The following is a 144,179-nucleotide window of genomic DNA, read 5'->3' on the forward strand; positions in this document are numbered from 1 at the left end:
TCCAACTCGCATCTGAAGGCAAAACAATCCTGGAGACACGGCCCTCCCCCTGCTCGTGATAGGCTGCTGGGAATAGCAACAGCCTGTGTCACCGAAAAGGGCAAAGCCTTCGGAAATAGAAACAAAGTTGGTTACAAATCACACTGGCTTTGCTCGAAGGTTTCCCCCCCAACCCCTCCCACTCTTCTTTAGCATGCTGCCCATGGGGACAGTGACCACTGCTGTCAGGGCGGTAGGTCGGGGTGGTTTGGTGGCGAGGGAGAAGCTGTAACTTCTACGTGACCATGGTACCTGTTGAAAACACAGAGGGCCCCAATCTGCTGAACCAGAAGGGGAGAGAGGCGGAGACCGATGGCAGCTGTGGAGCCAGCGGCGGCCGGCATCCTGCCTGCGCGGGAGGTAAAGCGAGACTGTGGGGCTGGCTCGGGTGACCGCCAGAGGGGAGAGCCGTCCCCGCGAGCCCCTCGGGAGTGTGCGAGTGTGGGAGTGCGGTGCGCGCGCAACACGGGAGCGCGCTGGGTGCGTGGAGAAAGGAACGCAGGGTCTGCTGCGACGTGGAGCGACCCAGAGTTGTTCATGTGAGGACTAAGTCTCCTTGGGGCTTTATGTGTTAAAACAGAGTTATAACCCCGCTACTGCTGCCATGGGCTCCATCAATTGGCTTTACATAATGCAGTGCATACGTTCTTCTTTCTTGGGAAGGCGGATCACAGCCTCATTTGTGAGCACACACTTTCTCATTTATTGTCGCAAATGGACAGTGTGGAACAAGTGGACGTTGTGAGTATCGCTGTTAAAAACCAGCCTTCTAAGTAGACATCATACAATCATTAGTTATGTGAACAACACAACTTTCTTTTTAACTCGTTTATCCTGTGCCCAAAATGCCGCCTTTCTTTTCCCTGCTTTCCTGGAGACTTGCCTTTCAAAATGAGAGTCATTGAATACTTTTCATCCCCAAAGAGAACAGCAGTAGTTTTCATTGCATTATCTGTGCTAGCCTAGTTATTTGTCTTTGCTTCTTCTACAGTTACAATTCCCAAACACACATACCAGTTTTTTGTTTGTTTGTTTGCTTGCTTGCTTCCTGGTGCCTCTTCTTATTCATCTAATTGTGTTATAAGATGCCAAATACAAATGACCCTCTCCTTCCTACCATTAATACTTTCATTGGCTCCATGTGCTTCAATCATATATTCCATTCCCAAGCTGCAGAGTAGAATGTCACAAACAGTCACCAATGCTCAGGGACATAGAAGTCACTCATTGCCTTTCATCTGGAAATAGGTCTACACAAGGATGTCTAAGTGGTGAGTTTGTCTGATTTGGGCACAGAATTCATAAAGTCGCATGTGAAAGTGAAGTGGTTCCATCTGAGGAACAGAGAAGCTCTTCTTTGCTGCCCTGTCTAGGGCTGAGTTGGCTCTTTCCTTCCTGTGTCTAGTCAAGAATGGATACCTGGGGCCATCTTGGAATGTGGCCTCTCTCTTTTCCCAAGGCCTTGTGGGCTGGAAATTCTATGAGCAGGCTAAGGGAATCAGATTGGCAGTTAGACAGGTCTTATCTACAAATTCCTGTGAAATGAGCTGCAGGAGACAACAGAGCTCTGAGCTGGTGCCGACAAGCAAAGGGTCAATTAAATGGAGTCACGGTGTCCTAAACGAGAGGAAAAGTAACTGGCCAGCCTGACTTTTGCAACAACCATTAGAAACTAAGTTTTACCACTCATTTATAATGTCAGTAGTTGGCAGGAGAGGAGGATCTAGGCCAACATGGATGACATAGTGAGCCCTGTCTTCTAACACACAGAGACACACAGACACACAGACACACACACACACACACACACACCTTTAAGGTAGCTTTGGAAGCACAGTGTACCTTCGTATTATGCATTGTACACATTCACAATTATCTCCGTGGAAGGTAGTGTATAGACACATATCTTGAACATATATACAGATTTTAGTGTAAAGTGCTACTGTTTATATTGCTGTAAAGAAATAATGAATACCTCAAATAATCTATCAAATTTGATTCCAAATGAATCTTCATTATGTAGAAGGAAAAAAAAAACCTTAAGTTTTCCCTAGCATCTCAGATGAATACAGCTTTGGGTTTTGTTAAATATAGTTTCCATTTAGATGGATACCAGCCTTTTAGATTTCCCTAAATTGTCTTAAGTATCTCCTGACACCTGAGAACAACCTTACACATATCTGAATAAATGTACTATAAATGTATGGTCTTAAGAAATCATCTAATGTTTCCTTCTCTAATAATGGGATTATATTTTAATCAAGAGGTTGATGTTTATTGAGACATTTGCCAATTGCTCTTTTTGGCACCTTTGTATTTCAAACTTTTATAATTCCTTTTACCTGGGAAATTCAGAGCATTTCAAATATGCTAGGTGATTATCAGCATATTTCTGTATTCAAGGTTTTTCAATATCTCTAGGTGGAAAAAAGAAACAAGAGAAAAGGGGAATAAATTATATAACCCGAGTTAAGGTGATTAAACTATGTGAGATACTGAATCAGCAGTGAACAACAACAAAAAGACAGACCACAAACTCTCAGCTCCTCCACCTGCATCATCAATGCTCCTGCACATGGAAAGCATTCTGGCAGATTTTTCTTGGTCAACCCTTTAATTAAAAAGGGTGCTGGGTGGGGGGGGGGGTTGCTGGAGAGATGACTCAGAGATTAAGACCACAGGCTGCCTTTCCAACAGGTCCTGAGTTCAATTCTCAACAACTGCATGGTGGCTCACAACCGTCTGTAAGATCTGGTGCCCTCTTCTGTCATGCAGGCAGAACATTGTATACATAGTAAATAAAAAGGGTGCATTGCCTTGATGAATGGAAGCTAATGAACTTCATTGTTTTTCCAAGAAGCTATGACTCAAAGTGAATACCTTGTCAGTAAAATTTACAGTGTTCATGGACACATTCTGATTGACCTTCAATTTCAAATCCTGGTGCCTAGATCCAGTGGCAGATGTAAGTGAAGGGAGACTCTTCACGGCCAGAGCATGTCTCACAGATTGGAAGGAGGAAGTTGCCAGAGAGTGGCCAGTACGGGGACTAACTTAGGAGAGTCCCTGGCTAGGAGCTTTGATGTCTGCTCCTTCACCCATAGCTCCCATGCTTTCCTTATTTTGACATCCAAATTCCTGGCCAGAGAGAGTTCTCGAAGTCTCCTTTACTTCATCATCACTGATTTTCATCTCTCTTCTGCCTAAAATGGTCAGAAATCAAGGGCAGTATGTGTTGTTTGAGTTCAGGTTCTTAGCACTGAAGCGAATACTCTGTAACTGACAAACTCAGAGCAAGACTCACAGACCCTCTGGAAGTCTTCTGTTCATCCCTCTGAAGGTATCAGAGCCTGGGACTTCACAATACTTACACTAATCAGAACACCCAAAGGGGTTGTACTTACAGACTTCAAAGCTGTGCGTGCTGAGATAGATAACATGTGCGGGTAAATAAGACTGTCCAGGGTGCTCCCTCAGGCTTAGCCTAATCTGTAACATCTGGATGCAGCTGCTCTGGCTTTTTTGGTCTGCCCACCTGGTAGTCTGCATGGAAGAAAGTTGTGGGGAACGAACTTATTTTCATGAAGGAGAAAGTCAGGTCAACAGTCGGGCCTGATGATAGAGATTTGAATTGTGAGAAGATGGATTGGAACAATAAGTCTGTTATTTTGGGCAAAAATAATGAGTGTCTATGGGCATGCATGCGCTTGAGCACACACACACACACACACACACACACACACAAAAGTAAATGTGACAATTTTTTTTTTAAATTACTGAATCTTGAAACCACATATTTAACAAATGTTAAATGCCTGCAACTTGTGGGCATGCATAAAGAAATAGGATTTGGAGACATGATTTGCAAAGAATTTGAGGCCTTCTCTGTGATGATAAACCAATTTGAAAGGTAAATAGCTCCCTTTGGGTCCAGCCAGCACCTCTTGGACACAGGACATTTTGTTTGTTTGTTTGTTTTTTGAGACAGGGTTTCTCTGTGTAGCTTTGGAGCCTATCCTGGCACTTGCTCTGGAGACCAGGCTGGCCTCAAATTCACAGAGATCTGCCTGTCTCTGCCTCCGGAGTGCTGGGATTAAAGGCGTGCACCACCAATGCCCCGAGACACAGGACATTTTTAACCTCACTTGGAAATCACACCAAAATTTTAACTTGGGACTTTAATTAGAAGTGAGGCTTGAGAAAATGGTTCCTGGGGATCTCCTAGGAAGGAGATGCTGGGATTTGTTCTACCACAAAGGCACCCGTAGAAATAGTGCTCTTGTCCCTTTCTAAGAATGTGCTGTGACCCAGAGAGAATGCAGAGAGGTTGTCACTTTGCCACAGATCCTGGATCAACCACAGCAACAGGAGCAGCCAGCTGCAGGAGCAGCAAAGGAGGCACTCAGGTTGTGACAGGGAGTTGGCAGACACGGCCATAGCTAGTGCTAGAACAACTAGCCAAGCCCAGGGCTCACCTGTGCAGGCCGAGATTTTGCTGACACCTGCATGCTGGAACTGGTTTTTATAACCAGGGTCCCTTCTGATAGGCCAGTGCCCCATCCCAGGTGTTAAATATTTTCAACATTGCCCTGCTCTGCCAGATTTGCCACAATAGCTGAAGCAGCAGGTTCCAGGAACGGGCTTGGTGGTACCAGACAGGACTCTCAGGTGAGCTTGGGAGGACATTCCTTATGAACGTTCCAGGGGACACTTCTTAGTGTTCTTGCCCTTTCCCTAGCTGATGGAAGTAGCTCTCAAAATATCATGGAGCAGCCTGAGCAAATAATGTGATACACATAATTGCAAAGGAAGCCGCTGATAGTAAAATGCAGCTCTAGGTTGGGGAGATTTTAGTTTTCTGTTAAAAGTAGCTGGGGAATGATGACTCATAGGGAGCATTTGCTCTGTTAGAGAAACCGAAGCACTTTTTAACCTCCTCATTAAAAAATTCTGAGATCACCGGGCAGTGGCGGCGCATGTCTTTAATCCCAGCACTTGGGAGGCAGAGGCAGGTGGATCTCTGTGAGTTCAAGCCCAGCCTGGTCTACAGAACCAGTTCCAGGACAGCCTACAAAGCTACATAAAGGAACCCTATCTGGGGGAAAAAAAAAAAGCAAAAAACTTCTGAGAGTCCCACACAGACGTCCATCTGTGAGCAATGAGCTTCCACAGCTGAGTTGAAACAGCTATTTACCCGGAGTGTATGAGTAAGAACTGGTTTTATAAGATCCTGAAGGTGAGCTCACCATGTCAGTTTTCCTTGTGAACAGTCTTTGGCACGGGAGCACTTTAAAATGACTTAAAAAAAGCATCAAGTTTTGGGGGTGAGAAAGGGGAGAGCTGCATAGCTCCTTCAGTCTTCCCCAAGGACTCTGCAAAATACCAAATGAGGACAATTTCTCATCTCATAGTCTCTCAAAAAATATCCAATTTCAGTTCCAGTCACAGACACTGAATGCTCTCAGCTGAAATGGAATCAGATGACCAGCATCGTAAATCATAAACTTCTGTGAACTATTTCTATGTCATTCTGGTTTTGGTTTCTTAACTGGCATCTTTTTCTTTTCTACATCACAGCACATTCATTTGTACGTTTGCTAAATGGGCATGTCTCAGTAACATACTAATTATTTATGTACTTTGTACAAAGGCAGTAAGATTGAAATAACTGGTCACACCATTCTAATGCCAGCAGGTTCCATTACATTTGAGCAGTGACTCATTTTATACAATTCCAGCAGAGTGTCAGAAAAGCGAAGTCCTTTTATTGGACTTGTAGGAATTTCTTTCCCTTAATAAACAAATTCGATTTAACTTCATACTCAACGGTGATCCTCTTGGAAGTAGTTTTCTCTTGAGAAGCTTGTGAGTCAGCTATTCACACTGCCTTAGGCAACGTCCACATACCTTCGTTCACAATGTTTCCACACTTTTGTGGACCTTGGAGTTGGCAGCTATGAGGTGAGCTGATTTGGAAACCTGCTTGAAAAAGCATCTTAAGCTTCAGATGTGTAAGACTTTTTAAGAATAGAGGGGGGAAAGTTGTAATTAGGATCAATTTGTACGGCAAGAGAGCATTCCCACGCTAATAAAATATTTCATTTCTAATGGGAACTAAACCGTAAAAACTCACAAGGCAAACAATCACAGAAAAATGGTTTTTGTGATGCAGCTCCATTATCCAGGGATGTGGGTTTTAAAAACAAGGGGATTCACAAATTTGTGAAAAGGCATGGTTATTGTGCTGCACATAAATAAGGCATCATTTTATTTCCTGTGATGTCATAGAAGAGACTGTTTCAAGCTTTTCCTGTTTTTTTCTTTTTGACAGTTTAGTGTGTATGCTTTATTTGAATGAAGACCTAGGTGATGTCCATACTTTTTTGCATTTGGTGTCAGCTGTCTCTTGTGTAGTCCTCTCTGTGTCTGTCATTCTCTCTCTCTCTGTCTCTCTCTGTCTCTGTCTGTCTCTCTCCATCTCTCTCCCTCTCTCTCTCTCTCTCCCCCTCCCTCCTTCTCTCCCCTCTCCCTCCCTCTCTTCCCCCTTCCCTCTATCCCTGTCTTGCTCCTTGATCTCTCTTGCTCTTGTTAGTTGTTGAATAAATCAAATGGTTTGCTCCTGTAGTTCCCTATAGTGTAGGCTTGGCTGTCTGCATGTTGGTGAGTTAGCACAGCATGTTCATGTCGTTCCTGTATTTACTATAAATTACTAGTCAACTCTTCAGGCTCCAGCAGGTGTCAGTTCCTTACTGTAGGAAAGAGTACATTGCAGGCACTAGTTTTGTTGGTAAACACGGATGCTGTTTACAGGTTCAGGGGGCCATCAATCTACTCTCTCAATTTCTCATCTGAGGCTTGAAAGAGTTCTTTGTCTTTTGATAGGTATAGAGTCAACCTTGTGTAGGTTTTTTGTTTGTTTTTGTTTTTGTTTTTGTTTGTTTGTTTGTTTGTTTTTAAGATCAGCGTCAGCTCCTGTCTAATAACCACATGGCTCCATTTCACATCCATTCAGATAATAAAACAAAAAAACAAAAAACTTCTGTGAAATGAGTGTCATGGGCCAAGTACTTCAATGACAATGTCTCTTCTAATTAGATTTTTAAAATTTATTTATTTTTATTTTATCGGTGCTTTGCCTGTATGTATGTCTATGTGAGGGTGTTGGATCCTAGAGTTACAGACTCTAGGATCTGTTATGAGCTGCTGTATGGGTGCTGGGAATTGAACCTAGGCCTTTTGAGAAAGCAGTTAGAGCTCTTAACCACTAAGCCATCTCTCCATCTTCCACAATATCCCTTCTAATCTCATAATGACCACTGGAGTAAGACTAACCCCATTTCACATATGGAGTCAGAATTTAGAAGAGCTGACGCTCACCATGTACTTGCTGCCATCTAACAGCCATTCTCCCAGCACAATGCATTGAGTAATATTATTTAATCCTATGACTGAGGTCACAGAGGAACTGAAAGTATAAGTCTTGGCTGATCTTGTCAAAGTCTAGCCACTAATTAATAAGGCAGTCTGATTCTAGCCTGTGCCTTCACGTCTGATCCCCTGGTACCTGCTAGAGAGAGGCAAAGTGCCCAGATGTTCATGTCACAGGAAGAGTAAGAGGCATTGTAGAGAATCCAACCACGGAATCCTAAATCTTCACCAATCATACACCCAGCACTCTTTCAACTCCCTGACCTACCCAATCCAGACCTGGGGGTTAAAGCTCATTTCAGGAATTGACTGCATTCTGTTTGAGTGAATCTCCGAGTTTCATGTTGATATTTTTTCTCTATGAAATTGTAAGTTCTTGGGCTGAGGATCTGAACTAAATTCCCAGCATCCACATAAAAATGCCAGGTACTGTGCTTGTACTTGTAATCCCAGCACTGGGGAGATGGAGGTTCTCTGGGGTTTGCTAGCCAGCCAGTCTAGCCTAATTGTGGGGTCCAGACCAATGAAACCTGATCTCAAAGGGCATTCCTGGGGACGACAACTGGGGACAGTTTCCGACGTCTACATGCACCTCCCACATATCCCCCACACCCCCCCCCCAGCCTGCATACACAGAGAGGCATAAAAGATATTATAAATTCATAAGATATATTCTTTTACCTGTCAGAGCTCTGAACTGCTTGACAGTGCCTGCAAAATTCTGTATAATTCATAATAGGCAGGAGTCATGCCTCTCTGTGTTATAGCATGAGATGCTGTATGTATAGCACAAGGGTCATCATCACAAGTGGTACCCTGGGGAGCTCAGCGCTCAAAAGATGGAGTCACCAAGGCTCGTGGAGCTGACCATAGAGATGAGCTTTGTCTACCATCTGTGCCCAAGGGAGGGCTACCCACAGCACATTTGATATGGTCAGTGCACAAGATAAAGAAGAGCTTGCTGGAGTCAACAGAAGAGGAGGATTTGCATCCAGAAATGTACTGAGCATGAATTTGAGGCTCACTGTATGATGCTTCAGGTTAAGAATCTAGTAGCACAGTACCTCTGCCTATAGATTTTTACCAGCTTATCTGAGAGATAAAAATCTAAGTGACTAAATACATGTACGCCTAGATCATGCTGCTCAGCTGTGGACTATATGACAGTGGTCCTAGGTTATAGCGTACCTTCCAGGATATCTTTTGGTGTTAGGCATACAGATGCTCTTGTGATATATTTGTTTACCATACTTGGTTCTGTGAGGTGCTACTACTATATATTTCTTTTCTACATTTTTCAATGTTCTTAATTTTTTTAAGTAAGAGGGACTATATGTTTTTTTTTGTTTGTTGGCTGCTCTATAGTTGTTGCGTGGGTCTAAAAGTTACTCTGTTAAATATTTAAAAATCCACCAGGTCCAAGGCTCTGGTCCAGAGCTCCACATCAGAAGCAATAAAGAATGGGGTTCATGTCCCACAATGAACTGTTCTCGAGGTAGAGAACAGTGACAGAAGATACTTGATGTCAAGCTCTGCCCCCTGCCCCCCCCCCAGCACACACATCCATGTAGATTTTTTTTTTTTAAGTGTAACTGAGAACTGAATTTAATAGGTTTGTAGAACATTCTAGCTGGAGAAAATAAGTCAGATGGAAAACTGGAGAAAAGAGGATGACACACTCAGGGAATGTAAGGATTTCCGTTTGATGGGAGCGGTGAGTCTGGAGCAGGGAAAGGAGACAACAGAGAAATCTTGGAGCTGCACACAGGGACTGCAGGCATGAAGGAGAAAGTCCTAGGAAGCAGCCTACATCCATTTAGAGAAGCCCACCAGAGTGACTTCAACCTCTCCTACTCTCAGAGGTCACCATGGTTTCAATATGAAAGTAAAGCTAGGCCCAACCCCCTACCAGTAAACCCTCAAGCCCTCTGGCTCCTTACCTTTTTTCCTGCCCTCAGGCACGAAGTCCCAGCAGGACACTTGTGGCTTTTCTGATTCTTCCTGCCCCAACTTTCTGTTTTCCCTGGCTTTCCGCCCTTCCCCTACAGCTATGGAACTTTGGTCTTATCCTTGCTATAGCTTGTAAGAACACTGCAGCCTTTCCCCTCCCCATTATCAAATCCCAGCCACACAGGCTCTTCCTTCAGAAATGGACTGATGAGCTCAGTAGACTATGTGGGCGCATTCTTAAAAGGCTGTTGTCATATCCACACAGGAAGTTTATTGCAAACTTGGTGTTTTTAAAAATCTTTGGGACTCTCACCAAATTTTGCGCCCTTTGCTTCTCTTCCCAAGCTTGTCCCTGTGGATTGACACCATATTCTAGCCTTTCCTTCCATTGCCCCTGTGTCTCACAACTTTAGCCCTTATTTATTGATGCCTCCCTGCTTCTCTATCCAAGTTTTCCTTATGGTATGAAGTATCTTGATCTTTTCTCCCTTTGTCTTCCTGGTCCATCTGTCCAATCACTGGCAGACTTCCCTGTGAGCAGCTCTCTCAATGCCTATGTGACTGACCACCCAGGCCTAAATTAAAAAAAAAAAAAAAAAGAGCTCCCTCTAAAATTACCCCCATTTTAGGATTTAGAATATTATTTGTGCTCTTCCCACCTCATGCCATGTTTAAGGGTTTACAAACACAAAAGGAACCAGGTGTGGTGGTGAACTTTTATAGTCCCAGCCACATGTGGGAGTTCACATGAAGGCAGGAATATCAGGAGTTTAAGGTTCAGGCCTTAAACTCCGGCAAATTCAAGGCCAGTCCCAGCTACCTGAGATCCCCTTCTCAAAAAACAAGCAAACAAACAAACCAAAAAAACAAACACATAAACAAGCAAGATGACAACAACAAAGCCCACAAGAGGACATTTTTTTTTAACCATTTTTAAATAGAAAGCAACTTCAGATCCTCATTTGATTTCTTTGTGGTTTTATATTTATTAAGTAGGAAATGCAGTGACAGAGGACTATTCCTATGTATGTGAGTCAAACATTTAAAATTTTACAAAAGAAAAGGTATGTTACTATTAAAACAAAAGCAAAAACAAAGCTGTTCAATAGTCACTCATGGGAATTCTTTATAAGACAGTATGCACTTTGAAACATCTGTACCCTCCCACAGCACCCACACGCTAAGAAACTTCAGAGGTGAGGAGGCAGGATGGCTGTGAGGCTTTTGTTTTTGTTTTTGTTTTTGTTTTAATTCCTCTTAACCATCTATTGAAAACCTAAGTAGACACAGAAACCATGCAAAATGGCAGTAGCATTGAAAACCGGAAATAGTTGTAAGTAAGATACAACACTGAGTAAAATGAAGATGCTACAGGAATGTCCAAGACCAGGAGTGACTTACGAGACTCCCATGAGGCTCCGCTGTGTGTCTCCATTTGGGAGATGCGGGAGGTCAAAGGAAAGCAGCTTCATAGGAGCTGACTTCAGGGTTGAGTGTTCTGCTCCGCAGCCCAGCTCTTCCAACACTGTTCTGTGCTTGTGATTAAGTCTTGCTGAGACTAGAAAGAGCATCCCTGCTAAGATAGGCAGAGAGGGGAAGGTAGGGGAAGGGAGAGAAAAGCCAAGGAAATCACTGGAGACACCAAAGCCACAGGGACCTCTTCACTGAATACCTTTGGAATTGAAATAAAGTCCTTGATGTGTTAAGCCCCATGTTTTCAGGTCTTGGGGTTCTTGTATTAAAAGGCATCATAATTGGCTTGTGAATAAAACAAAAAGGAACTAAAAATCTGGTAATTGGCCAGTACGTTCCAAATACAATGAAAAAGAATTTTTTCCACTTTTACCAGAAACATAAATTTTAGAAAGCTACTTTTATTCTCAAAGTAGTTTTTATGACAATGGATTATAAAAAAAATAATGGACTATCTGTATTACTTGGCTGTTGTTTATCTATAACTAAATACCCAAGGCAGGCTTGCTTGCTTCCTTCATTTATTTAGCTTATGTTTTTAGAGGCTGGAAGTCCAAGACTGTGGACCTCTCTTAGTCTGGACAATTGTGGGGATCAAAATGTTATATTGTTGGGAGCATATGTGAGATAGAAAAAAAATCAGCATTCCCTGCCATTGTCACCAGTATTCCCTCTCATTGTCACCAGTATTCCCTGTCATTGTCACCAGCATTCCCTGTCATTGTCACCAGCATTCCTTGTCATTGTCATCAGCATTCCCTGCCATTGTCACCAGTATTCCCTCTCACTGTCACCAGTATTCCCTGTCATTGTCACCAGCATTCCCTGTCATTGTCACCAGCATTCCTTGTCATTGTCATCAGCATTCCCTGCCATTGTCACCAGTATTCCCTCTCACTGTCACCAGTATTCCCTGTCATTGTCATCAGCATTCCCTGCCACTGTCACCAGTATTCCCTCTCATTGTCACCAGTATTCCCTGTCATTGTCACCAGTATTCCCTCTCATTGTCACCAGTATTCCCTCTCATTGTCACCAGTATTCCCACTCATTGTCATCAGTATTCCCTGTCATTGTCAGTATTCCCTGTCATTGTCACCAGTATTCCCTGTCATTGTCATCAGCATTCCCTGTCATTGTTGTCAGCATTCCCTGTCATTGTCACCAGTATTCCCTGTCATTGTCAGTATTCCCTGTCATTGTTGTCAGTATTCCCTGTCATTGTCATCAGCATTCACTGTCATTGTCACCAGGATTCCCTGTCATTGTCATCAGTATTCCCTGTCATTGGCACCAGCATTCCCTGTCATTGTCGTCAGCATTCCCTCTCATTGTCGTCAGTATTCCCTGTCATTGTCATCAGCATTCCCTGCCATTGTCACCAGCATTCCCTCTCATTGTCGTCAGTATTCCCTGTCATTGTCACCAGTATTCCCTGTCATTGTCATCAGCATTCACTGTCATTGTCACCAGTATTCCCTGTCATTGTCACCAGCATTCCCTGTCATTGTCACCAGTACTCCCTCTCATTGGCAGGATACCTTGTGATCAAAGGCCTGCCCACTGGAATAACCACCTCCTGAATTACCGCACTGGCATCAGACCTCCAACATATGGACATTTAAGCGACTGGCAACATTCAAACCATGGCGACACCTGATTAGGCTGAGTGGGCAGAGGTGACGGCAGAGCTGGTGAGACTCAGATGAGAATCGGCCATCGTCAGGCAGGTTGAGGTCAGAAAAGAATAAAGACACACGAGAGACTCAATTTCTGAATGTGTGATGTGATGAATGGCCAGAAGAAACTATTAAAGGGGATGAGCAAAAAAGATAGATACGACAGAGGTAGATATGGAAGAAAATAAGAACATGTGCAATTAACATATAAATAATGTGGCAGAAATATAGTAGAAGAACTGTTTTCTGAGCAAAAGGACTCAACAACTACCTGGAAATTTTAAAAAACAGCAAACATTTAGGTTTATTTTGATAGTTACAATTTGCAGCCATACAGAAAGGGATAGTAAATACCACAGAAAAGCCAAATGTAGACAAGTATTAAGATAATGATCCTCAATTGGTACCTCTCTTGCCAATAGAATAAGGAGAATATTTGTTTCAGGGAAGTATGCCAGTGAATGTCCCTCTGGGTCAAACCTGGGATTGGAGGAATGAAAATGTAAGCAAGCGATGTTCCTATCCTCTTCCTGGGAAGGTCAAGCAATGGCAGCTGTTGAGGGAGGCCAAGTTTCCATTGGTCTGGGTTTTGCTGTGTGCTAAGGTAAGGAGAAAGCTTGTAGGAGTTAGACAAAAGCTGGTGACCAATATGTGCCACCACAGGACCACCACACATATCATAGAACCAAAAAGCAGCATCTTGGGACTTAGGAACCCCACACTACAGCTCTCCATGGATGGGGCCTCTAAAAGTTTGTGTGCATTCAGCTTCTGGGAGTTCATGTGCCACGGCCTTCTGGCTAAGCCAGACTTCTTCCATCATGAGCCATTCTAGAGCCTCTATGCCCATGCTAGGCATTCTCTTGCTGTCAGTGTTGCTGGCCTAAGGCCACATACACATGGCTATATGACTACCTGTCATCGAGTGCTATGGGCCACAGATACACAGTTAATGTTAAACAAAGAAGGGAAGTCTGGGAGGCGCTGAAGAAGTGAAGCTATTTGGGCTATACCCTCCAAGATGAATAAGATTTCCTGGAACATAGAAGATGAAGAACCCTGGTGGTTGGTGGGGGGTGGTGTAGTGTGAAGAGCTGCACAATTCTGGGAAAGAATGTGGAAGTTTCTGGAAATGGTAAAGGACGTGTATATATATATATATATATATATATATATATATATATATATATATATATATATATATATAGCTGGGCCAGAGAAGTTGGTACTTGGAGAGTGATGTAGAGTTTGTAAGCCTGGGCCTTGAAAGGGAACTAACAGTGAGCGTGAGCAGGCCGGCGGTCATACAGAACAGGCTCATACACAAGGCTGATGTTACGGAAGTACAAATGCACACAAGACTTTGTAGTCCCCACAGTGGTGTGATATTAACAAGCCAATAATTGTTCTGAGGATGGTTTGGAAATGCTGGCAGTATGCTATGCAATAGTAAGCACCGCATGTAATTAAAAAGTCCTGCATGTTAGCCGTCTGTGATACAGCCACATGAGAAAGAGGATGGAGGAAGAGCCTTCTGCAGTGTCTCCACTCACAGTGCCAGCAAACACCAGTTACCTTACCAGCTGCAGAAGATTAAGCCAGACTAGAGAAGCATGGAGGACAGAGCTTGGCCTTCAAGGTAACTTCCAGCCTAAATGTGAGGATGATTAGGTGCAGAGAGACCAGTACCTCTCGGGAGGCAGACCCTCTTAGAGGTCTTTGCACAGTGGGGCTGGACAAGCCAGCAGAAGGCAGCTAGGCAGGATAATGGCAGCACTAAAGAGGGTCTTCCCAGGGGAGGTGGCACTTGAGGTGGCCGTTGAAAGATGAGATGGGATCAAAGGCACCCAGGGCGAAGCAGCGAAAATAGTGAACACAATGGTCGGCCTGCTTGAGGGGGCAACTGCAAGTTTTTCTTGAACAATACACGGAGGAGGGGTCCTTAAATCCGAGAAAGCTTTCACAGTTGGTCAAGCTGTATAATTACCTGGCGGCTTGCCAAGGAAACCTGTGCGGGCATGCTTTTCAGCCCACTGTGGGATTCAGTGAGGCGGCAAGTATCTATTGTGTGCCCATTATGTGCAGACGCCAGGATTGGCATCTGGGGAAGAAAGGGGAGAAGAAAGTGGGCAGATACTCAAATATTGTGGAAAATGGGGCATCTCATGTTGAGTGTGGGCTACAATCGTGGTTTCATGTGACTCACCGAGAGCGGAGACAGTACGGCTATTGTTGTGGCAGCCAGCGCTGCTGTCCCCTGCCCAGTGCCGCCTGTCAACTACGCTCTGTGTGCCCCTGTGGGTCTTAAGACTGCTTTGCATATGGCCTCGTGATCTCATCTTCATAGCACCTTGGTAAGGAATCCTCACTGCATCAAAAGGCAGCAACATTTTTCGGATGCAGGTGTGGGCCTTGCAAGGTAGCCAGAAGACACCGGGAGAAGCGCAACCCAACAGCCTGTGGGTTCCGAAAGTCTCCATGACTGCCATCAATTTTCCACCCTCCACTTGTCTCAGCTTAGAAAGCTGAGAATTCCCTGTGGCACTTTTATGAAGAACAGTGATGTGAAAAAAAGGGAAGCTGGAAGCAGGGCTTTGGGATGCTGAAAGCAAGCTTCTAACGCCACGTCAGGGAATGTTTTTTGTTGTTGTTGAGGTTTTGTTTTTACATTAATTTTGGGTGAGTGTTCTTCTTTTCCACTGTAGCCCTGGCTACTTCTCCTCAAACCATCCCGCTGCCTCCAAACTCTTCCATTTGTGTTTTGACAAACTTTGTCTCCTGCCATCACTTCAGACTGCATCTGATTTCAGTCTGTTCATGGTCAGATTTCTTGGAAAAGTTATGTCTACTTCCTGGCATCTATAGGACAACATTTTGTTCCTATCATCATCATTAACCAAAAGTAGACCCAAGAAAAGGCCACTCCGTGTCTTTCTTCATCATGACTTTTATATGAGAAAGCAGTACCAGGAAATGTTCTCTGCGTGAAGTCTTGAAGAGGCATGGGTGGCCATCTTGGAAGCATTTTACACTGAACTAGAATTCAAAACCCCATGGGACAGCCTCAGGATTGAACTAGAACTTCAGTTGTCATAAGTCTCAGCAATAAGGTGAGAATAATAGTTTGGGATAGTGCTCCTCGAAGAACACAAGGGGGGACATAGCAGGTTTTAAACAACCAAGTTCCTAATTCTTACCACTGTTAGTAAGCTCTCCCCACAGGGTTGAGGTCATAGAATAGCCTACTAAAAGGTTTTATCCTTTTAATGGTGAATTAGCCAGAGATAGATAAAATAGAATGATAGACACTGAGAGAATAATATGCTGTGATGCACACAGGTTAAAGCAAAATGTTGCAACCACTCATAGAGAAATGCTGTCATTCTTCTCTGAACAATTGTATTCTGTTCCAGGTCTCAAGGACACTGACAAACCGGGATGGCTTCCAGACTCTCCACACATATCCCTGTTTGTCAGTGTTTTGTGCCCTGGCTAGGAAAGAGGCAAATCTTCCAAGTCCAGAAAGCAACAGCAGGAGCCAGGCCCCTCTTTTGGAAGGAGTAGTTCTTCCCAGACTAGACCACACAAAGCTACCACCCTGTCCACCCCCTGAAGATCTCTGCAAGGCAGAACAGTAGGGCATTAGAGGAGGGAGGCCTGGGATCACCAAAAGTCCCCTTTGTAGGAAAACACTCTTTCCCTTCTACCAAAAGGAAAAGCAAGGAAAGGGAAGGTGGCAGGGACAGTCTGTTCCCTAAGCTGTTTCAGCTGTCAATTTCACTACATCCTTAACTTGTCCCTGGCTACCCATGTCACTGTGAACACCTTTTTTTTTTTTTTTTTTTTTTTTTTTTTTTTTTTTTTTCTGCCTCACTCAGTCTGGTTCCAAGATTTCATTCTCAAGAGTTAACAATCATATCCATCAGAACACCAAAGGCCAGTTACCAATTGACAAACACATGCATACCCAAGTCCATAGAGCAGTTAAAGTGAGTAATGGCAAAAGTAAGTATGGCTAATACAATGTTCTTGGGCTGGCAAGATATCTCAGCAGGTAAAAGCACTTGCCACACAAACCTGAAAGCCTGAGTTTCATCCCCATATCTCAAGATGGAAGGAGAGAACTGACTCCCAAAAGTTTTCCTCTGTTCTTAACATTTGTACACACCACACTTCAACACACACACACACACACACACACACACATACACACACACACACACACAGAGAGAGAGAGAGAGAGAGAGAGAGAGAGAGAGAGAGAGAGAAGAGAGAGAGAGAGAGAGTACCTATCCAGTTATGAGGATTTTACCTGATTCTCTTTGCAGTGTAGGAATTTGCTGATGGGAATGTTTAAAACCATCTGGGGAAAAGGTGTGTGTGCAAACCAAAGGCAAGGATGGATCTGTAGGAGACTAAGTATATACTAAAACAAAACAAACTTAATAAATAAGAGAAATGTCACCAGGTGGTTAAATTTCTTGAAGGCCAAGACCATATTTGTTTTATTTCACACACACTCTCTCTGTATGTGTATTTGTGTATATTTTGGCACCGAGAAAAGTGCCTGCTATGTAATGGTGCTTCATAGTTATTTTCTGGCTAGGTGAATTGCTAATTCAGTTTTAGTCTAATGGTTCAATCCTTACAAGTTAGCCTTATTTGATGGATTATTATTCTCAAATATCTTACTATTTGTGGTTTTATTTATTTATTTATAGACATAACCTTTTATAGCCCAGGCAGACTTTGAATTCTCTATGTAGCCAACGATAACCTTGAACTTGTGATCATCTTGCCTCCACCTCCAGAGTGCTAGGATTATAGGCATGTGCACCAAACTCAGCTTTTATGGCATGCTAGGGATGGAACCATGGACTGTGAGCATACTAGGCAAACATGCTACCAATGGGCTTACACCACCAGCCTCAGATTATTTATTTATTTTTAATTGTCTCCTTCACATATGCCACTAAAGTCCTGGTGGGAGAGAATACCTGGACTGTCTGTGATGTGAGGTGATTAGGTCACCTTAATTTGACCTATTTACCTCAGGAAAGCTGAATAGTTTTTTGGTTTGTTTGCTTAGTTTTGTTTTTGTTTTATTTGTTTGAGACAGGGTTCCTCTATGGAGCCCTAGCTAAGTAGGCCAGGTTGGCCTTGAACTCACAGAGATCTTCCTGCCTTTGCCTCCGAAGTGCTGGGATTAAAGACACGCACCACTATGCCCAGGTGGAATAACATTCTTAAATGGCACGCTGCTCACTTCTAAAATCAGGCAGAGTTAAATAGCCTTACCTCAGCCTACGCTAGCTGTGCCCATGCTCTTGTTCCCAGCCTATTCAGCCCAGTTTTATCACTTTCCCATTTGTTCCTGGCCCTTGTATTGGAGGTCTCAAGGTCCCAGTCTTAGCCCCACTTATTTTCCTGCATTCTGTCTTCCTAAGTGATTTCACTTATTCCTGTGGTTTTAAACATCATAGTTGCTAATCTCTCCAGCCTTGATCTGGCCCAGGTGCCTTAGATAGACAAATACTTGGTTTCCCTCTTGGATATTATCTTACAGGGGAAATGAAGAAAACGTTTTAGTAAGTCCAAAGTGAAGCTTCTGATGTTCATCTCTCTTGTTACTACACACAAACAGATCTGTTCCTGACCGTCCCTAGAAGGGTATGCTGTACCAGGCAGTCTATATAAACATGCATATGTATATTGAGTGTTATAGAAGTACCCCCTAGAACTGTTCAGCCAAAGCAGCACTTGAGGTACCAACCCACTTGCTTAGTTCACCTCAATTCACGAGAAGTTACAACCGTGGGCACTTGTTTGGCTTGACAGGAAGTCTTGTATTTGTTTACTTGTCTTCAGTTGCACCTGAGCATTCAAGTCTGAGCTAACATCATCTCTTGTCAGTGATGTCCTTGGGACCAGTGACCAGTTTTGGCCCTTGGAGACCCAGTCTCTCTACAGAGCATTAGCACCTCCCAAGTCAAGAAAGCTGTGATGCTCATGCTTTTTTGACTTGCTCAGTGGGTGTGTAGCCGTTGTCCTTAGAACACAATGAAAGGTGTCCCCCATGAATTCTACCCTACACACGGGGCTCCTCTGTAACTATCTAAATTCTCTGCCTTTCCCTACTGGCAGGCTCATGTGTCATATACAATGTATGCTGTACCGTAGACATGACGAGAGCTTCTCTGTCCTGTCCTAGAAATGGCTGTCACAATATATAACCCCTGCCACCACTTTCTGTGTGTTCTCTTTTGGTCTTGTCACATTGCAAAGATACATAGACATGTGTATGTCCATGTGTGCGTGTGCATATCTGTATACCCATTACTGAAAAGTAATAACTGTTCACTTTCTCCCCTTTTCCCTAGGTTTTACATTAAAAAGAATCCCAATTCTCCTTTGTTCCCCTCTGTTGCATTCCGCCTTTCTTCTTCCTCTCATGAGCAACAGGCATTGTGGGCTGTTTGTCCTAATGTGTTTTTCCCTTCCTTATCTCTAACACAACCTTGCCTTTATTCAAGCACTCATCCACCTCCTTCTCTCACCTCTATTCCTTGTTCAAAGACTCCTGTAGCAAAGGCCAAGTACAGCCTGATGGTGGTCACTGAGGAATGAAGGCAAGAGCCTCAGGGGCTGGTTTCTATGGGGCTCCACATAGCCAGGAACCTACACCTCCTTCTAGACGTCCCTTCCCTCCTATCTGCCCTCAAAGGTTTGTCTTTAGAGAACTGGGTTGGGCTTCGACAACCAGACTATCAGGACATCTAATCCAATGCCAAAGGTACACACTAGCTGCTAACCTTTTTGTTTAGTCTTTATCATCTGCCAGCTGCTTATCTTGAGTAGCTACTAACTCTTGACTAAAAACAACACCAACATCCTGGCCAGCAGGAAGCCAGACTTCATAAATGCCTACATGACTCCCTTTCTAAACAACACAGAAAAAAATGATTTTGCCTTCTGTTAATTATCATTTTTTTGGCTAGTATATTACTTTACCATGACATATTACTTTACCATGGTTGTGTGTATGCACGTCTAAAGTCAATGTTATGAAAGTCTTACCCAAAGGTAAATCTCCATTTGGATATGGCAGGTTTGGAATAACCTCTCCGGACTGACTTCATGGTTTCCCTTTTCTGCTTGTAGGTTGCAGCATGTTTACCTTCCTGACATCTGTCACTGCAGCCATCAGCGGCCTCCTGGTGGGTTATGAACTTGGACTCATCTCTGGAGCTCTCCTTCAGATCAGAACCCTATTAGCCCTGACCTGCCATGAGCAGGAAATGGTTGTGAGCTCCCTCCTCATTGGGGCCTTCCTGGCCTCTCTCACTGGGGGCGTGCTGATAGACAGGTATGGAAGAAGGCTCACCATCATGCTGTCATCCTGTCTTCTAGGACTGGGAAGCTTGGTCTTGATAATGAGTTTGTCCTACATGGTTCTCATCATGGGACGCATCGCTATAGGGGTTTCCATTTCCTTGTCATCTATTGCCACTTGTGTGTACATTGCAGAGATCGCTCCCCAACACAGAAGAGGCCTTCTTGTGTCACTGAATGAGCTGATGATTGTCATCGGAATCCTTTTTGCCTATATTTCAAATTACGCATTTGCCAATGTCTCCAATGGTTGGAAGTATATGTTTGGTCTTGTGATTCCCTTGGGGCTTTTGCAAGCAATTGCAATGTACTTTCTTCCTCCTAGTCCTCGGTTTCTGGTGATGAAAGGACAGGAGGAGGCTGCTGGCAAAGTTCTCAGGAAGTTAAGAGTGATCTCAGACACCACGGAAGAGCTCACTTTGATCAAATCTTCCTTGAAAGATGAATATCAGTATAGTTTCTGGGATCTGTTTCGCTCCAAGGACAACATGAGGACTCGAATCATGATAGGCCTGACGCTAGTATTTTTTGTACAAACCACTGGCCAGCCAAACATACTATTCTATGCATCAACTGTTTTGAAGTCTGTTGGCTTCCAAAGCAATGAGGCAGCTAGCCTCGCCTCCACTGGGGTTGGAGTGGTCAAGGTGGTTAGCACCATCCCAGCAACCCTCCTTGTGGACCATGTTGGTAGCAAAACGTTCCTCTGCATTGGCTCCTCTGTGATGGCTGCTTCCTTGTTGACCATGGGCATTGTGAATCTCAACATCAACATGAATTTCACCAATATCTGCAGAAGCCATAGTCCTCTTAATCAGTCCCTGGAGGAGCCTGTGTTCTACGCAACAGGGAACCTGTCAACTAGCAACAGCAGTCTCAGGGAACACATTAAAGGAGTCACTCCCCACAGCAGGGGCTCATTTGTGCCCATGGAAGATGGAATGGAACAGAAAGGGGAATTGACTGTCACATCTTTACCAAATGCTGGACTGAGCCAAACTGAACACCAGATAGTCACAGACCCTGCAGTTGTCCCAGCTGCCTACAAATGGCTGTCCTTGGCCAGCTTGCTTGTTTATGTTGCTGCTTTTTCAATTGGTCTAGGACCCAGTAAGTAGTATTTATTTATTTATTTATTTATTTATTTATTTATTTATTTATTTATTATGGTTTTTCGAGACAGGGTTTCTCTGTAGCTTTGGAGATTGCTCTGGAGCTCTCTTTGTAGAACAGGCTGGCCTCGAACTCACAGAGATGCTCCTGCCTCTGCCTCCCGAGTGCTGGGATTATAGGTGTGCACCTCCACCACCCGGCAGTGCTTCATTTCTTATTCCTTTGCTGTTTCATTGATGATCATCTTGCATGGCCTTTAATCCATTCAAGCAATCTACTCAGATAGAATTTTTGTTACGTGTACGTACAAGAAGCCAATGAGCATATAAGTGGTACCTGAGGTTCTGCAAAGGTGGAAAATGTGTCCGGTGTGTACTTGCTTCTGAAAAGCACAAAGCCCATATTTGTTCAAAGGATTAGATACTCATCACTGTTCTCACATATGAGCATACTTTAGCATAATTGACCTGGGGTGAATCAGACCTGGAAAGGAATTCACTGCTCAAAGGTATTATATTGTTTTATGAGTGCAACTTTATTGAGGTTACATTGTGTTCCATAAATCTCTTTTTGGGTGAAAGGAAAAACAACTAAGTGTTCCAGTTTTCTGAAAGGTACAATGATTGGTGCATTCCAGGATAATTAATAAGAAGCAAATTATGAGATAGGAAGAAGAATTTATTATTTCTTTGAGTAAATTTTATTTACTAGAGCAACTTTCTGGGGGAATTTCATGCTCTTTCACTAAATGGGAATTTGAAGGTGTGGTTAGTCCCATATAACACAATGTAAGTGGGTAATTTACAGGGGCCTAAGGTTCTTTTGTTTTCTAGACTTGGACTGTTTGAACTCAGAGACAGACTTGCTAAGGTAGTTTATTTCTGTTCTGTAGTCTTTGGTCTCATAATAAGTCTCAACCTTTTTGTAGGGGGGGGGGTTGTGGAAGGCCTTTTGTACATGTCACTGGGGAAAAAATGCTTAAAATAAAGGGTAGTGTTTCTCTAACACTCCCATCTCAGATTCTCTCATCTTACAACTCACATCTCTCTCCTTGCCTTTCTCTCTTTCTCCTCCCTCTTTTCACCCCTCTTCAATCCCGCCATTTAGTGGCGTTAATTTTCAAACTACCTATAAGGATCAAGGTGATAAGTCTTCTCTAATAAAAGGAACTGCTGACAGTCCCAGACCAAGAGGCACACAGAGGCTTCCCGCTGAAGAAGCGATTCTGTTGAGAAATATCGGTGCTTGGCACTATGTGGAGGGCATTCTAGAAAGAAGGCATGCTCTAGCCATCCACTGCTAACTCATTAACTATGTGTTAGGTGATGTCTGTCAGGGGACTTGATTTTTACTGACCAGGAGCCATGCTCAATGCTGGGAAACAGTCATGAACAGATCAGACCTTGTTCTCATCTTCCAGGAGACTTGTTGACTAGCCTACGGTACGTTCCCTGTGTTGGCCTCTTATCATCAGTCAGCAGAGGTGGCCTGCTTGATCCCAGTCAATTAATACTCTTGAACGTGCTGCTATAGCCTCTCCTGCCCTAATTCTACTACCTCATTATTTAAGTTTTACACCCACTTCTAAAATATCAGTTTCTAGGTGTGATTTTTTTTCCCAAATTCTAGACAGGTAGGAAGGAAGGGATCCGGTGGACCCTGCACTGTGCCCAGTCAGCTGTGGCAATTCAGGACTAAGCAGCTGTAACTAGGTTGGGTAGCCAGAAGGAGGCCATCTTCTGGCACCATAGGTAGGTAGATTTCCCCATATATGCTGTAAAGGGGCAGATAGAGTAAACATTACTATACCCTAGCCTCTGATTAGTCTGTCTCATTCTTGATCCTGTGTATTAAGACACAGTATACAGCTTGTTTTCAGACAGTTGTTCACCCACAGTATACTTCTGGGACTGCTCTGGTTCTTTAATGACAGCTGGTGAACCATCATTTGTATATTTTTATTTGAAGAAAGGCTTCATATTCTACAGGAGAATAAGGAATGGCTGTTATCATACACCAAAGAACAACCTGACCTTGTTTTGTAAGACTTTTCTGTATAAGCAAGTACAGTGAGATTTGTTCATCTGATAAACGTTTACATGGTGGTTATCAAGCTGCTGGTTTTCTTTGCTAGAATCTTTTGTCCTAGTGAAACTAAAATGTTTCTTTTATATAGCTATGTAGCTATTTTTTTTTATCCAATTCTGTGAAATATCAAGGGAGGAATCTGAGAGGGGAAAAAGCATAAAACAGATCTGCCCTTGTGGTTTTAACTTAGCTCTTCAGTTGAAAGAGTTGATGTTTTGGTTACATAGTATCATAAGAGAGTCATTGATATTGAACTTTTGGAATCAATCTAAGTAGGGAGTGAGTGAAGCCCTGAGTGACTGTGCATTTTGACATGAGCAAAGCCTGTCCAGGCATGAGAAGTAAGAGTGAATGAAAATAGTACATCATCCTTTCATTGGGCTGGCAAAGCAGCCACTGTAACACCACTCACCCCTGCCCCTAACAGACATATAGTCCCTCTCTTCTGAAGTTCTGCTATAGGTAGGTAAGTGTATGCTTTTTCTAAGGCAATGTATGCCAGAAAAAAAAGAGAATAATAATTTTTTTAAAAAAGTCTTTGATATACATTTACTTTGATAACTGAACTTAAGAAAATATTGAACATGTGCATCAGTTAGAATTCAAGTTCTACTGATATAACAAAGACAAAAAACAACAAAAGATTAAAGAAGCTAGACCTTTCTTTCTCTTTCTCTCTCTCTTCCTTCCTTCCTTCTTTCCCTCCCTCCCCCTCCTTCTCTCTCTCTCTTTCTTTCTCTCTCTTCCTTCTTTTCTCTCCCTTCCTCTTTCTTTCTTTCTTTCTTTCTTTCTTTCTTTCTTTCTATCTTTCTTTCTATCTTCCTTCCTTCCTTCCTTCCTTCCTTTCTTTCTTTCTTTCTTTCTTTCTTTCTTTCTTTCTTTCTTTCTTTCTTTCTTTCTTTCTTTCTTTCTTTCTCCCTTCTTCCTAGCTGGAGCTGTGTAGTTCTTGGTGCTGTGGTGATGCTCCAGGTCAGGCTCTGGGAGCCTACAGCTTCCCAGACCTTCCATTAGGCTACACTTTAACATTGACTCCTCCTTTGTCACAATGACTGTTTAAATACTGAGATGCATTTAAAATGTCACCATCCTTTACTAGTAACTAGTGATCCCTATAGAATAAGTACAGTGTGCACGGTACAGCCAGCGAAAGGAATGTCAGGTGGAGAAGGACCTGGGTCATCTATGGCCATGTAGGTAGTTGCAGTAGAGGGTGATCACTCTGGGCGATAAACAGATCTTTTTAAATTATATCCTACCACTGTGTGTGTGTGTGTGTGTGTGTGTGTGTGTGTGTGTGTGTGTGTGTAATGTATGTGCATGTATTCACATGTGTTCTTGCATTCTTGTGTGTGAGTGCTGGTCCATGTATGTCACAGCATGCATGTAGAGGTTAGAGGACAACCTTGGATGGCAGCCTCTGCCTTCTATTTTGTTTGAAACAGAATCTCTTGGTTATTTTTGCAGTTGCATATTGCAAGATATCTGATCCATGAGCATCTTGGGATTCTCTTCCTGCCTCTACCTTGCATCTTATCATACAAACCCTGGGATTGTAGATGCTTTAACCCCAGCCTGTAATGAATGTCTTGTAGGGGTCAGATAGCCTATAACTGGGAGAAGCTGAAGAAGCAAAGGCTAGGGAGAGGAAAAGGAAAAGACTTAGCAATCAGGGCCCTGGATGGAAGCTAGTAGAGACATCTGTGCAAGGCTGTGGCCTCTTTATTTAATCGTGGACTGGAATATCTGCAGGGCAGAAGAGAAGCTTAAATCAGATTGGCAGGAGCAAAATCAACTGAACTTGCCATAGCAAACTAGGAGTGTGTGGGAAGAAACTGCAGCCTGCCTGCATGTTTTCCCCCATCAGCTCTGAGGACACCAGCCATCTGCAGAGAAATGGCTGTGTTTCTCCTGTGCTTGGCCTTGGCCTTGGAGAAGTTCTAAAAGCAGACCTAGCCAAATTTTCTGTTTCCCAGTACGGCATGGTGGTTCAGCTACAGTGATATTGAGGGCCTTGCACCAACCAGCAAGCTTGACTTGGGGGTTTACTTTGGGCTTCCAAACTCATGCAGATTTGTCTTCCCGAAAACGATAACTTGGAACTGCATGGGAAGGGGATTCTGGGAAATGTAGTCTCATCGTAGCTAAAGTGCTGCAACACAGCATAATGTAATCCATGGAGTAAAAGAGAAGACATGTGAATATGGAAAAATGTGTTTCAAAAGGTGAAGGATCTTGAATTCAATCTTTTGGTTTGAGAGACATTTTAAGAAATAATCAAAATATTTGTTATCAGTATGTATGACTAGCTTTCATTTATCCATTTCTATAAAAGAAGGTGATGTCATTTTCATTAATAACTCTTGGCTTTCATTTCTTTGGCTAGAAAACCAAAAGATGTTCTTGGCCAATGCACTGTAAAGGCTTTTGTGTTTGTTTTCTCCCTGAGGTCAGTGGTTCTTACTTATCTCCCAATCTCTGGTCACCTAGAGGTACATGGAAACTCCACATAGCATGCACAGTAAAATGAAATGCGGGCATTGCATGGTGTGGTGATATTTCAGCCACTAGGACTTCTTTATTTCTCATCTCACCTCCATCTCCTGTCAGTAAACACAGAACACATGTAGTGTCTTTGCCCTCTACCCAATCTCAACCTTTCCTACTTTTGAGACTTCATGAAAATCTCCTCTATGAGTCCAGTCAAATTCTTAAAAGTCCTTTTGTATGCACTATTAATGTATGTCTCATGTAGAGTTACTCAGTTCTGGAATATGAAGAGTCTGAGTTAAAAGGAAGAAACCCTGGGTTCTAATCCCAGACCTTTAATTTATTGACTTACAAGCCACTTTTCTGCTGTCAGTTGTTTCTAGTCTATGCGTTGGGCATGATAATGTAGTATCTGCTAGAGAGAATAGGCACATGCTCAGTGAACCAATGTGTCCTGGATGCTACAGAGCACAGTACCAGTGTGAATGACAGTGCAACAGGGTAACTCGGTCCTTGTGTGATGGCTTGTATTGCTTCTGTACATTCATTTTGGTTTATTAATTGGAGAACAGTTAGTAGATCATATGTTCCTGTAAAAAGAAAACCACATCTTGTGTTTCTTCTTTCTGTCCTTTATATGTGAGCACCTTATAATTCTGCTTATTAACCATGCCAGGCCACATTTGGATTGTGAAGGGAGACAGGAAAAGATGATTAAACTAAGATGCAGTCCAGGAAGGAGCTCAGAGTCAGCTCAAGTGGGTGATGAAGGACCCAATAACTTAGGAATGCTACCCTACTAAAGCAAGTCGTCTTGCTGCCAGACACCATCATGAGGCTTTCTGTAGAACAATACGTCACTTGGGCATGACTTTCAAAAATCTGTCTGTTTTTTTTTTTTTTTTGCCCATAAGAAAAGAAGCTAAGAGACAGTCATGCTCAGAACCAGCTGGTGGGAGGCAGCTAGGGCACATAGTTTGTCAAGTCACAAACAACTGGACACAGAGTTCTGAAAGTCATCCTAGAGTTTCTTGGACATCTTTGCTTTTTGCTACAACATGGAGGAGTTAGTCTCTTTGAGGACTTCTAGGCCCAAAGTAGTGCTACTGGGTGGGGAAGGTGAGGATGGAAGGCCCTTAGGGTGTGAGGACGGGATTAACTCTCTCATCCATCCCATGGTATCTAACTCAGAATGGTAGCTCCAAGGACTGGCTTGGGTGTCACATGGGAGACTGGGTCATACGATGACAGAGGCCAGCATCTAAACCAACCATCCTGACATAAACAATAACATCCTATTGTGGCCTGGGGCAGAGATTTTCCTAGTGTCTTTAGGAGGATCTAAAGAATTGCCCTTTGGCTGGGCCGTAATAGCAAATGCCTTTAATCCCAACATTTGAGAGGTAGAGGCAGGTGGATCTCTGAGTTTGAGGTCAGCCTGGTCTACAGAGTGAGTTCCAGGACATTCGGAGCTACAAGAGAAACCCTGTCTAGAAAAAAACAAAATAAAAAAATTTAAAAATTGCTCTTTGTTTATTTTGCAAAGAGCTAACCACTCATGTCTATATCTGTGCTGTGATTTCTTTTTCTTTCCTAAAGAAATCATGCCATAGGGGATTCTGTTTCAATACTCAAAATTGTATTGTAGAGCTTTGGCATAAACTGCAAGAACCAGTTAGGACTTTAAAAATATTATTAGAAGCAAGCTTTTCATACCAGATTTTGAACGCATTATAAACCTTATTAGCCTGGTGTGATTATTGCTCAAGTATGGAATTTAGAGAGTTTATTACTTGTAAAACAAATAAATCCTTTGTATAAGAGGGGTGTAAAGGAGAAAGTACTTGCTGTTCTAAAGCAACATTGAAAGGAAGATTAAACTATCCTTATTAAACCTTAAGTGTGAGTTGGCTTAGAACAACATTCTTTAATTATGTTAGATCATAGCATGGCTTTCCTTCTGCCAGGAAAGTGCTTCTATTCTTAGGTAAAGTGGATGCCCCAAGTCATTTCACTCACAGGTCCTCTAGTTTTCTAACTTTGAAATAACAAGGTTGCCTTAGGATCTAGAATTTAGGAGGAAGGGACCTAAATGTGGCATCAAGTAATGTTAAGTATTTCCTTCTATGCACTTAAAATAGCCTTCTAAGAAGGAGTCCACTGGCTTCACCCATCTGCCTAAGGGTTCATAGGGCATAAGAGAAAAAAGCTCTTGTTCATTTCTGTGTAACTAGTAGTAAGACTCTTGCATGAAATTATACCAGGACATAAACCCCACTGCCATTACTCATGTCATTTATTACATAGTCAATTATGCATGCCTTGTCCATCACTTCAACATAGGTTCAAAATCTTAACCTGACTCTCCAGTGCATGTTCAAGGTGGTCTTGACCATCATTTTAGCTCCTTTTTACTGACTGAGAATTTTTTTTAACATAGAATGACAGATTCTTGATATTATGAGAACATCCACTTATGCTCCACAATTAAAGATGAGCCAAAACTCAGAGCCCATTGTCATTATGTCATGAGTTCATTTGAGGAAATACTTTGTAGAGACTCAGTCCTCCCGACAGTACTAATACACTGTAACTTAGAAACAAATACATGTGGCTATTTATTATTTTCTTTTGAGGATCATATTTGTACATCTGTATTTACTAACAACTATTACTACATAATGATATATAGCCAGCATACAATGTAATGTATGTAACAATAATTCATTTTTTTCAGTCCACACCTTCATAGTGCCACATGTCATTCTATGTCACTAAATCCCATCTCCACAGTTGCCCCCTAATCCTATATGGGTTTGGCTCTCCTATAATTGTATCTCCTATATGTTTGGTCCATCTTCCATCATACTTTCCTTTCTCAAGAACCTGTTTCTCTCCCCTACCCCTCACCCCTGCTTTCTTTAGCTGCCTCAGTTTCTGATACATCACACTCTTTGTTCACTCTAGAGAGCCATCATCTCCTGGGAGGCATGCGTGGCTGTTCCTTATACAGCTCTCTAATCCAAAAATTCATATGCCCATAGATTAATTAATTCTGTCTTCTCTCGTTCCTAACTATCTTTTCACCAGGAACAGATGTAAGGAAGTTTTCTCTGGGTCATATATTAAGTTAGTTAATGAGGCTGTGACTGTTGCCCTTCAGCTAAACTATCTTTGCTTCATATATTCAATCAGCGCTGGGTGGTGGTGGCGCACGCCTTTAATCCCAGCACTCGGGAGGCAGAGGCAGGTGGATCTCTGTGAGTTCCAGACCAGCCTGGCCTACAAGAGCTAGTTCCAGGACAGACTTCAAAGCCCCAGAGAAACCCTGTTTCAGAAAAAACAAAAACAAAAACACATATTCAAGTGGCACATCACAAGGAAAACTGAATGACAGGTGACACTACAGCATCTCCTCTTTTATCGTCTACCAACTCGGAGCCCACTATAGGCAGGAATGCACATATTGAAAAGGCCAAGGAGAGAAGACAGGGGGAGAAAGTGGTGGAATTTCTTCATTCATTCATTCATCCAGCAGGGGGATGTGGCTCAGGATGACCTCCATGGCTTGAGCCAGGTGCTGGACAGTCAGGTGTGGACGGGAGAGACGGCACCTGGCCTTCGAGGAGCTAGTGATGGGACAAGCAATCAGGATGGCAGTGAACACATACATCATACAGTTTCAGGGCAGAGCAGTGTCAGTTTAGGTAGCAGCAAGAGTAGCAGAGAGTAAGAGGAGAGGTATCCTTGGAGGAGGGCTGCCTCAGGTAGGAAAGTGTAGAGGGTGTTTCTGAGACTGTGCTATTGGGGCAGGTTGTGTATAGGGAAAGTAGTGTGAACATCTGGAAGAGGAGAGTTTTAAGCAGGGATAAATGATGGCAGGTCAAGCATCCCTGAGGATGGACGTAAGCATGAAAGATTAGGAGAATGTAAAAAAAAAAAAAAAAGAACCGAGTCTGTATGACACAATGCTAGAATTGGATGGGTTTTTTGCCTGTCTCAATCAAGCTCCTCAGTTTGGACAAATAAACTCACCTCTGAAATGTTCAGTTTGCTAACCTGGACAGTAGGCTGGGAGTATTCACCTCACTGTGTAGTAACACAGTGAATGAAGTAACCTGCGTGATATGTTCTTCACTTAGTCTCTGGTGTGCAGGGTGGACTCAGGGGCAATAGTGTCAGACTTTTGATTATGATCTAGACATGAGAGGTTCAGATACTGCCAGCACTGATGTCAGCAAGCACTTTGCTTAAGCCACTCAGGGACACACAGGAAGTGCTGCAGGGCTCACTACTGATTTATGATGTCATCATCAGCCTCATGGTCCTTTGTATTTCAGTTGGATTCACACTATAAAGAAATGGACCTGTAGCTTTGGGAAGTGTGGTGCAGTCGTGGATCATCTGTGGTCAAGGTTTCCCAGGAATCTGGACAGGTTTTACAGAAAATCATGCCATGCTGATGAGAGTAAAAGGTGTAAATTCAGCCAAGAACCACAGATGCTCACTTGTCTGAGTCTGCAATTAATCCAGACTCTGTTTGTAGCTGTGGACGAGTCCTCTGGGGTGGGACCGATTGCACCCAGGTTTCCTGTGATTATGAATCAGCCCTGATGTCTAGAGAGGATGGTATGTGCTTTGGGCCAAAAATCCTACTTCAGTAAAAGTGCTCAATTGAGGGTAAAAGGTCATCTCTAAAAATTGATGCCTGTGGAAGTTTAAATTTAGAATTAAGGCCATTTTTTAGGATGCTAGAAAAAATTGCTGATTTCCAAGTTTTTCCATTTTGCTCTCTAAGTAGGAGACCTAGTTCCCCTTTTAAAAAGAGATTTGAGTTTAGCAGTAACATGGACTAATCATGCTTACTTTAACTTATTACTTAAGTTTATTTACCTTTATCTTCGTTTTTATTTGTTTTAAATACACTTCTTTATGTGTGTGTATGTATCTGACTGTGGGTAAGGGGTGATGGTATATGTATGTCATTGTGTATATTCCGAGGTCAAAGGACAACTTTTGGGAGTCGATTTTCTCTTTTTACATGTAGGGGTCCTAGGGATTGAACTCGGGTCATCAGGCTTGGTGGTGAGCACCTTTACCCCCTGAGCCATCCTTACTTTCACTTTCATGACTATTGTAACTAGATGATATGTGTCTCTACACATCTAAGACCCTCCTTTTATTTATTTTTTTGAGATTGGCGCTTACTATGTAGCTTAGGCTGGCCTCAAATACATATCCTCCTGCCTCAGCCATCCAGAATGCTGAGAGTAAAAGCATGAGCCATCGTGCCCAGCTAAACTAATTATTTTAAGAATTGACTCTAAAAAACAAACAAGATTTGAGGCAAAGTTCTTTGTAATTTTTTTCTAAGAAAATCATGTGACAGTCTAAACCTGGGACTTAAATTCCTTTTCTTTTTCTTTTTTTTTTTTCTTACCTGATTAGTATTAGAGCTTGTAGACATATTTTAGTGAATTATCTGAGCCTTAAAAATTGCATTCAATTCCTCTAGTGAGAATGGGCAAGTACAGTTAATAACTGTAATGAAAGACCTCAGGAGACAGATCATACCCTAGCCACAAGTAATTAAGGTGTCAGTAACTGGAAAGGAGCTGCGGTTTTACCCACTTGCAAGCTAACAGATCAGCTTGGATGTTCAAAAAGATGTAAGCCTCCTTAATCAGAACATAAGGCCATTTATTATTCATAGTAACATTGAGGATGTCAGCACTTATGGTAGGTGCCCAAGCCCCCCTGGGTCAACATGATTGTATATAAAATACCTACACAGTTGATGGGCCACCTGACAGAGGAACCCAGAACTTGGAAAACCCAAATCTTTGATAATATAGACAATAAGCCAACCTGTTTTCTTCCCCAGAGCAGTGCATTTATTAACTTAACAATGACCAAACCTGTCCCTTTCTTCACAGGGAGAAAATCTAGCAGGGTAATCGGCAGCTTTAGGGGGTCTGTAGCAAAGATCTGTCAGAGCCGCTACTCACAGGCATGAAGGAATGCCAGAGACACACAGAAAACGGTCTCCCAACTCACTCACATGAAAATTCAGATGCCCTCTTCTGTTTCTCAGAGTGTCTGAGAACGTCAAGATATCCCTGCCTAGCCTGTTTCATCTTCAGAGCTGAACCAGCCCTTTGGAGGATGGAATCAGTGGAAAGCAGAGTCATCTGCCATAACATTTAAATTTAGACGTTATAACCAGATAAACTGGCTCTTTAAAAACCATGTGATGCTCACCCAGCTACAGTTTTTGACAATTCCAGGCATGCGAACAGCAGGTTCTAATTTGGACGTTTGTTTCGCTGCTTCATGCTTCAAGCCCATGCTGGGTTCAAGACAAAGGTTGACATTCCAGAAGTGCATCATGTGTTTCATAAGAGAGAGATCTTGATCAGCCCTGCATTTCCTCCTGGGCTCCAGGCCCCTACTGTTCACAACCATCGGCGTCAAAGGCTTTTCAAGAGTTCATCTTCCTGCTACACTGGGTTTTTTGGATAAAAATAGGGCACATTAGAGAAATTAGTTTTTAAACCAAATTTTAACAACAAATGTAGGTAATATAGTAATATCCACATAGTGGGTGTGTTAAGTGGTACCTCTCTTTAAATTTCTTTTTTTCTTTCTTCCAGATATAACCCACACCTGCACAGTAATCACTCTTCTTTTCTCCCCAGTTAGTTAGGTTCATGTGACTGGCTGAAGTGAGTTATTTGGCTATTTGGCTGTTTGGCGTTAGTCAAAGTGTACCAGAAGCATTGCACCTGCCTAGTGTAGCTTTGTGTGGTTTTTTTTTTTTTTTTTTTTTTTGGACAAAGGAAAAGCGTCAAGAAATTTGGGTATCTGGCTAATGAAATCCTTTCTTTAGAGTTAGAAGATACAGTTGTGATACTAATGGAACCAAAGAGTTCTCCATGGCATTTCTGCCTAGGAGTAGAACTAAACAAACAGAGAAATAGCACCATCCATTCTGTGACCATTAGCAGCTGCTCACCCAAGACATGTGTTTAACCTCTAGACAGTACTCCCATTATAATTCTCTGCCTTGGAACATTATAAATCCTGTGTATCCCAGACATTAAAGAAACAGATTGAGGTTTTCACATTATCTTAATAAGCACAGACATTCATTTGTTACTTAACTGTTCTCCAGAACACATGTGTCAAGGCAATCTAGTGCGGAAGGAGAGGCGAAGACAGCCAACCTTGCTCCAGCCTCCACTAGCATACACACGGGCGTGTGCTCCCACTACCACACACGCGCCCCATGTACACACCACACAGAGTAAAGCTAAATTTAAATTGCCCCTTCCTATTGCTTCCGTTAGATCTTTCTGTCTCTTATGTAAAAGCAAGCCCATTTATCACTCCATTATTATTACTATTATTACATACATGGCAAATAATAAAAACCGAAGAACACTAATCAAAAGAGACACTTGAAAATAGTATGTAGGTGTTGAGGAATGACTCAAATGATTAGATAATAGTCCTGTCACTTCCAGGGATTTGCTTTTTCAACAACAAAAAAGAATGACCTAATCAATTACCAGCTGACGGATCATCACAAATAACTTTTGTTGTTAATTTAAAGAACTGAGTGGCATTGTTAGTATTGAATTCTTTCCATTCACCACCTATTTTATTATTGAGAATAGTAAATTTCATCTACTTCAAAAGTGGAAAAATAATGCATCACTCAATACAATTTAATGACATTCACCCGCAAAAACTTGATAAACAAAAATCTCTCATCCATCGCTTGAAGGTACCTGCAATAAATTTTCACTTTTGTGTTCAGTAATTTCTAAGCATTTTGAGATGCTTCTATCATCTTGTCCCCTTTTGTACTAATTATGGTGTTAAGACATTCAGAAAAAAAAAAACAACGTTAAACTATCTTAGAGTATATAAAACTAAACTGTTATTCAATTTAAGTTCCTAACTTTTTCCACTGAAGTGTTTAGGGCTTTTGGTGAAAGCATTTGGGGCTGACTTTGCAAGCAGTGGGTGAAATCCTATGCTCAAGTGAAAAAGAGGCCATGAAGCAGGGGTGGCATTGGGTTCTACGGGAATCGTCTAGAAGAGTGATTGCTGAACATGATAGGCATTGCATCCTCTACTAGTATGAAAATCTATTATTAAAACATTAATATGAATTCTAAGTAACCAAAGTACTTAGTTTTTCAAATTTCTAATAACTTTTTCCACTACACAAGTGAGAAAGGTTGAAGGCCCAGTGGCGCAGTTTTTTCCTATTCTTTTTTTGGTGTCTGGTTAAAAGGGGCCCATTTTTTTAAAGCTGGGCATGGTGGAGCACACCTTTAATTCCAGCACTTGGGAGGCAGAGGTAGGTGGCTCTCTCACAGTTTGAGACCAGCATGGTCTATATAGTAAGGAGTTACACGATGAGGACCTGTCTAAAAAAAGGGGGGGGGGAGCAGTGGTCCATTTTTGTTTGGTTTTAAATAAGAGTCATTCAGTTTAGTTAAGTTTCCCCTAGCATACTTTCCTGAAAAATCATTCTGGTTGATTTTGACTAGGAACCCTTAATTGGGAAACACTGACTCTCTATTTCATTGCCTACCTTGGTTGTAATCTAAGCAGTTCAAGGTAATGTTCATGAAAAAAAAGTATTTCTTTTACAAAAGGCCATGAGTGGCACAGCTCAGGGAGCCTGAGGGAGGTGGGACTACAAAACCAACCAAGAAATGAAAGCTACCTGTTCCTGGTGGCCTAAGTTGGTTTGTTGTCAAAAGATGTTAAGTCTCATGATTTAAGCATCTGGTCAGAAGGGATAGCTTAGTTCATTCACATGTTTTAACTTATTTTTTTATTTTATGTGCATTGGTGTTTTGCCCTGGGTGTTGGGTCCCTTGGAACAGACAGTTGTAAGGTGCCATGTGGGTGCTGGGAATTGAACAGGTCCTCTGGAAGGGTAGTCAGTGTTCTTAACCACTGAACCAGCCCTCCCATTCACCTTTTAAGCACCTCTTTGCAGGAGAGCCAGGTGTAGCATGTACTGCTTGTAGAGGCAATAAAACTGCAGGATTGGATTTACTTCTGCAGGGCCTGGCTCTCTTGGCAAATCCAACTGTTGAGCTCTCTTCAACTCAAGTGTGGAACTCCCTCTCAAGTTGTTAGGAGTTCTTTGGCAGGAGTTTCAAGACCTCAGTGAGTTTCAGACTCTGGGTTCACACGCCAGGTGGTTCAGGGAAAACTCATGCCAAGTGGTAAGTGTGCCCAGAGAGCTGCAGGATTTAATTCTGAAAGCGTAGGGAGTTAAATGACAGGTTCTGTAGGAAAAACTGGGGCAGTGGCCAGAATAAGTAAGAAGCAGGAAATACTCAGCGTGACTTACATGGGACAGAACTGTTATTTCATTATCCCTCTTAATCCAAGGCTGTGTCCTTACAGAGTGGCATCAACATATTTGTCCTTCCTGGTCTTCTTGTAACACTCCGTGTAGCCATAAACAGTAGACTCCATCTGGATCTGGCAAGTTCGTTTGGGGCCCTGGTGATCTGATACCACATGATACAGGAGTTCTGTAGCTGTGAATGGCTACTGACTCCAGTCCCCCACAAGCTCAGATTTCCACAGTCGTTACAGCTTAGAGTTGTCATTAGGGGCATTGCAGACTGTGGCATTTACAGGGGCACAAATTGCTGCAGTGGTGCTGTCAGACAGAGGTAGAATAATAGAGTCCAGGTGACGTGTTTTATGCCTGCTGAGTGGTGGCAGCAATGCACGAAGTCCTGTTGTACTGTATGTGTTGTGAGCACTCTGGAGTAAATAGGACAGTGCACCTTCTGCTGGTCCATCATTGGGGTAGGGAAGAAAGAGGATCCTCAAAGAGAGCCCCCATTTCTTCCTTGTGGCAGTGAAAGAGAACCATCCCTGTAGCAATAGATTGATTTTCTTTGGAGAGAAAAAGGGCCATCTCGTTGAGGCTAAAAAGAAAATACGGCCCTTGTTTTACAAGGTTCTCCATATTGAATTCCCAAGTGGCAGCTCATGCCTGTGCTCTTTCCCTATATACTAAGACCGAGCTCTTCTGTTCTTTCTGCTCTGGGCACTCATAGCATCTTTATGGAAAACATCAAGACACACAAGATTCTTGCTCTGTCTTGCTCCTCAGTCTAGCATGGGAAGCCAATCTTGCCACACATTCAGAGTTTTTATTTTGCTCTCCTGGGATCTGAAAGTTTGTGACTTTACAGATCCATCATCACTATTAAAATGATATCTTCCTTACTTTAATTTGATATGTTTTATATTGGAATGGTTAAGCATTCATTTGACAATTGCTATGATGTCCAGGTTCAGTTTTGTCAATATTATATCAGCCAAGACGTCAGTTTTTTAGTTCTTCTCATTAGATAGAAAGTGAAGTAGAAGCTCCAACAATGATGCAGTTAGTTTTCGGAAATGTCAGGTGCAGGGTTTGACTGACAAGTCCCCACCAGAGCATAAATAGAGGGAAGTCTAATTTTCAATCTTTAGTTCATTGCTTGTGCTGGTTAAATTGCCCCAGGACTCAGTTTAGTTGCTTCACTGTTTGCCTAGGGTAGGCTTTTTGAGTGTTCTTTTTTTTTTTTTTTTTTCTTTTGAGACGAGACTTTGGCATTTCAGACACAGCACATGCAACCTATAACCAGTGCTTTGTACAACCATCTCCACCCCCTTTGTTTTTCTGAGACAGAGGCTCATGTATTCTAGGATGACCTTGAACTCATTTGCAGCTGAGGATCACCTTGAACTTCTGATTCACTTGCCTCCACCTGGAATTACAGACATGTGCCACCATGCTTGATTTATGTGGTGGTGTGGGTCACACCCAGGGCTGCATGCATGCTAGGCAAGTATTCCCCTGACTTCACCATGTCCTGTCCCCATCCTGTCTCGGTGGCTGTAACAGCCAAGTCAGCTTATTTCCATCGGAGGCCGCTGTGGTTCTGAGGAACTCAGCAACACCCAGCCACTGAATAATCCCATCAGGCCATCAAGAGGAGAAGTGGAGTTGGATGTGGGCTGGGCAGGTGTTGAGATAGAGCTGGAAGTTGAATCATGAAGATCTGAGCCAATGCCTCTGAAACAAAACGAAAGGGTGGACCTTCCACCATCTTCTCCTTCTGCCTGCTACAACCCAGGGCCTCCGAGGCCCCTCCGACTGATAACCATGCTCAATACCCATGGTAAGCAGGAGTATGGAAAGGATTATTTAGCTTTATGAACTAAAGTTAAGCCTAGCATGGTGACACATAGCTATAACCCAGCCATTCGGGATGCTTTTTCAAAGAACAAACAAAATGGTTTTACATACTTTTATGCTGTATTTGTCCATGTACTAGTCTTTCTAACAAAGGCTTCCTTTTTACAGCTGCCATCTACCCAGAGCTGGATCTTCCCTCTTAAAAAGCCCAAGACAAGGTCATCTGAACACTAAGATGGGTTTGTTAAGAGGAATATGACTGGCACATGCCTGTAATCCCTGTACTTGGGAGGTGGGTGCCGGAGAATCAGAATCTCAAGGCCAGCCTTGGCTTTGTGATAATTTCTAGTTTAGCTGGGGATATATGAGATCCTGTTTCAAAATAAGAGGAATGAGGGAGAAAAGCTTATTATTCGGGAATATAATCTTCAATAACCTGCCTCTTTGAGTGCAGGGAGGGGTAGGGAAGGGGAGATGAAGCTGAGAGGATGGAAGGCATGCCATTGTTTTCGTATATCCTCCCTTAATTAGAACAATAACAACCCTGTTGTTTTGTTAAAGTTATCCCCCAGGTCTTCAGGGTAACCTGGTATAGATTCACTTGAAGACCTTCGACAATTCTTTAAAAAACAAAGCAAAACAAAGACAACAACCTTAACGTGTTTCCAACAAGCAGAATTTTTCTCCATAGAGCACGATTCTGACATGAGAGGCAAATTGCTCACTTGGAAACTCTGCTGACTGCTCAGTCCTGAGCCACTAGCCTCATCTAGCTTCTTCCAGGCAAGGATTACATGGTTGGTGGCTATATAAACAGCATCTTTCACATGGGTTTGCTAGCCTGCAGAGAGCCAAGACTTGGCACTTCTAAATCCTTCTTTCCATCCAATCAGATCCTCTTACCTTCACATTTCTTCATTAATCAACACATATTTATTGAGCCATTACCCAGAAACCATATTGATTTAAAGAGGTCAGGGTTCAGTGTCACCTCTGTCACTTAGGAGCTTTGTGGCCTTGCCATTAGATGGGGTTGGCAATGGTCAAATGGGAAAACATAGAGGTGTCTTTCAAGTCTGCCTACAGTAAGAACCCATCCCTGTTGGTTTGTTGCTCAAGCACACCAAATTCGTGGCAGAAGACAAGTTAATTTGCTGTCTTCTGCCCTTCCTAATCTAATCAAGCAGCACCCATAATGCTCCCTGTCACTCAGATAATAAAAAAGTCCTCTGATCAATTTTGATAGCAGGAAGAGTCTCCTTCCAAAAATTTAGATGTCTAGTCTGGTATTACAATCAAATCTCGGAGAAGTATTTAATTTAGGACTTCTCTCTACCCAGTTTCCCCCAGGCCATGGCGCCCGGTTGGAAAAGGGAGAGATATGTGACCTTTCACCTTTCTACCTCTATTTCCTACTCACTCATTGGCTATGACCTCAGAATTCTGCAGAGTGACAGAGAGGACAGTGTAGAAAAGTTCACCAGTCTGATCCACAGAAGTTGGGAATTTGGACCTGAGGCTCCTGTGCCAGATAGATAGTCAAAGCTTGTTTGCGCTTGCCACAGACATTTTCCAGGGCTATGTTGTGCTGCCTCCTCCTCCTATTTATGATAGCCATTGTCAAGCTCATCTAGTGTTTATCCTGAAGTCTTTCACCTTCAGTCAGGAGGGGGTTTGTCATTGTCAGGACTGTCCTGCTGAAGTTAGAGATAGCCTTGACCTCCAACCACAAATCCAGCCACAACTTGCACAGAGACCAGCGAAGGGGTGTCAAGGGGTCTGTGTTAATTTTGTTTGGTCATTCTTCCCTTTCTTCTAGTGCCCTGGCTGTTGCTCAGTGAGATCTTTCCTGGTGGAATCAGAGGCCGAGCCATGGCCCTGACCTCTAGCATGAACTGGGGCATCAATCTTCTTATCTCTTTGACATTTCTGACGGTGACGGGTAAGAAGTCTTGTCCATTCGTGTCTTCATAATCTTCACAAAAGTGTTTATTGTGGAAATTTAAAAAAAAAACCAAAAGTAGAGAGAGGCTGGTCCTGAACCAGCTATGTCCATCACCCAACTTAAGCAGTTTTCAATCTCCATCCCTTTCTAAGCCTACATGTTCCCCTTATCAGATTATTTTGAATCATGTCATGTATATTCATTTTATTCATTGAATTTCAGCATGGATTTCTGAAAGTTAAGATCACAATATCATTATCACCCTTAAAATATTAATAATCTTCCCTGGTTCACATTCTACCAATTACCTCATAGTTATTTTTTATTCTTGGAGTTATCTCCAAATATGTAATTTACAACTGAATGGGATGTCTCATCATTTGGCTGCATCTCCATTCTTTCTACTAGATTTTTACCCCCTAGAGCCTTAGGGAAAAGACTGACTGCCTGTTATACAGATGTTTGCAGGTTATGGAACTTGATAGTTTTCAGGTCACGTGTCCTCTTGTCCTTTGTGTAAGTTCCTATGTAGATCTACATGGAAGCTTGAGAGGGGTGAGTCTCTAGCCTATTAGCACACTCCTCAGCAAGTGACCATAGGATGTTCTGTCACCCTCCCTATATGGCTGCCCCACCCCCATCCTAGGCCATGCTGAATTCCATTGATGCTTGTCACCCAGACCCAAGGTTTTCATTCTTTCGCTCTGCCTATTTTCTTTTCAACCTGGAATTCTTCTCTAGAGAGAGATTTCTTTTCACTGCCATTTAGCTACTCTGAATGTAGATCTTATATAAGGCAAGATGAGTGCTTGAAACTTTTATTTTTAGGTCTCAAAATAATGAGGTGGTTCAAGCACCCTCCAGAACTGACCACTGAGTTGTTTTTTTTTTTTTTTAAATTAAACACACACACACACACACACACACACACACACACACACACCACTTGACAACTAAAAAAAAAAAAAAAATCCAAACTGTAAAGTTCCGCAAAACAAACACATCCTCATTTCATCATTCATTTCATGTGTGTATATTTAACCTTTAGAAAGGGATGCTTATGGGCTAGAGAGATGGCTCAGCTGTTAAAGGCTAGGCTCATAACCAAAAATACAAGAAATGACTGCTTACTCAAAAATAAGCTATACACATATAAATACATGTATATACTAGTATATTATGCTTTAAATTACTTTGGAAGTTGCTAATTAAATGCAGTTTGGGTTAAATATAAAATTTTCAAATGCTTGCATCATAGAGTTTAAGAAATAGCCCAAGCTTGAAGAAGACAAAGAAACTAGTTACTAGCAACAATCCTACGTCTTCTACCCTGATTGTACACAGAAACATGTGCCCTTCACCACACACACACACACACACACATACACACCATCTGTTATTTAGCCAAAAAATATGGACTAAAAATGGTGACAGATGATCTGAATCTTTGCAGGAAGCCTGCCTGACACACTGGATGAGCTAAGGAAAAGGTGGACCCTTGAATGGGCTGTTAGCATGCATCCTGGGAAAACAGAGTCTCTTTCTTTTCAGTGGTGGTTGTCTTTTTGAGAACTGACCATGACTATACAGTATAGCTCTGCCTTGAACTCACGGCAATCCTCTTGTGTTAGCCTCCTCCCTCAGCTAGGATTATAGGCACTAGCTATGCACAACCAGACCCAATTAATTTTTGAAGCCTGGAATGATCTAAAATCTTTAGTTGACCTCTATTTGGGTTGTCTAAAGATCTCTAAGTATTTCCAGAGATCAAATTCTTAAGCATGGAATAAAGTGACCTAAAAGATATGAGGCTTTCTTTCTTTCTTTTTTTTTTTTTTAATGGCAGCAAGCCTTTGGATTCCAACATTTTAGGGAAATGTCATCTGTATCGATATAAACATACTGTTCTGGTAAACAAACATTGTATAGTGGACAGTGTATTTAGTTCTGAGTACACTGTTTTGAAAAACTGGTTGAAAATTGCAGACATAGTAGGCTGAGGTAATGCACACCTATAAACCCAACCCTGGAGTGCTGAGGTAGGACAATGAAGGATGAGTTCAAGGCCATCCTGAAAATATAGAAAGATCCTATTTCAAAAGGCACACAAAAAAGGCAGTGTGTCCTCTGAGAGAGGATGACCCAGACAGTAAAAGCCTGGCACCTATGCTCTGTGAAGCATGGCTGGGAGAGTTCTGGGTATTTGATCTGGATCCATGGATTCTCAAAGAAAGGGCAAAGATGCAAACAAATATTTGCAGTGTATGTCACAAAGACCAGGTCGGGAGGTCTGACTCACTGTGTGGTATTCACAAGACCAAGTGTGCTCTGCAAGGCGTCTAAGTAAGGTAGATGGTTGTGGCAGTGAGGCATTTTTTGAAGTCATGATCTCTCTGTTACTGCAAGTGTTCAAACAGAATAAGGAACAAGTTAAATGAGATAACCTACAAGTATTAGATTGAGCAATCTACCTGGCAAAACCTGCACTAGCAGCAGGAAAAGCACAGAGACAGGACTGATTAAAACTTGGCAGAAAGAACTGCCTTGGAGCTCAAAAGATGGTTCAACAGTTAGGAGTGCTTGCTGTGCAATTATGATGATCAAGATTTTCATTCCAGCACCCACCTAACAAGCTGAGCATCTGGCACACACCTGTAATCCTAACTTTGAGCTGGGGCAGAAGCAGAAGGAACAAAAAGGGGCTTGCTGGCTTCCATCCTAGCTGACAAAACATGAACCTTGGGTTCTGGGAGAGACCCTGACTAAAAGGAATATGCAGAGAACAATATAAGATGAGACTGGATGCTTTTAGACTCCATGTTCACACACAAGCATACACATGCACACACACGTATTAAAAATGAAATGCCTTTGTCTTCCTTTTTCCTGTTCCTCCCCACCTTGGCATAGCTCACCCACAAGTGCTTACTTACTATACTTAGATTCTTCCACACTGCTGCAGTTATAAAAATGGCTTCAGTATGTAACCACTCAAGTCAGTTTTTCTCCTGACCAACTGTGATTTGTAACTGTGACTATCAAGGGCTATTTGCAAATCCTGCCTGCAACTGGTCTGGGCATGTGTGTAAAAAGAGCTGGGTAGTTCTCCGCAGTTCCCTGTCATCCTGAACCTTTGCTGCTGGTCCAGGGGCCAGCACAATGCAAATGGGCAAACTTATATGCACATGAATGGGATCCTGTCTAGTGGAATGCACCTTGCACTTGGCCAGTGATTAGAAAGGAAGTTTATCTTTGTTTAGAAGTGGCCAAGAGAGCTGACCAGTGAAATCCATCAAAATGTTGAAGATCATGCTTCTTGTTGATATATCTTAGCCATCGGAGCTCTTTCATTGGCCCCATTATCATGTTTTCTCCTGGACCTAGAAGGAAGCTTTACAAATATGTTGCCGGCTATTAAAAATTGTGAGATACTGCCAACATAAAAGAATTTATTGATATCAGAGTAAAAAGGTTGAACTCATTTCCATAAAAGTCCACTGCACAAATGTGTCATTTAAAATGGCCAAAACTACAACAGTGGTGATCCCTCCAGGGAGTCAGGAGAGGGGGAAGGTAAGAGAAAATTGGCCTTGGGTCTTTATAGACTTCTGCATTGAAGTTTTGTTTTTGCAGTGATGATGTTTAGCTTTCATTGTCAACTTTACACAACCTAGAAACACCTTGGAAGACTCTCAGTGTGGGATTGTCTACTTTGGGTTGGTCTGTAGGCATGTCTGTGGAAGATTGACTTGGTTGTCAGTTGATATGGGAAGACCCAACCTAGTGCTGGTGGCACCATTCCCTGAACTATGTAAGTATAGGAAGCAGGGTGAGCACCAGGAAGCAAGCAAGGAACCATGCATTTATTCTTGCTTCTCTTGACTGTAGATATGATACTTTAAGTTGCTACCTTGACTTCCCCATAGTGATGCATTATAGTGTGGAAATGTAAGCCAAATAAACCCTTTCTTCCTTGAGATGCTTTTAGCCAGGGTATTTTATCTCAGTGACAGAAATAAAGCTAGAACAGGAATGAACATGTGCTCTTTGTATTAATAAAGATATGTTACCATGTTGAAAAAGAAAAATATGTGTGCCGGAAAATGGTTTTGAGTCTAATTTGTGATGGTTAAAAGACAGCTTTGCATGTTACCTAAGAAAGCTGGGGTAATATTGTAAAACAAAGCAAAAAGAAAAAATTCAAAATATTTTGAATTTGTGACTCTTATTTCCATGGAGACTACTAGCATGTACAAAGATACACATGGCTTCCTACAGGGTCTGAGAAGAGATACTCAAACTGGGATCAATGCTCACAGAATACATTTCTAATCATTTTCTTTTGTCCCTTATAGATCTTATTGGCTTATCGTGGGTATGCTTCATATATACAATCATGAGTCTAGCATCCCTGGTTTTTGTTGTTCTGTTTATACCTGAGACTAAGGGATGCTCTTTGGAACAAATATCAATGGAACTAGCAAAAGCGTAAGTATGTCATTGGTCGTTGGTCAAAATGCATTTTTATATATAATAAAATAACATCTGAAATTATTTTAGGATATTCCCTTTACTGCAAGATCGTTTGTATAATTCCAGTCCCCCAGCCCTCGTCCCAAATGTGTGAGAACTGTTGCTTATCAATATGCAAGGCTTTTAAAACTTTATTTAGTGATGGACAAGAATCCCAAGCAGGGCATGCTTCTATATGCCTGTGATCCAGCACATCGGAGGTAGAGGCAGGACAAGTGAGTTCAAGGTGACCCGTAGTTGCATAGTAATTTTTAGGCTACCTTTATGAGACCTCATCTCACACTTCTTCTCTCCCCCAGGAAAGTACTTCATTCTAGCTCCTCACGTGGGAGGCCACCTTTGTTTGGGGTACTAAGTAGGTGCTGGGATATGATGCCCATCCAGGGCTAGGACTACAGACAGCTTCAACCCTTTATCTAAAACAAGCTCAGGCATCGTTTGAGCCCAAACACTTAAGGCTACAATTAGCAGAAAAACTCTTGGTTGTAAATGTCTATAATTCCTTATAATGTAGCACATTCAAGTTAATTTTAGTGACAGTAAGGAGTGTCTGACATGATCAGACATTTAGAATTAAATTCTAGGCATTTAAGTGAATTTCACAGAGAGAAAGAGAGAGAGGGAGAGAGAGAGAGAGAGAGAGAGAGAGAGGAGATAAATAATTTAACTGCCAAGTGGACCATGAACAGCTTTCAGAGGCAGGGCACTGAGTTCTGACTGATCAAACATAGCCTGAGGGAAGTGGTGGCCACAGTGTAGGAATGAAGGGAAACATGTTCTTCTTAGGATTAAATTACACTGGAAATGGGGCCATGCTTAGTCCTGGGCTTTACTACAAAGGAGAAAACCATGCTTTATTTTTTTAGTAGGTTGTGATTTTCTTTTAAAAAATAATGGCAAAGCACTGGCAAAACAGGTATGATAACAGAAATTGTGACAGTTGACACCCTATCTTCCATCTGAGGGAAGCTCCAGGCTGGTAGGTGACTTGATGGTGGGACTATGTGTGCAGATGTTCACAAAGGCCAGCCATTTCGTCCCGTGTTAGCAGGGGCTGTAGTGAGTAGACATGTGGAAAACATTCACTTTGCTTATGAAACTTGACATGGTTGAAATCTTTAAAATAGTTTGCTTTGCTAAGCAGAAAAAAAAAAACTTGTCTCAATTCAAATCACAAGCTGGCTATCAAGTCTGGGGTTGCATTTTACTGCAGATGAGGCCATTATAAGAAAAAAAATGAAAATGCTCAATTGATAATGAAACAAATGCAGTTGTTGGAGAGGCTGCCTTTGTGAGACTGGAAGATAAACCCAGAACAAATGGTGGTCAGGAAGAGTATTTGTCTATCTTGGTAAAAATGTTATCTTCCAAGCAGTAGTGGGTTTTTTTGGTATCTTTTATTTATGTGTAGTATGTGAGGAACATGCACATGTTTGAATACTTGTGTTCTTGAGTACATAAATAGAGGTGGGCTTTTGGCATCTTCTCTATTGCTTTGAGCTAATGGCAGTCACTGAACTTGATGTTCACTGTTTTGGCAAAGCTGGCTGGCTTGGATCCTTGCAACTCCACCTCTCAGTGCAAGGGTTGCAAGCATGCCTAGCCATGCCCAACTTCTACATAAGTACTGAGGGTTTGAACTCAAGTCCTCATGCTTGTATAGAAAATGGTCTTACCCCCTGAGCTACTCCCCTAGCAGAAGTGCTTAAAATAAAATGAGACGAAGTGACCAGAGTTTAGGAGGAATTTTCTGGCAAAACAGGAAGAACAAAAAGAGGAGTCACTGAACAAAGCAACTGGAGGCGGCAGATGGGAAGGTATGAAGCTGGCGTGGTTAGCAACAGAACCTGAGAAACTGGGACTTGGACAGGAAGGGACAATAGGGGAAAGAGGAAATGAGACCTGCTCTCAGGCTTCCAGAACCAACCTGCTATGTATGCAATAGTGACATTCGGGGCAGCAAGGTGTCTGGGAAGAGGGGAAGGTTTGGGAGAGGGATGAGTGGGGCTTGGGGTTAGCCCCTGAGTTCCAGTTGTACAGATCTTATGAGACTTGCAAGTGAAAAGGAAGGAAGGCCAGCAAGCACAGAAATCCAGCAGTGAGGAGAAACGTCTCTGGAGATACAGGTCTGGTAGTCAACATAGGTGCTGGCACATGGACAGTGGCAGGGTGAGAAACATTTTGGAGAGCTCAAGCAAAAAGTTTGGCAGCTTTTTCACAAAAATATTAAAAATCATCCGTGCAGAAGTGGGTATGACTCCATGGCTTGAGCAGGCTCGAATTTCATTGCCTTCCTGGTAAATTCAGTTTGTGTGTATGCACTTTGAAAAACCCGACTCCTAACTCAAGGCACAAAGATATGTTTTACAAAGGTTTGTTAAAACTTCTTGTGAGCAATGGCGAAAGACTCTTGGAGGGAAAGCAGGATCAACCTGGATAAAACCTGGCTTATGACCATACTGTACTTCCCTCAGAAGGTCTAACTTTGAAAACTTTTCTCATTGTCAGCTTTCAAGTAGAGTTGTCAAAGCAAACTGCAAATCATGACAACTTGAAGACAGAATCTATTTAGTAGGCTTCTAGAATGTTCCTTTAGAGAGTAGGACTTGGCTATTTAAAACTCCGGCAAAACTTACTCAGCATTCTGTGTGGGGAAGAATATTAAGTGATACACTTCTAGCTTATGAACTGTCTGTGAAACCGCATTTGGTATTTTTGAGTCATGAGTTACTCAAAACCTTAATCCAGGCACTGTCTGAGACAATCATGCATTGACAATTAGGAGGGGATCAAAGTCAAAGTTATTGTGACCCCTAAATAGTACTGTGAGAGAAAACAGATAAGGACATTGGGACAGAGAACTAGGGAGATGATGGCATGATAGCCTGTGCTTTCAACTTAGTTACAGCCTCAGTAGTACCTATCAAGGGCCTACTGCTAGGGGATGCCCCACACTGAGATCTGAAAAGGAAAAGAATCCTGCTTTCTAACTCCCGATTACACAATTCTTTTGTGTTCAAAGCTTTTCTGTTTGATACAGTAGGTTGAGAAATGCTTTTAAAATAAAAATGTGTAAGCAGCCTAAATTAGGTAAACTGACAAGAAGTGTTTGAAACATATTGTTAAGCAACATTCCCTGGAGAGAAATGCTAGACAAAAATTTGCAATATAAGTACAGTATCAAATTAACTAAGGAAATGTAGGGCAGTGGAAAGCCCATGGAATTTGCTAGTACAGAGAGACTGAAGTAAACTTGATCGAGGAAGTCTACTGCTGAGCTCAGGGAGTCTTTAGGAATTTAGAAGTTAATAAAACAAATGAATCAACTTTTGTCACCGGGGAAACCAGTCCCCATGTGTAAATCCCAATAAAGTTTTCCTAAGGACTAAGAAAGGAAACTATTTATAATATCAAATTAATTTTAAATTCGATACTATACATTGCCTAATATTTTCCTCTCTCCTATTCGGAGTTGGTTCCCACCCCAGCCCCAGTTTTTACAAAGCTGAGAAAACAAATGTTCTTCCAAGGATGCTAAGTTCCTTATAAAGTAAATAGTGACTCAGCTGAGAGTCAGGAAACAGCACTGCCATCTTATAACTTAAAAGGGTTTTGTTTTGAATATCTATCTGCCCTGCCATCTACTACCCCAATGTGTAGTATCACATTTAAAGTTAATTTGACATAGGGTTGGTTGCTGTATTCACTTTTTTTCAAGTGTGATTTTCCTTACTCTTTCCTCTCACTTAGGTGAAAACAAACCAGTTAGTGTTTTATTAATAGTTTAACTCTGAGGCCTTTTTATTGTTAGCAGTTAATCGGATGTGTCCATTCCTGTGTGTAAACAAGCTACTTCCAACTACTGAGAGCTCTGTCAGTAAAGTGCTTGCTCCACAAACATAAGGGCCTGTTTGATCCCCATCATACAAAGTGTAAAAGTGGGCTGGCTGCATCGAATCAGGAGGGCGGGATCCCTGAAGCTTGTTGGCCAGGTCTGTGAACTCCAGGTTCAGTGAGAGGCACTGTGGAGGAAGCCGGGAGGGATGACAGTCAACGTTAATCTCTGCCTCCACTGGAGCATGCAAACAAACAAACAAACAAACAAACAAACAAAAAGCACACACTAAATACATGAGTGCTTAGTGAACATCTATTATGCACCAGCCACTGGTATAGGTGCTGCAACCAAATTAGCAATGAGAAAAACAAAACAAAACAAAACAAAAAAACAAAACCACTTCCAGGACGATGAAAATGTGCTGATTAGCTGCTAAATGGTTTGGGTGGGGCAGGCTTCAGAAGGCTGTGTTGAGGTAACCCTCATAATACAATCTGGGCGATAAGCTGCCAACCAAGGAAGGTAGGGGTAGGGACAATGCAGGTAGAGGACTGTTGGTCAGAGGCTAACTCAGAAACAGGCTTAGCCCGTTTCTGGAAGGGCAAGAGCTCTAGGAGGGTCAGAGCCACTGGGAACTGGTAAGGCAGTTGAGCAAGGAGTTGGTTAGTTCTAACTGGGTGGGAAAGGACCGAAAGTTTTAGCCTGGACAGTAACATGACATGATTGTTATTTCAAGCCAGGTGTGCCGTGAGCATGTATCACCACCTAGCAGCCTGAATTGGGGGAGGCTCACAAGCACAGTGCTGGCCTCTATGGCACTTCATGATGCATGGCAGAGGCAGATGTCCCTAGTCCACTGAGATCTTCTTTTGTCCTTGCTGTTGTCAGGGTTTGTACTCACGCCACCGTCCCTTCAGGTTGAAGTATCCATCTACACATTGGCTCCAGACCGGTTTTCCTCATTTTATGCCAATGTTGAACCCCATCATAACCGTTTCTCGTCTCCCTTTTCCATGGCTTCCTGTTTACTCCTTCACTCTCCATATTTTTTTTACTGTACTTTTTATTGGCATAAATAGGAACTTGCTGGGACCTCCCCACTTACCTCTTGCTTTTTTTAAAGGCAGAGTTGTGTGAATCCCTGGCTGGTCTTGAACTCATTATGCAGCTACCTCCCAAGTGCAGGGGATTGTATCCAAGTGGCCCCGTGTGTACCACATCCAGTTTATGCAGTGCTGGGGTTGAATTCAGGGCTTCCTGGATGCTGGACAAATACTGTACTTTTTCTCTCATTTTCTAAAAAGGGTATATTGGTGCCATTCTCTTCCAAACTTGCCATTTCTTTATTTATAGCAAAGTTCTTTATTAATTCTGCTCATTTCCCCTTTTCATGAACGGCTCCAGTGAGTGTTCTATGGCAACCACTTCCCTGAAATAGGGCTAACTCGGGGGTCAATTTGCAGGGCTTGTTTTAGTGGCGTATGCAATCCTTCCTGAAGTGATAGCTTTGCCACTTGTGGGGACTTCACCAGTCACCTCTCCACCCCGGCTCCAAGTCTTCTCTGCTGGTGAACCTGGGCATCCTCTTGCAAAACCACCACACTCACTGCTTCATCTGGGTCAATGTCATGCCCTCTGGACCATGTATACCAGGAGTTGGAATTCATCTGCTTTGATCTCCCTCCTAAACTCGAGGTGTTTAGGCCTACTGCTGTCTCGCTTACGTTTCTTTTCATGTTAAGAGACAAGCTAAAGATGCTAATTCAACCCATGGTGGCCCAAAGAAAAGTCCAGCTACACACTGGTTCTGGACCTATTTTCTTCATTTGATGCCAATGTTTTAATTTTCTTTGCTGTACCCACAAACACCAGTCTTCTCCAATCTCTCCCTCTCATACTCCTACTTAGGCCGTGCTGGCTCCTACTTCCACAGGTATCCATCTCTTCTATGCTGGTCTGTGGTACCATGGACTTCTTTTTCATTCCTGTAGTGGTTACCTACCTGGTCCCTATTTCCTAACTTGTCCCCTCCATTCTGTTCCTTTTAAAAGGTGACCACGCCATTTCTTTGTTCCAGTCCCCTAGGGGTTTGTCATGTAGAACAAATGCCATATAGTTTACACTTTTTACTACCTTGTACTCAGCCCCACTCCTCCCTCATCTTCTCAGAACTCACCAGGCATCCTCCAGGCAGCAACTTTTTCAAGTCCTTCCCCTAGGTAGGTATCTGCCTCAGAGTGCCACCTCCCTCTTTTCCTTGCCAATCTACTTTAGACTCTCTACTTATTTTCTTAACAAAAGCTGAAACATTCACTTGACCTATTAGCCATCTCAGATCCCCCTGGAACTGGGGTTATGGACAGCTGTGAACTGCCCTGTACATACTGGGAAGCATGCCCAGGTTCTCTGCAAGAGCAGCAGATGAGCTCAACAAGTAAACCCCAAGAGGCAGGTTTTTTTCATTGTTAGTTCTTGTTCCTCATCACCTAGAACAATCTATCTCCTGCTTTGTAATGGAAGTGCATTGTTGAATGCATGAATAAATGAGCAAAGGAACTGGATATAGGCGTGAGGCTTGGTCCGGATACAAGCTAAGCTTCAAGTTTGAGAAAGTGAGTGAAATGCAGCCGCCTGGAGGGGCGTAGGTTTTAGGGTGCAGGAGTAACTACAATCATTTTTGATATATTAATTTGATTGTGTCAATTAAGACACTAAATAGAGACACGTTGTAAGTAGGCAGCTGAATATGAATGTACGTCTCTACAACACAAGTCTTTGTAATGTGGGCGGTCATTGGCCTCCTGACACCAGGTGAGATCATTCATTGGAAGCAGAGGAGAATGGGGCCCAAGACTGGACCAAGCCCTCAATTATGCCAACGTTTAGAGATAAGAGATTGCCAGTGGTGCATGCATTTAGTTCCAGCACTTGGGAGACAGAGGCAGACCTATCTCTGTGAGCCAGAAGCCAGTCTGGTGTATAGAGCGAGTTCCAGGACAGCTGGGACTGTTCTGAGACCATCAAGGACCAAGGAGCAGTCAATGGAGAGGATGGAGGAAAGACAGAGGAACAAAGTATCCGGAAGCCAAGTATTTCAGCATAGTATGGTCTGGGTTGGAAAAGACAGGCTTGAGACTCCACGAGTCTCAGTGAAGTAGGGGCTGAGGCTGACTGAATGGACAGGAAAGAGAATCCAAGTGAAGACATCCCTGTAGTGTTACCATGGAGAATAATGTACTGGCTGGCTGACCTGTTGTTCACCATCACCCAGGGACCTGTTGACCTTTCTCTAGCTCATTTTCCCAAGTATGTGCTCAACAGGTCGTCAGTGCTTCCCCAGGACTGTGAAGCCCCAGGGTGCTTGCCACCCAGCTTTGCTTCTCTTACATGGCTTAGATTTGTTACTCTTCAACCCACCCATCCCACACCCTGTCATTTAGGAAAACCTTTAAGACTTCTCAGTTTATTTCAGCTCTAAATGTGAAGGACAAATGGAATTTGACCAGTTCCTTTAAGGTTAGGGACGTAACCCTGAGGCAGCACTTGCCATCTGTCACAGTTCCCTAAGGGGGCCGACTTGCCAACTGTTTGAAATACTTCAACACCACCCCTCACTTTCTGTTGTGACTCTTAGTTGATGCCATCTGTGAAGATCAAGCTTCCAGTCTCCCCGGTACCTTGGCTAGAGACCTCTGACCACAGTCCCTCTAAGTACTGTCCCAGTGCATTCTGGAAATCTTGGCAAGGACTCCCGACTTGAACTCCAGTTGAACATCTGATCAGCCATCCCTGTGTCACCTATCATTCTGTCTCCCTTTTTATTTTCTCATCAACACTTTTACACACTCTAATTATGTGCTCTGAATGTGACCCATGAAAGCGCAAGCCCCTTGGAAGCCAGAGTAATATCCAACCCCACCCACATTGCCCACGGTGATTCGTTCCATTCCCTGTGGAAAAAGAAGGTTCAAAGGACCCCCTCTTTCTGTTAAATAAAAGGACAGAGCAGACTGTATCCTGGTGGAAATATTGTGCTGTAGAGAAGGGGAGTAGAAGGCAGAACATAGGCACAACAGGGAGCTAGAAAAATGCAAGAAAATGAATCAGGACTCGTGGTGATCACCACTATTTTCTGTTGATAGCGTTAATGTACTCCCAGAATCCTGGCCTGTAAAGAGAGGTGCTGTGGCCATGTTCTGAGAGGACAGCTGCTTAACTTTTACTCTCTGCATTAGACTGACTAAAGGCTGCAGGTGCGTATCAGAATTCTCAACATATTAAGGCTTCATCATGAAAAAAAGTTTTTCCATGAACTAAACCATGACAACCCCAGGGTGATTTTTAAAATAACAATGCTGCAGATTTCTTTCAAGTACTATATAAATGAGGAATGACATTTTCATTAGCACCTCTCTCTCTCTCTTTTCAGGAACTATGTGAAAAACAACATTTGTTTTATGAGTCATCACCAAGAAGAATTAGTGCCAACCCCGCTTCAAAAAAGAAATCCCCAAGGGCAGCTCCCAGAGTGTAAAAAGCTGTGTGGAAGGGGACAGCCACAGCAGCCTTCTCCTGCGACCTAAGGGACTCAAATCCTTACATATGGTGCGATGGCAGGACTTACACGGGGTTTCTGGAGAACTTATATGGACACCCTGAAATTAGAAAGAAAGCCTTTACTCCTTCCTTTTCCCCAAAGGGGACCTTTGCCAAAAGGTAGACGAGGCACCACCAATGCCCTAATGTATCAGGTAAAACAAAACAGAATCCGGCAGATTTAATACCTTCTACCTTCTCTTTGGTGCAGCCTTTGAAAGACTAAGTTCTTGTGGCAAGGCCAGCCTCTGCCTTAAGCTGTCTGTATAGGCTGCCAGTCACAGCTCAAAACGTATAGACACAGAGGCGTTATGGACAGGCACTTAGCCATCTTTGCCTCTGAAGGCACTCCTTGCTCTGGGTCTTCTGTCAAAACACTGTGGATGATTCAATTGCACCATGTTGTAGATTAGGACTATGGTGTCCTGGGTAAGACTCTAGTGACAACTCAAGGCCACCAGTACCAAGATTACGCAGCTACCACATCACCCATAATGAAATAACTAATCAAAATATTCTTTTATAAATTTTATGTAAAAATTTTAAAATGCTAAGATAAACCATTTTTCCATTTAAAAATGATTAGAAAAGTCAATTTTAAAATCCTGGGGCCATATTTATTTAGAAATAGCTTAGTGAAAATTAGAAAAGGAGCCTGGCATAAGGTTATCATTTATCCAGATCTCTAAGCAGTTAGGTTTAAGTTATAAAGTGTGTCCTGGGAAGGCTTTTGTGGTAACCGGTAGCCACTCACAGCTCTCTGCCATTCTTCCCATTCCTCAGGAATCGCTCTCCCTTGGGCTCGAGCAGACTGCCTCTCATTGTTACTTTCAGATGAATGCAGATAGAATAAATGACACAGATATCAGGACAGGTCCTTGTCTCTCCTGTGATGGACAGTGATGAGTCACACCAGCAAGGTGGGTTTTACCCACAGAATTCATTTCTCTGGCCCATTTTCCAGTTGAATTTTAAGATTTGACACAACATTTCATGAGCAGAATTTGCATATATAGTAGGAAAACCTGTGATAAAGAATCTTGAATCACTTAACTACAGAAGGCACACACACACAAAAAATTACCCTTAAGGTACAAACAGCCTAACTTGAAAAATAATTCAAAGAAATATTACACCCCCCCCCCAAAAAAAGAGCCCAAATCCCTTAATTTGGGATCTTCTCCTTTTCACTACTAAATGGTCCCAGTCTGATAGGGTACATGGCCCATCACGTTGCTTTCTAGCAAAGTAGAAAGACAGTGAACCTACACAGCAGCAGAGAGAGCAGCCCCTCAGCCTCGGGAGGCCTGGTTCTGAAGTGTCATCTAAATTACAGGCGGCAGGGAAAAGCCATGAGGGAAGTTGGTTTACGTCTCGATTCCGTCCTGGCGTATCTCACATCAAATAAGAATGTGTGCTGTTTTCTGTTTGTTGTGGGAAGAGAGGGTAAGGCGTGTTCTGAAGAGCAGCACTGTTTTCATGTGTCTCTGGGATTATATGCCACATTAAAAACAAACAAAACCTCAAGGCAAGTTATCAACTTAAGCTTTTTCTTTTCTCTTTCACCCCTAAGTATTAGAATAAGATATTTTAAAAATCTGTTAAATGATTCTATTTTAAATATACATGGACACACATATTTGGCTATTTTGTATGAATGGGCAAGAAACAAGCAGCTTATTACGGATTACGAATGACTTCAATGTAAGTATCCTAAATGTTCTAATGTTATTACCCTAAGTATGGAACTAAACGCTTTTGTTTTCAAAGTAATATTTTACCCAGTATTAGCCCAACCCTACCCCCAACACATGAAGCCTTTGGTTTTTAAAAAATAAAAAGGGGGAATACTTAAAATTTGTATGTATATATTCACAGTTTTTATTTATATAAAAATTTTTACAGTACTTGTAGAAATCCAGGTGACATGAGTCTCTCACTCCTTCCCAGCTTTGTTTAGTGGACTGCCCAGGAAGCTGCTACGTAGTGTCCACACAGTAGGAACATCAAGGACACTTGACCACACCTTCTTCACCCCTCAGATAATTGCCAAGAGCTTCAGATCTGTCTAGCTTTCAAACCTCTGAACACTGAACATGTTAGGTCATTTGGATCTGCACCTTCCCCACACAAGTCTCTGCCTCACATATATATTTGTGTGTTTGTGAACACTACAGAACAGGAGGTCACTGCTAATAAAACAAATAGGAAGACCTCAGAACTTCAGTCTACCTCTAACTGCATTTTATTTTCTGGTATTTAGGATTTTGGCTAATGATCTTAAAGCAAAGAAAAATGTAAAAACAATTTAAAAAATTGAAGACTTAAGAAAAATCACAACCACGGGAAAAGCAAGTATAAAAGTTAGCCTTTGCCCCTACTTTTTGAAGGCAGGGTATGAGACAGCTTTTAGAAGGAAACAAAATTGAACATAATAGAATCCTATATACTGTTCAGTACAGTGCTGAAGCAAGCCTTAAGAGGTTATATGTAGAAAATGTACTAAACATGGAGGTTCAGATAGTGCAAGCTTTTGCAAACATTTCAAACTATATTAATAACTCAAGAGTTTCATGGGAAGTAGTTTAGTTTATGCGGAGAATCTAATTTTTGACTCCACCTAGCTTGTTTGTAGGTAAAACCCACTGCTGCTTACTAACACCTATCTGATCTTGCCTTTCCATCCAGAGCCCACACATGGGTGAGGGCCCTATTTCATACAAATATTATAACTTTAAGACAGCACTCTCATAGACTTGTAACCTTTTACCTCCACTTAATAAGACAATGCAAGAACAGAGACTAGCTTGCCAATGGCTTTCTGGTTCAAGTAGAGCTCTAACTACACCATGGCACACACACAGCTTGTGGGCACTTCTTGTTAAAATACAACGTTACTGACTTCTGACAAGACTTGTAGTATAGCCTTGAGCACCAACCTAAGATTAACAAGAACCTCAACTCTTCCTATATCTATAGCAAGTCTTTGCAGAGTAACACAGGTAATAGGAGGTACAACCTAGCAAAGTTCCTTCTCATACCCACCTAGAGAGGAAAAGGCCTCTTTAAAACTACAATTCCTTCTCTTTTGAAAGTCATTTAACATGTTCTACCACATTAAATTAGTAACAAAACATTATTGTTTATCTGTGGAGCTTTACCCGAGTTACCTAGAGCTTATATACATGTTCTTTTATTTCCAATCTGCAAGAAAAAATTCTAATTGATATTTGGTAACAGAGCATGAAAAGATACTATACACATGTAGCATACACACACACACACACACACACACACACACACACACACACACACATATATATACAAACACACTTCAAAAAGAAGTCCACATACTTTAGCCAAAGTTTAAGCCTGCATAGATTTTAAAAAATTATGAATACAGTTTGTTCAAAAGAGAAAATGGTGAATAAAAGTTACAGAATGGATATGAAGAGAGATCTTTTCCAAACTTTTATTTGTGCACATTCAATTTAAAAAGGTAACTTTTACAGGTTCTTTGGTGCCCATATTCAGCATACAAAAATGTAAAAGACTATTCACAAATAAAACACATTAGCTCAAACTGGAAAAATAATGACAACAATAAAACAATTTTTTTTTAAGGTAGTGCACACTGTGACAGCTCTGCCTGTGGGGACATGAGAATTACTGCGAAAATAAATAGAATGTCCTTTTGTAAAAGCAGCAATGTCATGTCTTGTAAACTTCCTTTTTATATTACAGCAAAGTTTGAAGTGAAACCCAAAGGGACTGGAGCTCACACTGTAGCCGTGAGCAGGAGTCTATTCCTCAGTCACTGTTGGTCCAGTTTTCCTTGTGTTTTGAGTCCAATGTGCAGCAGGTTTCAAGGTGCTCAGTTAGAGACTAACCAACCAAGTGAGTTATAAAATTTCCTTCCTGCTTTCAAACACAAATGGGTACACCTGTTCCACAGCAGTGGCCACAGCCTTTACATTGGGCCCTGTAACCAACAAAATAAGGAAGGGTTAAGAGGAGCCCAGAGAGGGATGCTAGGACAACTGACTTCCCAGAGTTAAACACACTTAACAGCTACTTTAGAGAACACATTTCCTTTCAAGACAATTAAAACACAAAGCTATGTGCTTTAGTTTTTTGACACTGGCATGAAAATCTGCTCTGGCAGAGTAGGACAAATGGCACTGCAATCAATACAGGAGGAAGGGCAAACTGATTGGATACTCGCCATCCTTTGGCCACTGTCATCAGATTAGACTCAGCTGAAGGTCACAGGCCATGAGGGACCCAGCCAAGTGATGCAATGCTGCTACCTAAACACTGGCTCTTACACTGTAGGGTCTAAGAGTCTCGAGCCTCACACGTTAATACCAAAGTGGCAGCTGACCCTCAGAGTTTATATAATTTGGCAGAGTTCTGGGAGAAGCACCAGGTGAAGAGGCAATGCTATATAGTAATTATTTAGTAATTAACCCATGGAACCCTGGATCATTTAAATGATCAAAGGAAACACTAAAAAGGAGAAATGGTTTCCTAAGTTTGTAAGCCAAACTTGTTTCACTAATATATAGTTACCTCTTGAAAAGTCATGGAAACTTAGATATTCCTGTCTGGCTCTCCCCTCCCATTGTTTATATTACAGTGCTCTCAGGAACTATGCATTTCATAGGACATTCTAGATGTATATATGGGTAGTAATTAACCAGGTCAGCTGTCTAACCAATCACCTTTCAATTCAGTAATTAGACATTAAAAAGAAATAACCACACACACAAGGTGTAGTAACTAACCAGGTTAATTTTCTTAAATTTGTTATGGTGTCTTATTTATCAACTCAATAAATATATTCTGGGGGTGGGGGTGGGGGTATTTCACAATGTAGTCCTGGTTAGCCTGGAACTATGTAGACCAGGCTGGCCTCACAAAGATCTGCCCACCAGAGTGCTGGTATTAAAGGCGTGGGCTACCACACCCAGCATATACACTTTTCTTGAGGTTTCCATTGTGTTACTCTGTACTTAGTAGAGACGTAACTATACATTGGGACCGTTCAGAAATCTAGGCCCAGAAGTTTAGAAACATCTGAAATGAGACAACAATGAAATTGTTTCTTATGGCCCCATTTTTAAGATTCAGGTAGGAGCCTGGCAATTGGCTTTGAAAGGCCCCAGGAAGATGGGAAAACACATGGCATGAGCTAAACTGCAGCTGATCTGTTTAAGTTTCATTCTCTTAAGAATCAAAGAAGCAAAATTCAAGAAGACTAAGGAATCTATCTTAGCTCAGTTTTGTTATGGGAGCCTGACTCCTAAGCAATGTCCATGTATAATCCTGCAAGCTAATGCCTCCCTGGACATGCTTGCCTAGTGAAGCTACCCCTTCCAAACACTTAAAAAGATTCAAAAGAGGCAATGAAATACATGGGGAACATAACAGACAAGAATCAATTAATCAATTACATCTAATATTTTGCTTATCTCCAGAGCTCATAAAATAGGTTTTTCCTAGGTAATTTAAATGCAATACACATTCATTAATATATTAACATACTATATATATGTGTGTATATATATATATACACACACACACACACATATATATATACACACATATATACATATATATACACATATATATGTACTATGAAGATTATAGTGGAATATTCTTATTCAAATGTCTACAGAGTATAGTTGTATATTAGGTACAACAATGAGAGTAAGTGAAGTAAATATAACCACATGGAGGCTATGAATGAGATAATGAAGGCAGGTAGACCCAGACAAGCATAACATAGATCAGATGTTAAGTAATACAACAATAGGAAAACTAACCTACAGTACCTAAAGTCAGAGGACCAACTTCCTATGAAGGGTAAACTAACTACAAAGACAAATTAGACACTGCTCTTATTTTGTTTGTTTTTCGAAACAGGGTTCCTGGCTGCCTTGGAACTCATTCTGTAGAGCCAGCTCTTCTGGAACTCAGAGATCTACCTGCCTCTGCCTCCCAAGTGCCCAGCTACACACTGCTCTTATCAGTGAATCACAGAATGGGTATCTCTTTTATCATTCAAACCAGAGCAATGGTTCCATGTCATAGATTACCTGTCACTGTGATACTTCCTGTTGAAAATATCTGTAATGTAGCTCTTAGAGACTTTATCCGATAGCACACGGCAGGATGAAGTTCAGGTTCATAGCTATGTAAAAACACAATTATGTTTTGTTATTTATATCGAATGGCAGCTTCAAAGCTCATATGTTATCTTGATTCTCCAAAGACCTACCTGGCATGAGGTCTATTGTTCTTGGTGAATTCTGGCAAACGGATTTCAAAGGGCATGTTACAAACTGCCAAAACATTCACAACCTTAAAATCTGTAAAAATTACCTATGGGAGAGAAGTAAAACTACATAAATTATTTTGAAGCACGTACAAAAAGATGCTCATGGAAATCTGTATTAATTAAAAATCTACAAAATATCATTACAACATGGTATTTGTGTAACTGAAACTATTCCATCTTTTAAATTTTATGTGCAAACTTAATATTGAAAAACGGGACATTTAGGTCTGGAGAGATGGCTCAGAGATTAAGAGCAATGGCTGTTCTTCCAGAGGTCCTGAGTTCAATTCCCAGCAACCACATGGTGGCTCACAACCATCCATTATGAGATCTGTTGCCCTCTTCTGGTGTGCAAATATACATGGAAGCAGAATGTTGTATACATAATAAACAAACAAACAAATAAATAAATAAATAAAATCTTTAAAAAAAAAAGAAAATGGGACATTTAAAACTGAGTAAAGAGCAAGAAAAGGGAAGGAGGTCAAAGCAAGGGATTCTAGAGTCAGATGGAAAAGCTGTCACTTGAAGAATTCAATACACAGAATGAAGGGTAGGCTCTTAAATTCAATGGAAGGCATTTCTGTAGGCTCAGGTAGATGTTGTCCTTGTGATGATCCAGTCAAAAGCTGCTTTTAACTAGTAGAGACTTCTCTTGACACTGGGACGCTTATGCTAGGGAAAGAAGTTTCAAGGCTGCAAGCAATACTTTCTTTTAAAATAAGGATTTTTTGTTTGTTTGTTTTTGTTTTTTTTGTTTTTTAAGACAGGGTTTCTCTACAGACCAGGCTGGCCTTGAATTCAGAGATCCACCTGCCTTTGCCTCCCTGGTGCAGGGATTAAATGTGTGTGCCACCACTACCCAGCATGCAAGTCATATTCCTACCCACATCTTCAATTGTTTATCTTTAAAAAAAATTTCTCCTTTTTCTTTTCTCTCTTTATCTCCTGTGTGTGTGTGGGGGAGTGGTGGGGGGAGTTACTGGGGATTTAACCCAATGTGTTATACATTCCAGGCAAGTCTCTACCACTGTGCTCCTATGTATTTATATACACGAACACATATACATATACACCCAGTTAAACATTTCCTCCCAAAACCACAGTTGTAGGTGATAACCATTCTCCAGCCCAGTGCTTGCACAAAGCAGTAAACTAGATACATACCACAGCTACACCTCAAAGCTTCCTCTGCCACTTCCTCATACACTGTGGTCGCTACTCCCCATCTCTACTTCTACAGTCCTACTCAAGAAAACCCTTCAAAGACATCTCCGCTTTTGCTTTAATTTACTCACTTGAACAGGACCTGCCAGGGCTACCGTAAGTAGTAATTTTATTTACACTTTGTATAATTTTATTTATACTTGGTAACAAAATACTTGAAAATGGACAAATGGGTGATACTACACAAGACAGGGTGCCACCCACTATGTCTGTAGTAAACAGGGCTCCACACAGCTCTTTAGCCATCCTGACAAGGTTTTTCTGGCTGTCCTGGAATTAGCTCTACAGACAAGGCTGATCTCAAATTCATGGAGATCCACCTGCCTCTGCCTCCGGAGTGCTGGGATTAAAGGCGTGTGCCACCACTGCCCTGGGAACAGCTATTCTTTAAGTGATCAAAAGATATGTTCTGATGAATGTATGTGTATGGTAGAGAGGGGCAGAAAAAAAAACTCAAGTTCTAAGAGCAGTAACTCAAAAGGAAACAAGTCTCTATGGGAAAGCAATTTAGGAAAAACCAGCATCTTTTCCAAATTCCCACAGAGGATTCCTGGTTACCAAATTCTTGAGATTTGTTTAGTCTATTAACATTTTTACCTCATAAAATTAAACTCTGGAATATTTGCAGTATGCGTATCTTTGGAAAATGTTACCTGGAAACCTAGTTTCTGCAGACTACGGGCTAAACGTCGGGCACCAAATTTAGCTTCTTCTTCACTGTAGATGAAGAAAAAAAAAAAAAAAAAAAAAAAAAAAAAAAAAAGATTATTATGGGACAGACAATGCACTCTTCTGAAAGCATGAGCAACTGCATCTGTGATTTTAAGTCCTCCCCATGAAGAGCAAGGCAAAGGATAAAACTTACCCAGGCAGCACTCACCTTGTTGCTCCAGTGCAAATAATTTTTCCTGAGGACCAAATTGTAGCTGTAATTCTAGGTTTTCTAAGCTTCATTAATACTTTCTGAAAAAAAAAAATTCAATCATCTAATAAGCATTAATCTTCAGACAGCTTTGTCCTATGTGCCCATGTAATGTCCTATGCAAGGATGAAATAAGTGTTCATCAAGTCTCCATTGTATAGTTGAGTTCAATACTGAACACAATGAAAGTCTGAAGACTGAGTTACAGGTGTAAACAGACCTAAGAAAAGGTCTGTAAACATGTCTCCTTACAGAGTTCTCTTCCTTCTGAAAAAGATTTAAAATCTACCAAAGATCGAGATGACATCCAAACTAAAATACACTGTAAATTTCAGACAACTAAGAAATAATAAAACGAAATCATTCTACATCTAATTATTATTCTCCCACCTCAAGATTGTCCAGTTAAGTTCTTGTTTGGTTCTGCTTTTCTGAGTGGGGCCTTACTATGTAACCAAACTGGCCAACAGTGCATGATCATAGCCAATGAGATTTTTTTTTAAAGCTGAATTTAGTTCATTCTTAGTTTCTAGTACTAAGAACTTGGGATAATTTACTTAAGGTAACTGACATTTAGTTTTTAGAACTTAAACTAGGCTTTCAGATAGATTCCTAACTTAGAAAAATCTTTTGTGTTGAGTGTTTCCGCTATGTGTGTTCTCGAGAGTGCAGGCACACACCAGGGTGTGTCTGGCCCCTGCTTTACCCTGGAACAGTTTCTCCTGCTGCTCACTGGCCCATCCACTTCATCTCTGCTTCCCGCCCGTCTGCACCACACAACATGCACGGACTGCATCTAGCTCTTCCATGGCTTCTGGGCATTCCAATGCTTGATCAAGTTTGAACAACACCTGATTTACCCAGTAAGCCATCTCCTTAGCCCTCCATTTAAAAATCTGTGTACAGTCATTTTAGAGTGCTAGGTTTTATAAGGCAATTTCTTTAATAAATATATCGTGGACTCTCACCATATTCATTATTCATGCTCTTTCCTTTCTCCCTGCTCCCACTTTAGTCTTTCTTTTCCTTCTGCTGTGCATGTATGATTGATATATATATGTATGTAAGCATATATATATATATTATGCTTACATGGTTTATCTTTTATGACTCAGTGTGTAAGCGTCTTTCCCCCCAACCTATTCTGTCCACATCCTTGCCAGCTGTGGTGGTTTGAATGAGAATGGCCCATAGTCTCATATGTTTGAATGCTTGGTCCTCAGCTGATGAAACTGTGTGGTGTGGTGATATATTATTTATGTTTTATTAAAGCTTGTTTGAGGATTCAGAAAGGCAAAGTCAGCTTCAAGATACAGAGGTCAGGCAGTGGTGATACACACCTTTAATCCTAGGACTCATGATTAACAGGTAGATGGATCTCTGTGAGTCCAAGGCCACCTAGATCTACACAAGACTGATCCAGTTCTAAAGGGAAACAGCTCACACAAAAATGATCTCAGCACCTGGGATCACATGCTTTTAATCCCAGCATAAGGGAGGTATATAAGACAGCAGCAAGGTCAGTATCAGGCATTCATTCTCCAGCCACCCTGAGGATAGGAAGATACTGAAGTCTCAGGATTCTCCAGCCATGCCGAGGAGAGGGTTGGTGAGAACTCATAAAGATAGGAACAGCCTTTTCAGCTGAGGTAGATAGAGTGACAGCTAGTGACCAGCTGCTTTGCTTTTCTGATCTTCAGCTTGAAGTTTGAACCTAAATATCTGTCTCTGGGTCCTTTTATTTATCATGTTACAGTTTGGGAAGGATTAGGAGATGTAGCCTTGTTGGAGGAAGTGTGACACTAGGGACTGGCTTTGAGGTTCAAAAGTCCATGCCATTCCCGGTGTCAGTCTCTTCCTGGTGCATGTGGATCAAGAGGTGAGCTCTGCTACTGATTCAGCTCCATGCCTGCTTGCCTACCTGCTGGCATGTTTCTCACCCCCGAAACCAAAAGCCCTCAATAAACTCCTCTAGAAGCTGCCTTGGTCATGGTATCTTATAACAATAATAGAAAAGTAACTAAACATCAGTATTTGTTATTCTTTTCTTTATGAGAGCCATTTTGATTAGGTGAAATGGAATCTTGATGTAGTTTTATTTTGCATTTCTCACATTTCTAATGTTTATTAGCTGTATTTCTCAACATGTATTTTATCAAAACCAAATGCATAACTGTCATTTAGAAAGCTGACATCAAATCACTAACATTTTGTTACTTATTAATAACACTAATTTTTTTTTTTTTTTTTTTTTTTTTTTTTGGTTTTTCGAGACAGGGTTTCTCTGTGGCTTCAGAGGCTGTCCTGGAACTAGCTCTTGTAGACCAGTCTGGAACTCACAGAGATCCGCCTGCCTCTGCCTCCTGAGTGCTGGGATTAAAAGCTTGCGCCACCACCACCACCACCACCACCACCACCAATGAAAATGTAACATTTTTTGGGGGGGCAGGAGAGGTTCAAGTCAGGGTTTCTCTGTGCATCTCTGACTGTCCTGGAACTTGAGCTATAGACCAGGGTGGCCTCAAACTCAGAGGTCCCTCTGCCTCTACCTCCTGAGTACTGGGGTTAAAGGCGTGCGCCAACACCACCTGGCCCAAATGTAACAGGTTTCACAAAATACAAACTCTTAAATCTAGGTTAGGATATGAATAACAGTTTATATTGTTAACAATATATCTTAGCCAACTAAAAAGGAACAGGAAAATTTACATACAATAAAAATTAGGGCTTGTACCCAAGATGCAGAGTGAATAGCTCTCACCAGTACCTGGCAACTCCATGAGAAGGGCTACTTGTACAGGGCTCCCTGTTGCATCAATTACAACTAGCTTCGAGCAAGGAGCGCACCAATTCTCTGTACATACAGTTATCATACACAGCATGGCCAGATTAGGCTGTAGAGTGCACAAAAGGAAAATCAGATACTTACTCCAACATCACGCTTATAAATTACATTTGCTCCCTCCAAAGCAATCTTCCTCAAGTTCAAATGGCATCTCGTTCTAAAAACACAGACTACATTTGTAATTAAAATGTCCAATGCAACATCACTGTCTGCATCCATTGGGGTAGTTTAAAAACTTAGTTTCCCACCACGAAGATCACATCCTGGGAAATAAAAACAAAATAAAAGTTATTGAACTTAAATGTTCCACTATGTTTTTCACAAATAATCTTAAAATTAAAATGCAAGAAATATAGTTTTCAAATATTGCAAGAATCAAACCATGTCTCTTCTTACTACTAAAAATATCACAATAGATGCAATATATTTAAATAACTTTCAATCCTTAAAAATGAGTAACCTTTACTGCTGATACGTTCCAGGTGTGCTATAGTTACATAAGAATCCAAGCACATTACACTTAAGGGCTAAACTTTGTGATTCCAGTGTCCAGTCATTACTGAGTCCTTGCAGGCACAATACAAAAAACTAGTATTTTACATAGGATTCAATTATGTTACTGGCACAATGGCACATGCTGATAATCCCTGCACTTGGGAGGTAAGGGCAGTAGGACTGCCCAAATTTGAGGCCAGCCTGGGCTACAGAGTATGACCGTGTCTCAGAAAACTAAGAAATAAAAATGTATAACACCTGTACACAACCTTATCGTATTAAATTCTATGCATCAACAATACCTTAATTTCACTATTTTTTCTTATATTTTTGGACTTTAATCTTAAATTTTCTGTTTCATGTGTACATCTGACTCCTTTTAATCCTTCATTTAGGGTTAATGTATCCACATTGTAAGTAAAATTTTAATGGTTATAATTGTAGCATATCTACGTATACACAAATACACACTTTTTTGTAGTCTGACTTGAGTATCAAAAGTATCAAGGTTATGCCAGTCTAAGAAAAATGAGTTTATTTTCAAAATATTTGAACCTGTTATTTGCTTGAGAGTTTTTTGAAAACAAATTCAATATTGTTAATAAGTGTTTTAGGATGACTGATGTCTTCTGTAGTATTAAATTAAAATTTCCCTATCTTCTTTTAATGTCCAGGGCATACATTTTCCTGGTTTCTTACTGGTCCGTACAGGCCTTGGCCACAGCATGGCTCACCCATTTTAACTCTAGTGTTGCTTTCCTGAGTTCTTCTGTTCCTCACTCCTTGCTGATAGATCGTTCTACTCTGCCTGCCTAAGTTGTCCTCCCTGGATTTTTTTTGTCTCATGCTTATTTCCTCTCCTAGATTTATCAATTAATTTCCTAATTTCTTACACTGAAAAATACTTAAGGAATTTTCCTTTTCTCTTATTTCTTATAGACCTTGAAGGCCATTATAACCTGGTGCTTCAGTGTTACTTTATTGGGCATATGTTTTCACTGCCTGTCAATTCTAGTAATGTTTAAAATTTTCTGTTACTGTTCTTTTTGGATGAATTATTTATTTTGTGTTATCAAATTTAAAATATGTATGCACTTGTGGAATTGCTGTCAGCAAAGAATAAACCAGATTATACATAGAAATCAGTAATAACACAGACATGCTGTCCCCATCTAAAAAGGACTGATTAAAAAGATCATTACACATACATGAAATATATTGTGTTTATCTTTTTTTTAGAGACAGGGTTTCTCTGTATTGTTTTGGAGGCTATATTGTCCTGGAACTCACAGAGATGTGCCTGCCTCTGCCTCCCAAGTGCTGGGATTAAAGGTGTGTGTCACCAACGCCCAGCTATATTTTATGTCTGTGTGCCACATGTGTGGAGGAGCCCTCCCTTAAAGGTCAGAAGAGCCATTAGATCTCTTGGACCCGGAATTACAGATAGTTGTAAGCCACCATATGGGTACTGGGCTCTGAACTCAGGTCTTCTGCAAGGGCAGTAAATACAGCCACCTCTTCAGGCCCAACATACACTTTTATGAATAGTATAAACCACAAAAGCTTAGATGGAGGTTCATGTTGTTTGTTAGTGTAGACCATTATATAGCGATGGTTCCGTGGTTAAGAGCCCTTGTTACTCTTGTAGAGGGCATGAGTTCAGTTCCCAGTACCACATCATAGGCTCACACACATCTCTAACTACAGCTCCAGGGAATCCAATGGCTCTGGCTTCTGCTGGCACCCGAACACACATACATTTAACTAGTGTAGGGTCCTGGTAGTTTATTTTGGTTTATCTATTTAAATATATACGTGTCTATGTGTGTGTGTGTGTGTGTAAATGTTAACTTCTCTATTCAGAGAACTAGCACATTACAGTAACCTTTTCTTCCTCCTTTTCAGGAGAATTGTGTTGTGTTTTGTCTTTTGAGCCAGGCTTTCACGTAGGTTAGGATGGTCTCAAACTATGTATTTGAGGATGAACCTGAACTTGTAATCTACTACCTAAGTTATATCCCAGTCCCAAATCTGAGTTTTTAAATCAACAAATACATATCAGGTTTGCTGATTAAGAAAATAGTTATTTCTATTTTAAGTATCAACAACTTGCATACTCACTGTCCAGGGCATATAAAAAACAGCTTGATCATGTGTTTTGTTTTATTTTTCAAGTAAACGCCTACTCTGAGTTTGATTTGTCAAACATCTCCAAATCAAGTTTAAAATTACAGCTGCTATGTTTCCTGAAATGCTGTGTTCCCAGCACTCTATACAGTGAGCTGTGGAAGCTGACAGTGCCCCCACCACCACCACATGCGGTGACTGTATGGACAATAGAGCACCTGGATGTAGGTCTCTGGCTTTCTAGCCTGGTGATCAATATTCTCTACAAAGTTACTTCAGCCAACTGCAACCTTGGATGGCCTGGAAAACACTGCCACCTCCCGGCTCTGAAGACAAACTTCATCAACAGCAACCATACCACATTTTCCACATGAGATTTAAACTGAGAGGCCACAATAAACACTGTCATACAAACAAAGCAAAAGTAACCTTAACATCCAAAGGAGGACCAAAAAAGTGAAACTAAATAAATCTGCTTCTATGCAACAGAAGAATCTTGCTACTCGATGAGATGGGTATTGTAGCTGTGGATGTTGGAGGAGCTGGGAAGGCTTGATCACAAAATTAGCATCCATAATTTAAGAAGTGGCAAAAGTAGGCAAGACTGGTAACAGACCAAGTTCCAGTGCCACACGGGCCCTCTCATTCAGTCCGAGAGACCTCTCTCTTCTAAGTCAGACAAATTACCAGTTCCAAACCAGCATCATATTCTCTAAAAAGCTCCCCAAAAGTAGGTGGGAAAACAACCATTTTACTCCCGGATTCCATCACACTACCCAACAGTCAACACTCCCCTGAGAACAAGGAAAAAAAAAAGTCATATTTTGCCATATAGAAAAATAATGTTCTTTCCCATTTCTGAGAAGTAGCATCAACTGCAGAGAAGGGCTTTGTCATGGTGCCTGCATTAATTAGCTTTGGAACCAGCTCTAAGTCTTCAGTTCCTCTTCTGTAAACTGGTGACATCATACATACAGCAAAGGTAGGGTGAAATATCGTTATCAAGAGCACAGTAAGTAGCATGCACCCATACAGTAAAACGTGGTAACTGAACATTTTGAATGAGTTGACAGAAACCTTGAGAACCCCTGAAGCAACAGATAGAAAGAACCAGATTCTAACAGGTTAGGCGGGGTCAACAAACAACAGTCACGGGCCAGTACCTAGTTAGTAAAAGTTTTACTGGAACTCAGCCATGCTCCTGTTTCCACAGTGACTGCAGCACAGGTGAACGGTTCTGAGTAAAACTTGTAGACCTAAACTATTTACTGTGTGCCTCTAAAAAAGTTCAATTCCCACTGAAAAACACAAAGTCCATTTTTTAAACAAGTAACAAAAAGTAACCCTTTAAAAGGGTCTTTGACTGGACTCTGAACAAATCAGTATAAAAGGTATTTAAATGGCAGCATCACTGATCTATACAGATCTAATGGACTTGAGTGATGTTAGGAATTATTGTGAATTTTGTTAGGTGAGATAATGGAGCAATTACCCAGACACCCACCACAGAGATTTACGCAAGAATTCAGGAGAGAAGGTCATGTATCTGATCAACTTTAAAATACATGAATCCTTCCGTATCAAAACCCAGTAACAGATTTCTTGGGGTCCAGGTGGCTCTCAATGTCTAAAATCTTGCCACACAAATCTGCACAATTTATTCAAAGATGAATGTGTAAAGGAAAAAGATGAAGACATACAACATAGACAAATCCAGGAACTATATTCTAAATCCATTTTAATTCTACAACTATTATCATTTTAGATACAGTGTCTCAAGGCTGAACTTCCTATATTCCCTTTACACCACTTTCCTGTTCAAGGGACAGTAGCATTCCGGGGAAAAGGCAGATGGGTGTGGGGCTACAGCACAGCTGCATAAGTGAACTGGCAACCTTTAGCTTTTCTGGCAGGTGACATTCTATCATGAAGACATCCCTGTACTTGTCTCAGGCTTCAGTCCTCGGGGTTAGAATTTTTTATTTTTGTACAAGCATGCAAGAATTTATAGTATGCCTGACTCACACAAAAAGCCAAAGGAAAGGATATGCTACCAAGATTACATAAAATACTGAATAAATGCTGAAGCAAAGGCAGCTAAATAAAAACCCAGCACCTGGAAGGCTGAGACAAGGAGATCATTGCAGGTTCAAGGCCAACCTGGGCTACACAGAGTGAGACCTGCCTCACACACAAACAGCCGGGAGAATGGAAAATGGACGGCATTCATGAAAATAACTTGCATCAAAATGATTATTGTGGGTTGTTTAAATCTACTCTTCAGAGAAGGCCGGTGAGACATAGAAGTCTCAGTAGGGAAAGGCTCTTGTTGCCACCAAGCTAGACAGCCAGAGTTCCATTCCTGGGACCCACATGGTGGAAGAAAAGAACTCCAGCAAGTTGTCTTCTGTCTATCCTCCACTTGATGTGGCCATACATGCAGAGATAAATAAATATACATGATAGAAAAGCAAATGTGATAAAAACTCCAGAGAGCTGCAGAGACTGTTTCTTACTAGGAATCATAATCTGTATTGTTGGCAACTATCTATTGGATATACACACAAAGCAATGTAAAGATAAGTGTATTTAATGCTTCAGTCAATGGTATCTTTAGGCAATGGTGCCCACATGAGGAGATTTAAATGCTGTTCCTTTTCTGAATGAGACCACTACTAGGAGATTCCCCTCTAGGCTGTGCAGCTGACTGGGGGCTGTGCCTTGCTGCCACTGCCCTGTACTCCAGGAATGGATTTTACAATAACCACTCAATTTGGGGGTTCAAACCTAAAGATATGCCCAGCTCCTTATTATACGCAGACAAAATTTATTTTAGATATATTCCTTAATATTTTAAGTAAACTCTGATAATTAATCTCAATTGTCAACTAGGTGGTACCTAACATCACCTAGGAGATGAGCCTCTGGACATGCTTGTAAAGAATTACCTTGATAGGGTTAACTAGTGTGAAGACCTACCCACTGTGGGCGGCAACATTCCCAGGCTGGATCCTAGACTCCTTAAACAGGAGAAAGGAAGTTGAGCACAGCACTCATCATTCTCTGATCTTGGACTATGGATGTGATATGATCAGTGCCCTACCCTCCTGCAGCTGTGACTATGGATGTGATGTGACCAGCAGCCCTAAGCTCCTAAAGCTGTGACAGATGGACTGTAACCCTGAATTGTGAAAAGGAAACTAAAACACTGTCAGCCCCCAATTATTTATCTGTCTGTGTGTGTGTGTGTGTGTGTGTGTGTGTGTGTGTGTGTGTGTGTGTGTGTATGTATGTATGTATGTATGTATGTATGTGTGTATGTATTTTCAACCCCTTTTGAGACAGGGTCTCATTAGACAGCCCTGACTGCCTGGAACTCATTCTGTAGACCAGGTTGGCCTCAAAATCACAGAGACCCACTTGTCTCTGCATCCCAAGTGATGCAATTAAAAGCACATGTCACCATACAATGCAATGTGATTTTTAAAGAAACTTGTCATTTTGATTGTATATGAAATACTCAGAAGGAAAATAAAAGTCACTCATAATCATAATCAGTTAAGATTTTTAGACTATTGGATGCATATATTAATCTGAGCACATCAAAGAAGATTGTGATCATGCACAAGGACTGTTTTTATAGAGTCATGGAAGGATTCTGTAAAAATCTTTTGACAAGGGGTAGAGATGGCTCAGTGGTTAAGTATACTGGCTGTTCCCCCCACACTCACATGGAGGGTCACAACTGTCTGTAACTCCAGTTCCAGGAGCTCTGACACCCTCTTTCGACCTCCAGGGGCTCCAGGGACATGCAGGCTTTAAAATACCCACACATACAAAATAAAGCATGATGATGATGGTAATATCTTTTGACAACTTGTGATAAAAAAAAATTAGCTGAGTTAGTTGATTTTCCTAAGTATTAATGAGGGTAAACTCTTTAAATACTGCTAACTACATAGACTTTTTTGAAGTTAACCGTCTTATATCACTGGTTCACTTTCCTTATTCATAAAGCTCTTACAAATAAATATTAGTCCACTTAATGTATTCCTTCTGCTGCAAACGAGTTCACTGTAGTTTAGGCCATGAACTATTAAGACCTGAAGGATGGGCCAAGCATGAAGAGTGGGAAGAATTCAAAGGGGAAGACTGGAAAGGCAGGGATAGGTCCAATTGTGTCATCTTTGTCCCAGCTGCAGTGGTAAGCTAGCAGAGTGGGGGTGGGGAAAGACATGAATTTGCATTTAAGAAGTAAATCATTACCACCCTGCGATGGGAGGATGACGGACTGGACGATGAGGCTGGTAAGGAAACCTGACCAGCAGTCCAGGTAAGAATGGACCAGAGTAGTACTGGGTGACAAGGAAAAGTTCAAGAGACAGGGTAAACAGGGCTTTGTGACAGATACAAGGGGAAAATGGAAGGTAACTTTAGGTTTCTGGCTAAGACTATCATTTACTGACACTGAAAGGAATGTCTGGATTGCCCAGGAGAGGGAAAAATGGGCAACGATTTGGGCCATTTTGAATTACCAAAAGTTGTGACACATCCAAGGAAATACAGAATAAATAATCAGCAAAGCATCTATCTTTCATGCAAGTCTTCGTCTGGATTGGAGATGAAAATCTAGAGGCTCTAATGTAGAAAGCAATTAAAATCATTACGAGTAAAATTGAGAAAAAAATGTAATTGAGAAGTCTGATACCCAAAACAAAGCCAGAGTGTCCTCACTCTGAGTTCCATTACTATGTTACTATGCACAGTGCAGTTACAGACATTTCTACACTGTGAAATCTGTCCCGTCTGATGTCTTCTTGGTGACAGCAGGCTGCTTAGAAGCACGATCTAATTCTTTTCCTGTATCCTGGCCTTGGCACAGTTCCCTAGGCACTATACATTCAATAGAATATGTAGAGTTTAATTGTTCTCTTACACACACACACAGGCGTGTAAGAGCTCAGCAAATTACTCAGTTAAAGAAATCTCTTAGGAGCAGTATGACTGGGGAAAAGGTACTGAAGCGGGCACTTAGTGCCCTCATGTGTAAAATACAGCACACAACCTACCAGAGCACTAGGCCCTGTGAAATGCTTAGCACTGCACTTGCACGCGGTAGGCATTCAGATTTAGCTATTCTTACTGTTACTATTACTATCTCCTTTCTTCTTCTTCCATGAGCAGAGAAATGTTCAAAAATGGAAAGGGTTTCTGGTGATTCATTATAGTCTTCAAGCTTTGGAACACAAAACACTTCATGTGTCTTCAAATTTAAAAGCAGAAAAGTAAAAGAAAGTATACAATTTGATGTATCTGATCAATAAAATTAGAATAGGGGGAAACCTAGATTTAGCCACAAATTAAAAAATAACTCTAGCCTTAATCAAACTATTTTAAATCAAAACATTTGGTGGCTACTGACTTTGGGACACGTCTAGGTCTGAATGAATGAATGAATGGAATGAAATGAATGAAATGGCTGGTTGAGTAGCAGGTGTTCAGGCAAAGTTCAGGCAGGACCGTCAAAGAATGACCAGGTACCACATATTATATAATAATTTGGTTCCTACAAAAGCCAGAAAACTCTATATAGTACACATTTGGAAATTAAGCTTAAGATGCTAGTTTCATCTTTAGGTACTGATTCTCATGGACAGTCTTCCATGTGTCCCTATCTTCACTGATTATAGACTATTGGTTGAAACACTGAGAAGGGATGGGGTGGCTCATGCCTGTAATTCCAGTAACCAGAAGGCAGAAGCAGGAGGGTTGCCTGGAGTTGAGGCCAGCCTGTGTTACATACAAGATGAGTTCCAGGTCATCCTGGGTTACAGAGTGAGATCTTGTCTTTTCACAGTCTGTCTACTTAAATCAGACATCCTTCTTGAAGTCTAAGGTAGCCCCTGAGAAATTAAATAGTCGCAGCAGTTAGGGATGCCCTAAAACTGTATAAAGACAAACCTCTCTGTGAGCTTGTTGTTTTCGTCACATTTTAAAAAATATGTCCTAACACTTAATCCTCCTGGAACTTTCTGTGCTTCAGCTGCTAGCTATGAACTTTATGGCTGACCCCTATGTCAATCTTGACCTATCAGAGACTTAATTTCACATTTCCAAATACCTACTAGGGGTATCTATTAAATTAAACCAACTCAACTAAACAGAACTTAGCAATCCCATCAGAAACACTTGACTTTGCTTCTTCTAGGGTTAGTGTACAGAGTCAGCATCCAACATTCACTCATCTCAGTTAAAAATGTCAGAGTCTTAGACATGTTCACTCAGGTATGTTATCACAGCACTCTGGAGGCTGAGGCAGGAGGACTGTCATTAGTTTAATGTTAGCCTGAGCTACAGAGTTCCAGGTTAGCCTGGGCTGGAGTGAGACCCTGGATGAAACCCACACCCCTTTCCATAAAACTTCAGGACCTTCCCCCACCTATCGTTTTTTTTTCTTATTGCTCAGTTAACTTCCAATCTAGCTTCTTTTCTGTGTCCAAAGCAACAATTTTATTTTAGGATTTCTTGCACACCATTATAGCAACAGTCTCCTACTAGAACTCTTCTCTGTTTCCAATCTCCAAAATCTAGTCCACCTACCAAATAACTACCAGAATTATCTTTCTAACTGTGCCACATTCCTACTTTAAAAAAATCTCCTGGCTCTCTTAAAACAAATAAAATAGGATCTAATTTACTTGGCTTAGAATGCTGTGTGCTTCCCACCTCCAAATTTCCTTTTATAACTGAATCTACTTAAAACACACCCTTACAGCCTCTACTTTATAGCACACTGCCTGTAACAGCAGATCACTTTCTGCCTGCCCCCATTCAACTTACTCCAACTGCACATTTAGTACATAACTGAAGTCACCGAACCCTGTGGGAATACAACTCAGGATAAAATGGTCAGGGGAGGAACCCTCTTAGCAGTTATAGTCTAGTGGTAAAAGAGGCAATAAATAGGCCAGCAATGAAAATAATCAGGAAGCAGGACCTAGGAAATAAATAACAAGAGATCCTTTAGTAGGAATGATCTAGCAAAGTGATTTCAATTCTCTTTAGAAATGAGACACGAGTCTTAAAAGGAGATCTAAGGAGCCAGCCTATGGAACCAGAGGACATCTCAGGAGTACTCAGCAAAAAAAGGGCATCTGTCTATGTTCTGTCTACTAGACTATATAGCAGTCCAGATCACCTAAGCTTAATTTAAATGTCTTTAGCTCTTGCATCGGCAACTTGGTTCAATACTTTTGAAACAAATCAAATAATTGTGGGACTGGGGGCAAGTGGAAGGAACAGATTTTATTCAAGGTGGAAATAAGTATCATAGAAATTAACATTTAGACTTATTTAAAACAAACAGGAAACCAAGAGGCATGCATTCTCATTTCTACATAGTACTTTTTCCATCCACACGCCCCCCCCCCCCCCCCCCGCCCATTACTCCCTTCTCAGGATACTATCCATTTCATAGGTAATGGTCTTATTCCTCTATTTAGACAAACTAACACAGTTTCACAGCTAGGCATGGTGGCCCTCAAGTGTAATCTCAGTAACTGGGGAGCCGGAGGATCACCAGCTCAAGGCCAGTCAGGGATACCAACCAAGATCCCACTTCAACCTCAAGACAAACCAACAAACCAACACTGGTTTCAGACATCTGAAGCTCTTCTATTTTTAACAAGTAAAAAACCCAAAAGCTAAAATGGAGACACACATTTTTAACACAAGCATAGCTAAACACTGTCTGTTTCTCAGAGATATGTCTGAGATATACCCAGGCTGTGTAGTATACTGCCTACCACTCCTAGTCCTAACAATGTGTACTATGTAATTCCTGCCTTGCAACCTAGAGGCAATGGGAACAAGATGATGACTATGCATCTAAACACAGAAAAGGTAAACATAGTAAACTAAACATAGTAAAGATACTAGGTGACAGGAGATTTTCAGTTCTATTACAATGAAACCACCATCAAATACATGGCCCATTAGTAACCACACCTTTATTAGATAACATACGAAACTGCCCAAGTAGTTCTGCACAGCAGTGAGTTTTTAAATTATTGCCAAGCTTTAAGTCAGCCATACTGGAACTCATGTTAGCAATATGCTACTAAGAAGATGAGAGAGTTATTCACATGGACTTTTTGTTTGTTTTGAGCATATGCTCTCATGTAGGAACTCCAGTTCACTGTGTAGCTAAGGATGACCTTATACTTGTAATTCTCCTGCCTCCACCTCCCAAATGCTGTAATTACAGGCATGAACCATCACAGATCATTTTCCTTGAGCCTCCACAAGACCACAGAACAGAATACCTTTCAGAGTAGCACACCACATCTGCTGAAGATCTTTAAATTGGTGACTACCTTCTTCAACATGGCTGTGCTTCCCTGACCTCCCTAATCATGAACAACAAAAGATCGTGGGATGTGGCCAACCTTGATCAATGACGGGCTGCTCAGGACTACTTCACCAGGCTGTCAGAAGATACAGAGAAGGAGGTGTACAAGATACACGGCAGTCAAATGCAAGACAGTGAGAAAGGCTCTGGGGATCCAGAAGAGTGTGTGACAAACCAAAAGGGATGGGGTGAGTCTTGTTCCACCAAAGCTTCAGCTTCACTGTGAGTTAGTTATCTGGGGTTCAGACAAACCAGACCCCACCTTCATATCTGTACCCTGGGCTATAGATTAGCTTTACATCCTCTTATCTGCACAACAACATCTGATGCTTACAGTACAGTGGAAAGAACCCTGGGGGAACACTTAATGGACGGTGTGTTAGAACTATCTCCAGACCAGCAAGAGCAGCAATGACGTATTGGAGTCAGTCAGTCTCTCACCTTTCCTTTCTTTTTGAGACAGGGTGTTAATATGCAGTCCTGCCTGGCCTGGAACTAACTATGTAGATAAAACTCACCTCAAACTCAAGAGATCCACCTGACTCTGCCTCTACCTCCACTACACTGGGATTAAAGCCATGAGCTACTAAGTCAGGTTCAGGACTTGCATTCTTAAAAGTATTCCAACACTGTTCTCAGAGTATCTGAAGTTAAAGGAACTCTAAACCTATATGGGTTTTTGCTGTCATTTGTTTTAGTACAAATACCACAATCATTCCTCCTCACCCCCCACCAATATATCCGTGATCCATCCATATGGCTATGAAAACAAGGTCAACACAATTTTAATCAATACAGGATGGATTCTGACTAATGTAGTTGCTCAACTAAGCCAACAGGATCAACCTGACTTCACTTTCTGTAATCAGGAAAACAAAAGGTCTTATCTCTGAATACAAACATACTTGCTAATTTCATGTGTAAAATGCAACTGAAACTTGGAAAAAGGAATTACTGAACTTACTCTTACACATTTAAAACATTATATTATTTATATACCTTGGTTACTGCTATTTGGGGGGGGGAGGTAGTCCTGAGGATTGTTAACTCAGGGCCTCACAAATGTCAGGCAATAAACTATTACTGAGCTGAATCCTCAGCTAATACACTTTAAATGATATTACTTTAACAACAACAAAAACAACATCAAAAAACAACCCAGAACTTATATATTAGACAAAACAGAAGACAAGAGTCTGAAATCCATTTTAAGCAAAAACTTTCTTTTTGACACAGGGTCTTGCTCTGGCTGGTCTAGAACTCAGTCCTCCTGTCTCAGCCTTCTGGGTACCCAAATTACAGGCCGGCTCCACCAGGTGCAACTAACTTTTTTGTTTTTTAGTAGCTTCCAAAGTTAAGTTCAATTAAATTAAAAGACTTGAACTTAAAGTTAGCTGTCTTGATAGTTAACTATCTAGAATTATAAAATTATCTCCCTGATTAGGTAGCCTCAGTGTTTGGTTTGAGCCAAACAAAAAAAAAAAAAAAAAAAAAAAAAAAAAAAGTTTTTCAGTTCTAAGGGCTCTGTAATCACTGGCACAGACCAACAGCTTCTTCAGCTACTTCTAAAATTCTAAGAAAACTACTATTTATTTTATAGCAATTATACTGACAGGGAAAACTCAAACGAAATGACTGATATTTCCACTTTATCATCAATTAAGATATACAAGTAAAAAAGAAAATCTTCTAACAAAAGACTAATTCCGCTAATGAATCAATAGGGCTATTTCTTTTATTCAGAAGTACTATACAGCAAAACAGTCTGGTCCACAGGGAAACAGCATTTCAATAGCTGTAACCCAGAGCCAGACCATGCTTTGTTGGTCTGCCTTTACTTAGCCCATCTGCCAGAAGTGATAACCAGATGCTCGTGTGACAATTACAGATCTTAAAAAGTAACCCCCCCACACACACACTAAAACCTAACAGTAGAGATGAGTTCAATAGCCTCAGATCAAAAGAAACTTCAATAATGTAACAGAAAGTCTTCAAAACAAAAGAATGGAATCAGCGATCTAATGGTTCCCTTTAGACACACTAAGTGTCACCACAGCTCACAACACCTGCTCAAAGGCTCTCTGTTCTTACACTTAATCCTCACAGCAACCCTCCTTTACGTACATACTCCAGACAGTAACTCCACATTGCAGACAAGGGAACTGGGGCTTTGGGAGGTCAAAGATACTTGTCAAAACGACATCATATCACTAACAAAAATCAGAACCATGGTGTTTAACACAGGCAGCTGCCAGGTAGGCATAGTCCATACTTTTAAATGTTATGCCAACAATATTGAACCGATCCTGATCAAGTTACTGCCTTACAACTAAGAGCTTCAAACTTAAGAACAGAAGGAAGGCTGACCCCTGAGAAACTACTTAATTAATGTTTTATTTCTAAAATGCTGCAAGTCTTCACTTAGTAAAACTTAGCCTCATCCAGGCCAAGTCTTTCTTGCTAAGCACCATTTCTATTGTCACTCATAAGTCATGAGAAAATGTTATCCTTAACACACCAGCTAAGATCCACCTTGTGTGTGTACACGAATGGGTTCATGCCTGTGTGTGTGCCTGAGTATGGATATGTATGTGCCACAGCATGGAGATCAGGGGACAACCTCAAATATGGGTCCCCACCTTCTATCTATTTAAGACATTCTCTTTTTACTGCCACCTATGGCAGGATAGCCAGCGCACCGGTCTTCAGTCTCTGCCACCCTTCTAGCCATTGGACCACATGGATTACAGACACACTACCTCATTTGACTTCGTGTGGACTCTGGGGATCTGAATTTGGGACCTCATACTTGCAAGTTCAGTGCTGTCCCCACTGAGCTACCGCTCCAGCCCTCAGCATTCTTTCTAATGAATGAAGAGTATGTGGTTAAAGTAAGCTATAGCAGAACTTTTGTACTGCATGGGAGAAAGCGAAATTTTAGTTTCACTGACCTCATGTGGAGAGATCTAAACTACCCAAGAAAACACTTTGATGTAATTCTTGCACATTTAATAAGTTCCCAGGTAACATGTTTCTTGCACAAACCCAGCCATTTAAGACAAATTATTTTCTGTGTTACCATTAGTCACAAATAAAACCAGGTAAGCAGAATTTCCAATCTGACCTGACTAATGACATACTTCTGGAATCTTCACAACTATAAAACATCATAATACAAATATCACACTTCTTAGAAATTTCCCACAGTGGCACTCCTAAGATGCAAACAATCCCTGCACCTACCACTCAAGCTGTGACAGTCAGTCAGTCATTCTTTAAATTGCTTGGATTCGTTAAAACAAAGCCCTAATCATGGCTCTGACGCTCTGGGGGCTTATAACTTGTACCACTACACAGAGACTAAGAAGTTGGTCCATTACACAGAAAAAAGTTAGGTTTCAAAATGGTTCTTCTCTGGGTTCCAGGCCCTAGCACTACAAAAAAAAGGCTCTCCTTCATCCACTAGAAAGTCCAAGGTGCAATAAAAATAAACATCTAGTAAACAAATTAATCTCCAAAATACACATACAGAGGATATGAACACACAATACGATGATGCTGAACCTCTAGAAGCTTCGGTTATGAGACAGGAGGACATCTACATACCAACAATTATAGTACCAGCAAGTATGTAATACAATATCTAAGATTCAAATATACATCATTTATATTAAACGTTTGTCACTTCTACACATACACAAAAAGCACACCTGAAGTGGCTCTAGTCAAAAAAAAAAAAGAGGTGAAAAAAAATGGGTAGAAATTCCAGTAAAATTTTATAGTTCAAATGTCAGCTAAAAATCTCAAGACATTGAAAGTTTTAATTTGGAAACATGATGAAAACTTTCTACTCTAAACTCTTTCAAAATCAACTGAAACTTTATTTTTCATAGTAATAATTTCATCACATGGCTGATGATGCAACAGAAAGAAATTAATCACCAGGTTACTCAGTGGACTCTTTTGTTTAAGATGTCCTCATGCCCATTCAACTACATTATATATAGAATTTGCTAACTTTAACGGTTGAGCCATCTCTCCAGCCCAAAAATTTGCTAACTTTTGAATAGTGTCAAATTTCTGATGAGAAATGACACGTTCTAAAATATTGTTATGTTCTGTGATTTGTACTTTGTAGCAAATTCTGCACATTCTACGCATAGATATACCAGCAAAAAAATTTCATGAGACTTTCCCACCTGAAGAAAAATGTGTGGAATCACTTTTGCACTTCCCTCAAAATTGCAAGATGTAGTTTTAATCAAATATTCAGATGCAAAATGGCAAGAAAAGATGGTGTTAAAAATAATGTTTGACTAACAACTACAAAAATCTTAGTCTAGTTAATAACACACAATAGGGTCTGTAATACCTTTTATCCTCAAAAAAAAAAAAAAAAAAAAAAAAAAGTTGTGCCTGCCACATGGGCTTCTTAGACACCTTTTATGATGTGGAGCTCAAATGTTTTTACATGGTTTATTTCAATACAATCTTTTCAGTTGGAATGAATTTACAGCTAAGTTATTCTGAAAGAATACAGAACATCTAATGTGCCCACTCCAATTCTCCAAATAAAAGGATTCATACGAAAATGCAACCAAGTACCATTAATGAAAAACACATACAAGTCCAAGGCATGTGGTGAAAACTCCTTAAGAAGCAGAAAAAAAAATACAAAAAGTATTAAAAAAAAAAAAAAAACAGGACACACTTAAAAAGAGAAAGTAAGAACATGAGTGCTAGGGTCAATACCACAGAAAGCAGAAACTGAACTAACGAAAGGACTAGAATTGACCTGCATTCAGGAACCACAGGAGACAGAGGTCTCACAATCGGTCCAGCTGTGCCATACAGCTGTATAAAGGCAGCTCTGAGGTGGAGGGCGTTCCTTATGCGCATTGAAGAAACTCCGGGGCTCAGCACCCAAACAGCTTCCACAGAACAGCCATATAAAAATAGGAAGCAGTCTCATCAGGGCTTCAAAAATACTGACTTTTTCATCTCAAGACTTTTAAAACCTAATTTGTTTTCCGATGTTCAAATTTCCAAGTCTTTTAAAAGGAAACTGTTCATCTCCTTGTAAACCTGCAAGTACTTCAGCTAACAACACTGGACCCAAAAGTCCGGGTTAAAGCTTAAAATGAAAACACATGACCAAAAAAAAAAAAAAAAAAAAAAGTGTGCCCTGTCTGGTTCTTGTTCAAGAAAGCACACAGCAGCAGAGCAGATCATTTCAGCTCTGGTTCCCATTTTTGGGAGCACAGAGTATAGGAGAGGACTGAGGGTGACGATGACATCCTTTTGCTTAGAAGAAGCCAGGCTTAGCAAGTGACAAACTGCACCTGTGGTTGACACACTGCCTTTATGAATATCAGCGTTGTGCTCATCATTAATCTTCAGTTTTGTATGAAGACCTTTGTTCCTACAGACCACATTAACGATATTATGGCAAAGTATGACTTTTCCTGTACCACAGAGAAATTTCACTGACTGATGGGAAATCCAGCTTTATTTTTGTCTTCTGAGGCTGATGCATAGCTCAGGGAGACCTGGAACTTATTATTATGTACCCTAAGTGGGCCTTGGATTCAAATCCTCCTGCCCCAGACTCCCAAATGCTGGGATCACAGGCTTGTGCACTGCACCCAACATAACATGGCTTAGCAAAGCATAGAACAAGCAATTTGTGAGGCAAGGCTAAAGAGCACAAACTGATGAATATTTAACTGGGCATATCCAGACCCTAAACAATTCTTTCAACCCGACCGTGCTAAAAGTCATTTCTTGATTTGAATGAACTGCTATTTTCTCAAACTTGGAAAGAGACTGCAAATTATGGCTGGAAGACTGAATGCCCTTCTTACATTTCCCTTTTTCTATTACCTCAGGGAATCGGTTACGGTTTCACGCACCAGTCACAATTCTAAGGCATTTTTCTTAACCATAAACACCAAGTTCACACTAGTCACTCACTGGCAGTGTCGCTCTGGAACTGCAGGTGACAGATGCAGTCAGTCACAGAGCTCACAGATGTGGACTGGCTGCAGCTTGACTCCCGGTGCAATGAGCACACTGGCAGAGCCTGCAGATGCACACAGCTCGGCAAGAGGAGGGTTTTTGTTTTTGTTTTCTTTCTTTCTATTTCATCATTTCCGATTTTATTTACTTCTAGGACCCGTCCGGGCAATTATGAAGCGATTATCCCCCCCCACCACCACCACACACACACACACACACACACTTTCATCCCCGCTCAAACCCTATTCACAATTCATTTTCTCTTCCCGCGTTCCAGATCCGTTTTCCCGAAGCCTAATTCGGCTCCTATTATTATTATTATTATTATTATTATTATTATTATTATTATTATTATTATTATAATAATAAAACGGGGCTCCGGGCAAGTGCCAGAAGCAAGAGGCGCCGGCGCCGGTATTTGGGGGAGCCTTCGAGCCGCTGCTCCGAGGCCGCCGCAAGTTTCCCGAGCAGCAGCAGCAGCAGCAGCGGACCCCTGGCTGGAGTGGCAAAGCCCCTCTTCTCCCCCGCGGGCGGGCGGGCGGGCTCCGCGACGGGGACCATCCCTGCCCGTCTCCCGCGGCCCGGCAGGGGCGCCCCACCCCCACCCCACCCCGTTATCCTCCCTGGGATGCCCGAGCCGCCCGAGCCGTCCTCTTCCGGGCCGGTGGGCCGCGGCGCTCCCTGCCCGGCTGCCCTGCCCGGCGCCCGCCCCGCCCGCACAGCACCGCAGCCGGCCGCGCGGCGCGCACACGCCCCGCCGCCGCCGCTCTCGGCCGCCCCGGGCCCGCCGCCTCCCCCACCGCCCAGGACCGCCGACGGGGTTACCGTGGGAAGACGGGGCGGTCGCAGAGGACGCGGCGGCAGCGCTGCTGCCGGTTGCGTCGGACGCGGAGGAAAAGCTGGAGGACGAGGATGATGATGAGGCGGGCCCGCTCCCCCGTCTCCATGGAACTCCCGCCCCGGCCCGTTGCTAGGAGCCCCCGAGGTTCGGGCTCCGTCGTCTTTCGTGCTTTGTTGTTCCGGGTACAGGGCGGCCGCCGCTTCCCCGCGACAATAAATAGACTAGACGCGGGGGAGCATCGAGACGGCGCGCGGCGGCTAGAGCGCCGCCAGGCCCGGGCGCTCCAGCCATCCCCGCTAGCCACCCACTTCCGGCTCTCGCTGCTCCCCTCCCAGCCACAGCCCCCTAGCTCGCGTTCTCCTTCCTCCTTCCTGACGCCGCCGAGGGAGGCCCTTCAGCCCACAGGCCGGGCCGGGCGGAAGTGGCCGCGGGCTGCGCGCTAATGAGGCTCGCCCGGAGAGGTCTTGAAGCCCTGCGCTTGCTTTCACGTGACTGCCGGCGAGCAGCACGGCGTAGAGGGGCTTTCACGGTCCTGTTGGCCTTTCCTTTTTTTTTTTTTTTGTTTTTTTTTTTTGTTTTTTTTGAAACCGGAACCCCTCGGTTTATACAAAAGAGCCCCGCTAACGGTCATCGGGCCCCCAGTCCCGACCCGGGAGGCGGCGCGGGTCCCGCCTTACTCAGCGAGGGCTCGGCGGGCCCTGCAGAGGCGTGTCCGTCGGCGGCCGCAGCGGGGCCGGCTGGACGCTGGCGACGCACACTCGCCGGTTTGAACGGCCGCAGCGGGCCGAGTGCGCCCTCGGGACCCTCGGGCGGCGTGAGCCGTGCGGCCGCGGAGCGAGGCTCCTAACGGTCCCGGAGCGCCGCCGCGAGGCCCGGCCCGGCCCGGCCCGGCCCTCGCCCGCGCAGGCCGGCCTTGGTCGGTGGAGGTGGCCAGCCGGGGCAGCCCGGGTTTTGTAACAGGCCGCCGGAATCGGGTTCCTCCATCGTTTGGCCTTCTGGAAATGACTTGGGCCGACTCCTGAGGGTTTGGGAGTATGCAGCCACTTGAGTTTAATGATTTGAGCAGCAGCCAAGGGCGCCTGTTTATCTCTTCTCCCTACTCCTAAGTGTACGCACACAAAAGCGCCTGGACATTTCAAAGCCCAGAAGCACAGATTTGTTTCGGTTCTCATACTGATTTATTTGGGGGGGGGGGGTAAATAGTACATAGCTGTGTCTTGTGTGGGATAGAATGGACTGAGTGAGAAAGGCATGGCTGTGGAGACTGATTTTGACAGATCTAAAAGGGATGGGACTGAGACAGCGAAAGAGGATACTGAGGTCTGGCTAGCTGCGGTGTTCAGAGGAATAGGGCATAGTGAACACAGCTAGGAAAGAGTAACTGGAGGTAACGTTGGAGGGGAGCTAAGACCTGAAACCATCTGTCTTACAGACAGGAGTTTGAATTTTCTTCCAAATGCTAGGGAAAGTGTGGCTTTGTGCTGGAGAATGACGGCATATTTTAGCAAGGAAATAGCACCAGGAACGCTACTGTCCCTGCTTAGAAGGCAATTTAACAACAATGGTGACTGTTTCTAAGGTCTTTTTGAGATACTGTCCTTCAAGGAGCCCAGCAGGATACCCGGAAGGCAGCATGTCTGTTACTTTGGATTGCCTTTTATTACAGCCAAGGAGCCACCTCTTTGTAGAATTGGATCGTTTCCCTGAATGTTCCGTTAGCTGTGGTGCTGATTTTGATTGTTAGCCTGATTGGATTATTCTTAACCCTAGATGATTAGTAAAGCGCACTTGTATCTGTGATGGTGCCTCCAGAGGCAATGGATTGCTCTCTCAATAGGTTCATTACTGTATGACAGTATTATTTGGTGGTAATGAAAGATAGGGTGAGACCTGCTCGGAAGAAGTAGGTCATTGGGTGTGTCTTCAGGTAATGTATCTTCCTCTGGCTCCTTCTATCACTTCTCTTCGTGGAAGGATGGTGGGAACTCTTCTGCCAGGCCCTCCTGGTCATGATGGACTGACTGACACCTGTGAAACCATCTTTCCTCCCCTTTGGTTGTACTCCCAGACAAATAACTCCCATTAATAACTAGAGTACTTCTGTCTCATCATACTATCACATATGCTATCCTTCTTACCAGGAAATTCCCCTCTAGTGAAAAAAGTAAGACAATATTGTCTCTGCTCTTCTGATGTGCCATTATCTGGTGTGCTCAGAAGACTGTGTGGTGACGTGGCAAGTTGTAGTCCATTGGAAACCAAGCACCTTCATTAATACAGATGCTGACTGCTAAAGAGGCAGAGTTAAAACTGCCTTAACAGTAGAGCAGTGGTTCTCAACCCTCTTAATGCTGTGACTTTTTAATACAGTTCCTCATGTATCCCCCCACCATAAAATTGCTACTTCATAATTGTAATTTTCCTACTGTTATGAATCATAACGTAACTATGTTCCAAAATAGAGGTTTGTCAAAGGGGTTGGGACCCCACAGGTTGAGAACCATTGCTGTAAAGGTAGATCTCATTTAGTCAAGAACGGATGGACAGCGACACCCTATTCGTCCCAGACCAGAAAAACTAGCAGGCGTGGCTGCTAGTTAGATGACTGTAAATGTAATATACAGACCATGATGGTTAATATTGACTGTCTGCTTGGTAGGTTTTAGAATCACCTAGGAGACAGACCTCTGTGCTTGCCTGGGAGGGAGTTTCTAGATTGGGTTAATGCTGTGGAATAATCCTTTTGTATACTTTAAAGATTTGTTACTTGAATTGGTTTAATAGAAAGGTCACTGGCCGGTAGTCAGAAAGTATAAGTGGGATAACCAAACTAAGGATGCTGGGATGAAGAAGGGTGGAATCAGAGAAGTCAGCAGATGCAGAGGAAGCAGCCTGTAGAAAACGAGGTAACAAGCCATGAGCCACATGGCAGAGGGTAGAAAAGAAATATGGGTTAATTTAAATGGTAACAAGCCTGAGCTATCTGCGAAGTGGTGACATATTATGATTTATTAAAGCTTGCCTGAGGATTCAGAAGCAAAGCCAGCTTCAAGCTATAGAGATCCGGCAGTGGTAGTACAAACCTTTAATCCCAGGACTCAGGATTAAGATGTAGACGGATCTTTGAGTACAAGGCCACCCTGGGCTGCCAGAGAATGAATCAGAGCTCGTGCCTTAAATTCCAGGATTTGAGAGGTGTAAAATGCAGAGGCATTCAGTCTAAGAATAGTCTCTAGCCACATTGAGGAGAGCATAGCACTCTGAGTGAATCTGAGGGGCAGTCTGAGGATCACCCCTTTGGTCTGAGCTGAGGTAGAGGTAAGAGCTAGTGGCCAGCTGCTTTGTTTTTCTGATCTTCAACTTGAAGCTTGAATCCCAATATCAGTCTCTGGGTCTTTTATTTATCATGCTACAGTGATGTTTTACCTTGCTTGCCTAAAGCACCTGTTTGTTTGTTTGTTTGGTTGGTTGGTTTTTCGAGATAGGGTTTCTCTCTGTAGCTTTGGAGCCTATCCTGGCACTCGCTCTGGAGAGCGGGCTGGCCTTGAACTCACAGAGATCCGCCTGCCTCTGCTTCCCGAGTGCTGGGATTAAAGGCGTGCGCCACCAACGCCCGGCTGCACCTGGTTGGCTTAATAAAGAGCTAAAAGGCCAATAGCTAGGTAGGAGAGTTTATACAGGACTTCCAGGCAGAGAGGCGGGGTGGAACTCTTAGTGCCACTGGACTAAGCGAAGCTAGTTTCCAAGAGATAGAAATTAGAAGGGGGAGGTTCATATTTAAAATTAATGTCTCAGTGAGATTTCTGGTAACAAGCTGATGGAGTTCTTCAAATGTCATTAACTGACAGCCATGGAAATTTCTAAGGCATTTAGAAAGGGTGCCGAAAATGGTCCATTTTTCAAGGGCAAAGTCCCCAGGCTTTAGATCTGGTAGAAGGATGAGTTAGGTTACATTCTGCCTGGGCCTGTGAGGCAGAATCTGATACAAGGCAGCACTTGGAAGTCTGATTGGATGACCAGAGATCTTGCTTTCTTGCTGTAGAAGTGTAGCCCTTACTCACATTCCTCTTGTTGGGAAAGCTCAGGTACTGATCCTTACCATCACATGCTTTTCCTCATTTGTTTCCATCTTCTTTAGCATACAGTTGTATGGTAAGGTTGAATTCATCACTCAATCGTTTGGCCAAAACTGGAGCTGATCAAAATGGTCATCATTCAAAGACTTCTAAATGGGAGCTTAGATTCAGCTGCATGAGTTTTCCGTGGGTGAGAGCATGTTTGTGGTGACACACAGGAGAGTTGATTGACGTCACGCAGAAGTATGTCAGTGATCCAGTGTGCATACACACACCTTTCAAGAGTTAGTTCTCTCCTTCCACGTGGATCCTTGGGATTGAATTCTGGCTGTCAGGTTTGGCAGCAAGGGCCTTTACCTATCTTAGTAGCCCAGAAAAATATTTTTGCTCCACTCCCTTTTGAGGAAGTCCTTCTCACTTCTGGTCCCCAACCCAATGAACAATCAAACAAGAACTTCCCTAATTAATAGAGAAGTGGGTTTCTGACCTAAGCTGGCCAACTAAATAGAATCTGTGCACAAAAATTGATTTATTGCCTCTCAAGTCTAATTTGTATTCCTGCTTGGTAAAGATGGATCTGGAGCAATGGTTCTCAACCTTCTTAATGCTGTGACCATTTAATACAGTTCCTCATGTTGTGGTGACCCCCAACCATAAAATTATTTCATTGCTACTTCATAATTGTAATGTTGCTACTGTAATATGTAATATGTAATATGTAATAATGTAAATATCTGAAATGCAGGATATTTGATATTCAACACCAAAAGCATCACGATCCACAAGTTGAGACTGCTGATCTAGATTCTTCAAATTGTTTTTTTGTATTAGCTATCACAAGGTTGGATTTCTGTTGGTTGAGAATGGTGAAGGTAATGAAGTCTTACAGTGAGTTCTCCAATAAAATCCTGAAGTGTAGACGACCTCATTAGAATCCACCTGCACTAGCACAGGTAGCTTTCCCAGCCCTCTGTGGGGACCGTGGTGTCTGATGGACAGCAGTGAAGTCTCCAAGTTAACAAAATTGTAACAGCATTCGTTTGGTCCAGCATTCGAAAAGTGAAAGATAAATCTGGCATGATGATACACATCCGTCATCTTCACAGAGCCTAGGCAGGAGGATCACTTGAGTCTAGGAGTTGGGGTTAGACTGGGTAACATTTCAAGACCTTGTCTGGGAAAAGCAAAAGAAAATAAAAACAACCCCAAACATGCCTGACAGATAACTGGAATGAACTAAAACCAGTTGCTAATGGTTTGTCTAGAAGGTCAGGAATTTGGAAGGAGTAAGACAGGATTGGGAAACAGATGACAGGGAAGTCTGTGAGAGTTGTTATATGGGGGTTTTCTGAATGGGTACAAACTGTAAAAATATTGGTATTCTAGCTGAATGCACACTGCAAAGGTCCACCGCAGAGGATACTGTTCTCTTCGGGCAGACACACTAGAGCACAGCAGCCAGATGATGCTCAGTCAGTGTCTTTGTCCAGCCATATCACCAGTGAAGGAAGGGACCTTTAAGCAGAGTGGGCATGGTAGTCAGCAAGGAGGCTCAGCATCATGGACTTTCCCTTAGCAGGGGTCACCTTGGCAATCCCGCTGCCAAGTGCTTAATCTGTCAAGAGCAGAGAACACCATTGAGTCTCTAATATGGCACCATTCCCAGGGGCGATGAGCTAGCCATCTGGTGGCAGGTTGATTATTCTGGATCTCTTCCATCATGGAAGGAACAAAGATTCCCCCTGATTGGAATGATCACATATTCTGGAAATGGTTTTGCTTTTACTGCTCATAAGCTTTCTGCCAGCTCCACTATCTGTGAACTCACAAGATGCCTTATCTACCACCAGTGTATTCTAGTCCGCATAACCTCTGCTCAGAGAACTCATTTCACAGCAAGGGAATTAATTGGGTTGGCCACACACACCACTGGGAAGCAGCTGGCTTAAATGAATGGTGAAATGACTTATGGAAAACTGAGTTATGATCGCAGCTGGAGACAGTACCACAGAAAAAATGGGATTCTGATTTCAGGTCACATCACACCGTATCGCCCATAAAAAGCAATGTTTGAATCAAGATGTGGCAGTGACAGTGGCTTATCTTACAGTGTCATCTAATAACCTCCTCATTGTCTTCTTTGCCTGGGAACCTTGGCTTCTGCAAGTTCAGAAAACAGGCCCAGGGGGAGAATGCTTTTTATCAGGTGATGCAACACTGACTCCATGAAGGCAGAGAGACTGCCACCCGGCTATTTTGGATTCTTTACACAATGAAAGCAAAAGGTGAAACAGGAACTATTCTCCTAGACAGAGTGGTTGATGCCAGTTTCAAAGAGGAAGTTTGCTTGTTTCTATGTGGTAGAGGCAAGAGGACAGTCTGGGTCAAGGACATCTTCTTAGTGCCACCAATATTAAGAGTCAGGGAAAAATGGCAACAACCTAAAATAAAACACAAGGCATCTGAGGACCTGGGCCTTTCACAACTGGTTTGGGTCAGTTCACCAGGCAACGGATCCTTTGCAGCTGAAGTTCTGGCTGAGGGCACAGGAAATACAGAATGATCAGAAGAAAAGGCATGAATATCAATTACAGTCTCCCTAGACAAGAACTGTAGGAACCAAGGCCATGGTGTCCTTGTTAATTTGCTACTAGTTTGCTCCATGCGCTGCTTTGCATATACCAACCATGGGCTTTGTCTCACCCCTCTATGTTCAAGTGGCTCCTTGAGCTTATTTCCCTAAGGTCATTATGACAAAGTGCCGCAAAGTCAGTGGAAAACATGGAGAATGTTTTCTCTCCTAATTCTGGAAGCCAGAGATCTGTAATCAAGGGGTCAGCAGGATTGGCTTCCTTTCACACGGCGTGGGAGAGAATATGTTACATGCTTTTTTTCTACATTCTGTTGGCTGCCTGGCAATCCTTGGCATCCCTTGGTTTGTGATATATCATTTTTATCTCTTCCCCTCCATCACTGCACGTTTTTTTTTTTCCTCCCCGTCACCTCCTACCAGAATTATTTTCTTATAAAAACACCAGTCATTGGCTTGGGGACCTGTCCTTTACTTCATGGTGACCTTACCGCAATACTTCGTTCCAGTTCCTAAGTTCCTGTTTCCAAATTAGGATCCAGTCACAGGTTCTAGGGGTTAGGATCTGAATATATTTAACAGCTTTGTTATTGAGATATTATTGACATTTGATTTAATTAACCAACCGCAAGTATGTACATGAATGCGTGTGGGTTTGTTCAGAAATAAATGCAAGCATTAGTTCTTCCTTTTGTGTTTTCTGGGACAGAGTCTTATGTAGCTCAGGCTGACCTCAAATTTACCACATAACCAAGGATAACCCAGAATTCCTAACCCTCCTACTTCTGCCTTCCAGTGCTGGGGTTATACTTATAAACCATCATACCTGACTTGTAATCTTTATATTTTACTGAATATGTTAATTTAATTGGATTTCAGAAGGGTAAGGAGGTAAATACATGTTGCTAAATCAAAAAGTACAGTGGAACATTTTTATAAATTAATAACCAAAGTTAAAGATAAATACAAAAGAAATACTAATGCCTTCCTTCCTTTCTCCCTTCCTTCCTTCCTCCTCCCTCCTCTCTCATTCTTTCTTTTTTTAAACATTTAAAGCATTTTTTAAATATTTTATTCATTTATTATGTATACAGCATTCTGCTTCCATGTATATCTGCACACCAGAAGAGGGCACCAGATCTCATAACAGATGGTCGTGAGCCACCATGTGGTTGCTGGGAATTGAACTCAGGACCTCTGGAAGAGCAGTCAGTGCTCTTAACCTCTGATCCATCTCTCCAGCCCCTCTTTCTTTCTCCCTCCCTCCCTCCGTCCCTCCCTCCCTCCCTCCTTCCTTCCCTCTCTCTGTCTGTCTCTTTCTTTCTTTGAGACAGGATCTCTGGCTGTCCTGGAACTAACTCACTCTGTAGCCCTGCCTCCCAAGTGTTTCGATTAAAGGCATGCACCACTACACCTGGCTCCAAAATTACTTTCAAATACACACAAAAATTATTTTGAAAATGCAGTTTACCCTTTAGTGGTGGGGAAATTACCCACTTTATTTCTAAACTGGAAACTTAGTCATACATCCTTAGCAATGCTATTAAGTTGGAGGAAATGGATGGAGGTTGATAGAAGAGTCCTTGGGCCTTGTCCTCATTGGGGAGGGTTAATTTTATGTCTTGTTAAGTACGTGAACTCAAGCATTAATACTCACAGTAGAATAAAGCAGTGCATAAATCACCTCTTCGAAGACAAACAAATGAGTAAGGAATGTACCAAAGTCTAGAGTGGATAAAACAGACAGAATAGGACAAATAAAAATAAGTTCTAAACAGGAAGTAGAAACAGGTTGTAAATTCCTGTAATTAGAATGTGAGTCAATGGAGTAAACAGTCCTGCACCACAGAAAGTACGATTGCAGTGGATTTAAATAATTCAGCTATGTCTGTGGCTATTCAAATTCTTTACATTTCTTTGTTGTGTTTATGTGAGTACTTGCACTGGTGTGCGTGTGTAGGTATACATCTAAGAGTACTTGTGTCATGGTGTGTGTGTGTGTAAGTCAGAGGACAACTTGCAAAAACTGGTTCTCTTTCCTGATAAAATGGGTTCTGGGGATCAAACTCTAGTGGCCAAGTTTGGTGGCAAGTGATTTTATCTGCTATGCCAGCTCATGAGTTGAAAGACAGATTGTTCTGTGGATTAAATATATAAGTGGACAAAAAGGAACTTTATCATCTTCAAAAATTTGCTATACTCAAGAACAGAAATATGTAGGGGATAATTTAATTAATAAAGTACTTGCCACACAAGCACAGGTACCTAAATTAGAGTCCCCTACAACACATTAAAAAGCCAGGTGTAGTGACCCACACCTGTAATTCCTGAGCTGGGTATGTAGAGAAATGTAGATTCCAGGGTGGTTCCTAGGCCAGTCAGCTTAGCCTAAAATGTCAAGCTCCAGATCACTGACAGATCTTGTCTCACAACACAAGGTAGATAGTACCTGAGGAGGAGTGACACAAAGGTTGCCCTCTGGCTAATGCACGTACAAGCACAGACATACATTCAGCAGCACACACACACACACACACACACACACACACACACACACACACACACACACGTGCACACCCATACAGACACACCACAAAAGAATAGAAAGATGGGTGGAAATTTAAAAAGAACTTGGGCATAGTGATGGACCTGTAGTCCAGCTACTTGGGAGGCTGAGACGTGAGGATCATTTGATACTAAGATTTGAGACCAAGCATATCTGGTGGGAAGAGGGGATATCCAGGAAAATTCTATTAAAAATTTATTAGTCAGGTTTGGAGAGATGACTCAGTGGTTAAGGGCACTTACTGCCTTTTTAGAGGATTGATTTGGTTCCCAGCACCTACATGGCTCACAAGTATCTGTAACTAGAGGATCCAGTGCCCTCTTCTGGCCTCTGGAGGCACTACACACATGTGGTACACAGCCAGACATGCAGACAGAACACGAATGAACATCAAATTAAAAATCAATTAGTAGCCATCTCAATTTCACACAAAATGAAGTTAACAAACATAAAATGAGAAATTGACAACCAGAGTGGATAGGCTAGCACTCTTCTCTGAATAAAATCTAGCTAGAAAGTTAACTTGTTACTTATTTTAAAAAGCAAAACCTTCAATTTGCTGACTTAATCCCATTTAAGAATCTAGGAAAAGAAAGACAATGAAACTCTTAAAAAGTAGAAAATATGGACCAAAGATAAGTTCATGAAATAGTGAAGCAGAAAGAAGATTCTGTTAAATTTTTTTTGATAAAAAGCAATAAAATAGACAATGTCTGAGAGGCTTACCAAGAACAACATGAGATAAAGCCCAAGCAAAACCAATTAAGGATGAAAAAGGGGGCCCAGCAAATGTCAGATATGGCAAAGACTAAATAGATAAAAAGGAACACCATGAACAACTTCATGCCAGTAAATTTGAACATTCCGATGGAATAATAAAAAATGAGATAACAAAACATGAGTCAAGAAGGAAGGAATGGACCTCCAGATTCTTGTAACTGACCAAGCATACTGTTGAAAACTTCTAAAATGCTGAGGGTGGGTTATAGAAACTGTTCTTAAACACTAAGAAGAGAATAGAAAGTTGTGAGACTCCAACTGAGTAGAATAGAGGAGAACCAGGAAAGGGGTAAGCACTAGAAAGCATTCATGCTCTGCTGATTTTGAACTTTCATTTTGATTTCCTCTTTCAATGCAGTTGGCCAGGGATTGCACAAAGCGGGAAGCTGAACTCAAGGGCTGCCTGACACTAGCTGGGATGTCCAAAGGGTTCTATCTTGAGGTGAGAATGAACTGGAGGTGAACAAGCTCCTGGTGTTGGCTTCTAGAACATTGGAGGGCAGGGGAATCTCTTTCAACATAGAGTAAGGTGGCCTCAGATCTCTCTCTGCAGGAAGGTAGAGTCCTATTAGGCTCCAGATGTCTCCTATGAAGACATTTACATATTGATACATAATCAGTCAGATTTCAACACACACACACACACACACACACACACACACACACACACACACACACACACACCAATCAACAGACAAGTGTTTAATGGACAGGTAGAAGAAAATCATGCCCCAAAGCAACAAAAGTAGATGGATTTAATGCTGTAGTTAAAAGTGAAACATTAAATACAATTAAGGAAAACAAAATAGGACAAAATCCAACTATATGCAGCTTACAAGATATATCTAAAACATAAAGACATGAAGATTGAAAGCAGATGTATGAAACAATAGGGCACTCAGAATTTGCCAAAACCAAATTAATGTAGTTAGTGGAGTGAGATAGCACTTAAAAGCAAAGAGTGTTACCAGAGATCATGAAAGTCACTTCACCTGGGAGATTTCACAACCACAGAGAAATTAGTAGGGCCAAAAGTTGGTTTTATAAAGCAACTATTACATTTACAAACAGCGATCATTAAAGAAAACCACAACTGTGATAATGCAGAAAGAGATACATCTCCCACACAACCCCTGTACTTAGGGCTCAGGGAATGTTGAAGAAGCGATGGCAGAAAGATTGTAACAACCAGAGGTCCAGGAAGTATGTTGTGAGATTGTATCTCCTACAAATGACAGAAAAGATATGCCCATGATTCCTCAACAATGTGGGTGCCTAAACATGTCCTGAAGAGGCAACAGACATGCTAACACAGAAGGGGGAACTCTCACAGGACCCTCCCCTAGACAAAGAACTACAGGCAACTAATGACTGCTGAGAGAGAATTAGCCTTTCTCAAGGATTAGCTCCCCAATCAGTTAATTAACACAAAGTGGTTAGCCCTGAAATCATATGCAGTCAAGTCACACTAAACTCACTCGGAAGCTTGCATTTATATAGTTATGTGTATATATACATATATACGGAAAGTTGTGACAACTTATTAAAGACATACAGGTAGAAAATTAGCACTGAAGAGATAATCAATAATGAGTGAGTAAAGAAGTACAAATAAGACCACAAGGAGGGGCTGGAGAGATGGCTCAGAGGTTAAGAGCACTGCCTGCTCTTCCAGAGGTCCTGAGTTCAATTCCCAGCACTTACAAACCATCTGTAATGAGATCTGGTGCCCTCTTCTGGCCTGGAGGCAAGCATGCAGACAGAATACCATATACATAATAAAATAAATAAATAAATAAATAAATCTTAAAAAAAAAAAGACCACAAGGAGAACTTCTATACCCTCCTGAGATGTTTAAACGCACCATACCAAGTGTTGACGTGGACCAAGTTTTGACATGGTTGGGAAAGGCTCTTACACTGCGGAGGGAGGGAATATAAAGGACTAGAAAACAGTTAACTGTGTGGTAGAACATCAATGTTGTTCTAGTCTTAAAAATGAGAGTGTACTTAAAAATGTTCACCAGTGTTCCTTGCAGTTTTCTTTTGTAACAGCTCAAACGTAAGAAACAATACAAATGGTGGTCGCCAGGTGAGTGGGCAGAAAATGGCCATGTCGTCATAAAATGGACTCCCTCTTCAGGAGTTAAGAGGATAGACTGTTGATAAAAGCAAACCACAGTGGTGAATCTCAAGATAATCATGGTTATGGTAAGAGAAAAAATTCCAGCAAAACATGCGCATAGTACACATTTGCATTGACATAAAGTGTCAAGAAATTCAAATAATTTATGGCAGAAAATTGTAGATGGATTTTCCTTTGGGCTACCAACTCACAAAAATGGCACAGAGACATTTTATTAATTATGAAATCTTGGCCTATAGCTTAGGTTTGCCCCACTAGCTCTTAGAACTTAAGTTAACCATTTATACTAATCTATGCTTTGCCTGGTGGCTTTCTGCTTCTCTTCCATCTTGCACCTCCTGTCTCCTCTCCAGGGCCTCTGGCCTCTCTTCTGTGTCTAGATTCATCTCCTCTTCTCTCTTTCTGCCCAGAAGTCCCGAATAACCCCTTTCTGCCCAGCTATTGGTCATTCAATTCTCTATTATTTATTGAACCAATTAGAAGGGACCTTGGCAAGACACATCTTCACAGTGAACAAAAACATTATTCCACAGCAGAAAATAGGAGTTTCTTGGGGATTAAAAATAGGGATGGGAAGAAGAAATAACAAAGAAGCATAAGAAAATGTTTGGAGTGATGAGAATGTTTGCTATCCTAACTGTAGTGAAGGTTCATGAGTATGTGCAAACATCAAAATTCATTAAGGAAGGCAACTTGAAGTTAAGCTGTAATTTTCTTTCAACCAACTCTCTACAAGAGTACTTAGCAGCCACATAGAATGAAAACAGGTCACAGACACAAAGAAAAATGATTGATAAAAGATATGGTCATGCATACAGAATATTCAAAAGAAATTACCTTTATTTGTATGTAGTAGCTAGCCACCATGAAATAAAAGTCACTAAGTATTTTAAGTAGAGAGATCCAATAGAGGAGGTTCAATGGACATCAAATCACTGGACAAGGCCTTAATGTGGACCTCTTTAAAAAAAGGGGGGAGGGGGAGTCTCTAAAGAAACTCTGAATGAGGAAGTTAGGGAATCCAGAAGCTGTCATTGCCCTTCAAGAATAGAAGACTGATAGTTGTGCAGTGTGGTAGCATACACAAGTAATCTTGACATTCAGAATCCTGAGATAGAATTGTGAGGTCAAGGCCAGTTTGAGCAACATAGACAGCCCTACCTCAATAAATAAATGAATAAATGAACAAACAAGTAAATAAGTAATAAAGAAAATACCACTGCTTTAGGCCACTGGGGTGGCTGTAACAAAGTGCTATATTCTTTTTGTAAATAATAAAAATGTGTGTCTCACAGTCCTAGTGGCTAAAAAGTCCAGAATTAAAGCTCTGGCAGAATTGGTGCCTGGTAAGGGCTCACTAAACTGTTCACAGGTGCTCGCCTCTCCTTTTGCTATCTATTGATAAGAAGTAAGACAGCTCTTTTAGAGCTATTAATGTGTGTGTGTGTGTGTGTGTGTGTGTGTGTGTGTGTGTGTGTGTAATTGTGCTTATGCGTGTGTGTACATGTGGAGGTCAGAGGCCAACTTTGAGTGGGTCTCTTCCTCTGCAGCTCTCCACCTGACATTTGACTCCGGATCCAGTCTGTCTAGTCCATGTATCTTATCATGCAGCTTTGTAAGGAGTTGTGATCACGTGCCCAATGTAGTTCTCTAGGAGTGTTTGCCAAGTTTCCCTAAAAGTCTCATTGGGATCCGAACTGGAATTATATTAAATCGGGCAGTGGATAAAATGACCTCTTTTAGGTGATTGAATTTAGCTACCTAGTGAAGTAGTGTGTCTCTGCATCTATGTAATCTTCTCTAGTGTAATTTTGTTTTTTGAGACAGTCTCTTACTGAACCTGGAATTCCCCACTTAGGCTGGGCCGTCTAGCTGTCTTGACAGCCAACAAGCTCTCAGGAGGAGATTGTCTCCACACCCCCAGTGCTGGTGTGACTGGTGATTGCTGTCATACCAGTCATTTTTTTCTTTCTCCATTATTTTATTTGAATCAGAAACAAGATTGTTTTACATGCCAATCCCAGTTCCCTCTCCCTCCCCTCCTCCCCTCCCACTCCCCCAACTAAAACCCTACCTTTCTGCTCCCCGGAGGGGGAGGGGGTGAGGCCTTCCATAGGGGGTCTTCAGAGTCTGTCATATCCTTTAGGATAGGGCCTAGGCCCACCCCCGTGTGTCTTGGCTCAGGGAGTATTCCTCAATGTGAAATGGGCTCCCAAAGTCCACACCTATGCTAGGGATAAGTACTGAACTACTACAGGAGGTCCTGTAGATTTCCAAGGTCTCCTCACTGACACCCATGTTCCTGGGGTCTGGATCAGTCCCATGCTGGTTTCCCAGCTGTCAATCTGGGGGCCAAGAGCTCCCCATTGTTCTGGTCAGCTGTTTCTGTGGGTTTCACCAGCCTGCTCTGGACCCCTTTGCTCACCACTCGTCCTTCTCTGCAACTGGATTCCAGTTCAGTTCAGTAATTAATTGTGGGTGTCTGCTTCTACTTCCATCAGCTGCTGGATGAAGGCTCTAGGATGGCATATAAGTCAGTCATCAATCTCATTATCAGGGGAGGGCATTTAACGTAGCCTCTTCTCTGTTGCTTAGATTGTTAGCTGCATACCAGTCATTTTATATGATACTGGGCATCTATGTTTGTACAACAAGCCTTTTAGCCTCTGAGCCATCTCCCAGGCCCTGGGAACTCTTTATAAGGCCATTGGTCCTATTTGTTTCCCAAAATGCCACCTCACACCAGCAGCATATGATGGTCAGATTGCAGGATGTGTCTCTGGGTGGTGGTCGGGATGAGGTCTGAGGGTCACATGGGAACATCCAGATGGCACCATTCAACAAAGTTGTAGTATAGGACTCTGAAGCGTGCATGTCTTTAACAGCTTTTCAGAGCCTGTGACGTGTAGCTGGATCCTCAAACACTGTGCAGATAGACTTCATACCTTGCTGCCTTGCCGTGCTGTGCTCCTGCTCTCAAAACTGTGTGGTAAAAGCAGATTTCCAAAGATAAGTCACTTTTCTGAGAATCTACAAGATTCAGATTTTGGCTTTGCTGCCTCTGCTGGAGGTGACAGGGGCAATACAGGCTGTGACAGTTAAGAAGTGAGGAACTACAAACTGAGATTAAACTACCCCTACATATAATACCCACACACAGTGGACCGGTTGTAGTAAACATACATGCAAGTGACTAGTTCCACAGCATAGGCAGCCAGTCTCGCTGAGTCAGTGAACTCAATGTTTCTCAAGAGAGTCTCAAAATAAGGTCAGAGCCTCGAGATGGCTCAGTGGGTAAGAGAGCTTGCCTCAAAAGCCTGGCAGCCTGACACAGATACCCAGAATGCACAGAAAAAGAGCCAGATGCATTGTTGTCCATCTGTAATCCCAGCACTCCTGTGGGGAAATGGGAGGCAGAGACAGAAAAGGCCAGTTAGGCTGGAGTATGCTGCACAGAATCCGATTCAGGGTGAGATTGAAGGCGAGAACCTGTAAAGTTGTCCTCTGAGTTCCACATGCTCCTCACAAATGCATACACTCATGCACTTGCGCACACAACAACCACAATCAATAAAAAAATACGAGGTAAAAAGCAGGACTGCTAAGATTACTTTCAGGGAGAAGTCAGACCTTGGGACCCATATGGTAGAAGGAGAGAAGCCCTTCCTGCCAGTTGTCCTCTGACCTCCGTGTTCACTCGGTTGTGCATGCTCAGCCATACACACATACACACACAAAATAAATGACCAGAATGTAATTGTAAAGGAAAGGGTGGAGAGGGAGGGAGGGAGGGAGGCACCTGACCTTGGCCTCTGGCCTCCACATTTACACGAGCATTGAATGTGCAAGCATGCGTGTTAAAAATTAAAATTAAAAAAATCTAAACATATGAAAACATGAAATTCAGGCAAGAGTTTACCTCCATTGGGTGCAGAGGGAATGAGGTAGAAGTCAGCTCTGATGACTTCAGTATTTCAGTATTTGCATCATCGCAAAGCCTGCACTAACGGAGTATTTATTTACACAGGGATCCCATTCTTTTCTCACATTTCTCTTAGAAGTTTTAGCTAACTCAGAGAGATAAGAACACAAGCAATAAAGGCAGAATGAAGTGAGGGTTTTTGTTTTGCACATGATAGTATTATCTGGAAAAACATGATAATATCAATTAAAAATATCCATGAAGAGGCTTGAGAAATAACCCAGAGGGTAAGGGTACTGGCTGCTCTTCTGGAGGTCCGGGGTTCTGTTCCCAGCACCCACGTGGCTCCTCACAACTAGCTCTAACTCCAGTTCCCTGTATATGGCGCCCTCTCCAGGCTTCTGCAGGGGCTGCATGCATGTGGTACATACACATGCAGGCCCAAACACCCATGCATAAAATACTACTTTTAAAAATTCATGAAAACTGATAAAACGCTAGTGAAGGATTGAATTCTTGGTGGTAATATCTTCCACTTGCGATAGACTTTGTGCCAGAAATTCTGCTCAGCACTTTACTTTCACATTTCAATGACAACTGACCTCTGTGTCGCGCTCTCTCTCTACGAGAATGAGGAAGTGGCTCTTGCTGACCAGGATTGAAAATGGTTTTGTATGACTCATAGCTGGTGCCCAGAAACACCGTTAGCTTCTCTCTAAACAAATATTGACTTCAGGTTTTTTTTTTTTTTTTTTTTTTTTTTTTTTTTTTTGTGTGTGTGTGTGTGTGAAGAGACACCATGTCCATGGCAGCTCTTACAAAGAGAATATTTAATTGAGGTGGTGGCTCACGTTCAGAGGCTCAGTCCATTATCACCATGTGGGGAGCACGGCGGTGTGCAGGCAGATGTGGTACTGGCTACGTCTTGACCAGAGGGCAGCAGGAAGTCAACTGACTGTCATACTGAGTGAAGATTGAGAAAAAAGCCCCCAGAGCTGGCCCCCGCAGTGACACACTTCCACCAGCAAGGCCACACCTCCTAATAGTGCCATTCCCTTTGCAGGTCGTTTTCTTTCAAACAACCATAATCAGTTACCAGGAAAGTTGTGCAGGGAAAATGTGCCTTCCTTTGATGGGGGGTACTGTCCAAATATGACGTCACCTGTCTTATTTAAAAATACATGTACCTGGGCCTGGGAAAATGGTTCAGCGGTTAAGAGCACTGGCTGCTTTTCCAGAGAGGTCCTGAGTTCAATTCCCAGTAACCACATAGTGGCTCATGACCATCTATCTATAATGGGATCTGCTGCCCTCTTCTGGCATAAAGTCGATAGAACACTCATATACATAAAATAAATAAATCTTTAAAAAAGGTTGACAAAAAGAAAATAATTGTACCTCAGATGGACCAAATATGTATGCAGAGTAAATGAGAATATGTCCTAAGCAAGTTTGCAGAAGACAAAAGACAAAAGAAAGCTGCCTTTGGGGCTGGGGATGCTCAGCAGCGAAGCATGCTGGCTGCTCTTACCGAGGACCAGGCTCAGTTCTCACACCCACAGAGCGGCTCACAACCTGTAACCCCAGTTCTAGGGGACCCAGCACCTTCTTCTGACCTCCACGAGCACTGCACTCACCTGGTGCACATACAAACATGCAGGCAAAGTTCCCATACTAAATAAAAGTAAATTTGTCTTAAAAAAAAAACTGCCTTTAAAAATCCACCTTTTCTCTCCCCTTTCTTTTAAAACAAAATTTAGACTGCAACTTCTCCGTCAGTATTATTCAGTTACAATATAATCGTATTAATAATTGAAACTATGCCTTGATCGGATGGGTGTGCTTTTGCATTTCCCCTCCAAGAAGTTAAAGTTGCTTCCATGAGGCGCTGATTCGGCCTCGCTGCCTCTCAGCTGGAAGCCATCGCTCATGGTGTGGACATGGCTTTTGTTCGTGTGTTCTAGTTCATTTTTAACTTCTGCTCTTCTTGTCTTGGAGACCCTTGGACTCTCACAAAAGTTTGCTTTGAGCTGCTTCCCTCTGGAAAATGCTGGGATCAGCCTCAGGCTCTTGCCCAGCCCTCCCTGTCGAGCCTCATTCCTCTGGAGTGTGCCAGGAGAGTTTAAGTTTAGGCGGCCCAGGTTCCATGTCACTTCTGCTTCGTAATCGCTGGCTAGGACGAGAAGGGACTTTAGAGAGGTCAATGAGCTCACGTGGCTTCTTCCGGAATGTTGGTCTTCGACAGACAGCTTTTCCCTTCTTCTCAAACATGCAAACTCCTTAACGGGACCGAGCCCTGCGGCGGCGGACAAGCATGGCTCGAGGAACAAGGCTGCCCCCGTGTGGTGGGAAACGCGAACAGAGGAGGGCTTTACACGGAGAAGTATGAGAAACAGGAAAGTTAGTAAAGGTGAGCGTCCATGAATAGTAATGGCAATTTGCAAATTATTTGTAATTGGTACCAGGCTCTTAGAACTGCAAAACGCAAAATACTCTCACCAGTGAGTGAAGCAAGTCTTCAAGTACTAAATGCTGACACAGACCTTGCCTTCCAGAGTGGTGCGATTTCCGCTCTAGTTTCAGGGCAGCAGAACTGTGGACTGAGGTCTACTTCCTTTTAGTTTTATGTTTTGAGATATAGTCTCCCTATGCAGCCCAGGTTGTTCTTAGACTCGGGAGCTGCCTTAGCCTCCAGAGAGCTAGGATCACAAGTGTGCATTGTCACATCTGGCTTTTTTGTTGTTGTTGTTAAGTACAAAGTGGAGGTTTGAAAACCCCATTTCATAGAGGTGCATCCTGAGTGTGTAATGATTCTAGCAAGCTGAGGCAGGGTAAGAAGCGCACAATGGAAAACTCAGCCTGCCCAAGTGGTACTTGTTGGTATTTCCGTCCCAGGCTAATGTACAGTCGCAGCGTATACATGCATGTTCACCCATGTTCACTGGAATTTGCAAAGAGGGGTAGAGGGTTAGGGTACCATACCGATGGCTGCTCTCTGGTAATGGAAAGGTCTCTGCTCCACAGCATAGCATCCCCTGAGGATGTCAACACCTCAGTGACTAAACACAGCTGGAAAATAGATGCTCCTCATTTTAGACTTTTAAACTATAAAGCTAGAGTAGTTGAAAACAAGAAAACCGGTACTATAGAGGAGGAAGAAAGGGTTACTGGAGGAGCTCCGGTCACGAAGCATGATCAAGAAGTTAAGTAAGCCCTGGCCCCTGACATATTTGAATTCATAACCTAGTGCTACCACTCAGGTCGTCATCTTGGGCATGCTATTTAACCTCTCCAGCCTTCAGTTTCTCATCCTGAACACGAAATCGTAATACCTAGGTTTTGGCAAGGACTGACTCAAAGGATACACATGGCAATTAGGCCTTGCCTAGCTCTCGCCCAGAGCTCCATAACTATTGGGCTGATAGAGTCACCCAGGAACAGTAGAGACATGTGTACAGCTAGAGTCCGTGTGCCCACAATGAAACTATCAAATTGCATGATGAAAAACAGCTCCCCTGCGTTTTTAAAGGCATTTACAGGAAATGCGTTATTTAACACGTAATAGTCACCCAGTACCTTAGTGGAGGTACCTGGAACTTAACACATCTCCAAATTTCTCTGTCTGTATGAGAAATCAAGCCTGAGTTTGTTGAATGGAGTGCTGGTTTTCTATTCATGTGGCTCCAAGATTCACTGGTCAGGTGCATCATCACTAGTTGGATGTCTTTGGACCTCGTTTTCCCCACAGAATTATAGCTACTACTCATATACTGCTTACAAAATATCATATTAATTATGATACCAGGGATGTGATACAGGCAAATACCTCTGTTAGAGAAAACCTCGATCAATGTATATATATATATATATATATATATATACTATATATATATATATATTTGGTGGTGTTCTCTTGAAATTCTTTGATGATGGCGGTGATGGCGACTGACACGTCCAGAGAAATCCTGAGACTTAGGAAGCTGGTGATTGGTTTACAAGTCCATTTGGTCTCCTGAGTAGAAAAGTGAGATCACAGGAAGACAATTATGTGGCAGTCGTCCGGTTTGATGCTCCTCAACTCCAAATCTGTGTGTTCTCCTGCAAATCTCCTGGACAGTACAGTGGCGCTGTAAATGTCCAGCCGCTCCGCGCTACATTTTGTCAGTAGAGGGCGCCAGAGGGACGCTGTAGGAGAAGGCTCTTCTTTCTAACTGGCTCACAAGCTTGTTTGCAAGCTTATTTGATGGGGCAGATAGTCGCAGTTATAGCAGCTGGAACACTTTTGGAGTAGAACTCCGCAGTCAGCCATCTCCTCAAGGTAGCTTTCTTTAAAAGAACTCCTCAAGCGTGTTGTGGACGGCTTTTTAGTGAACCCAGAGGGCAAATTCCCAGTACTGTCCTGCAGCCATCTTTCCCAGCTTCAGGGCTTTTCCTACACCCCAGTTCTGGCTGCAATTCCTAAGTTACCAGTTTCTGCTAGATGTACTGTGTGGGTCAGCTCCCACCACCCACGCACCTTCTCCTCTGGCCAAATGACCTCGTGAAGGTCTGGACCCTAGTCTCGGGGAGTCAGATTCCCTTCCAAGGTTGTTTCCTCCTGAAGTTACTCCCCATTCCTAGTGTTCCCTTGACAGTTCATCCTCCACTGTAGTTAAGTTTTTAAATGAAACTTTCCTTGTCTAGATCAACTCTATTCTGCCACGGAGGAACCTTTGCTGTGACCATATTCACTCGGCTCCTTACATCATCCCGGGATGTCCTGAGTCATTAATGAAGATTTTTGTTCCTTTATATGACTCTTACCTTGCCATCAACCCATCCTTGGGCTAAGTGTAAGTATCGCTGAGCAGTGGAATCAATATTGATGGGGACCTGCAAATGTTACATCTCTTCCAGTTATTAGCTGATATGTTTCCAGCTGAGTGGGAAAGGCTTCTTGGAGGAAGTGGCATTAGGGTTGGACCCAGAAAAAAAGAATGGGACACTGCAAAACTGCAATATAAACACCATTATGGGAGCCATCCAGACAGAAGGAAAGATAGACACACACAAGCACGAACGCACGCATGCACGCACACGCACACACACACACGTCCATCTGTAACATGTGCCTTGGACATAGAAAAAGTAGGAATGTAGTAGAAAAGGAGGCCCAGTTGGAACACGGAAAGGTTTGTGTGCTGGACATATAGCATGGGGGAGGTATGAGTTCATGAAGATTTGTAGTATAGACTACATTAAATGGGGAACCTAAACAAAGTCATTTATAAAAATTATTATAGCAGTCATGCTATGAGGACATCCGAACCTACAATGGGAAGGGAAGTGAAAAAGAGGAAATAGATATAAAGAAACAACATGAAGGCAGGGATACTGCATCAGATCCCAAATGGCTGGCTGGGAGAGGGGATCTTGGCAAAGCTGGGTGTGCATTCCTGTGTGGCAACAGGAGTAGAGAGTCAGAGGGAAAGTGGTTAATGTTGACTTCCCATTCAGGGTGGAATGTACAAACAGAAAGCTGTGGGCCAGCAAGATGGCTCAGCAGGTAAAGGCGATTGCCAACAAGCCTTGTGACCTGAGTTTGACACCAGAACCCATGTGGTGGAAGGAGAAAACAAACTTTGAAAGCTGTGTGTGCACATATACATGGACAGAGAATGAATAAGCAAATGGGAAAACATTTAGAGTAGAAATAATTTACAGTAAATAGGAATCACACACTAATATGACCCAAGCACTCTTTGCTTCCAGTCTCCTGTTCACTGGGGGAGGTTATGCTTAATCACCTAAATGAATTTTTGGAGATCCTATGAGTGCCATGCTAATTCTGAGATGCTAAACATCTCTCTGAGCCATAGAGTAGCAATGCAGTAATTAGAAAGCCCCACTCAAGGTAGTGGCAGACATTCTGCACTGTATTGTGTGCTAAACCTCAGCTCCCCAGCCTGCATCTGCTGGAACAAGAGTACATAATTGGCCTCCTTGTCTTTCTCTTCCATTTTCTCTCCCTTTACTCCTATCCCTCCTGGTGTAAATAGGAATGGATGGGTCCATGTGGGAAGCTGTCTTTGGGGGGCTGCAATTGGATCCAGCCAACTTGCTCCTGGCTCGTGCCTGAGAGGGGGAGTGTGGATTGAGAAAGACGTTAAGAGGAAAGACTGAGACACAGGATAGAGTCAGAAGGGCAATTCAGTGACTACTGAATGCCCCAAGTGTATTCTTTACCATCCTTAAATACCTTAACCAAAAAGGGAACACGGTATCGTGTATACAAAACAAACAGACTTCCCTCCTCAACTCTCCAAGGATTTGGAAGCCACACCTTAGATTTAATATCTCGTTACCTGGCCTTGAGGGTCAAAAGTAACCATACCTCATACCAAATTTGTTATTTAGATAAGTCACCCAAGGCCAAGATCAAACACCCTACTGTAGCCATGCTTTAGACCTTTAGGTCTTACTAAGGATAGTTTTGAACTCTCTGACCTAGAGCCAAGATGAAGTGGACCCATCTTTATGGGCCCCTACAGGTCAGGACCTACAGAACAAGATCAAGATCTTACAAGAACAAGGACTCACTATAATTTTGGTTGCATGACCTCTGGATCTGTAGATATTCAGCATCATTTCTATAAGCACTTACATGTGTCCAGACAGATACAACAACATGTCACACTAGGAGGCCACTTTAGACAACTCCATTGAGCCCAAGGTTATTTTCCTACCTCCAAAGGATGCCAAGCTCTGGAGATATGTGTGTGTGTGTGTGTGTGTGTGTGTGTGTGTGTGTGTGTGTGTGTGTGTATCTTAGTGTAGCATCCTCATTCTAACTTTGCCACATAGGAAAGTGTTTTGGTGACCCCCATAAACATCCCTCCTTGCCTCTTCAGGAATAGGGTCATACTCTTTGAGGAACCCTAAGAGCCTCTCTCACTCACATGATGGTACTCTGTCTTTTCTCCCTTTGCATAAGGGTCGGGTGGAGATCAGAGTTCAGCCCCAATCACACAGCGTCATCTTTCAGATGATTTCTCTCTCCCACACTTTCCTATCTCAGGGTGTCCTTGAACTCAGAGAGATCCATTTGCCTATCTCCTAAGTCCTGGGATTAAAGCTCTGTGTCACCACTGCCTAGCTTCTATAGCTAACTAGTGTGGCTGGCTTTGCTTTTTGATACTTCAGGCAATCTTTATTAAATCATAAATGATATATCCTTTTCTATTCTGGCTCTGATTGAGAGGTTGAAGAGGTTCAATTAGTTTGGGGACCATCTTCTTCATAAGTTCTTCAGAAGGGACTCTGGAGGCTGAAGGGGTTCAGTTAGTTTGGGGACCACCTTCTTCATAAATTCTTCAGAAGGGACTCTGCCATGCATCTGGATCTGGTATCACTGTCTCAGTAGGAACTTCAGTGTGAACATTCTCTCACACAAAGACCGTTTTCAGTCACAAACATTCAGAATTCTTTAACAAAGCGCAACGGAAGTCAATGCTGTGACACTGAATTGAAGTTTACATATGCAAGTATATATTGTATAAAGTTATATATTTAAGTAATTAGAGCTATGTATATTTATAAACTACGTATACACATAGGTGCTTTTTCAAAGAAGATTTTAAAACAGCTTTCAGAGATTTGGCCTATTGATTTCCTACTGCTGCTAAAACCAACTTTGCCACCTAGATGTCCAAGGTGTTTCTACTTTAAGGTTATAATAAATAAGTTGTTTCAGACATTCAGGTATGGTATGTTTGTGTGTGTGTCTCTGTGTGTGTGGTTGTGTGATGTGTATCTGTGTGGTTTCAATGTTTGTGTCTGTGTGCTGGTGTGTGTGTGTGTGTGTGTGTGTGTGTGTGTGTGTGTGTTAGTGTGTGGTGTGTGTATGTGTAAGTTCAAGGTTTTTCCCCCCTCAAATGTCTGAAAATATGTGGTAGTGTGTATGTTTCATTCTTAAAGAAATGCCAGGTTGTTTCTCAGAGTAGCTGGACCATTTTACATGCCTTTCATCAAAGTGTAAATGACGCAATCTCTCCATGTGCATTTGATGTTGTTTATTTATTTATTGTTTTGCGTTGGTCCTTTTGACTATTTAGTAATAGCTCATTGTGGTAATACTTTGCACTTTGCAAATGGCTAGCAATGTTTAACTTCTCCCTTTTTTGTGATTATTTTTCATTTGCATTCTTTGGTTAAATGTCTCTTCATACTTTGTCTCACTGCATTGTTTGTTTATTTACTGTTCAGCTGTGTTTGTGTTCTAAAAGTAATGATCAAGATCTAGAAACATTAATTACCCTGATCTAATCAGTATACATTGTGTATGTACTGGTATATCATACTGTTTAGCATTAACACAATTATTACATATTAATCAAAGATTTGAGATGCATAATGTTCAAGAAAATAAAAAATGTTAACATGCCTGATTTGATTATGCATTGCATACATGTATTGAATTATCTTACTGTACTCCATATATTTGTGCAATTAAAATAATAACTTAAAGTATTAAGAAAGTTTGAGGGCTGGAGAGATGGTTCAGAGGTTAAGAGCACTGGCTGCTCTTCTGAAGGTCCTGAGTTCAATTCCCAGCAACCACATGGTAGCTCACAACCATCTGTAATGAGATCTGGTGCCCCCTTCTGGCGATGCAGACAGAACACTGTATATATAATAACTAAAGCTTGAAAAAGTGGGTCTTCCCATTTCAAAAACAAAAGTCTGAAATGTATAAAAAGTGAATACTTTCTTAAGATGCCAAAGATATCAGCTATTATGGCTTTAATAGAGGTAGGCTCAGAAGTTATAAACAGTCAAATAAAGGAGGGTTTCTCTGTGTAGCTTTGGAGCCTATCCTGGCACTCGCTCTGGAGATCAGGCTGGCCTTGAACTCACAGAGATCCACCTGCCTCTGCCTCCCAAGTGCTGGGATTAAAGGCGTGCTCCACCAACGCCCAGCTGCTACCGGCTGCTACATTAGTTTTAAGAAAGAAAAAAATTGTAATTATTTACAGATGACATCATTGTCTATGTAGAGAGTCTCAAACAAATAAACAAATAAAAACTCCTCGAACTATTAAAAGTTTGTCAAGGTCACAGGAGAAAAGGTAAGAATATAAAACCCAATTATAATTCCACTTTCTAACAATAAACATGTGGTCAGTAAAAAAGAAAATATACTCCTATTTATAATTACTCACAAAAATATGATGGTTTTGTCAACTATAGTTTTCCTGCTCTGTGATATATTTCTGAAGACTGTTATTTTTATCTAGTTGTGGTTTGGTATTCATTATCCAAACTTCTACTTTCTTCTGAAGCCCTCCCTCTACATTTCTTATTCTCTAGTAACCCCACCACACACTCCTGATCAACTTTATTTTTTAATGTCCATTTGAGGACAACACATAATGTTTGTGCTTCCGAATCTGTCTGAGTCTCTTTTCATTTCTATGACACAATTTCAAGGGGGAGGAGTCTAGCTTGTTCTTTCAGATGCTTCAGTCCACGATCTCTGCCTTATGCTGCTCTGTAATCATTAAGACACACATCATGGTGAGGCACATGTTTTTTATTTATTAATTCTTTGTGGATTACACAACATGTGTCTTGATCCTACTCATCTTGGAGTCCCCTCACTTCTGCCTTCTACCCTTGCAACCTCCCCTGCCAAAACAACAACAACAACAAAAATTAAAAGTAAACCAAAGAACAAAGAAACAAATTCTCAGTGTGAAAGCCGCAGTGTGGCCCAGTGAGTCACACAGTGTACCCTTAAGTCCATACGGCTTTACTTGTAAGTGTTCATTGCAATGAATCTTTGGTCTGATTTGAGGCGGCTCTACCTCAAAGATTTGAGGTTTCTGCTACCCTATTCATACTGGGCTCTCACTGGGACTCCTCTTGGGTATCCTGTTGCCCTGTGTCATGGAGATCCTGCAGCTTTGGATCTGCAGGTCTGGCCTCTTCACAGGCTCCAGCAGTTAATAGATGGGGTGGATGTTGGGGTGGGCTAACTCATAGTCCTTGTTCTGGACCTCGGTGGGTTGGTCAGTTTGCCAGCTTTCCCTCATTGCCACCACCTGGGTGAGCTCTCCATCACTGCCCCAGCTAGCTCACCCAAATCCAGCAGGCAGCAAGCAGGGCCAGTTCTCCTGCTCTCACACGCCTGGGTCCAGCTTACCTGCACTTACGCCTCCAGCGGCAGCTCTACTGTTTTGTCCAGGCAAGGTGCAGGACCTGCTCTCCCAATTGCTGCAGTTGGTGAGGGGCAGGACCTGCTCTCCTGTTCTCATGCCCCCAGGCCAGATATCCAGCCTATTGCAGGTAGCAAGGGGCATGGGTGACGGCATATTTCCCTCGCCCATGCTACCACAGGGCATATGGGGGAGGGGGTGGCTTTCTTGCTCTTATGTCCACACGACTGGCTCAACTGTGACCCCTGCCACCAGGGTCAGCTCTGTTGTGCTCCTCTTGTGAGGTGCAGGGCCTGGTCTTCCAAGTGCTACAGCCCTCGAGGAGCAGGGTCAGCTCTCCAAGTACTCTTGTGACCCCAGGACCAGATTTTCCCACCTGCAGTAGGTGGCAAGGGACGGGACGCAAGGGGTAAGAAACGATGGGTGAGGTGTGAGGGGGGGTATCTCTTCCTTGCCCGTGCCACCGAGCGACAGACAGTGGTGCTAGCTCTCCCACTCTTTTGTCTACACAGCCAGTTCACCTGCACCCCTGCCCACAGAGACAGCTCTACTGTGCTGCCCAGGCGAAGTACAGGGCCAGTTCTCCCTAGTGCCACAGCTAGTGAGGGGCAGGCTCAACTCTGTGTAGCCTCATCCTCACTGCTGTCAGTGGTAACATGAGCTAGAGACCTTAACACAGATTGGGCTGTGGCAGGGCTACAAACCCAGACGTGGCACCTGGCAGCAGCCCAGGCTGGGATGACATCATGGCCCTGGATGACAGAGCAGGCCACTTGGATTTACATGGCCCAGCAGAGGCTCAGCCCTTGGACATTAATATGGCCCTAGGTGGTGGCCAAGACCCCTGGCATGCTATTGGCCCCTGGTGGTAATATGGGTCATGGATAGCCACACGTGAGGCACATGTTGAAGAACACAGCTGATTACCTCATTGTGGCAGAGAAGCAGAGAGAAAGAGGGAGAGACCAGGTATGAGGCACACCCTTCAAGGGCAGACCTCCATATTTAAAGCATAGCATTGCCATGCCCCCAAAGACTCCTGTCCATCTCAGGATGCCCGTTACATCTAGTGCATCTACAAGTGTCTCTCCCCCCCCCCCCCCCCCCCCCCCCCCGTGCCTCAATAACTCCAGCATGCCCCAAAAACAAAGTTCAGAGATTTGTCTGAAACACAAGGTAAACTTTTTCTTTTGAGCCCTAGAAAATTAAAGACACAAGTCACCTATTTTTGCATATAAATGTACAGAGTAAACATTCCCATTCCAGAAGGGAGTAGTGGTATAGAAACAGGGAGGGGAACCAAGCAATGACAGGCATTAAATCCGGTGGCTCTGTGCCTGGCTGCAGCGTTCCTGAGCTGGTATCTTAGGATGGCTTCTGCCATCTCTAACATTGTGATGTCTCTACTTCAGCCTCACTTGCAGCTTCCTACATTGCCTTTACAGAGGCTACACACCAGGACTTAGACATGTGACTTCTGGCCCACTCTCCTGGGCCTCTCCTTAAAATCTCGGTAAAGATAGTCTTGATCTCACAACAACTGCAGTGTCCATATTTACAGAAACAGCATTCTTTGGACCACGTCAAATCAACCAAAAATTTAAGCAGCAGCCACGTTCGCTTAATCATGGCTTCAGTGGCCTCTGATTGCCTGGAAACAAGATAACACTTCCTTGGATGTCCTCACTTGATCAGGGCACCCCAACACTTTCTTCTTAAAGCAGTCTTTCAAAAAATGTTAAATCCATGTATCCTTGTGCCTGCAATGAGTTGGACTTAGCTGATTTCTGAGATTCCCTCAATCTATCTTCACTCTTGTTCTAGGGCAAATTACCTGGCTTCTTCAACTATCCCTCCCTTTGTTCTAACATCATGTGTTTCTTTTGTAGCCAAAATACAAAGGTTCTGTATCCTTCTGTTCTGTTTTTACACCGGATTTTCAATGTAAATCTGTCTAAAAGTAGTTTTGTACTTGACACAAGCTACAGAGTCATCAGAGGAAGGAGCCTGAGCTGAGGAAATGCCTTCTTGAGATCCAGCTGTAGGGTATTTTCTCAATTACCTAGTAATGGGGGAGGGCCCGGCCCATGGTGAGTGGTGCCATCCCTGGGCTGGTGGTCCTGGGTTCTATAAGAAAGCAGGCTGAGCAAGCCATGGGGAATGAGCCAGTAAGCAGCACCCCTCTGTGGCCTCTGCATCAGCTCCTGCCTCCAGGATACTGTCATGTTTGGGTTCCTGTCCTGACTTCCTTCAGTGATGAACAGCAATGTTGAAGTCTAGGCCAGCTTTTTGGTCATGGTGTTCCATTGCAGCGATAGAAACCCTAAGACAAGTAGGTAGAAGTAATTATGTTAGTGCCTGGATGCTGTGTTGCCCTGAAATTTCATCTTCAAGATTAATGATTTCATCACCATTAAATTTGTCTTCACACAAAGTGTAAGGACCCAGACAAAATGCAGACAGGTTCTTTGCCAGTGTGTAACAAGAATAGCCTTTATTCTTATTTCCAATAGCATCCTCTTAAGACTAGTCCTTTCTACTGACAATTCTATCTGTACTGTGGTCTTCTGAACTCCTATCAGAATTTCCCATTGAAATATGTCCACAGCATTCTCAGATTTTCCTATGCTGCTCCTTCAAACTTTTAAATTCCCCTGATGAGCCAGTTCCAACTGCATTTAAGTTTTGTGGTTAGATATAGTCACAGTGATAGTGTCACTTCTCAGTGATGGTGGCAGAGGGCAGAGAGTGGGGTAGAGATATGAAGAAATGTCTCTTCACCCTAGACATGACACACCAAAGAAACAATTCCACCCAAATATAGAATAGTGAACTAATGAGTTTAAGTTTGACTGGCTCATCACCAAAAGCATGAGTGACAACTCACAAAAGCTGATCCTGGAGCCACCTGAACAACCTGCAAATAGTTCCACCTAGGAGTCTCCTTTTGCGCAGCACTTATTTGTTGCTTAAGTAATCTTTGGGAGGATTCCTAATCTTAAAAGTTTTAGAAACTGTTTCCATGATACACAGAAGCCTCCTCCTCCGTTCAAGAAGGAATGTTTCATTTCGGGTGATGTAGCTACATAATATGTTGCTAGTTACTTTTATTGCTGTGATAAACAGATTAAGGGAAGAATTCATCCTGGCTCATGGTTTTAATCTATGCTTGGCTGGATCTATCACTTTGGTCCTGAGGAACAGGACCTGAGAAACAGAATATAATGGAGGAGAAGCATGTGGCAGAAGAGGTGATGGAGAATGACAGGAAGAAGAAAGGAAACATCCAGGGATGCAATTCATCCTTCAAGGCCTTGTGTCCTGCTCCCCCAAGTGACCAATTTTCATCAACCAGACCTGACCTCCTAGTAGGCCCATTCAGCTGCAAACTCATTGCATTAGCTACTTCTCATCTATATAACACAAAAACTAGGAAAAAACAAGTTTAAGGAAGGATTTATTTTGACTCAGGGCTTGAGCTGAAACAGTCCACTGTGGTGGGGAAAGTGTGGTGGCTGGGATTGGCTTTGTACAGGGTGATGAGGTTGGAGCAGAAATTCCTCACATCCCTATGAACCAGGAAGCACAGAGAGCTCAAGGTGGAGCTGGACTATAATGGACAAGTCCTGTCTCCTAGCAACCAACTTCCTCCCAGCTGGATCTACTGCCATGGGACAGTCTTTCTGTATGTTGTGAATAGGTATTACTTTCATTGATTGATAATAAAGCTCATTTGGCCTACAGCAAGGCAGAATAAGGCTAGGCGGGAAAGTCAAACTGAAAATACAGGGAGTAAGAAGGGTGGAGTCAGGTGGAGAGACAAGCCAGTCGCCAGAGGAACAACAAGTGCTAGAGAACAGGTAAAGCCACAAAGCCACATGGCAAAATGTAGATTAGTAGAAATTGGTTAATTTAAGTTGTAAGAGCTATAGGCCAGATGTTTTGTAATTAATATAAGCTTCTGTGTGATTATTTGGGATCAGGCTGTCAGGACAAAAGAAAAACTCCACCTCTGTTTACAATCTACTTCCCAACAATTTCACATTCTTCTAAAACAGCTCCACCAGCTGGGGATCAAGTATTCAGATACATAATCTATTGACATTCAAACCATAAAGTTCTCTACATGTCCCCAGTAGGCTCATGTCCTTCTCAGAATGCAAAATGCAGTCAGTCTATCTTCAATACCTGAAGAGTTGTATCCGTATCAGCAGTCTTCAAAAGTCCAAAGTGCAAAGCCATTTTGAGACTCAAAGCAATTTTATCCCATGTGTCTCAGAAAGTAATACTTTTCTTTCCATGTGCCTTTAAAAAGTCATCCATTATGATCAGAAAAGAAGGTAGATTCTTTTAAAAATTTCCAGCTATCTGTTTGGGGAGGTTTCTGAATTTGGAATAAAAAACGTTGTCTCACAGAGGAAATCCAGAGAATCATCAGGACATACTTTGAAAACCTGTATTCCTCAAAGTTCAAGAATCTAAAGTAAATGAACAATTTTCTGGACAGATTTCACTTACCAAAATTAAATCAAGAACAGATAAGCAACTTAAATAGACCTATAACCCCTGATGAAATAGAAGCAGTCATCAAAAGTCTCCCAACCAAAAAAAGCCCAGGACCAGATGGCTTCAGTGCAGGATTCTGCCAGAAATTCAAGGAACAGCTAACACCAATTCTCCTCAAAGTATTCCACACAATCGAAGCAGAAGGATCATTGACAAACTCTTTTTATGAGGCTTCAATAAGCTTGATACCCAAGCCACACAAAGACACAACTAAGAAAGAGAACTACAGACCAATATCACTCATGAACATTGTTGCAAAAATACTTAATAAAATACTGGCAAATCAAATCCAAGAACATATCAGAGAAATCATCCACCATGATCAAGCAGACTTCATCCCAGGGATGCAAGGATGGTTCAACATACGAAAATCCATCAATGTAATCCACCATATAAACAGACTGAGGAAAAAAACACATGATCATCTCACTAGATGCTGAAAAAGCCTTTGACAAAATCCAACACCTCTTCCTGATAAAGGTCTTAGAGAGATCAGGGATAACAGGAACATACCTCAACATAATAAAAGCAATATACAGCAAGCTGACAGCCAACATCAAATTAAATGGAGAGAAACTCAATGCAATTCCTCTAAAATTGGGGAGAAGACAAGGCTGCCCACTCTCTCCATACCTCTTCAATATTGTCCTTGAAGTTCTAGCTAGAGCAATAAGACAACAAAAGGAGATCAAGGGGATCCAAATCGGAAAGGAAGAAGTCAAACTCTCACTATTTGCAGATGACATGATAGTTTACATAAGTGACCCGAAAAATTCTACCAGGGAACTCCTACAGCTGATAAATACCTTCAGCAAAGTGGCAATATACAAGATTAACCCCCCCCCCAAAAAAATCTGTAGCCCTACTATATACAGATGATACGTTCATGGAGAAAGAAATCAGAGAAACATCACCCTTTACAATTACCACAAACAACATAAAATACCTTGGGGTAACACTAACCAAAAAAGTGAAAGACCTTGTAGGGGAAGCTGTAGCCACGCCTTCTTAGGGGCTGGCTACAAGAGTACCTGAGGGCTTGTGAGGGCGTGGTCAGAGTGAGTAGGGGGACTGCGTTTTCGGTTTCGGTTTCTCTTTGCTTCTTGCTGTACAGACTACCACCGGCTGGCTGGTTCGCTCTGTAAGTAAGGCTTTTCCCTATTAAATACCCTTATATTTCTACCTGACTCCGTATTGGTAATTTCTTACTATAAGACCTGTACCATAAGAATTTTGAGTCTCTAAAGAAAGAAATTAAAGAAGATACCAGAAAATGGAAGGATCTCCCATGCTCTTGGATAGGCAGGATCAACATAGTAAAAATGGCAATCTTGCCAAAAGCAATCTACAGATTCAATGCAATCCCCATCAAAATCCCAATACAGTGCTTCACAAACCTTGAAAGAACAATTCTCAACTTTATATGGAAAAACAAAAGACCCAGGATGGCCAAAACAACCCTGTACAATAAGGAACTTCTGGAGGCATCACCATCCCTGACTTCAAGCTCTATTACAGACCTATAGTCCTGAAAACAGCTTGGTATTGGCACAAAAAATAGGCAGGTAGACCAATGGAATAGAGTTGAAAACCCTGATAACCCAAACACCTATGAATACTTGATTTTTGACAAAGAAGCTAAATTTATATGATGGAATAAAGAAAGCATCTTCAACATATGGTGCTGGCATAACTAGATGCTGGAACGCAGAAGACTGCAGATAGATCCATGTCTATCACCATGCACAAAACTTAAATACAAATGGATCAAAGACCTCAGCATAAATCCAGCCACACTGAACCTATTAGAAGACAAAGTGGGAAATACCCTTGAATTAATTGGTACAGGAGACTGCTTCCTAAACATTACACCAGTAGCACAGACACTGAGATCAACAATTGATAAATGGGACCTCTTGAAATTGAGAAGCTTCTGTAAGGCAAAGGACACAGTCAGCAAGACAAAACGGCAGCCCACAGACTGGGAAAAGATATTCACCAACCTCACATGTGACAGAGGGCTGATCTCCAACATATACAAAGAACTCAAGAAGCTAGTCTCCAAAACACCAAACAGTCCAATTAAAAAGTGGGGTACAGAACTAAATAGACAATTCTCAATAGAGGAATCTAAAATGGATGAAAGGCACTTAAGAAAGTGCAGATCTTCACCTGTTGCTACTCTCCTCCAAACCCATCCCTACTGAGACCTACCTTACCCATCTCCAGTGGGGCACACAGGTCCTTCCTTCCTAACTTCCCTCCCACAACTCATTACTTTACCCCAGCCCCCTAACTCTACGAGGCAATTCCTGGGAACCTTCAGGCCACTTCAGCCAAAGAAGCAGGTAGGTTAAGGGTAGATGTTCGCCTTTTCCTCTCCTTCTCCAAGTCCAATCTCCCAGGCTCATCCCCAGCTCTGTAGCAGACTTTTTGCTGTGGCCTCTCATTACTGTAACCTTATTCAAGAGGACTAAGTGGATGCTGGTGGAACAGCCTGCTTTCCTCCCTTCTGTGGATGACCTCAATGCCCCCACCCCAACACATCCCTATTCCCAGGTGTCAGTGTTCAATACCTAGAAGCACATTTTACCTGAAAAACCTATCAACATCCCAGAAGAATTTTCTACCAGGCATCACCCACCAACCATATTCTCCAAAGATCCAGAGAGGGAAACAGAAACCAAGCAGCAAAACACCCACCCAATAAAGACAAGACCAGATACCAGAACCCAGAATTGCAATCTTACCAAACCCATACTTGTAAATGCCAGCACAAAAACAATATCAATAACAGCCAAGGCAATATGTCTCTACTAGAGTCCAGCAACGTTACCACAGCACGCACTGAGTATTGCAAAATAGCTGAAACACAAGAAAAAGACCTTAAAATAGCCTATATGATAGAACTCTTTAAAGAGGAAATGAATGAATCACTCAAAGAAATCTATGAAAATACAAACCAGCAGAAGGAAATAAATAAAAAAGTTTAATATCTAAAAGTAGAACTAGATCAACAAAGAAAACACAAACTAAGGGAATTCTTGGAATAAAACATTTAGGAACTAGAACAGGAATCCCAGAGGCAAGCTTAACTCATAGAATACAAGGGATGGACAAGAGAATCTCAGGCATTGAAGACAAGTTAGAAAAAATGGATACCTCAGCCAAACAGAATGTTAAATCTAAAAACCCCTGGCACAAATCATCCATAAAATCTGGGTCATTATGAATAGAATAAAGGACTAGGTGGGGACATATATATTTTTAAGAAAAAGTAATAGAATAGATAATTATGAATGGATGGGAGATGGGAACAGGAGGAGTAAGTTGGGAGGGAGAGAGGAGATGAGAGAGAGTGAGAGAGAATACAGAAAGAGACAACTAAATTTAAGGGGTATTTGAAGGGTACTATGAAAAACAAATACAGTAGAAACTTCCTAAAATATATACATTTATGAGGGCAATATAAATCAAATTGCCAAAGGGAGAGACAGAGCCCTAACTGGACATCTCTTGTCACCAAATGAAGCTTCCATTACCAGGATTGGCTGCCATCTATTTGAGTTGTTGGCCAAAGGGGTCCCATGGGAACCCCCAAACAACCCAGTCTGTTGCCAAGACTATAGGTTGCTCTCCACAAACAGGCTCCATTGCTGAAGACAACACCTGCATAATTCATTGGACATGGTGATGTTGAACTGGTGCTTACCAAGAGCCTTCTGTGTTCTAGCATCTGGAGTACAGTAAGGTACTCTGCAAGGTACCAAAAGAGAAATGTAAACATTAACCCATCCACAAACTCTTTGATCTACAATGATGTGTTACCTGCAAGATACGTTAGGAAAATGGTGACACAAAACTTATGGGAGTAGCCAACCAATATCTGATTTGACATAAGACTTACTCCATGAAATGGAACCCATGCCCAGTACTGCTTGGGTGTCCAAGAACCTGAGACTAGATAGTCGAGGCACCTGGAATGAAACCAAATGTTACTGTTCGAAAAAAAATATCAATAAAATGACTCCTAATGACAGTGCCTTGCTCAACCATCGTCAGAGAAGCTTCCTTCTACAGCAGATGGAAACAAACACAGAGACCCACAGCTGGACCAAATACAGCATGAGAGACCTTGGGACACTCAGTCCTAAATGGGATGTCTCTATCAAATCCCTCCATTTAGGGGTCAGGGAAACCTAGAGAAGAGAAAGTTCTTGATATCTAACTACTGTTTTCCTCCTATGGATTGTTTACTCTGGAAACTTCATACAAATGAGATCACATGATATGCAGTCTATTACACTTGGCTTTTTTTACTTTGCATAATTTTCTTCAAGATTTATCTGCATTATTTTTATTAGTTCAAGTTAGGGAACAAGCTTGTTTCACATGTAAGTCCCTTCTCCCTCTCCCTCCCCTCACCCCCATTCCTCCATTCCTGGAGTCCATTTATCCCTTAGAGTCCTTCATGTTTCCTAGTTTCTTTGGTGAAGAGGATTATAGGCTGGTAATACTTTGCTCTATGTCTAAAATTCATATATGAGTGAGTCCATACCATGTTTGTCTTTTTGTGACTTTTTGTGACCTCACCCAGGATGGTTTCTTCTAGTTCCATCCATTTGCCTGTGAATTTCAAGATTCCCTTGCTTTTTTCTGCTGAGTAGTACTCCATTGTGTAAATGTACCACATTTTCTGTATGCATTCTTCAGTTGAGGGGCATCTAGGTTGCTTCCAGGTTCTGGCTATTACAAACAATGCTGCTATGAACATGGTTGAACATATGTCCTTGTTGTATGAACATACACTTTCTGGGTATATACCCAAGAGAGGACTTGCTGGATCTTGAGGTAGACTGATTCCCAGTTTTCTGAGCAATCGCCATACTGATTTCCAGAGTGGTCTTACAAGTTTGCACTCCCACCAGCAATGGAGGAGTGTTCCTTTTCCTCCACATCCTCTCCAGCATAGATTGTCATTGGTATTTTTGATTTTAGCCATTCTGACAGGTGTGAGGTGATACCTCAGAATTGTTTTGAGTTGCATTTCTCTGATGGCCAAGGATTTTGAGCACTTTCTTAAGTGTCTTTCAGCCATTTCAGATTCCTCTGTTGAGAATTCTCTATTTAGTTCTGCACCCCACTTTTTAATTTGTTTGGTGTTTTGGTGCCTAGCTTCTTGAGCTCCTTATATATTTTGGAAATCAACCCTCTGTCAGATGTGGGATCGGTGAAGATCTTTTCCCATTCTGTGAGCTGTCGTTTTGTCTTACTGACTGTGTCCTTTGCCTTACAGAAGCTTCTCAGTTTCAGGAGGTCCCATTTATTAATTGCAGACCTCAATGTCTGTGCTACTGGCGTAATGTTCAGGATTTTGATGGGGATTGCATTGAATCTGTAGATTGCCTTTGGCAGGATTGCCATTTTTACTATGTTAATTCTACCTATCCAAGAGCATGGGAGATCTTTCCATTTTCTGGTATCTTCTTTAATTTCTTTCTTTAAAGTCTCAAAGTTCTTATTGTACAGGTCTTTCACTTTTTTGGTTAGTGTTACCCCAAGATATTTTATGTTGTTTGTGGATATTGTAAAAGGTGATGTTTCCATGATTTCTTTCTCATTGGATTTATCATCTGTAGATAGTAGGGCTACTGAATTTTTTTTTGAGTTAAGTTTGCATCCCGCTACCTTGCTGACGGTGTTTATCAGCTGTAGTAATTCCCTGGTAGAGTTTTTTCAGGTCACTAATGTAGACTAGCATATCATCTGCAAATAGTGAAAGTTTGACTTCTTCCTTTCCAATTTGTATCCCTTTGATCCCCTTTTCTTGTCTTATTGCTCTACCTAGAACTTTAAGTACAATATTGAAGAGATATGGAGAGGGTGGACAGCCTTGTCTTGTTACTGATTTTAGAGGAAACGCTTTGAGTTTCTCTCCATTTAGTTTGATGTTGGCTATTGGTTTGGTGTATATTGCGTTTATCATGTTTAGATATGTTCCTGTTATTCCTGTTCTCTCCAAGATCTTTATCATGAAGGGATGTTGGATTTTGTCAAAGGCTTTTTCAGCGTCTGGTGAGATGATCATGTCATTTTTCTTTTTCAGTTTGTTTATATGGTGGATTACATTGATGGATTTTCGTATGTTGAACATCCTTGCATCCCTGGGATGAAGCCTACTTGATCATGGTGGATGATTTTTCTGATATGTTCTTGGATTCCATTCGCCAATATTTTATTGAGTATTTTAGCATTGATGTTCATGAGGGATTTCGGTTTGTAGTTCTCTTTCTTAGTCATATCTTTTTGTGGCTTGGGTAACAAAGTGATTGTAGCCTCATAGAAAGAGTTTGGCAATATCCTATCTGCTTCTATTGTGCAGAACAGTTTGAGGAGTACTGGAATTAACTCTTGTTTGTATTTCTGGTAGAATTCTTCGGTGAAGCCATCTGGCCCTGGGCTTTTTTTTTTGGGGGCTTTTGATGACTGCTTCCATTTCATTAGGGGTTATAGGTCGATTTAAGTTGCTTTTCTGTTCTTGGTTTAATTTGGTAAGTGATATCTATCCAGAAAACTGTCCATTTCTTTTAGATTTTCGAATTTTATGGAGTTTAGGTTTTCAAAGTATGATCTGAAGATTCTCTGGATTTCCTCAGTGTCTGTTGTTATATCCCCCCTTTCGTTTCTGATTTTGTTAATTAGCATGCTCTGTCTCTGCCTTTTGGTTAGTTTGGCTAGAGGTTTGTCTATCTTGTTGATCTTCTCAAAGAACCAACTCTTTGTTTCATTGATTCTTTGTACTGTTTTCCTAGTTTCTACTCTATTGATTTCAGCCCTCAGGTTGATTATTTCCTGGTGTCTACTCCTCCTTGGTGAGTTTGCTTCTTTTTGCTCTAAAGCTTTCAGTTGTTCTGTCAATTCTCTAATGTGATTTTTCTCCAGTTTCTTCATGTGGGCACGTAGTGCTATGAACTTTCCTCTTAGCACTGCTTTCAGAGTGTCCCATAAGTTTGGGTATGTTGTGTCTACATTCTCATTAAATTCTAGGAAGTCTTTAATTTCCTTTTTTATTTCTTCCTCAACCCAGGAATGGTGCAATTGGGTGTTATTCATTTTCCACGAATATGTAGGTTTTCTGCAATTGGTATTGCTGTTGAATTCTAGCTTTAATGCATGGTGATCTGATGCAGGGGGTTATTTCAATTCTTTTGTAACTTTGGAGGTTTGCTTTGCTGCCAACTATGTGGTCAATTTTAGAGAAGGTTCCATGTGGCGCTGAGAAGAAGGTATATTCTTTTGTGTTTGGATGGAATGTTCTATAGATATCTGTTAAACCCAGTTGGGTCATAACTTCTGTCAGATCCTTTGTTTCTTTGTTAAGTTTCTGTCTGGCAGTCCTGTCTAGTGGCATAAGGTGGGTGTTGAAGTCTCCTACTATAAGTGTGTGTGGTTTTATGTGTGGTTTGAGCTTAATAGTAATGTTTCTTTTACAAATGTGGGTGCCTTCGTATTTGGGGCATAGATGTTCAGGATTGAGACTTCATCTTGATGGACTTTTCCTGTGATGAGTATGAAATGCCCTTCTTCATCTCTTTTGATTGATTTTAGTTTGAAGTCTAATTTGTTAGTTATTAGGATTGCTACACCAGCTTGTTTCTTGGGCCCATTTGATTGGAAAATCTTTTCCTATCCTTTTACTCTCAGGTAACGCCTGTCTTTGAAGTTGAGGTGTGTTTCTTGTAAAGAGCAGAAGGATGGATTCTGTCTTCATATCCATTCTGTTAGCCTATATCTTTTTATGGATAAGTTAAGACCATTGACATTTAGGGATATTAATGTCCATTGTTTGTTGGTTCTTGTTTGTTTTGGATTTATTGTTGGTGGTGTCATTGTGTGTGGATTTCACCCTCCTGTTTCTTTTTATATTTGGTAAAATTAGATTATCTATTGCCTGTGTTTTTGTGAGTGTAGTTATGTTCGTTGTGTTGGAGTTTTCCTTCCAGAACCTTCTGTAGTGCTGGATTTGTGGATATGTATTGTTTAAATCTGTTTTTGTCATGGGATATCTTGTTTTCTCCATCTATAGTGATTGAAAGTTTTGCTGGGTACAGTAGTCTGGGTTGACATCCATGCTCCCTTAGTGCTTGTAGGGTATCTATCCAAGACCTTCTGGCTTTCAGAGTTTCCATTGAGAAGTCGGGTGTGATTCTGATTGGTTTGCCTTTATATGTTACTTGGCCTTTTTCCTTTGCTGCTCTTAATATTTCTCTTTATTCTGTAGATTTGGTGTTTTGATTATTATGTGTCAGGGGGACTTCTTTTTTGATCCAGTCTGTCTGGGAAGGGGGGGGAGGGAGCTAAGAGAATGAGAAGGGAAGAAGAGGAAGGATACAGAGGTCATGAGGGAGCAGAAAGGTTGAGTCAGATGAAGAATAGAAGAAAGGATATGTGATAGGTAGGGTTTTAGTTGGGGGGGGTAGGGGAGGATGGGAGGGAGAAGGGAACTAGGATTGTCATGTAAGTCAATCTTGTTTCTAATTCAAATAAAAAAATGATTTAAAAAAAAAAGAAATGTGTCACTTGCCCAGCGCTGGACTGCAAGGGCAGAGTGACCTTACACAAAAGAAAAATGCCAGTAATTTAAAAAAAAAAAAAAACAGACACAGAATAACAGATTGGATTAAAAAACAAGATCCATCTTTCTGCCACATGAAACACACGCCACCTTCAATGATATACCTCATCTCAGGGTAAAAGGATGGAAGAAGATATTCCAAGCCAATGGACTCAAGAAGCAAGCCAGTGTAGCTATTTTAGTATCTGACAAAATAGACTTCATGCTAAAAATAGTAAGAAGGGATAGGGAAGGATGTTACATACTTATCAAAGAAAAATTACACTAAGAAGACGCAGCAATTCTAAGCATTTATGCATTAAACACAATGTTTAGTAGTGTTCATAAAAGAGACTCTACTATAGTTCAAATTATACCTCATCCCTTCTGATGCACTTCCTCCCACAAGGCTGAACTTGCTAATCTTTCCCAAACAGCTCCACCAACTGGGAAGCAAACATTTAAATATCTGAGCTTATGGGAGTCATTCTCATTCTAACAACCACAGGAATACCTTGGTAATGGGATTTCATCAGTAGAACACAGCATGGGCAACACTATGCCTATTCTGAAGCTAAGTCTGAGAGGCCTTGTGAGCTATTGCTTCCTTGTTCGTGAGAACAATACAAGCTAGACTAATACATAATGAAAACCACATGGTTCAGCGGCAACCAGTTTAGACTGAGACCTTGAACATCTGCTACTAGGCATTTGAATGAGGCAACCTTTAAATCTAATGATTTAGCCAAATCATTAGCTAAATCATCACTTATACATGCACAAGCCTAGCAAGAACAGAAAATCTGTGCCATGCAGTCAGAACCTCCCAAGAGATTCACAGATGCATGAACAATATCAGACATTTATTACTTCAGGCTATTGGGACCAGGCAGTGGTGGCACACACCTTTAATCCCAGCACTTGGGAGGCAGAGGAAGGCAGATCTCTGTGAGTTTAAGACCAGCTTGGTCTACAGAGCGAGTTTCAGGACAGGCTCCAAAGCTACACAGGGAAACCCTGTCTGGAAAAACCAAAAAGAAGAAGAAAAAAAAGCCATTGGAGTTTGGAGTGGTTTACTATATGATAATAACTGATAATAACATAAATCACCAGTCTTTAATAACTAAGGGGGGAGTAAATGATTTAAAATGAATTATCGTCTAAATATTGTTTTAAAAAAAAAAGTAAACCAGGCCACATTGGTCAGTCTGAAAAGAAAAGGTGATACATAAATTTCCTTTCAGAATGAGGTTAATTATGATAAAGAGGTCTTAAGGCTCTTTAACATGATCAGATCTCAAGTTGGAAGTGACAGCATCAAATAGAAACATGAACGGAGAGATATGTAATCATGATGGGGCCTTAAAGAGAAGGAGAGGCTTCTGGTAAGGCCTGAAGATGAGCTTTGTTAAGTGTGAGCACATGGGACTGGAGAGAAAGCTCAGCTTTTTAAGAGTAGAGGACTCAGGTTTGGTTCCCAACACCCACATCAGGTGACTCACAACCGCCCCTAACTTCAATTTCAAGGGATCTGGTACCCTCAGGCCTCTAAAACTCCTTCATGAATGAGGAATACAGAAGTCACACAGTCATACATGGATCCATATAAATAAAAATAAGTGCCGGGTGTTGGTGGTGCAAGCCTTTTAATCCCAGCATTTGGGAGGTAGAGGCAGGAGGATCTCTGTGAGTTCAAGGCCAGCCTGGTCTACAGAGCAAGTTCTAGGACAGGCTCCAAAGCAATACAGAGAAACCCTCTCTCTAAAAACAACAAAACAAAACAAAAGAAAAACTAAATAAATTCATATATATTATATATATATATATATATATATATATATATTTGAATTACAAACAAGATTGAATTACATGATGATCCCAGTTCCCTTCTCCCTCCCTTCCTCCTCTACCATCCCCCCAACTAAAATCCTACCTGTCAGATGTCCTTTCTTCTAATCTATACCTGACTCAAAATTTCTGCTTCCTCATGACCTCTGCATCCTTCCTTTTCTTCCCTTCTCACTCTCGTAGCTTCCTCCCCCCCCCTTTCCATGTTCTCAATTTGCTCAGGGGATGGTGACCCTTTCCCATTCTCCAGGGGACAAAGTTTGTCTCTTTTAGGGTCTTCCTTGTTTACTAGTATCTCTGGCAGTGTGGATTGTAGGATGGCAATCCCTTACTCTATGTCTAAAATCCACATATGAGTGAGTACATATCATGTTTGTCTTTTTGTGATTGGGTTACCTCTCTCAGAATGGTTTCTTCGAGTTCCATCCATTTTCCTGCAAATTTCAAGATTCCATTGTTTTTTTCTGCTGAGTAGTACTCCATTGTGTAAATGTACCACATTTTCTCTATCCATTCTTTGGTTGAAGGGCATCTAGGCTGCTTCCACTTTCTGGCTATTACAAATAGTGCTGCTATGAACATTGTTGAACAGATGTCCTTGTTGTATGAATGTGCTTCTTTTGGGTATATGCCTAGGAGTGGAATTGCTGGATCTTGTGGTAGACTCATTCCCATTTTCTTGAGGAGTCGCCATACTGATTTCCAAAGTGGCTGTACAAGGTAAATAAATTCTTGTGTTAAAAAAGTGAGAAAGAGAGAAAAGAAAGAGGGGGGAGATAGAGAGAATAGTTATATCTGGTCCATAAATTCACATTCAAGGTATATGTGGTGGATGACAAAGTCTACAATAGAATCATAAAATTGGGGATACAGATAGCAACTTAACCAAACTTCTATGATCTAAAACAGTTAGAAGGAGAAAGTTAGCCAGCACAGAAAATGAGGTTTTAGAGGAGGAAACATTGAAGACTGGCAGAGATAGGTGCTCAGAGAGCTCCAGGGAGGAATTGAACTTCTGACAGTTTCGTTTCCCTACAGCCTGGTCACTGTTCATTTTTTGCCAAGAGATTCAGGTCAGGGATTGCTTAGATCATCTCACAGTACTTCATTTCCCTTTCATTCAAAACAGCTCTGTAGAACCAAACGACCCCTGTTGATCTGAAAGCTTTCTATGTTTAGAAATGTCTTGGGTTCTTTGTTGGGGGAAGCAATTGTATGACCTAATAAATGTAAAATAGGTATTTTGTCACTGTTGTGGCTTTTGGCACAACAGCTTTTCAGGCTATTGGAAACTTCTTAGGTGATACCTTTTTTTTTTTTTTTTTTTTTTTTTTTTTTTTTTTTTTTTTTTTGAGGTAGGTTCTCCAAACATGTTGGCCTCAAACTCACTGTGTAGCCAAAGGTGGCTTTTGAGTTTCGAATGCCTTGCCCTGTAGAGTGAGGCTATTATAGGCTTCCAACAACTGTACTTTGCTATGCCTTTTTATATGTTGATGGAATGATTTGTATCTGGAGTCCCTAGGAAACTTCAGGGTGGCTTCTATGGTTGGTCAGACTTACCAATCTTGTAATCAGGAGCAGGAACTCTTCCTGTCAGACCCCACAGAAAGGGGCTGGGCATTGAGTTTATCACCATTGGTCAATGACTTAGTCAATCTTGACTACACACCTTCAAAAAAAAAAAACCCTCTAAAATTACAGATTTGGGGAGTTTCCAGAGTCAGGAACACAGCTATGTGCTGAATATGTGGTATACCTCAACTCCACATTCTCTCTCTCTCTCTCTCTCTCTCTCTCTCTCTCTCTCTCTCTCTCTCTCAGGACCTTTCCCTTGTCCATCTTCACCTGAATTTTCACCTGTATCCTTTAACTGGACAAAGGTAAAAGGTGTTCTGAGTCAAGAGAACAATTATGGCAAATTCTCAAATCAGAGGTGGGGGCTATGGGAACCCCTGGTTTACAGCCTTTGAGTCAGAGACTCAGAATCTAAGATGGTAGAAATATTGGGGGACTCAGCCCATAATTAGTGGGATATGACACTCACTTTAGAAAGATAGTGTGACAGCTGAACTACTGAATGCTCACTCAATTTAGAGGAGATGAGGTTGGTTTCCCACATATTTGGGAGGTTGTGAGTAGATAGAAGAAGAACTTCCTTTCTTTTAGGAAAGGAAAAGGAAAAGTTGTAAAGCAAAGGGTTTTTCAGTGGGAGTTGAGTTCTTGAAAGTAAGATTTGAAGTAGCCAAAGATTTGGGCACTCACAGGAGCCATGAAAGAAGAAAAACAACTGTAGATGAGACTTGTCAGTAAGTGATCAGAGAAGTTAGAAGTGGTTGCTTCTCAGTGATGGACAGGATGCTGAAAAGAGATGCAAACCTCTCTCTCTCTCTCTCTCTCTCTCTCTCTCTCTCTCTCTCTCCCTTCCTTCCTTCCTTTTTTTTGTTTTGTTTTGTTTTTTTGAGGAAGGGTTTCCCTGTGTTGCCTTTTGGAGTCTGTCCTGGAACTAGTTCTTGTAGATCAGGCTGATCTCAAACTCAAAACCACATATTTTTCAAAGGCACTGTGCTTATTGTGATCTTGCCTGAGATGTAGTGTTCTAAAGTAATGTGGACCAGTGTCTCTGGTTAATGCACTTTCAACAGGATCACTGATGTTGCTTTCACTACAGATTCTTATGGAACAAGTTAAGCACCAGGTACTGTGCTATACTATCAAATTCTAAGTTAAAATTGGAATGCATTTGAGCCAGTCTTGGACTGGAGGTGCAGAGTGTTGTTTATCATCAGACATCCACATCTCCAAAAAGCCCATCGGAAGCTTTGCACACTCCCTGGGCACTTCCTGGTGTCTGGCACTATGCTGGGTGCCAGGAGCCAGCAAAACAGCCATATACAGTCAGCCCTGCTCTAAGCAGCTAGTGGGGATTGACACAACAGACTGAGCAGAGAAATGGAGAAAATTTACCTCTTCTCCATGAGGTGATGTGCACAGGAACCCAGAAGTGAGGGTGGGACTCACTGCAGATCAAATATGGAGGTCTCACTGAAGAGGAGAGAAGGCTGAGTGCCATCTCTCTAGTGTATTCTCTGTGATTTGGTGCAATTTGAACATCACAAAAATTTAATAACCATCTATGATTGCCTACATAATTAGGGGACATCAATATCATTCTTCCAGGTACTTTTGTGACTTTGTTTTCAAATAACTGGCTAATGTTTTATTTTCTTTTTGAGACATTATGTAGCTCTGGCTGACTTGGAACTCTCTATGTGGACCAGACCAGTCTGGCCTCAAACTACAAAGATCCATTTGCCTCTGCCACCCAAGTGCTGGTGTTGGGATTAAAGGCACTAGATAAACACAAGTTACCTAGTGGTGACATCCTCTGTTGATTTTATGTGGTTGCATCACATCTATTTTCTTCACCTCATGTGTTGTGCCCAGATTTCTGAACCCCAGAAGAACCCAGACTCACCGAATGCAAGGACAAAGGTTTCTTTATTGTCTCGAGGATACAAGCTGCAGTAAGGACCCCGTTCGTTCGGGAACAAATGGAGTCCCCACTTTCGACTGAGGGGTGATTTTATAAGGGAAAATTGTAGGAAGCCCCAAGATTACCAAACTTGCGTGGTTACACAGGAGAAAGATTGTGTGCTTCAGTCAAGGTGCAATTAAGCAGGATGCTGCAGAGGAAATGAGTTTGTTCAGTGTCTCCTGGGCTGGGGACTCTAGTCTTTAAGGTAGGAGGGCTCAACTATAGTTCTACTCCAGAAACGGTCTTTTTATTTCTTTTTTAAAAAATAATGATTTGTTTTGATTCACTACTTAATGGGGTCTCAGGCCCTATGGTGGGTACAAAACCAAGTCCTGAATTCTAACTCCGTTGTTCTAAAAGATGGTGCTCCCTGTCCTTCCCCACCCTTTCTCCCTGCTGTGTTGCGGGTGTGTGTGTGTGTGGGGGGGTACAGCCGGTTGGGGTGGTTGACTGGGAGGTAGGATGCTGGAGCCAGCCTACAATTTAAGATCAAAGAGAGCCTATTGAGCCAAGACTGCCAGAGGAAGCAGACCTACTCGAAAATGCTCCCACAGTTCCCACAGGCAGAGCTAGAATCCGAAAGACAGGGTGCTAGGCTGAGAAAAGATGCTCTGCTGGCCAGCTGTGCTCAGCTCGAATTGTGTGTCCCTCTATGCCGAAATGACCTAGAACCTTCCCCAGACCCGAGTCTCCTTGGAGCGCGTCCACCGCAGGACACGCAAGCAGCTGTCCCAAGACCACACCCTGAAAGGGACAGAGAAGCCTGCAGGCTCTTAGGCGGAGAACCCAAGCCTCCTTCCTCCCCCTTCCGTCTTCCATAAAGTCCTCTTCCAGACTGTAAAAACGGAGACGGACTTCCCTCTCCCCCACTTTTCCTCCCTCCCTCCTCCCCGCAGCGCTCACCCCCAGCTCACCCTCACCCCTGGCGTCAGTCAACCACTTTCCCACTTTCTGAAACACAGTGCACTGAACCCGAGCAAGTCCGACTTTCCCCAGTGAAGCAGATATATGCAGATCTGGGATTGAGGGTGGGAATCTTTTGCAAGAGGTGTAGGTCCGCGTTGCCCAGAGTTCTTTCCTCCTTGGAGGTCTAAGGAATCCAACAATACCCTGGCCTGTAATCCACCCAGGTTTAAAATTAGTTCATCGACTAATAACCGGAATTTATCTTCTATTGTCTAGGACACAAAATGTGCATCCACACAATCGGGCCACATCCCTAGGACAGAACAGATATCATATTTACTGAGGATGAGCGACTTGATTTCCAGACTGGCAGTTGGGTGCATGCTACCCCAGAATGAACAGGAAAACTGAATTAAGCTAGAGCCCAGAACTGGAAGCTACCCCCCTTTTCGTCTGCTTTAACGCTTTTTTGTTTGTTTGTTTGTTTGTTTCCCTACTCATGCATCTCAAATCCTGGTTCTCCAAGTGTTCCCAGACCACCAGCAGAAGCATCACATAGAGACTACTGAACGATACCAATTCTAGGAGCTCCTAGCTGAGACCCCTAGAATCAGTCTCTCTAGAGGATGGGGACCCACAGAAGCAGCGCGTGCTCAAAGGTGGCCTGGGTAGTCTTTACTAACACAGTGAACACCAGAACTCTGTTTATTATTACTTTTTGGAGTAAGTTTTTGGTAAGCTACGTGCAACCTGCTAACAGTACAATGAATCGATTATAATAAAAGTTTTAAGTCTTACAAGCATTGGCAGAGAGAGGGAGGGAGGGAGAGAGGGATGGAAGGAGGGAGGGATGGAAGGAGGGAGGGAAGGAGGGAGGGAGGGAGGGAGGGAGAGAGTGTGTGTCATTCGCTGCCACTTTATGAATCTGTGTCTGAGAACTTGGAAGCTCTTCATTTTCCTTCCAGGTGGCTATGGCAATTTGGTTATTTGCCTGGTCCTTCTGAGAGCGCTTTCTGTGCAATACTTTTTATAGCTTAAAGGTCACATGACACTCCTCATCCCTCACCCTTAGCTCTTTTGGCCTGGGGCAAAGGTGTCTGTCCACTACTCTTGCTTTATTGCACTTTAAGTTGTGGCACGGGAACCTAGGCTGGGTATCAGGCAGCCTGGTAATGGCATACTTTGGGGGAATATGTGAGAACAAGAGGGGCAGGGAAGTTGAGCATGGTGAGTATGGCCCATCTAGTATAGAAGGGCTAGAGGCAGAGAGATATTTAAGCTGTGTGGATAAAAGAGAGAGAGAGAGAGAGAGAGAGAGAGAGAGAGAGAGAGAGAGAGAGAGAGAGAGAGAGAGAGAGAAAGAGAGAGAGAGAGAGGAGATTCCAGTTTTTTCCCCAAACCCAGTTATTCGATCTCCAAATTTGCACTCACCCCATCAGGTCTGAAACTCCGGGGATACAACTATGTCCAGAATGAGAGCTCAACTGAGACCTTTGATAGGAAAGTTTTTCCCCATCACTAGATGATAGCATTATTTTGAGCTCTGTCTTTGCTCAGTGAAATTTCTGGATTTTGAATTTTGTGGGTCATCTTAGCAGGCAGCTTTAGGCAGATTCAGAGAACACTGGGGAGAGGTGGAACAGTAAGGGGGTGGGGGCAACGACACTGCTTTGAAGGAACACATTTCAGTCGGAGCAATCAAAAGACATGGCCAGTCCATTAAAAACACACCACTTGAGCTGCCTGCCTCAAACACTTTCAGTTTGGGTGTGGGATAGCTAGCCACCTGCAGACTCATACAAGTACTGGATATTTATTTGCTGGGTCCCATCTTTCACGAAGAAGTCACACATACTATAATTACACTGAGCTATATTAAAAGTTTGGGCAGTGACTGAGGAGAATACAAATCCAATTATTACTAGTGTTATCCTCATTTTTACTTGCCAGGAAGATAAAACAGGATCCTGCCCTTCGAGGAAACTGGCCCGTGTGGAACCAGGACTTCGGTTTCTCTCAAGTTAAGGCTTCAGATTATGAGTAGGGATGAACAAAGGTTTTAAAAACCGTGTGCCGCTCCCGTTTGTAACAGTAGAGAACGGGAAGGAAGCTAGGGTTCGCCAGTGCAAAGTGCTCAGAATGTCAAGAACTTACTCGGTTTGTACAAAAACATGATTAGAAACTTGGGGAGCGCTTGCGGGGCTAACCGCGATAAGTGAATCGTGTTGGTGACACCAATCTTCCTTCCCTCAGAATCTCGGAATCAGTCCTGGCGAGGAGTCTGTCCCTTAGGTGGATATGAAGTTTTGTGTGAGCATGAGTGGGTGCCATCGCGTAGAGTTTGAACTGAGCTCTTGAAGTTGGGATGGGTCAGAGGAGTTGCCTGACACCTTGAAATTCGCTTCAAGGCAAGTGTGCAAAGGACATGGACGAAGAGTCACTAGAGCTTTGCACTGGTGGCTTCTCAGAAGGGACAAGGCAGTGGGGTAGATGTTTCCAGGGCAGCTCCGCCCCGCATAGTTGGCTGGAGGTGTAAGCGCCGGAGAGGAAGTTATCCTAACGCGCCAGGTACCAAACCCAGCTAGAAATAGAGGAGCGGGGTGGGGGATGGGGGTGGGGGGCTCGAAAAGAAAGAGCAAGCGAAGCGGAAGTTTCAAGGCCTCTGCGAGGGATAACAGTATAAATAACCGAGGGCGTCTTGTAAACACTGCGGTCATAACCCCGAACATTAAACAGCCGCGGTGGCATCTGGCGCATCGCCGCGCGGGCTGAGCTGGGGCAGAGGCAGCAGGGTCCCAGGCTCTTAGGCCTCGCTTCTATGTTTATCTCAACCTAATCTTCCCCAATAAGCTGTTCCTCAGCCTGGACGATGTTTAAGTTAAGATCTGCCGGAAGTCTTGGCTGGAGCAGAACGCAAGGGGTAACCGCACAGAAAAGCAGGTTTGCACGTTTAGTGTTGCAATTAATTAATTATCAGTAAGAAACAAGCAAAATATCGTGTGCATTTGGAATTCACACGTAGCTCCAACCCCTTCTTCCCTGGTTTGCAGTTCTTCCTTCCTTTCTTTCTTTTTTCATTCCTTCCTTTCTTTTTTTTTTTAAATCACAGTCGTACACAGAAAGTTATAAAATTTTCGCAGTTTATTTTTCCGTTTTTCTGAAGCGTTACCCTATAAAATAGGTAACGCTATTGGATAATTGGATATTCTTTTTCTTCGTTGCCCTCGGCTCTGTGTGACTGGATGACTGTAGCCCTGCTTATTCACTATTTTCAGTTATAATGTTTTTAGTGGGCTTAAAATAACTGGGAAGAAGAACTCTTAAAAGTTTTTGGTAGGAAACATGACCTTATTCTTAGTGGGAATCAGAGTTAATCTTTTACTAGAAGTTTTGATTAAATGTTAAAAGAACTACTTTTTATCGTTAAACATCCCCATATTTTCCACTGTTCTTCACATTTTTAAAAAAAATCACACCAATGCCTAGACTTTTTAGCAATATAAAGGAAGATTTATTTTCGAAAGTAGCAAAACCTGTTTGAAAAAAAATATATTTCTTTGAGTGACTTACTTTATAAATGTGACTGTCAAAGTCAGCTATTCTATGATCTACATTTTACAACATATTGTACAAAAGATACATATTGATAGGCTCTTATTATCTATTTATATATAATATATATAATTACATATTGCACTTGGACCAGCCAGGCTCGCAGTCATTCATGGCAGAAGTTAATAAAGTTAAATAGATGGGAATCTGTAAGTACAGTTGGTCTCCTTTGGTTTGGAAACGAATCTCCTCGTCGCGGTTAAATGTTCTCGCGGGGTAGGATGGGGAGAGGAGCGATGCAAGGCTTCAGCAGAGACGGGAGGGGAGGGCAGGGGTCGTCGCCCTCGCTGGCCCACTGCCCCCGGAGCGCACGGTTCCCAGACTCGCACCTCCAAGGTCAAGACGCGGTGGTTCCACACAAGCGGCTCGCGGTCACCACTTCCTTCAAGTCACTCTCGGGCTTGCCGGCCACCATAAAGGGCCACGTCTGCAAGAGGGAAGAGGGAGGAGGAGGTAAGTACTCTTGGACAGAGGGAGGGGTCAGCCCGAGCCCCAGTTACAGGAGGGGCGCCTGCGTGAGCACTAGGAGTATCGAGGCCACGGGTCTGTAGTTTACTAGGTGTGTTAGGCCTGGCAGGACAAAGCAAGCAGTTCCAGGTAGTAGTGATGGTGATGGCCTTTTAGAACTATGGCCAAAGAGAGCCCGTTCTGGGTTCTCCGTGGAACCCTTAAATGAAGCCCAGCCACAGCCTGAAAGCAGATGCTCTAGGGGTCTGAGCAGGGCGTGTGGGGAGAATTACTAACAACCCTAACCTGCAGCTGCAGGTCTACTGAGGCACTGGTCGAGCATCCTGGCCTTCTGGCCTTTATTGACTTCCATTTCTCTCCCTGCATCCCTAGCTATGACCACAACTTTAAGTCAATATCCCAGAAGGGGTGTGTGCGTTAATAAAAGACACAGTGGCATTTTATGTGAGGTCCTCTCTACTACCGAGAAAGCAAAGCTCGCCCCTTTCCTTTCTTTCTTCTCCCTTTCTCTGGACAGTTATATAATGTTTTCAAAGTTTTCTCTTTTTTAATACTTAAAGATGAAAGTGGTAGCAATTATAAATGGTCTGATCGATAATCTCATGCTTAGATTTAGATCGTAAAAACGGCTACTCATCACACTAAAAAAAAAAAAACAAAAAAAAACCCGTTTATTTGGAAGGAAAATATTTTTTCTGGCAAAATGTGTTTTATCATCCCCTCCCCCAGTTCCTGAGAGCAGCCGAGAGAGCCGGCTCAAGCCTCTCTGTAAGTGCTGGCCTGAGGGATATCTCATCCTTATCATATGTAAACAAAAGTCGTAGTAAGGTGGCATTTTTTTTTCCCTTAGAGCCTGCGCGTTTTTAAAATGAAATCAAACGAAAGACTAAGTTTTTAAAAAATTCTAACCAGTAAAAGGCCTCTGAGAAAATTGATTCAGTAATCAACATTTGCTTTTCAAAAATTAGGCTCGGTGGACACCAGTCATTAAGGTAAAGTCAAGTCTCTCTTCATTGTGACTGATCGGACCTATTCAGCACAAGGAAGACCTGAGCGGATTTACTGATGATGTTGACAGTGGCTGGAATTTCTGGGACTTAAAAATGGTAATCTACTTAGTCAAGCACAGAATATTTAAGTAGCTGGGGTATTTGCATGGACAGTTATGTAGGTGGAGGAACATAAATATGTCTGTATTTAATAGTGCTAAAAATACCCGGGGACAGAACGGAGTTGGATGTTTACAAGAATCAGAAGGGGAACTTAAGTTTTGCTCCTGGCTAAAAGAGGTATAGTTAGATGTCTTCTGGGTGCCTAGCATCTTGTCAGTTTCACGACAGCGGAAATAGCGCTGGCACCCTTCGCGGGGATCCCTCGTCTTTGCCAGCTGAATACCCTCGGAAATCCCTTAATGGGGTGCCACGTCAAACCCTTGCACAAATCACTCCCGGGCTCGCAGCTCTCAGTGCAGAGAGCCAGGGCGCTGCGTGGAGCCTGCACGGAGGTCTCCAGAAGTGATAGGCCGGCTGTGGCCATGGTGTCACGGATCGCCCGCGTCCCCAGGCCCAGCCAGCAGTGCGGGAGAACTCACCAGGTTGACTGGGTGAATGTAACCATTCTCGTACTTGTCGTTGGCCAGGATCTGCCTCAAGTGCGCGATGTAGCTGGACGCCAACCTAAGCGTGTCCAACTTGGAGAGCTTGGTGTCCGGGGGCACCCAGGGCAGGGTAGTTTTGAGCCTGGAGAAGGCCTTGCTCAGCACCCGCATGCGGGCCCGCTCGCGCGCGTTGGCAGCGTTGCGCTGGACCTGCTTCCCCTCCTGGCTGACCCCGCTCAACGGGCTCTTCTTGGTGGGCGCCTTCCTCCTTTTGCCCAGGCCGCCGCGACCCTTCTGTGGAGACCCATTCTCGCAGTTGGAGCCCTCCTCGGTGCTCTCGTTGGAAGTCACAAACTCCTTGTTGGAGTCCACTTTCAGGGAGTCACAATCCAGCATCTCCATTTCTTGAAGGTCTTCTACATCGCTGAGGGAGCCAGTGGACATGTTTAGAGGGGGTGGAAGGAGTGAGGGAGAGAGAGAGAGACGCTGAAACTAAAGGGTCTTTAAAGTGTGGAGCTGCCACTTCGTGTGTTGGGGTTCGAGTTGGAATCTGGCAGCTTGGTCTCACAGCTTCCCCTTCGCAGGGTTGTGGAAGCGACCACAAGGGATCCTGCTGCAGGGAAACCAGTGCTCTATTTCCCCACCCCCGGAGTCCTGCCTGGCCTTAATGGAGAGTGAGAGAGCGCCGAGGAATTTGGTGAACACTAGGAATTTATCTGGGGAATAGAGAGGCGGATCCATGCAACCCAGGGGAGGGGCCTGCTAGGCCCTGCAGACTTCCTAGACCCCTTTCAGAAGCACTGGACTCTCAGGCACAGACCCGGGTTTTCAGCAATCTATCACAACATGCTTGTACTGGTTTCCTTCCATCAGGCTGGCCCAGGCCAAGGGGGTACCAGCCCTACTCAGAGCCCTTGCCTCTGTTCACCTCCTAGGGCCCTCTTTCCTCCAAGGGAATCTCAACTAATCATTACTGAGAACCTTTGAGAAATGGCCAGGTCTCTTGTTCTTAGTGAGCCTTCCTCCTAAAATGCCCCACCCCAATCAATTAAAATCTAGGTGCCCCTAACTAATACCCCATAAGACCACAGGGCTTTCTGAAGATAGCATTCCCATGTACTGGATGATATCCAGGCTTGTAAGTCCTAACCGTCTCCATGACTTTACCTCAGTAAGTCGTGTCCAAGGAACCAAATTTTAGAAAAGCAAATGCTGATCACTGAGCCGATTTTGTTTTTCAGATTCATTTTACTGTTTAGATTTTACCTGAGGCAAATTAGGAAAGGAAGTTTTTCACAGAATCTTTGTGGTACTGGAGGGAAATTACAGAAAGGAAGAAAAAGAAACTCAGAAAAAGAAAATCCATTAACATACTATCAATTTGAAGGTACCAGGGAACTGCTAGTGCATAGGAACACACTTGACCATTAAGTGCAATGTACACACACACACACACACACACACACACACACTCTCTCACACACACACACACACACACACACACACACACAGAGAGAGAGAGAGAGAGAGAGAGAGAGAGAGAGAGAGAGAGATGATTAGGGGTGATGGGTAGGGAATGAGAGAGGTCATATGGATTGGTGAAGCATATTTTGCTAGCTGAGAATCTTTTCCCAGTAAGATGAAAACTTTCTTGCAAATTCTTGCCAGAAACTCCTTCCTTGGAGGTCTTAAAAATCAGCCACTCGCAGACATCAGACATCGCTTTGCCTGACACCTTTTGTAGAAACTGTAGATTTCCTGCTCATGCAGCTGCCTTTCTCTTCTCCTATCCTTTTGGCTACCAGGGTTCCACAAGGAAATCTGGCTTAAGAAAACTCAGGACGAGGGGACCATGGCTTTGGGAAAGGACCAGTTTCCACCCTTAACTTCATCTGTGACCATCTTGCTCAGGGAATGAGATAATCTTCTCGTGTGTGTGGCGAGGGTAAGAAGAAAAGCAAAGGGAAACACAACTCAAGGACCCAATAAAATGGATGCCAAGAAACCAGGGAGATGAGATTTTTTTTTTTTAAAAAAAAAACACTGTCAGATTTTCTTGTCTTACAATTAGACACTGAGGATGGGGCAGGAACAAGACAAAAGAGTAGCTCTCAGCATCTGACTCAGAGTCCAAAGCCCTCTGTTCCACTCAGATCTGTGCCTTTAATCCAGGCTCAGCTGGGAATTCACTAACCTCTAAAACTTTGTTTTGTTAGCAGAGATTTGTTTGCTTTCCCCCTATGCTGTAAACTAAACAGATTGTCAGCAAATCAGTCTTTATTAATGAATTAGTGAACCCTCTCCCCCCATAATATCTTTCCTGAGGATCCAAAATTTGTTAATCACCAGTGTAGAGATTTATGAGCTCTTATTTTCTGTTGTTTGTGCAGGTGGAGATTTAAATGACCATATCCACTCCCAAGATTTATTGCAAGAGTGATTGATGTTATAAACCAGGAAAGGACTCTTCCCACAGCAGGGATGACAGAAATATCAAGTTGAAGTTGCCTTTGTCTTCATGCACAAATGCACCAGTTCTACAACACAGACAGCATTAAGAGAACACCCAGCAAGCTTGCTGGAAGGCTTCCTACTGATTTCCAAAGTAACCTTCTTTGATTTGCCCAGTGCCCCTGCTTCTCAGCTTCAGTAAGACAGGAAAGCTATTAACCTTAAGACTAAGGAACTTGTGGGATGTGTGTGTGTGTGTGTGTGTGTGTGTGTGTGTGTGTGTGTGTGTGTGCGCGCACACACACACTCTCACGTGCATGTGTAGAAACTGAACTGTCCGCAAAATAGTCACAAGTCTTTATTTGCATTATAGAACGAGGTGACAAGTAAGAATATTGGCTATGGCCTCATCACCAGATTGTTAAGCTGTAGAAATTTTTATTTTCATTCTTGGGGCCCCAACCCATTTGTCCTTCCCTTTTCTTTTTGGGGAACAGTGTCAGCCACAGAAACACATTCCTCTGAAAACTGCTGCTTTTTTCTTTCTTCCAATGTAAGAAGCTTAAAAATAGCAGTTTCTAGAAGGGAGCATAGCTAGTCATTATATCATAACCTAGTTTTTATGACTGCAATTAATTTTTCTTTATAGCAATGTAAGCAATAATTAAGTCTCCCGTCCATTTATCTCTTGGTGATATATTCAGGCTGGGAAGGGCTGTCGGATTGATAATGAGGCTTGAGAAATTTCTGAATTTTTGCAAGGAATGGCCACCAGTTTGGGGATAGCTGTGAAGAAGGTTGCAATTTAGGCTTCTTGATGACAAATTCTGAAGAAAGGAAATTAATAATACTTTTTTTCTCTTGAATTTTGTATCTATCTCTGTTAATAAACATTAAGGGACAAATGGGTGGAGAAAAGTGACTGATTGTTGGATTCCACTGAACAAATCAGTTAGGCTGTAACTTAAGCTCTGCCAAATCCCCCCCCCCCCAAATATAAACTATATTCTGTGAGAAGAAAGGCACTTTGGGGGAGCTAATTAACCCTTACAACAACCGGAGGATTGCTTTGAATGTGGCCATTTCGCAGCAGTAAACAGAGACGTCTGCTTTAAACACAGGAGATAGACCCATCCTTACCTTACATTTAAATCACAGCTCATGTCCTGGAGGCATCTGGCCAATTTATCGCACACTTCTAACAATTTGTTTTGCTAGAAAGGCTGTCTTTGAAAGATTTTAGTGCTAAGGAAAATTTATCTCCCAGAGTTGTAAAATGAAGATTAGGCACGGAATGCGTCCTTGAACTTCAATCCTGCTTTATCAGCTGATGCATTTTCAGGAAGTTCATATTTGATTCAGTTGCACTTGGATGATTTGCTTCCTTTTTATGGAAAGGAAAACATCACAGGCTTCTTTTGAACTGAATTCTATGCCATAACTTTATGTTATAGGGATTGGGAGGAATCTCCCTTTAACCTGAATTTTTTATTCTTTTCTTCTACTCCCATCGCAGGGCTAGAAGGATTCTGGATAGCAAATCACCCAAAACGGTGCTGACCACTTCTGTATTATCAATTAATTGTCTGTAGATCAGTTGCCACAGCACTACAATTTATGCCTGATAAATGGCAATCATAATAACTAGAGAAAGAGTCTTTGTGGTTCTTTGGATCTAAGAGTTAACCTTGCACCTCACATTTCTTATTCTATATGATCTGTACTGTAGGGTCCTCCTGCCACTCAGCTGGGTCTCTATGCAGCTCAGGCTAGCCTGGACACCCTATGTAGCCCAGGCTATGTCTTCTGATTTCTGTTTCCACCTCTGGAGCACTGGGGTCACAGGCCTGAGCCACCACACTGAGCTCCTATTGTAGTTTTGAAGGCAGCTCAGCCCATACAGTTGAAGGTCTGGGTTTATTCTAGGGAGCAAACAATCTGAATGAAAACCAGGCATTACAAAGCCAGATAATATCCTGTTTTCTAATACAAAAGAGCAAAAATGATGGAAGAAATTTCCAAGCTACTTTTCACACAGGGTGCTTTGTTTTCATTCTTTCAATTTTTAAGGATCATTTCTTTTTTGGGGAGGGATCACTGGTAAAGAAAAATCTACAATATGAAATTAAAATATTTATTAAAACATGTCCCAGAGCTCTTCCGTGTGACAATGAAGTTGTAGAAAAGTGGGTTGTGATGACTGTCTTGTTTCTTATCACCAAGTTTGAAAGTGAAATTTTCTTATTCCCTGAGAATCAATCTCGTGGGTCATACAGGGGATATCTCTAAATTGTACATTAAATATGGTTTATTAATATTATATTGTATGTATTATAATATATACACATTGTATGTACCTTGTATATTAAGTAGAGTTGCTTGATGGACATGAGTAAAAATAGGTTAACCTGTGGATGGTCCTTCCTGGAGGTTAGCAGAAGGTGGGCTGAGGCACAGGTTAGGATGAGGATGGACCCTGGGACAAACTGGCAAGTTCTGAGAGAGTGAACCCTGACCTCAGGAGCATGAACTATTTCCAGCTACTATCACATTTTAAATAGAGATATATAGTGATGTATTGTTTGAATTGGACTGGCCAAGGGCCAAAGAAGCCTCACAGGGTCAAAAATTCTGTTCCCATGAGATGTCAATGAAGGTACTGCGATTGAGCCTGTCTCCTGGTTTGCCTTGTAATGCCCACAGAGCCGTGGTGCTTTGGATGTTTTCTTCCCTTTTGAATAACTGTGAAATAAGTATGAGGAAGTTTGCACTGTTATGCCCTGTTTCTTAACTAGAACTAGTAATACTTAGCACTGACTTATATCCAATGAGATAGGCATGGACTTTGCTGGTGAATGAATCTTAGAGACCTGTTTAAAATGGTTCAGTAACACATATGCCGAAAGGACTTGGTTAAAATAAAAATTTCTTCTCTACCAAGGAGGCTAGATGAGCAATCCACGGGCCATTCATTCAAGAAACCTATATAGACACCCACTCTCTTTTCACTTCTACTCTCTGCTAGACTCCAGTGGAAGGCACCAGAATAATTTATTTCAATGATTACCATAGTCTTCTTGTTTGGTTTAAGATAAGATCTTATGTAGCCCTGGCTAGCACTGAACTTCATAAGCAGCCAGGTCCTTCTGCCTTCATCTCCTAAGTGCTGAGTTACTGGTTACTCTGATGCCTGGTTTATGCTGAGCTGGGGTGCTGACTCAGAGCTTCATGCATGCCAGATGAGCATTCTACCCACCGACTCACAGGTCTAGCCTTATAGTAGTCAACCCCTCTCCCTTTTGAATTGTTTTATTATGAATACTCTGCTTGCATGTAGTAGGCATGTATAACAGACCACCAGTGCCTGGTGCTTGCAGAGGTGTTAGATTCCCTGGAATTGGGTAAGAGGGTTGTGAGTCACCATTTAGGTGCTAGGAGTTGGATCTGCAAGGATAGAGCCATGTCTCTGGTCCCGGCAACACTCTCTTAAAGTGTCCTTTCCTTTCTATTCCTGTCCTCTTCAAATCATTTCCAGCAGGGAGCTTCATGTCACTCTACTGATTAAAATATCTCCAAGCTGCCTATTGTGTCTGGCATGAAATCCAAGTATCCCAGGCCCCTCCCCCATTTTATTTATTTATTTATTTATTTATTGGTGTGGTTGGTATGAATTTTTACTTTTCTTACCACACTCCAAAACAAACCACACTGACCACGTCCTTGTCCCTTCCTCAACCAGTGTCTACTTTGTCCCCAAGTTTTTCTTGTACAGATGCTTTTGACTGGCTCTCTGTATGTCTGAGTCCTTATTTTAGAACAAAACTCAAGTGCTGTCTTCCATGAAAGAACTCCCCTGAGTGCAAATTAGGAACATTTGTATTCTATCATTTTTTTTTTTTTGAGACAAGTTTTCAACTGTGTAGCCCAGGCCAGTCTGGAACTTACTGTGCAATGTAGGCTTTCTTCCAACTCATTACGACCAATCTGCTTCAGACTCCCCAGTTCTAAGATTAGAAGAACAAGCTACCAAAACAGTGTGTGTATGTATGTGTATGTGTGTTCACACTCATACCATGGTGTAAATATGGAGGTAAGAAGTCTTCAGGCTTGCACAGTAAACATCTTTACCCACAGAGCAATCTCACTGGTCCACCCATCATCCCATTTTACTTATTAACAGTAAAGGATAGCAGCTAACATTTATTAAGTTGCTACTGAATACCAGGCACTGTTGTAGCCCTTTCTGGATTCACTCATCTAGTTCTCATCACAACCTAATACAAGATGAACCTCGTAGATGAGAACATGGGGCACAGAGAAAAGAAACATGTAGGTTATTAAGTTCATCCTCCAGGTATCTGTTCCTGGGCCATAACCTGAATGAGTGATGTAAGTTCTCTTACTTCTTTTGCTACTGTGGGTAGATAGAGCTCACCTCTGTACTTCTCTCCTGGAGCCTGTCACAGTAATGTAGGGCTAGAGCCATCTGAAGGATCCAGTAGGCCAAGTCTGAATGTGAAAGCAAGTTCTTCATTTACTCTTGCAGGCTTTAGTTACAATGACAGAATAACCAGGGTCTGGCTTGCTTCTCTAGTCACTCACCCTGTCTACAGAGCAGTACCAGGGTCGGAATATCTTGTCAGATAGCTTGCTTTAGTCAGTTTTTCATAAGACCCAAGTGGAGGTCAGTGGCTTCTTAGCCTTGGAAGTCACACATTACTCCTGACTCATTCTATTGGATGAAAATGAGTCAAGGATGAGGCCGATAGGGCAGCAGGAACATCAGGAGGCCAAATTCAGTGTGTAGGTGTGGTCACCCTTCAAGGCACTTACTGCAATGGCCAAATGTCAGAGCCTAGATTTTAACAGCCAGGGTGAATGTGGAACCATTTCTTTAACTTAGTGCTGTACTATGATAAATTTTAAAATTTTTCTTTGTTATTCTGTCTCCATCTTCTCTTCTCCCTGTTCTGCAGCCACACTAAATATTTTGCGAGTGCAGAGACTTGATATGTCCTGATTATTTGGGTACTTAGAACCTAAAGCAAGGCATCTACAACACATGCCTAGTAGGTGTTATTAAATGAAAGAAAGAACTAATGGGTGAGTGGTTTAGGCCATAATGTGTTTTCTTTCTCTACTCCATCACACTTTGGGAAGTGTCAAATATGTGTGAAGTTATCTTAGTCCCATCAGCCCCAGGCATTTTCTAAGAAATAGTATAAGGAAGACAGATTTCTTAAGAGAAGAGACCTGGAAGGAATACACATCAGCTCTGTTCCTATTCTTTAGCTCTGTTCCTACTCTTTAGCCTCTTTGGCTACAAGTTAAAAAATATTGTCCCAAAGAATGTACTTTTCCTTTAAGGGAAAACCCAGGGCCAGGGAACCTATTGGTAAAAAGAAGAGAAGCCAATTAAAAGGTCTCAGCTAGCATATGCATAGAATAAAATATACAATAACTCATATAAAGACTTCAATATTTGGGCTGAACAAGAGAGGAAACTCCCTTTATGAATAAGTTAGTTTCATTGATGATATACAGACTACTAGTTCTGTGAGAGCTTGTAATTATTAGCCCATATCAAGTTGGGGGGCATCAGCTCTTATCTTGAGCTCAGAACCAGTTGAAAATCCTTTAAACTTACCTCTGACTACATGGCTGAGAGCACACTGTGGCCAAGCCATTCCAAATGCTATTATTACACTCCCTTATTTACCTTCAGTAGAAACAGATGTATAAAATACTGTGTTTGATGGTAGATCAATACCAATATGTGAGTTACTGAATCAGTTTAATAAAAGTCATTGGCATGAACTAAATCTTTCAATATTACCTTTTAACTTAATGTTGATATGCTTATGGATCAGGTGAACACCAAGGTAAGAATAGGGGGAACTTTTTTTGAAAAGCTTTTCTAACATACTTTCAAAGTTTGATAGAAGTTTACTGTTTTTGCAGGATCAGGATGTGTAGCTTACAAAATCAATATTTTATTTTCTCATAATTGTGGAGTCAGCAAGTCCAAGATTGGAGTACCGGCGTGGTTGGTTCTGGTCAGGGCCCTTTTCCTGACTTGCAGATGATCACTTGTATAACATGTCCTCTCAATGCTCTTTCCCCTGAGTGCATCCACTGAGAGACAGACAGGAAGATCTCTTCTTAGAAGACCATCAGGCCAAGGAGAAGGACACACCCCTATGACCTCACTTTAAACTTAATTACTTCCTAAATTCTCTCCCCAAGTATAGTCAGATTACGAGTCAAGACTTCAGCAGATTAATGTTAGGAATTTAGTTCACAGAATTTGCTCTTAGAAATTGGAATTCCCGAAAAAGGTTCTTATTGTTTCTAATTTACAACCAATTAAATGTCAAGATAAGATTATGACTTTTCTGTGGCTTTTATACCATTGACAATGCAATAGCAGAAACAACAGACCCCAGGCCTTGGTTGCCCTGGCTTTCTTTTTGTGTGGGACCTTTGTGATGAAGAACTGTCCATCCAGACTCATGGTCTGTGATGAGGAAGGCCCCCTGGATTCCAATTCCTGAAATTTGCAAAAAGGGAGGAGGCCCATTCTCTAGTTAGAACTTAAATCAATTTTAAAGAACCATTAGTGGAAGAATCTAGGAATTCTTTATCAGAGCACCACACAGACCCTACACAGAAATAGACACGGGTTAGATCAATTTAGTCGTAAAATATGCCACTTGTTGAGGGGTTGCTCCATAGACAAAACACAGTTGATTGATGGCTGGGGGCTGTTCATCTGGTTACTCTGACATATATTAGATAAAGTCAGTATTATTTTAAGCTAAAATGTTATGCAGATACTAAACTTCTACTCTTTACATTAATAAGTAAGTTCAATTTTCTTTTAGCCTAGTTGCAAGGATGAGCATGGCAAAACAATCTGCATGGGAAGAGTCTACTGCTTCTCAAATGAATTGGGGTAGAAAGTTTAACTAAATGCTGGGTGGAAAAGGTGAACCTTATACCCCACCACATTCTAAAACATCAAAGTCATTCATAGACTTCTGATGTTTGGTCTTTCTATGTTTATCTCTTAAGTTAGTCTGCCTCAGTATATCACTTCTGAACTGAGTGACAAGGGACAGTGTCCAGATTCTGCATACATACTTATCTAGTTGTATGGACTTGAACCTGGACAAATTCTTTAATTGGATCCCTGAATCTTCCTCCTCAATGTAGTGACTACAGGATGGGTCCTGTAGTATTAATTATGGTTATTGCCTAACATGTAGTCAACAGTTATGATACTGGTGATTGTGACAACTGCTGTTGCTATGATCATCATCTGAAAGTGTTCATTTTTGTTTATTTCCACTTTGGTCTAGTGGTAAGATTATATAGAATTGAAGACTTTCAGTCATAGCAACAAATCAAAAATCTCAGAGATGGCTCAGGATATAGCTTAGTTGGTAGAGTACTTTGTTCAGCATACACAAAACCCTGGACTGGATTATCAGACTGTGTGAAACTGGATGTCTAGGCAATGCTCACATTGGGGAAGTCAAGGCAGAAGGATGAAAAGTTCAAGATACATAATGAGTACAAGGCAAGTCTGGGTTGTATGCACTCTTGTGTTAAAAAAAAAATGAACAAGCAAACAACAAAACAAGCCATGTGCAGTTCCCAAGCAGCAAAATGCCCCAGATACTTCCCATAAATTATGCAGGTTAGGTGAATTTGAATTTTAAAAAATGTATTGTTAGCCACACAGTGGTGGTACATGCCTTTAGTCCAGGCACATGAGAGGCAGTGGCAGGCAGATTTCTTTGTGTGAGGCCAGCCTGGTCTACAGCGCTAGTTCCAGGACAGCCAGGGATACACAAAGAAACCTGTCTCAAAACCAAAACCAAACCAAACCAAACAAAGTACTGTAAATTCTTTCCTTGCAGAAAATCACTGTGAGTCTTGATTAGACAGACACGTTTGGTTTTTATGTTCCCCCTTTGGGCCTTTTGAAATTGAATCATTTCTTCTAATCATACACATAAGGGTGAAGATACACTCTCTCGTGAAGTTAGAGAAACTTCAAAAGGCAACATGAATATGGTGTTCAGTTAGGTATGTTCTGATTGACATGTAAAAGTAACTCACATTACAGAAGACACCAGATACTGAAAGTGCTGTCTTCTCTACCATGTGGAACTCCCTAAAAGAAGGTTACCTCCAGGCTTCTGCAAGTGTTTTTTGTCTTCCATTTATAAAAATACATTCAGCAATAAAGCATTCATTATCTTTTCCTAGAATACTCACAATTTTTTTTTGACAGGATTTCTCTGTGTAGCCTTGGCTGCCCTGGAACTCACTTTGTAGACCAGGCTGGCCTTGAACTCACAGAGGTCTACTTGTCTTTGCCTCCTGAGTGCTGGTACTAAGGGTGTGTGCCATCACTGCCTAGCTAAATAATTTTTTTAAAACAAGTAACTGCATTTTAAATAAAATATAAGAAAGATTTAGTGTGTGGATATTGGCTACCACACTTGGTCATCTCCAAATTTTCTCCATAGGAAGAACATTGAGAGTGATCATGTTTTTGTTTGTGAGTAATTGTACCTGCAAATGTGAGGCATACAAATAACTCCACTTACATTGCTTTTGCACAGCCAAAGTCAGCAAATGAACTTTCCTCATCAGGCTAATCCTTGCCAATTTTCTTCAAGAATATACAAAAGACAGGCATAGTAGTATCTTAAGGAACAGCTTAAATTGTTTATGCTTTTTCTTTGTTCCATAAAGCTCACAGTAAATTTTCAAACTGTGTTGAAACATTTTGTATTTATTTTCTGATAATATAACATTAAGAGTTGGTCATATTGATATAAAAATGCTCTCTTTCATCTAAAGTCTTATCCCAAAGAGATTGGCTCGTGCACGTCACCCTTAACCCTCAGCTTTGATGATATATACAATGGCTTACTTCAATAATATCTTCTATCTTTGTCAATGAAACTTGGCTGATATTTGCAGACTTGTGGGGAAAAATCACGAATGACTCTGATAGAAGGGGAGAGGGGTTTCAGAAGAGCACATTGCCACATTGAGATGAGGGCGGAGGTAACTCTATACTGCAAGTAGCTATTGACATGTCCACCAAATTCCCGGAACCTCTGCCTGAGTGCCAGGAAGGAAAATAAAGTGTGAGGTGTTTCCTGTAACTCTCCTTCATCTTGACATAAGATCCTTTGGGATTGGCCTTACCATTTCAGCCTCTCTGCTCCCATGTGGCCTGGTGGCCTGGTGCTGTCTGT

At 42.2% G+C, this 144,179-nt stretch overlaps 3 protein-coding genes across 3 annotated transcripts; 1 reads left to right on the forward strand and 2 right to left on the reverse strand.

The window, feature by feature from the left end:
* Positions 1-284: 284 nt before the first annotated feature.
* Positions 285-51,784, forward strand: Slc2a12 (solute carrier family 2 member 12). The gene is made up of 5 exons (XM_027402927.2): positions 285-399; positions 19,731-21,071; positions 38,705-38,827; positions 43,186-43,318; positions 51,631-51,784. Exons 1-5 carry the CDS (start codon positions 285-287, stop codon positions 51,782-51,784), a joined length of 1,866 nt encoding a protein of 621 aa, XP_027258728.1.
* Positions 51,785-55,245: 3,461 nt separating this feature from the next.
* On the reverse strand, positions 55,246-81,148 carry Tbpl1 (TATA-box binding protein like 1). Its single transcript, XM_027402929.2, has 7 exons — positions 81,010-81,148; positions 63,219-63,397; positions 60,248-60,330; positions 60,021-60,084; positions 58,081-58,184; positions 57,899-57,993; positions 55,246-55,779 (listed from the first exon to the last, which is right to left on the reverse strand). Exons 2-7 carry the CDS (start codon positions 63,351-63,353, stop codon positions 55,700-55,702), a joined length of 561 nt encoding a protein of 186 aa, XP_027258730.1. The 5' UTR covers positions 63,354-63,397; positions 81,010-81,148; the 3' UTR covers positions 55,246-55,699.
* Positions 81,149-130,719: 49,571 nt separating this feature from the next.
* Tcf21 (transcription factor 21) lies at positions 130,720-132,891 on the reverse strand. The gene is made up of 2 exons (XM_027402926.2): positions 132,442-132,891; positions 130,720-130,809 (listed from the first exon to the last, which is right to left on the reverse strand). The coding sequence occupies exons 1-2, from the start codon at positions 132,889-132,891 to the stop codon at positions 130,720-130,722; spliced, it is 540 nt and encodes a 179-aa protein (XP_027258727.1).
* Positions 132,892-144,179: the final 11,288 nt, after the last annotated feature.

The sequence above is a fragment of the Cricetulus griseus genome, chromosome 2 (genome assembly GCF_003668045.3).
Source record: "Cricetulus griseus strain 17A/GY chromosome 2, alternate assembly CriGri-PICRH-1.0, whole genome shotgun sequence".
NCBI lineage: Eukaryota > Metazoa > Chordata > Mammalia > Rodentia > Cricetidae > Cricetulus > Cricetulus griseus.

Excerpts from the sequence above, each read along its gene's own strand:
- Tcf21 (XM_027402926.2), bottom strand. The coding sequence starts at position 132,891 with ATGTCCACTGGCTCCCTCAGCGATGTAGAAGACCTTCAAGAAATGGAG. Across the intron at positions 130,810-132,441 it reads ACATTCACCCAGTCAACCTG|ACGTGGCCCTTTATGGTGGC; the intron begins GTGAGTTCTCCC and ends TCCCTCTTGCAG.
- Slc2a12 (XM_027402927.2), top strand. The coding sequence starts at position 285 with ATGGTACCTGTTGAAAACACAGAGGGCCCCAATCTGCTGAACCAGAAG. Across the intron at positions 21,072-38,704 it reads TTCAATTGGTCTAGGACCCA|TGCCCTGGCTGTTGCTCAGT; the intron begins GTAAGTAGTATT and ends CCTTTCTTCTAG. Across the intron at positions 43,319-51,630 it reads TCAATGGAACTAGCAAAAGC|GAACTATGTGAAAAACAACA; the intron begins GTAAGTATGTCA and ends CTCTCTTTTCAG.
- Tbpl1 (XM_027402929.2), bottom strand. The coding sequence starts at position 63,353 with ATGGATGCAGACAGTGATGTTGCATTGGACATTTTAATTACAAATGTA. Across the intron at positions 58,185-60,020 it reads TGCAGAAACTAGGTTTCCAG|GTAATTTTTACAGATTTTAA; the intron begins GTAACATTTTCC and ends TCTCTCCCATAG. Across the intron at positions 57,994-58,080 it reads AACAATAGACCTCATGCCAG|CTATGAACCTGAACTTCATC; the intron begins GTAGGTCTTTGG and ends GTTTTTACATAG.